This window comes from Rhinolophus sinicus, linkage group LG01, assembly GCF_036562045.2.
Source record: "Rhinolophus sinicus isolate RSC01 linkage group LG01, ASM3656204v1, whole genome shotgun sequence".
In the NCBI taxonomy this organism is placed as follows: domain Eukaryota; kingdom Metazoa; phylum Chordata; class Mammalia; order Chiroptera; family Rhinolophidae; genus Rhinolophus; species Rhinolophus sinicus.
In genome coordinates this window covers 17,840,577-17,984,755 of record NC_133751.1, presented here as the reverse complement: position 1 = coordinate 17,984,755, position 144,179 = coordinate 17,840,577, and positions in this window count along the sequence as shown.

Sequence of the window (144,179 nt, the reverse complement as noted above, 5' to 3'; positions counted from 1 at the left end):
AATTGTTAGCACAAGTAGATTAAAAATCAGCAAGGACATAGAAATTGTGACAATTACCAAACAGCTAGAGCTGATTAAGATAATCAACAATATAGAATGTTCAACTAACAACAGTTGACTATAAATTTGTTTCAAATATACATATAGAACACACTTGCCAAGATAGACCATAAAATAAGTCTCATAAACTTAACATCACTCAAATCATTCAAAGTATGTTCTCTCCCTGTGAAATAATAACTAGAAACCGGAATAAGACTATCTCTGCTCAATGAAGAATTTAAAAGGAAAATAAGAGTATTTTGTACTGAATAAAAATGTAAATGTATATTGAAATGTGGGGGGTTCCACTATAGCAGTAACTGGGGAGTAATTCACAGCATTAAGTAGCCACACTAGAAAGAAAGTTGCACATAAAAGCCTTCAAATTCTACCAAAAAACTCCAGAGGTAGGGGAACATAAGGATTCCAGTTCTTTGTTAGAAACAAAAGTGTGATTGCTCAGGTCCAACCACAGACAATTATAAAGACTTTACCTGACATGCCTCACTTGGTGAAAGGTACTCACCCCATTGCTGTCTTGGGACACCCATAGCAGGTTAGTCTCTGAAGAGAGCTGCAGCTGTAGTCAAAGACTCAGGCCCTGCTGCTTGGCTGGCTCTTTTATAGCTGAACTCCTAGCCCAGGTGTCTTACTTTAAATGCCTGTTTATCTGGAGTATTAGCTGAGGCCTTCCTCAAGAAGCTCTGTGGGAGACCCCTTACATGAGGGAAGGGGAGAGAAGCATGAAAGGCAATGTTAACCAAAATTTTAGGATTATAAAGGGTAACAGCATTTATTTGAGTAAAAAGTATTACAATCCTGAAGATGCAGATTCAGGTAGCAACCAAATTGTGCTCTGAAGAGAACAAAGAAAGGCAGGAACCACAAGTGTATCTCCTATTTAGGTCCTCCATGCAATTAAAGTATCACTGGCTAGGTTAACAGGGTTAGTTCCAATATACAAACTAGGGAGGCAGAAACTACAAGGAGGAAGTAATGTCCATATATATGCATTCAGCAGTTATTGTTCTAGGATATTTATGGCTCAGACTTGAGCTGAATTTAGCAACAGGCTTGCAACTTAATAGAACTTCTGAGAACTGAAGCAGGAGGCTTGCATAGTCCCCTCTTCCTCAGTGGCATCTCAATTCTATTTTAAGTACTTTCTTAAGAACGCTTATTCCATTTTATTTTCTCCATTATCAATATTTTTTCTGCTCTGACTCAGCATTTAGAACTTTTCCACTCCTAGCATATTCCCTCAACTCCCTCAAAATCAATAAAACTGCAGCAGGCTTTTGTTTGGGGCGACTCAGCAGTGAGATGACCTTTGTCTGTGTGCCCATCTACTGTACCCTCCTCCAGAGTGTGGGTCAAAAGAAGAAGCAGCAGGTTGCATTGCAGCTTTCTGCAGTTTAACCTCTCACTTGTACTATGAGAATAAGTAAATAAATGCTTGATTGTTATTTGCATTTTGGCTTATTTTAATTGGCTACTCTGACACCTTGGAGCACAGCACTTCCATCACAGTGGAGCTCCTAGCAAAAACAGCATATTAAACACAAAGTAAGTTAAAGGACGTGATAAAGATCAAAGTGGAAATCAAGATAACGGAAATCAGAATCAAGAATGGACAACGTAAGTGAAACCAAAAGCTGATTCTTTGATTAGTTCACAAAAATTGATAAATCTCTAGCAAGAGTGATCAGAGAGAATGAAAAAGAAAGAAAAAGAGGAGAGATAGCAAAATATTGACCAATATCAGAAATGAGAGTTGTTTACATTAGATTATACACATACCAAAGGATAATAAAACAAATATTACAAATAATTTTATGCCAATGAATTTGACAGGTCATATGAAAGGAATTTGTATCCTGAAAACACAAACTATAAAAGCTTCTTCAAAAACATGAATAGCCAAATTTCTGGTCAAGATAAATGCTGTGCCTACCTTCTCTCATGGACACATCAAAATTACAAGAAAACTACAAAACAAACATCACTGAGAATCACCTAAAATCTTGCTGAACTGAAGCCCTGCAACTAAAGATGTGCAGAAGCCACCTCGAGACTGGTAGGAGGAACAGAGACATGGGTAGCTTTGGTCCCACACCTATGTGTGACCATTAAAAATGGGGAGGAATGTCTCAACTGTGGAGGTCCCTCCCAGAAGAGTAAGGCGACCCATCTCCTCACCATCCCATGGTTCCAATGCTGGGGAGAGAAGTCCCTATAATTTCTGGTTGTGAAAACCAGTGGAGACGTGACTGAGTGAGAAGAAGGGTGGCTGGAGTCTCAGGCACTCCTCTTAATTGTGCAAGGACTTACTCACTGACAGAGTCACTGGCTCTGAACTCCAGTGCTGGGGCAGCAGCTAGAGAGGTGGTAGGGACACATGGTGGGAAACTGAGACGCCTAGCTTCGGGATAGTGGCTGGGGGGTGGGGGGTGGGGCAGCTTTCTCTCAGACAGAGGAGCAGGTGGAGGCTATTGATTTTTTGATGAACCCTCCCCTTCCCAATGCAGATGCAAGCAGATGCCACATCTGAGTCTCCATTAAGCTGGCTAACACTGTTCCTTTGCAACGCCCTGGTGATTCTGAGACACCCACCCCCTCCAACTTTCAGGCATACCTAAGTTCCTTCCAGTGACTTTTTTGTACAAACCACCTGCCTTGACTCTACTGAAGACTTTCCTAGGGTCTCTCAAACCCTAGGAAAGACTCTCAAAGACTCATGGAACCTGGACAAGCAGCATGTGGCTTGAGCGTGTCTTCTACCTCTGGCTGAGCATCCCTAAGTCTTGCACTAGCAGCAGCCAGCCTTGGTTCATGGTTTGTCCTCTTGAGGCAATTCCAGTCACCACATGGGTAGTGGCCATCGGTGGTTTGCTTTGTGGATCCTGCCAGGTGGCCCTGGGTGGGGCATGGGCTGTGGCTGAACTTGACTTGCAGCAGGTCCCCGCCCAGGTGGCTCTGCAGCTGGCTTCCCAGTGGCCAGCTTTGAAATGAGCTGAAGCATCACCCAGCCACCTCCATGAATGACATAGCCAAGGGTTGGATTGGGCAGGAACCAGAGCCCTGCTGAGGCAGATCCTGCTCCGTAGGAACAGTCCCTTCACCACAACTCCTCCACTGTAGTCAAGGCCAGTCCTCGCAATCAATAAGCTTGAGGGTCAGTCCCCCTCATTGACATGCAAACAGCAACCAAGGCTCAACTACTAGAGGAGGGCACACACAAATTGCATCAGGAATACACCGGGAGTATATGCCTCAGGTGATAGGAAAGCAGTGCCACTGAGCCCAACAGCATGCCTACTACATAAAGCTACTCTAGTGGTAGACATATCAGCCCTAACTAACACATAGGAACAAACACAGGGAGGCAGCAAAAATGGGGAGACAAAGAAACATGTCCCCAATAAAATAAATAAAATAAAAACCAAACAATAAAAACAGAACAAAGAGCCAGATAAAGACATAAACAAAATGGAGACAAGCAATCTATCAGACACAGAGTTCCAAACACTGGTTATAAGGATGCTCAGTGAAATTTTCAATAAAGAGATAGAAAACATAAAAATGGAGATAGAAAACATAAAAAAGAGCTAGTCAGAAATAAAGAATACAATAATGAAAATGAAGACTACAATACAGGGAATCAACAGTGGATTAGACAAAGCAGAGGATGAAATCAGCAATTTAGAAGATAAGGTAGAAGGAAACACTGGATCAGAACAGAAAAAAAAAATAAAAAAAAAAATGAAAAAAAAAATGAGGAGAGTTTAAGGTGCCTCTGGGGCAATATCAAGCGTACCAACATTTATATTATAAGGGTGCCAGAAGGAGAAGAGAGAGAACAAGGAATTTAAAACATGTTTGAAGAAAAAACTGACAGAAAACTTCCCTAACCTGGCAAAGGAAATAGATATAAAAGATGAGGATGTGCAGAGTCCAAACAAGATGAACACAAAGAGGCCCACACCAAGACAATGCCAAAGGTTTAAATGCCAAGCGTTAAAGGCAAGGAGAGAATCTTGAAAGAAGCAAGAAAAAAGCCGTTAGTTACCTACAAAAGAGCTTCCATCACACTGTCAGCTGATTTCTCAACATAAACTTTGCAGGCCAGAAGGAATTGGAAGGAAATATTCAAAGTGGTGAAAATCTAGGACCTAAAACCAAGATGATTCTTCCAAGCAAAGCTATCATTTAGAATTGAAGGATGGTTAAAGAGCTTCCCAGACCAGAAAGAGCTAAGGAGTTCATCACCACGAAACCAGTATTACAAGGAATCAGAAGGACTTCCTTAAGATGGGGGGAAAAGTAAAATATATGAATAATAAATGGCAATAACTACATATCTATCAACAATTACTTCAATGTAAATGGATTAAATACTCTAGTCAAAAGATGGGGGGGGTGTTGCTGAATGGATAAGAAAACAAGACCCTTACATATGCCTCCTACAAAACACTCACTTGAGATTGAAAGACACACAGACTGAAAGTAAAAGAATGGGGAAAAAATATATATTTCATGAAAATGGAAGCAAACGAAATAAAAAAGCTGTGGTAGCAAAACTTGTATCAGACAATATAGACTTTAAAACAAAGGCTGTAACAAGAGACAAAGAAGGACCAAGTAATTCCACTTCTGAGTATTTATCCAAAGAAATTCAAAACACTACTTTGAGGGGACTTGCTCATCTATATGTTCATTGCTGCATTGTTTACAATAGCCAAGATACGAAGGCAACCTGGGTATCCATGAAAGGATGAATGGATAAAGAAGAGGTGTTACATACATACATACTTTGCTAAAAAAAGAGAAAAAAAGAAAAGAAAAAGGAAAAAAAAGCCATCTGTGACAACATGGATAGACCTAGAGGGTATTGTGCTGAGTGCAGTGTCAGACAGCGAAAGACAAATGTCATACAATTTCACTTATATGTGGAATCTAAAGAACAAAATGAACAAACAATTGGAACAGGAACAAACACATAGATACAGAGAACATTTTGATGGTTGTCAGATGGGAGGGGAGTTGGGGTTGGGTAAAAATGGGGAAAGGATTAAGAAGAACAAATTGGTTGTTGCACAGTAGTCATGGGGATATAAGGCATAGCATAAGGGCTATAGTCAATAATATTATAATAACTATGTATGTTGTCAGATAGGTACTAGATGTATTGGGGTGATAGATGGGAAGGTGTTTGGGGGCAGGGTAAAAAGATGAAGGGGTTAAGAAATAAAATTAGTAGTTACAAAATAGTCATGGGGATGGGATTATAATTAATAATATGGTAATAACTATGTATAGTGCCAGGTAGGTGCTTGTCAGGGGGACCACATCCTAGATTATAGAAATGTCTAACCACTGTGCTGTACACCTGAAACTAATATAAGTTTGAACATCAACTCTAATTGAAATATTAGAAATAGGGGGAAAACGATAAAGAAACATAAGAGGTTCAAAGTTCCAGGTACAAAACAATTAAGTCTTGGGGATGTAATATACAGCATAGAAAATATAGTCAATAATATTGTGATAGTGTGGTATGGTGTCAAATGACTGCTGGACTTATCATAGTGATCACTTCTTTAGTCTATGGGATATAATCAATAATATGGTAATAACTCTGTAGTACCAAGTGGATACTGTTGAATAACTATGATGTACACCTGAAACTAATATAATATTGTATGTTAGCTATATTTTAATAAAACTCTTAAAAATTAATAGCCATAGATAGATAGATAGATAGATAGATAGATAGATAGATAGATATCTTACAAAATTTGACAATAAAATGCTTTCACAAAGAAACTTCAAGGCTCAGGTGTTTGCATTAGTGCACTGGTGAATTTTATAAAGCATCTAAGGTAGAAATAGTACAAATTCTACACAGACTTTTCCAATAGTTAAAAAAGATAAAATATTTCCCAACATATACTATGAGACCATTATTATCCTGACACTAAAACTTGATAACAGCATTATATAAAGCAAAACACAAACCAACTACACAATAATATCCTTTATGAAAATAGATACAGAAACTCTGGACATTTTAGCAAGTTGAATTCAACAATATGAAAATGATAATGCAACATGATCAAGTGGAGTTTATCCAAGAAATACAAGGTTGATTACGAAATCAAGCCATGTAATGTATCAAATTAACAAAAGATGGGGAAAAAAAAAAAAAAAAAAGACTGATTACTTAAAAGCTCCGACAAAGCATTTGGCAAAATCCAACATCTATTTCTTATAAAGGTTTTAGCAATTAAGAATGGAAGGAACTTCCTCAACATGGCAGACCATCTATTACAGCTCAATGGCTAGCAAAATAATTCATGGTGAAAGAATTAAGGGTTTTTTGGATGAGGTTAATGAGAGGACTTGACTTCTGTTTTACTCACAAGCTGAATCCAGGCGATCTGAGGTACCTCACAACCTCCTCTATCCTCGGAATGCATGTTCCGCCTACTCTTCCCACAATACAAACCATTTCAAAGACATATCAAAATGCTGAGGGAGCAATGTGTTGTTGAGATCATCTGGATGGTATATGTGACTAAATCTAGTTAAAGCATCTATATGAATTTCAAGATTCTGGCAGAGTAGGTATGGAAAGATCCACTCATCTTTTGACCCCCCCAGAGAAGTCTCAAAAGTAATTACTGACCAACCTAAAGTGGTCTGACTCCTTGTTTGGTCTTACCTTACCCTCCATGTCCTGGACCAATTTGAGATTTCACCAGAACTCCCGAAATTGCAAACGATCAGGGTTACTGGTAAGATCAGGACTGAGACAAGTATAGTCACTTCCACCTCTTCTCTTCAACATTCTAACGAAAGTGCTATCCAGTGAAAAAAAGGGGGGAAGAAAAAGAAAAACAATCAAATTGTAAAGAAGGAAGTAAAACTTTACTTAACCACACCCATACACATTTTTAAAATATCATGAATGATAAATAATTTTCATTTTTTTTAATTTACTAGTTTAATAATGAGATGTCATCATTTAACTATAAAGGCCACTTATCTGGTATCAATTATCCCTTGATGGCTCTAAATCAAATTTACAGAAAACATAGTTATAAAAAATATTGTCTTTTAACAAGAAATTAAAAGGAATACATACATTTGTAATATGTTCAATTTCAAAAATAATTTTTCAGAATCTAACAAGCATGAATTAAGCATTGTGAAAGAGATAGGAAACTTGTTCTATGTTTTTACATATTAAATATTTATATTTTGAAGCTTCTAAGTTTTTAAAAAATACTAATATATAATTTATCATAAAATAGTTTCAAATATCCATGACTGGTAGTTTTTCTATGCTAATGTATTTTATATATAGGTTTTATATAAAGCAGAGTTAGTTCTACAGCCTATTAAGAGGACTATGTTTATATAAGGGATAATGTTTTATACTAATACATAATATTTACATCTGTTTTTAAATTTTATGGCCATAGTGTGTGATTTAAATATCATTTTTTCAAGGGAAAAAAAAGAGACAGAGAAAATCTTAAGGAAGTAAATATCTATTATGAGGATAAACAGCTTTCTTTAAATTGAATCAAGATATTAACCCAGGTATTTATATGCCTAAATGGACCCTGTGTAAGTAATTGCACAGAAGTAACCTGGGGATATTATTATTGTATGACTGAATACCATAAAAAAAGGCATTTAAAAATGTTTGGCTTAAGAACAAAATTAAGTTTTCCACAGTGATTGCCTTATTATGAGACTATTCAGAATGATGGCCAGGAATGCACATAAAATCATTTTTAAAAATACCGAGGGACAAAACCAGCAAGGATATTTTGACATTAATAAATATATTGAAAGCTAATTTCTTTGTGTTTGTTCCAGTTCAGCTCATGTAGAGGTACAGCCTCGAGTTAAATAGATTCTGAAGGCTAATGGATTCATTTTCATATTGGCATTATCCAGTTCTTGCTGCCTAGTAACACTCGATCACAACAATGCTAGCTTTTGTTCCCATAATCATCACCTAATTGCATTTACCAATTTTAACATTTCATTCTTTTTTTTTTTTTTTTTTCAGATGCATTATCTCTTAGAATTAAGATTTATGTTTCAGAGGAATATACCAAAATAGTAATTCTCACTTGTTGACTTCAAAGGACTTATTTTGTATATACTCCTATACCACTTTGAGGTCAGTAGAGAGAAAAAAAGTGCAAGACCCATAAGTGAATCATTCTTCATCAGTCGTAAAATTAGCTCATAACTCTGACAATTTCTTGCCCATTTTTTCTCCTTTTCTCATTTAAAAGTTTACATAATGAAAATGTTGGCTCACATATAATATGAACAAAATGTGGACTCTTCAGGATATCTCTGATTTTATGTACTTGGAGAAGATTCTTCATTATCCAGTTCATGTACACTTAGCCCAATCCTGGAGGTCGCCTACCAATATTTTATATGCATACAAATGGACCCATATTTATCTCTCAGCCTACGAGCATCTTTGGCCATAGGACAGTCCTTTTGTGCCTATACCAGGTGGGTAGAAGTGCTAGAGAGGCAGTGACAGCTGGGTAATCTACATTAATGAGGGAAAACAGTTGCTGAATAAATACCCAGCATCCTCAACCCAGGAGGCATAATTGTAAGGTGGATTCTCTCAGTATTCAAAAAGTTCTCAGCAGATTGAGCCCTGATAGCCCCTTTGGGAAATGTAATTATGTGTTCATCTTTGTTGGCTTCCTTCTCTCTGTCTCACTTTCCCACTTCCTTATCAAACCCATGTTTACTTGTATTTCCTTACGAATATAATACTTGTCACAGGGTATGCCTTTGGGAAAATTTAAACTAAGACTGTACTACGTAAAACAATGCCCCAGAATGTCATAACTATTATAATTTTTGAAACAATTATATTTGAATCTGACTGATTACTTTGAAATACAAAGTACACAGTTTTAAAGCATTTTGTGATTATTCACAGAAATTTATATACACTACAAAACACAAAGGAACATACCCAAAATACAATTTATGTAAACAAACTAAACAATCATGAAGAATGAATTATAAACCTTACATGACAGTATTTCACAAAAATAAAAGCAAAATTCTTTCTTTATCACATGCCCTATTTTATCTGTTATTAATTTCAGAGAGGAACTCTTAGAAGTTTTTGAGCAATGTATATTGTTAAGATTTGAGAAAATTGAGATTTAGATGAGTTGTATAAAATGAAGACCAATGTTAGCATTGAGGGCAGCGCACATCCACAAAGGAACCTTAGTTAGGCTCTCCTTTGGGGCCTGTTTTCCACTAGGCCCCAACATTGGCCAATAAAACCTACAGGCATTTAGCATTAAGACTCCACCCTCATGACCTAACTAGCTCCCAAGGGCCTCACATTCAAGTACCATCATAATAAGGCATCAACAGAATGCATTTTAGGGTGACACAAACATTCATTCCAAACCATGTATGATGGAAGATCACTGCCCCGAGTTGTAGTGTGAGAACAGATGGAGAAGAATGGGAGATCTCTTTGATTATGTATACTTGATTTGTAGGTAGACATTTTATACCAAGTAAAATTGTTACATGTATGATGGAGCCTTGATATTCATCATAGTATATAATGAAGATGAAAACAATATCGCAGAAAATTGAAACACTCCTGTTGGCAACTAACTGCTTGATCAATCTTCCCCCAAATCCCTTGCTGACCCAGCTGCTAAGCTTACCTCCCAGGACATCCCAAAATTCAGTCATTAAAAGGGTTAAAATCCTTGCATAAGAGGGATTCCAGGAGGCTGCTTTAGCTGTCTGTATGGATCATGAATCTTTTCAGGGCAGAGTAACTGTGCTATACTTACTAATCTATTGCCCCATGAGATGAAGATTTCTTTGTTCTTTTACTCTTTAATTCCTGGTATTACTGTGCACTGACACCTTTATTTAAATACTTTTTCTACAACACAAAGCCTTCCTGGTAAGCTTTTCGACTAACATAACTTTTATCCAGATTTGATTATTTAACCTGTTTCCTGAATCCAATGTTGAATTGTTAATCAAATCCAGCCCAACATGAGGGGTCACTACGTTAAGCAGTTTGTTTTCTCAGATAGAAAACTATAACAGTAGACCACATGTTTATATTCTAGGGTCAAATTTTAATTTGATGGACCATTAGGATAAAAACTAATAATGTAGCTGAACCTCATTTTGGGGAATTTCTTACTTCCACTTACCCCTCTTTTTTCTACTTCCAGTTTTTTTCTTTTCTTTTCTTTTTTTTTTTTACTTTGTTTTCTTTACCCTCTATACTTATATCTTATTTGAAAAGACATTCATTCCAGATAATTTTCTCTTTTCTTTTTTCCTTTTGACCCACTAAATATCATTAATGAGTTTGCTGGTAGCCGCATCATACTACAGTAGTCCCCTCTTATCTATGGAGGACAGTTGCAAGGCCTCCAGTGAATGCCTCAAACCACTTTATATACTATAAAGGTACTGAACCCTTTACATACTATGTTTTTTTTTTCCTATACTTACATACCAGTGATAAAGTTTAATTTATAAATTAGACACAGAAAGAGAACAACAATAATAAAAGAGAATAATTGTAATAATATACTGCAATACAAATTATGTGACTGTGGTTCTCTCTCTTTCTCTCTCTCTCTCTCTCTCTCTCTCTCTCTCTCTCTATATATATATATATATATATATATATATATATATATATATGTATATGTATGTGTATATATATATATATTTATAAAAGCTATATATCATATCTTTTTACACTGTACTCACCTTTTCACTAAAAGGAAGCACTTTACTGCTTCTCTTTGCATATCCAAATTGCCAGCATCACTACTTTTGCAGTTCAGGACCATTATTAAGTGAAATAAGAGTTATTTTAACACAAGCACTGCAATACCACCACAGTCAATCTGACACCCCAGTCAGCTACTAATTGACTAATGGTTGGGTAGTGTATATGGTGTATATACACTGGACAAAGGGATAATTTACATCCAAGGTGGGGTAGAACATGTACAATTTAAAACTTAAGCATTGTTTATTTCCATTTAATACTTTTGGATCATGTTTGATGTCAGGTAACTGAAATTTCAGAAAGCAAATCCACGTATAATAGGGGACTACTACATACATTTTCAAGTAATACTTGCATTTTAATAGCGGGTTTTAGAGATAAAAATGATATAAAGTATTGAATATGGAATCCCATGATCTGAGAGAAACAATGGACGATTGCTTAAAAACTAATTTGTAAATCCTTATAGTTAGATGCAGAAAAGCAATTCCACGTAATTTCATTCATCAGAACAGCACTAAAGAAGTTTTATAAAAGACAGTGCATGAAGCGGAGTACAGCATTAGGAATAGAGACAGTGGAAATGTAATGGCTGTGTACGATGTCAGAGGGATAGAGGATGGGGGGAGGGGGTTTGACACAGTGTGAGGGATATAAATGATAAACGTCTAAGTATCATTTTGTTTTGTGCATCTCAAACTAATAAAAATAATAAATAAATAAATATTTTTTAAAAAAAAAAAGACAGTGCCCCTACCTGTGAGGTTCATAGCCTCTGATGAATCAGCACAAATGCACAACACAGGAAGCCAAAAACCTTACAACTTCAGGAAGCTTAGATGCAAATGCAATTAGTTAATGGTACTTAAAATGTTATGTTAATTTTGTAAATATCTCCTGATATATTTGTTGCTCCACAACTTTCCCAGAGCTTCCTGGGTGTAATCTGAAATCAGCCGCCAGACTTAGAGGGGAAGAAGACACCAAAATAAATGACAAACCACTGCAGATTGGTAGGTAGCAGATTTAATAAGCAAGGGGACTGACATACAAGACTTATCTTGACAAGTAGTTGTCCACACGCACCCACCAGAATTTTAAGTTTATAGAGGCCTTAACTGGGTTTAGTGACACACACAGGTGGACTTCAGTGGGTTTAGTCATATACCCTGTCCAGATGTTACATCACCAGATGGCCATATCAAGGCTCTGTCCTTGGTTAGCTTCTAGATGAGGCAGGCAAGAACAGCACACATTCCAATTATAGGGTAGGGAATGAGGAGCCTCCAACTGCCTGGGGCCAACTTCGGTGTCAAACCATCCCCAACAATCTTATGGCTTTTCTGGTTTTGTTTTTACAATTTTTAATTACTATTGAAGTGTTATTTGCTGGGTTTGTTTTTCCCAAATGACTGGGTGGCAAATTCCTTTTGCTATTACTAGATATTTAATCAATCAATACTTTGCATGAGAAGCAATAACTCAATAAAAAGATATTTAGAAGTCATCACACATTCCTTTAAATTTTTAATGGTGTCGGTTAACTTAATTTTAACCTTCACATGGTAAAGAAAATCCCCCTGAAGTTTTTAAAATTTGAAATTAAACTTGTAAAATGCAGCACATTTAGACATTTTTGGAGTTCTTAAAATTTAATGTCCTTTCAAAGTGTAAAGTCAGCACAGTGTTTGAAGTTTCAGACAGTTTTGTAGTCATTTCAAACCTATTGTCGGCCATATAAAAGGCCCTGCTGTGCCCTCAGTCCATGCACACAGAATTCTGATTGATGTCAATGGGAACCAAGTGCAAAGTTTGCGGGCACTGTAGTTTGAAACTTTATGGTGTTTTCAGAGTATCTTTGAAGTCGAGTTTCTGTGGAAAAAAGTATAAAGTTTAAAGAGTAGATCTTCAGGGCTTATTCTTATCCCCTGCAAACATGTTTAGATAGCCTGTTTTAAATGCAGAGCAAGGCTGGAATTCCATAAACGTAATATGTGTATGGAGTGACTGATAACAGGGGTTATTTCCATTGACTTCATTGATAGACACAGAAACAACAGTGGCAACCTGATTCCTAGTAACCTGTCTTTTGATACATTGACTGTGGGTTTCTTTCTGTGCCAGTAGTGAAAGGTATACAGTAGTACCTCGGTTTTCGAACATTTCTGTTGATGAACATTTTGGTTTATGAATGCCGTAAACAGGAAGTAAATGCTTTGGTTTTCGAACACAACTCAGAAGTCGAATATGTCACACAGCTTCCCCTGAGAGCAAGATCCTGAGGCCTGTCGGCTGTTTTCCAATGTTTCAGAGCTCATGGATTACGTTCGAAAACCGAGGTACCACTGTATATGGCTGTTCATGTTAGTGCTAAAATTAAATGTATTGCCATCATTCAGTTTCTGCGTAAACACCTTCAACAAAGTAAGTGGAATCACCTTTGACAAATCCAGGAGAGACTTTGATAGTTACACTCTGGCTAAGGACAGACATAACTTTGTAAGAACTTTGTTATTAGTTCGAGGTTATTTTTATAAATGTAGTCAAAAGAAAACTAGGACTAAGTTACAGAATCGTTTACCACAGTTTTATCAGAAAGAAATTGTTAATGTTCTAAAAATTCTCCAATATACTTTCCCATTTCAGGATACAGCTGTCATTTTCTAAAAGCAAATGCCATAAATTAGGTGTTTCTTAGCTAACTATGGTTTTCATTTTATAACATAATTAATTTGTGTTTAAAATTCCTGAGTCTGTGAGGTTTCCCTGTAGCAATCTTTGTCATTTGGTACTTATGACTTATTTACACAATGGGGCTCAATATTCTTCACAGCTCATCTAACATGAACCTGATAAACTATCTTCCTGTGACTGGAGGAAAGTGCTGAAGCAGTGATCAAGCGTTAAGATTCTTCAGTCTTCCTCGTATCTCTGAGACTGTTTCTGATTAGTTTCTTCATTTATGCTGTTCTTTAGATTCCACATATAAGTGAGCTCATATGGTATTTGTCTTTCTCTATCTGACACACTTGTCTTATTAGGGAGACCACTTCATGGACGGTGTAGGTGCCTGACCACTGCAGTGTACACCTGAAACTGAAGCTGAATAATAATGTATGTCAACTATAATTTTATATATGTATAGTCACGGGATGTGGAGTACAGAATAAAGAATAGAGACAGTGGAAATGTAACAGCTACGTATATATGATGTCAGAAGGGTAGTAGATTGGAGAAGGGGAGGTGTCTGTGAGGGGTGTACATGTCTAACTATTACATTGTAATATACAACAACAACAAAATAGAGATTCTTTTTGAAAAAAACAAAAGCAGAGGTGACCCTTCAGCTAGGAAACAAACCTTCCTAGTTGTGGGGATTTTGACTAGAATTTAGTGCTAAAACAATTGAAGACCAGAGAATGGAAACATGTTAAACAAGAAAGTAGATATTTTATGTACCACCAAACATCAGATTTTCTGCTGACTTAATTTTGCTTTCAATTGGTTATTGATAAATGAGTTACATAACTAGTGCATAAGATTATATATCTCAGTTTTGGATTTTTTTTCTCTGATTTTGTATGTATATCACAAACCCTCTATAAAACCATACTGTCCACCACAGATTACAGATTAGTCTATCTTCCCTCCCATCTTCCAATTGTCTCCACAGGACACAGCTCTGGATTGTATAATCAATATCCTCAACTCATGGCCACCTTGAATTTTATCACCTCCTTGGACCACAAGAAATTATTATTCTATCACTGTTGCTATTCAATAAGGCATTGTCTAAGACACATTTTCATCTCCTTGTCTAAGACACAAATGAATATATGTGTGTGAATATATATATATATATATATATATATATGTATGTATATATATGTATATATATATATGTGTGTGTGTATATATATATATATATATATATATATATATATATATATATTTCTTTAAATTTAGAGCCATTGATTTCAAGATATCTTTTGCTTTCTGTTCCATAAACATTCTGCGAATCAGAGAAATACAACCTTCTGGCTATATTCTTACCATTTGAGAATCACTGGAAAAAACTGAGACTTTAACAAAATTATTGCACCTCAAATAGTCTATCCACATACAAGAAAAGCAACTGATCAAGTCCAGAAATAGAAAAAAAAGACTAACTTCCCTAATTACTGAGTCTTGTGGAAAATACATTTCCACTCTCATGTGTTGGTGTAGGAGTTATGTTGTGAAGGGGAAAATTGAATAAAAAGGTGACATTTAAAAATAATACACAAAGGAATTAGGTATCACAGACAATAGTAGTGAGCAATTGTTGTCATTTTTCTACTATCTCGTGAAGTTTTTAATTGTCTAAACATAAGCTTAGTGACACCCCCCCAACAAACACACACACACACCAACTTTGTTCGTTGCAATCCTATAAACACACAGCCATACATTCGAAAGACTATCTAAAAAACTCATTCTGGGATTTGTTGTCACACAGAGTAAGAGCAGCATAAATTATAGCACAATCTAGACCAACATCCAAAGTGAATAAGGTCAAGTCAGTTCAAAATATTATATGATAGTGGAAATTAACAAATAAGAACAAGCAACAGCTATTTATTGAGAGCTTGCCATAAGAAGTCAGTTGGCCATCATCACTTGTGTTTTGGCTGAGAGTCAAAGACAAACAGTGGAGTGGGAAAGATTTTTAGTGTTTAAAAAAAAAATAAAAAGAAGGTTTCAGTGATGCCTTGATTGGATGCCACTGCCTTGGAGTAGCTGTAGGTAGACTAACTGCAAAGTGGCATCAATACAACTGGTTAGGGGTATATATTTGGCTTTCTCTGCTTGGTCCTGAGTTGGAAAGAAGAACAAAAATATACAGAGTTGCCAGTTATTAATCAATTCCCAGCCATTTTGTGTTGAGTGTTGCATAGTTTACCAGGACTGGTAACTAAAGATAGCATGGCTTCCTATAAGTCTGATTTAGAGACAGCTGACTTACTTTCAGGGCCAGTTACTGTAGGTAATTGGTTAGATTCTCCAGCTAGTTGCTGCAGGTTGTGGATCAAAGTTCTGTTTTTATATATGGCTTAGCCATTGTCCAATGATATATCTAATCTCTCAGGATTGTGACATTAATGGTGCTAATCTATGCTTTCTTAATTCTATACTATTTGCAACAAAATATTTCCTTTTGTTGAGACAGCCAATCCTTCTGTCACTAAATTGAGGTCTGATGATTTCCTATATTAAAAAAAAAAAAAAAAATCTAGCTTCCATTTTAAAATATTATGAGCAAAAGAGGGACAACCTAGCCTAATGATTCAGCACATAGCTCGGTTCCAACTATTATATCCTGTGTGATCTGGGCAATATCATGTACCATCTAAACTCACAGGTTCTTCATTGACTGCTGTTTTATAATGTTGCAAAACATAAGTGAATTAAAACCTTTAAGCATTCAGTATAATGTACAGAATATTAGAAATACTTTTACTATGTATAGAGAAAGTTTATGGCTTAGAGAAATGGACTGTAGAACAAAAGTTAAGAGACTTTTGCTGCAGTAAAAACACTAACAATATTTTTCCCCCTGGGAAAATCACATAAATCTCCTTGTGTTGGTCTCAACACACATAAAGTATAAAATCTAAAAGTTTCCCTAGCACTGGCATTTCAAAGTTCACGTGTTTTATATGCTTTGAGAATGCTAGACAAAGAAAAAAAATTAAATCGGCATCACCAATAAATAGATAAATGTAGGTATAGACATAGAAATATATATCTTCTTTGATATGGAGCAAGGTCAATTTCAAGGCACAGCACAACAAGTCTTAGATGTATTTACAAGAGATGCACTGGGTTGTATTAGTGTTTTCCCTAACAACAATGACTTACATAGGCCAGCTGACTTGATGCTGTCTGAGATCCAAACTAAAAAATGAATTTAAATCTGGTAGCTGAAATTCTCTACAAGTTCTTGACAGTTCTTGGTTTTATTTATTTATTTTTTTATTTTTTTCAGTTTGGACATAAGCCGAAAAGAGATGAAGCAGGAATAAATATAGAGAAATGTTTTTATAAATGGGACACGAGGAGGTTATGGAAGACATTTCAAGTTTACAATATAGACTATAAATCCTTGAAATTAAAAGGGATGGATATAATCATATTACTACATTTCAAGAGTAAATAGGGCACTGCTCTGCCACATGATTAATCAAAATCAATCAATCAATCAATCAATCAATCAATCAAACAATAAACACAAAAGTAGACCGGTTGCTATGCACATTTGCCTTCACATGAGGAACATTAATGTGTATCAAATTCCTCCATTACTTTTTATATGATATTTTTCCATTCCTGGATTTCGAGCTAAACCTAAGACAGTTCAGTTTCTATAGAACATTGGAATACTTTTTTTAGTATGAAAAATGGTTTTAATTTCCAAATATGAATAATCATTTTGGCAATTTTAGCGTTTGTCCTATAAGGGAAAACAAAGGGATTCGATACTCACTGTGGTGGAGAAGACTGCAATAAAGCCAACTAAACAATATCAATTTTTCTGTCTTATCCTCTGCAGAAATTTGGAAAGAAAGCATAAATTTTGGCTACCTTGTTCTCAAATATATCATAATAACAGACATTCTCCAAAACAATTAAGGATAGTTTAGATATAGTTTAATTGGTTCCTTTACAAAAACAGTTACATCTCCAAATATTTTATGTCTACCATATTTCATAGTACTTGCTACACTTTATTTATTTTACTAATGCAATTGCTTGCAAGCTATTTGCAATTTCTCTCATGTCGTTATTGTTCTTTTCTGACTATTTCAGGCAATTAGACTTTTTTTAATGCACTATAATGAAAATTTGATCATTTGTTTGACATTTTTTTTTGTTTGCATAAGAATATCTGGTACTGAGTAAATATAAATAGTAAAACATGTTTTGTTTTAATTTTGATTTCTTTTAAATTTGCAAATGCCATTGGTTTTCTGTCATGGTCCTAACTGACACATTACCCTGTAAGACTTAACTGAATATGAAAGTAAATATGAACTTAGAAACCATAAATATATTTTATTTATTCAAATGAGATCTGTGGAAAACAAAGTAATGCATTTTACTGTTTCTCTTGACACTGGACACTGTATCACATCTATTTATATAATACCATTCTGAAGGTAAATACGTTTTAAACAGCTTCCAGTTGTTCTAAGGGAAGAAGAGTACAAGTAGGCACTACAATACAACAGCCTACTTTACTTTTTGTTCACTGATAATTGTTCTATTTTATTTAAAAAAAAAAATTCATTTTTTTTTTTAAAATCTGGTACTTCCAGCCCCAACTCTTCTGGTAAAATTGCTAATGACTTTTCAAATTTAATAATTAGTTAATAAAATTTACAATATATTATGAATAAAGGTTTGTTATATATATATGTGTGTATGTGTATATATATATATAACTTATATATAAGGATATATATGTATGTTATATATATATATATATATGGAGTATATATATATATATATATATATATATATATATATATATATGGAATGCCAAAATAATATCTACAAGTAGACACTTTGGTCAATGTTGCTCAAGCAGTAGTTCACCATAATCAGAAGTGTCTGGATGTTGATGGTAACCACTTTGAGCACCTCTTGTAATTGCAGAAGTCAAACGTGACTTTTATTCATCGTTTGTTATCAGTGTATATTGAGTATTACAATTTTAATTCAGTTTTCCTTTCTTAAAATATGTATACATTTTTTGGCACCGTGTGTGTGTTTGTGTGTGTGTGTGTGTGTATGTGTGTGTGAGCGTGTATACGGATATAATCTTCAGTTGTTATTTCACTAGTTTATTTCCAGTGCCTATAACATCTTAGAGGACAGAGACACTGTCTCCTCATTTCTGCATATAGGACTTTATATTCAGTGAGTCAATATTTTGAACTAAATACTTCCAGTTTTGATTAAACATATCAGTTCATCTATACTCACTTTTATTCTCTCATTTAAAAATAAATAAATAAGTAAATTGGGCCTTATACTTGAAAATACCTCAGCAGAAGCCTATATTAAAAAATAGGGTTGGTTATATCTTGGTTAATTTTTTCTCTGTAACATTTTAACTTATGTTAACTTTCAGTCACAGTGGGGAGTTTGATGACCTTTTAAGCTTTTCAAGATCATCTAAGAAACAATGATTTCAAATAAATTTCATCTGTGATCCTGCCCAGCACAATATGGGTAATTTAAAAATTACATCCCATGATAAATCTCCCAGGAATTTTCTCTATTACATTTGCTGACATTTCCACAGTGCATAGATGCATTTATAAAAGACTTTGTACAACGAAATGAATTAGATTAATGGAAGAGGAGTCCTAATTCCATACGGGCGTATTTTGTTGAATGTATTTCTGTACACGTCCTTTTAGGCAGAAGGAATTCTTCTTGAAATGTCATGCTAAAAACTGTGAAAAAAACAGACTTGTCATAATTCTAGGAATGCTCATAAGAATACTTAACTCATTTGATCTTAAAAACATTTAATGATCAATTTTAGTGCATTGGATTCTATTTGCGTGATATCAAGTTTAAGAGGGACACTAGAAAAACACACCAAATCAAAACCCATTTTATTTGCGTCATACATTACACTGTACACATTCCTCTTTGACTAATAAATACTTTGGTCCAAAGGCATATTACTTTTAGAGACAAGGAGAGGTTATTATATTAGAGACATTTTTCATAGATCCATAAACTTTTAGATAGGTGAGAGAAAAACAAAAATATCTTATGTAACTAGCTCGTGGTGCATAACTTTTAGTGCATGATAATCAATAAGATGTATTTAAATTTTTGTATTATTTTTATTATACTATTTCCTATACTTATTTATGAGAAAATAAATTTTTGCCTCTAGTTCAAAGTGTTTTAAGCCTTGTATATCTTATGACTTACATTGTTCACCCTAGTTTATTCATTTGCTTTTGAAAAATGCAACTTTTTTAACCTTTATACAAGAAACAAATGAACTATATATATATATACACACACACACACACACATTTAAAATGAGAATAAGTACTAAAAGTTTACTCATATAATTTTCCTTGAGATATATAAGTACTGCTATAAAGAGTGAACTGATAAGCTCTCAAAGTACTACAGGTCAAATTGATATCAGGAGGAATATTTATGTGTGACAGAGAAACAGATTCTCCCAGATTTTCACTTAACTGTGGAGAGGCATATTGGGGAAAAAAAACATACAATTTAATTATTGGCAAATTCTACATTCTAATTGGTGAGATCTTAGTCTCTTCATGATCTTTATAACAATAATATAATTTTCCAGTTTCTAAAATTACCAGGGGAACTGAAAAAACTAAAAGAATATTAGTTTATACTCTATATCAGTAAACATAATTTTGTTTTCACTCAGAACTTCCAATGACTAGTATTTAGTAAATTTACATGGATTGACAAGGCTATCCATACATTTAAGGAAATAAATTCAAGAAAAAAAACATAAAAAACAAAATTAAAAATGCAAAGAAATTCAAAAGAAACAGAAACAACATAAGTAATGGACAATATCCAATTAAGTAGCTTTGAAAATAGAGCACTCAAGTGAGAACATCATTAAATGAAGAGAAAGGTTATGTTACAGAAATAATGGAAATAAGATTTCATAATGAATGAGATCACTGAGATCTCATAGAATTGATCAATGAAGAGAAAAAAAGATGTACCCCTTGGCACATTGTCATGATGTATCATGAAACCGGGATCAGAGATACACTGTTCAATGACAAAACCAGAATGTAAGGTAAATGCTTTTCTTTTCTTTTTTTTTTTTAATTAAATTTTATGGGGTGACAATGATTAGTGTAATTACATAGGTTTGAAGTGTACAATTCTGTAATGCATCACCTATATATCACATTGTGTGTTCACCACTGAGTCAGTTCTCCTTCCATCATCATATATTTGACCCCATTTACCCTCTTCTTCTTCTACTAAAAATACATTGCCCAGAAAATAATCAAATGAGCTCTGTGATAATGACATTGTCATATATGTGAGAGTTTTAATCGTTTCCTCCCACGAATTCCATCTCAAGAAGTTACTGAAGAATGGACTATATTGATATTATAACAGGTTGAAGTGAAGATTCTGGAGCCAGGGCTTCTGGATAGGAAACATGATTTCCCACTCACCTACTAAATAGTATTTTCAGACATTTCCTATTTGCAAAATGAAGCTTAAATTAAATGAAATTTATTTATGTATATATACATATATACATATGTATAATTTCATTTATAGTAAATATATTTCATACACATATATGAATATATACACACACACACACACAAACACAAATATTTCTATATGATTACATAAAACATTCCTCTTAGCCTTCCCCAAGTTTATCTATGGCCATTAATAAGTTGAAGAGAAATAGTTTCAGGAAATATAATGATACTCTAACTCCTCGGGAACCAGAGTACTAACTGCTACAACCCTCAAGTCAACGTTCAGGCCATAGAGAAGAGGTGACAGTGGGTTACTGGACTGATTACAACTCGATGTATTATCTGGGGGAACCAGAACCCACCTTTTGATTATTTTCTAAGATGAAAAATGTGTAGTTGAAATAGAGGTCTTTAGCTGCCAAAAACCCCATATTGATCCGTTGGTCTGTGATATGACAGCAACTTCGTACAAAAACAATTACCCCAAAATACCACAGACTGAGAAAATTAAAAAGATTAGTGTCACTATAAAAGGCTTGTAAATAGGGAAGGTACAGATTTCTAATACCCCCCCCCCCTTTCATTATATCTATTTAATCTGTCCTAACTTCTGGATTTTGTAGATTACAGAAGAATATCATATATGTACTATTGTTTTTACTCCCATGACAGCTGTTTTTCCAGACACAGCTTCTGTAATGGACAAAACAACATATTTCCGACAGCTAATATGCAGCATTTAATCCTTAAAGCTTTTCTGCTTTATGCATGCTCACAAGATATTCAGAAGCAGTTAGATTTTTCCTGAAGTAAGAGGCCCCAATGAGCAGCTGAGTCCACAACTAGGTCTATAATTGTTCTCCCTTCCCCTGGGTCTTCCTTCGGAACTACAGTCAGTGACAAGCTTGATGAGTTTCAGCTTTGAAACATTGAAACATTGAAACGAGAGTTTCAGCTTGATGAGCTTCCCTTTCAGACCCTATAAATTTTACACTGGCTTAGTCAGCCCTGACAATTCCATGAGCCAATCAACTGTAGCAAGTCTCTTATCTGAATATAATATTCATATTTATCCTTAAAGATAAGGATAAGGAAAGGAAACAACTAAAAGAAAAGCATAAAGCATGATTATCTCAAGTAATTATTACCCAGTATCTCAGTACATTTTTTTTTCCAGAGAGCTCTTTAACTAGACGTTTTTTTTTTTAAATACCAGTGCTTAATAATTTTACTTGTTAATATCAGAGACTAATAGCTAAAACAAAGTGAAAAAACTATAAAAATTATTGTACTAAGTAAATTCTTTAAATAAGAAAAGGTGCTTTAGAAATACATTCAATGTGATGACTGCATTTCTAATTATTCCTTAGTTCTATGTGATTTAAGAGTTACAGTTAGAATGTTTTCTTTGACTACAAATTTATATTTATTGAGATTAATGAACTAGTAAGAACTATAAGACTCATGGCCTTCAAATATACTTATGTAATAAATTTGCCACGTACATTAGAAAATACTAGGACTGCAACATATCTTGCACTTCATTTTAGTTTACAGTTATATAACCCCAAGAAAAGTAAGGTAAAGCATAAAGGGTTTGTCTGTAGAGTAAGCACTGAGAGAATTTTTACCTGATACTGCCGGATTTGTCATCAGAAAATAAATTGTCCATGTGTCATCTCACGAAGTGTGTATAAAAGGATAGGATTTAGAAAGAAGTGCCATTGTACACAGAAAAGGATTCTTTCAACTCAGAATTTCATCAGAAAACAAAATGAGGACACTATATAAATAAAAAGGAAAAGGAAAAACTACATGTATGTGTGCATGTTCAAGTTATTTAAATTTTGAATTATTGAATGGTGTACTATAGATATAAACCAGTGTTTATATCAGGCAGTTGAGGATGATGGTAATTGATACTCAGTAATTAAGATTTTTCTTGGTGTGAGTCTTTAATTTTGACTTATTAAAGATAAAAGATGAGTATTAAAAAGAAGGTATTAAAAAAGAACAATAACAACACCTAAATGAGTTTGTTTTGTTTGTTTTAACAATACTAATGGGAAGTACCAGGAAAACAGTCTAGAGATATTTTAGATATTTTTTCTCTTTTTTTCATTTATTTGTTCAATTTGTCTTTTTGTAACTTTTTTTTTTTTTTTTTTTTCCCAAAATGAGAATAAGCAAGGAGTGACCAAAGGTGTCTAAATAACAAGACTGTGTAAAGGATTGGTTCATCTGAATCCTGTTAATGGAAATATGAGGCCTAATCTCCAATGAGAGGAGAAAGGCAAGGGGATGACAATCATTGAACTAAAAGAAGAGGGACTAAAATATGTATCTCACAAAGGGCAGCAAAGTGTAGATCTCAAATCCTATTTTAATCACATTTAATAACCCAATATTTACTTGCTCTCACAAGAGCAAAATAGAATGACATCAAAAACATCCAAGTCTAATTTTTGTACAGTAATATGAAGATGCTGGTATTTTATAACCTTCTTTTCACTTCTTTCACCTTTACACTCACTCACATTTAGACACAGGAAGAAAAGAGTAATGAAAGTACACTTTGAAGAAGCAACATTAAATAACATTTGACAAGATTGGGGGTGATCAGTGTGGTATGGTAAAAAGCAGATCAGGGACACAATTTTGAACATATTATAACACTGGGTCTTATATTAATTTTTGCTCTGAAAGACGCATTAGAGCTGATTGTCTGGCTAGGTCTTATTTTCAGGGAAACATGGTACATAACATGCAGACATATGTCGTGAACATATTACATGACATTTGCATTTTTTGCTGAAGAATAGCACCTGCAGAGGCATGAAGTTTCAGTACAGGGACATTTAAGAAGTAGATTATTAGATAAATGACAGTCAAAGAAGCCTACTAATAAGGTTATTAATTAATCAATAACTAAAATGGTTTAATGGGCAGAAATTGTTGATGGGATGGGTGAGTGGAGAGGAAAAAAGTAAGAGTCAAAGAGGAGAAAAATAAATGTTAAAATAGAATCAGTTTTTGATTAATTAAACATGATAGATGAGGAAGAAGTAGTCAGATTATAACTACCTATTTCATAGACTAGAGAGTTTGGAGAAATATATTATTATGATGAAAATTAAGGAGTTATAATGAGGCTCTAGTTTTAAATGAATGTGATTAGATCAGTTTCATCCATATTAAACTTGAGCTAATACTGGAAAATAAGCATAAAAACAGACAAAGAAAAGCAGAAACATTTTAGAAAGGGGACAGAAGGAGGTCTGGGATATATAAGGGCATTCTAAAGATGATGTTCTGAAGACAAATGTTGACAAAATTTTGGGAAATACCCATGTGTGAGAACAAGATTTGAGGAATACAGAAAAGTAATGGAAGTACCAGAAAGTAATAAGCAAATATAGGAAAATAATAGGATACATATACTAAATATGCCTGCACATAGAGAGGATTGAATTTCTGGAAGATAATGATTCCTCATTACAAATGCTCCTGACATGAAAAGAAAGGAATAAAAAACATAGATCTAAAACATGAATTAAATATAATAATTACATTGTATGCTAGAAATTGTGTAGGGGAAGTTATATTTACCGTTAATGCTAAAATATTCATTTTCAAATTAGCATGAACTGCTTTTAAAACATGCAAACTTCTTGTGAAATGCGCCATAATGTAAACTATTAATCATTCCCTTGAAATTTTAGAGACTAGAAGAAAATATGAGAAGTGGCTATGCATCATATTGACACTCATGTCCAAGAAATTGATACTCATTCCATTCTTAGTGTCAAAGTTGTTTGATGTTAATTATTCAAAATACACACAAATTGTGAATAGAATCTTATGTACATGCCCGCACACAATATCTACCTATATTGTACATTTGGTTCATCTGATCTTACTTTTTCTTATTTTGATAAATATTTTAAAGGTATTATATTATTTCAAGTCTAGATACATTGCAATGGGTCTTAAAATACATTTTTTACAAAACTGTATGAACTATATCATATCTAACAAGATCAGCAAGAACCCCCATTATACACTGTGCATATTCAAATTATTGGTATTATTTTAAATGACCCATATAAATTATTTAAATGGATTTTCACATGTCAATTTTTAGACAGGTTAATATGGCAGAGTATAATAACCCTTCATGTATCATTCAGCTATAACAATTATCATCTCATGGCAAAAATTATTTTATATTTTTATTTCTCTAACCAAATTATTATGAAGAAAATCACAGATATCTAATTTAATTAAATTTTTAAATATTTCCACATACAGGTCTACAAAATAAGGTCTTATGTTACATAACTCCAACAGTATTATTATTATTATTATTATTATTATGCTGAAAATATTAATTGCTGCATAAATTTTACACATACACACATAGACATACACACTCAGAGTTATTGTTGGTTATTTGTATCATGCTTCAAATGCAACTTATAAATTGAAATAGGTTGTTATGTCTCAAATTTGTTTTTAATATATCACTTCTTTCTCTAGCTCTTTATTTTGCCTTGAATAGGTATAGGAAAGATTTAACTCAGATAGGCCTGGGTTACTCCAACCCTCCAGGTTTCCAAGAAATCTCTGACCTTGCAACTGGTCCTTGCCTGACTTCTGTGAGATGAGCTCTAAGCCCTTGAATTATTTTGCCTGACAAGTGTTGTGTGTGTGTGTGTGTGTGTGTGTTTTGTTTTGTTTTGTTTTCAATGCTTCTCACCTTTGGGCACAGGGCACTAAATTGATCAGATAGTTTATGCTGATGTTATCTATGGTGAATACCTGTTTTTGCTCTGGGAGTTAGTCTTACCATGTGAGGTCAAACATGCAGACACTGCATGAATAAGTTACAGACCTCCAATAAATACCTTGGACACAGCGTCAGATGAATTTTCCTTGTTGGGAAATGTTTGCCCATGTCACACGTTCTTGCTGGGAAAATCAACTACATCTAGGTATTTCCACTGGGAGAGGACAACTGGAAGCTTGAGCCAGTTTCTTCCACATTTTGCCCCATGTGCCTTTTCCTTTGCTTATTTTCATCTTTATATTTTTACTGTAATAATACTGTGTTTGTATCATGAGTATAACAGCTTCTCGGAGTCTTGTGCATTCTAAGTCATCATTGAGCCTGATGGTATCATTGGGGAGTCCCAACAAACTGTCATTTATACTTGAAGTTTCTAGCTTGTGTAGGCTACATTATTAGAGGGACACAAAAGCCCCGGCAGAGAATGAATGTCTGCTTCCTTGAGTTGTCTCCAAACCAAATTTATCCATAAATGTTATTGGTTCAATATCAAGATTAGTGTCCTTATGAGAATAAGAAGGTACCTGGGGAGTTGTGTCTATAAGACTCTTGATCTCCTCAATGTCGTCTGAACTCTTCTCTGGCTGTATGGCGCTATTTGCCTTTGTTAAATCCTTATGTGATTATGCTCCGTGTGTTGTTGTGAATACTTTCAAATTCATAAACCTCAGTGACCTTTATACCTTTATTACAAAATGAACAATTAAAACTAATATTAAAGCATTTGAAATAATAGTACTAAGCATTTGTGATCTAATATTGACCATTTCAATAACTTCATAAAATGAACTGATCTGATCAGGTACATAAAATCAATTCTGTTATCAAAATGTTTTTGTATTTAAAGAGGAAAAATTGCAATTAAGCTGCACCTGTATTCATTGATGTAAGAAATGGACCAGGATACCAAGGAAATGTCATAGCAAGTAAATAAATCCATTGGAAGAAATTCAAACTTTCAATATCATAGTATTAAATTGCATGCATAAAAATAAAAATCTTAAAAAATATAAAACCAAAACCAATTTGATACAAAGTCTTGAATAATTTCATTACAATTAGTATTTTGCTGACCCATATTTTCAGTATGTCTAAAGAACAGAGGTAGATTCCAGTTTCTTTTTGTTGTTGTTGTTGAAGCTTCTTAATTAGAATTTGTTTTCTGAGATTTCCACAAAGCAGCTCTACACAAAATAGAAAGTAATTAAGGCATTTCTTACTACTCCTGCCCATAGGAGATGAAAGCATCAAAAAATTAATTGAATAATAAATACCACAACAGGGAAACATTTTTTGAATATCACCAGCCTCCTGGCTGCAGTCCCAGAAGCAAATGAACTTATGGTTTGTCAAAACTGGAAAGCAAGTCATAGGTTCTCCTTTAATTCTACATGAGAAGAATATATGAATATATATATATATATATGATCTCCTAAATCACCAGTGATAAATTATAACATAATGTAAAGTCCTATAAATGAAATGAAAGAAAATAACATGATCTGTATTTATACAGCACTGCTAAGTTAAAAATGTTGTGTAAGATTTTTGGAATAATGGCTATATAGGCCAATAATAACACATATTGCACATGTTTTTATAAAACCACATCATGGCATTTGTTTCTATTGCTTTGTCAGCCTGTCAGCATTATTATTTTTTCTAGCCAGTCAAAAAAAAGTATAAGAATATTCTAGACCTTATATAGGTCATACTGTTGTTTACTATTTTCATCAATAAAATGGATGATACAATAGCATACTAATTTGGTTAGCAGATACCATTTCTTTTTGAAATATTTGCTTGGAGGTTTGGATTAGAAATCAATTAGAACTGAACAGGCAAGTTTTGAGACTGAAGTTGTCAGAGATAAGTTATTAGGAATCAATACTTTAGCATAATCACAGCATGAAGAGAAATGTCTGTAGATCTAGCTCATGACATTCACTTGGATCTAGGTCTTGCTCATCTCTGTAATCCTTATCTTAGCCATTCTTTATACTCTCACAACTATCTCCACAAACTCATTGTTCAGCCAAAAGGAATGACCCCATTCTTCCAGAGGGCTATAATGGCCACTTTTTTTTTCTTATTACCCTATTGTATTCACTCAGCTTCAGTCATTCCATAAAGTATCATCGACCTCAGAGACTTTATGTTCACCCTAACATGATCTTTATGTCACAGGTTAGGATTAGTATTTCAAAAATGTATTAACTACCCTTTTACTTTTTCCACTTTGGTCAGATGTCCTTATTTGGAGCTCTTACTACATACACCCTCTAATGCTTACAATCATAGCATGAACCATATATTTCTGCATTTGTTTTTTATTTGTAATTTTACCTTACGATTGAAACCTTCTTGAGGGAAGTGGGCATATTAATGTTATTAATTTTCTACAAATGATATATAGCACAGTGGTTGATATTAAGCAAGTACCCAATAATTTTTTTTTTTTTAAATTTTAAACATTTTCACTTTGTTTAATGTGAAACATTAACTTTGTTTAATGTGAAACATTTGTTTGTTTGTTTCCACAGCTTAATGGGGGAATAGTTGCCAGAGGGTAATGGAGGTGGTAAAGGGGGTCAAATATATGATGATGGAGGGAAAATTGACTCTGGGTGGTGAACACACAATGTGATATATAGATAATGTATTATAGTATTGTACACTTGAAACCTATAAACTTTTACTAACAAAGTCACCTCAATAAATTTAATTTAAAAAATAATATCAGAATGTCAGGGAAATAAAAAAAAAGAACAGTACTAGAAACAAACTCTCTGGGGAAGAATATTCTCCCCTTGTCATCCCTGCTTGTTCCCCATTTTGATACTGGATTTCACTTGGGATTGTTATACTTTCAACAGTTAAAATTCTGGCAGCCATATATTTCTGAAAGATCCCCAAAGCACTGCTGCTCAAGTACAGGGGTCTGTATATTTTGGTTCCAGAAGCACATCACCCTAACAAAAAAAGATATTGCTCAGCCAACCCCTATGGCCCACACAGGCCATGCACATGTAGTGGTTAGAAAGCCACATTATCCTCCTTAAAGTACCTTTCCGAAGGAAATTTTAATTGACCAATAAATGAAATTACAAACTTCAGTTCTTATTTTTGGCAATTTAAATATTACAACTCAATATCAATGAAGCATCAAACAACTATCCAAGACTGAAACCCCTACATAAATAGGGGTTTAAGCCTACATAAATAGGGGTTTAAGCCTACATAAATAGGGTTCTCCTATAAAATAGGAAAACAACCTATTTTATAGCTGTGTGACCTGTGGGGAGCCATGGTTGCAGTTAACTTTAAAGCCTTAACAGAATGGCTCAGTTTATACTTAACCTATTTCCTCCCCACTGAAGCAATTGTCTCTGCCTGCATCTGGAGAGAGCTTGCATGCTGCTCAGGAATGTGGTGGGAGTGGCCAGTTCCCAGAACAGAAGGCTGATGCCTATCAGAGCTATTGATAGGATAATTACATTTGGGAGTTTCAGTAAATTTTGTGTCTCCTGTGTTAAAGTTAAAGATTCACTGTTAACTAGGTAATGCATTTTTGTACTTGCTAAACTGCACGTCCACAGAAGGTATAAATTCTGGGGACAGAATAAACTCAGCGTCTCCAGGAACACTGGGGTCCGCGATCACCATCATCAAAGTGTGAGTGCCTTTTTTCATTCCCACTCCCCTTGTCAGGAACCGTTCGACTCGTGGCGGCAGGCCCGCTGCAAGTGGCGCCCGAACAGGGACTGAATATAGGGGTAATAGTGAGGAACACCGTGTGGCAAGGGCCCAGCTCATTGGAGCTAATCAGTGGATGCACGGTGAGCAAGGCACTGTCCCCTCGGTCGAATGAGTGTGTGAGTGAGTGATAGCTCCACGACTTCGTGTTACGGAGCTTGATTGGGTCCTAACCTGCGGTTCCGGTTCTGTCATATGGCATAACGGCGACTGGGCTTTACAACCCACCAGGCCGGGGGATTTATACCGGCGCGCCTCTAGCTAAGACGGATTTGGCCCCGCAAGGGACACGGCCAGAAGGACACCTGAGTGTTTTTCTTTGTTTGAAAGAAGGGCCGAGTTAGGGAAAAAGGATGGGTCACGCCAGCAGCAAGGACCTGTATGTTAGAGGACTTAAGAAGTTGCTTACCGCCCGTGGCAGTCGGGTGAGCAGAGAACAGTTAGACAAGTTTTATAAAAATTGCAAAAGAAAGGTGGAAAAACAGTTACAAGATTATTATGCTGCCCGTGGACTTAAACAAAAGGGCTGCAAGCTAGAGAAAGTGAAACAAGCTGAAAACGAAAAAATTCTCCCATCTGCCGCTTCTGCCGCTTCTCCGGCAGAGAGAGAGAAGGAGGGAGGGGGCGCAAAGTTGTTAGAGGGAGTTCTTAAAGTTAACAAAGAGCCTGTTTATCAGGAAGCTCCGGTCGAGCACCGGGAAGATTTAAAACCTCAGGATCAGGAAAAATTAGAAGATAAAGCAGCCAAATATGATAGGGACAAAAACTCTCCTTTAGTGGCTATGGCTCAAGGAGACGAGCAGCCTGCAGGCACTGCACTCTCTTTTGCAGAACAGCTAAAAAAGATTCAGGGACAGCTGATTGAGCTTAAAGTTGCTGTGGACGGAAGAAATTGTCCTCGGAGTCCCCAGATTCCTTTTAGAGATCAATGGAATCCTCGGGGTAAAGATCCCCCCATAGTTAATCCCTCTGCACCTCCTCCTGAGGAGCCCCGTAGGTGGGGACCTCCGCTGCAGTCTTTGGTTTGGGAAATGCCTGCTGAGCCTTCGCCAGGTTATGTTAAGCCAGGATCGGACTCTGTTGTACGATCCCCTCTTCAAATGGCTTGTGAAGAAGCTCACAAGCAAGGGGAGTCCACAGAGCATTTTGGAATATATCCTATCTTTGAAAGGCTCAACAGACTGGGCCTTTATTAAAATCTCAATCAAAATAAAAGCCTAGATTACAACTAAATTCTCCTCCAAGTGTAGTTGCAGGGCTGGATCCACAGCCTGAGGCTCCTGTTTTAGCACCTGTGACAATCAGACAATTATCAGGTGTAAAAGATCAAAGGTCCCCCTACAAAAGATTTTACAAGCTGCTAGTACAGGAGCAACTTTAAAAGGGACACATTGCTTCCTCTAATTCCACTGGAATTCTCCCATTTTTGTTATTAAGAAAAAATCTGGTAGATAGAGATTATTACAAGATTTACAAAAAGTTACTAAAACCATAAAATTAATGGGAGCTTTGCAGCCAGGCTTGCCCTGTCCTACAGCCATACCAAAAAACACATATAAAATTGTTTTGGACTTAAAAAGATTGTTTTTAAATCCTGATGACTGCCCTAGATTTGCTTTCAATGTTCCTTCTGTTAATTTACAAAAACCTTTTAAGAGATATCATTGGCTAGTGCTACCTCAGGGTATGGCTAGTAGCCCTACATTATGTCAAAAATTTGTATCAGCTACAATAAAACCTACCCGAAGGGCATTTTCAGATATTTACATCATCCACTACATGGATGACATACTTCTTGCCCACTCTTGTGAACCAAAGTTGCTTGCTGCTTTTGCTCATTTACAAAAAAAGCTCCTCAATTATGGGCTAGTTATAGCCCCACCAAAAAAAGTATAAGAATATTCTAGACCTTATATAGGTCATACTGTTGTTTACTATTTTCATCAATAAAATGGATGATACAATAGCATACTAATTTGGTTAGCAGATACCATTTCTTTTTGAAATATTTGCTTGAAGGTTTGGATTAGAAATCAATTAGAACTGAACAGGCAAGTATTGAGACTGAAGTTGTCAGAGATAAGTTATTAGGAATCAATACTTTAGCATAATCACAGCATGAAGAGAAATGTCTGTAGATCTAGCTCATGACATTCACTTGGATCTAGGTCTTGCTCATCTCTGTAATCCTTATCTTAGCCATTCTTTATACTCTCACAACTATCTCCACAAACTCATTGTTCAGCCAAAAGGAATGACCCCATTCTTCCAGAGGGCTATAATGGCTACTTTTTTTTTCTTATTACCCTATTGTATTCACTCAGCTTCAGTCATTCCATAAAGTATCATCGACCTCATAGCCTTTATGTTCACCCTAACATGATCTTTATGTCACAGGTTAGGATCAGTATTTCAAAAATGTATTAACTACCCTTTTACTTTTTCCACTTTGGTCAGATGTCCTTATTTGGAGCTCTTACTACATACACCCTCTAATGCTTACAATCATAGCATGAACCAAATATTTCTGCATTTGTTTTTTATTTGTAATTTTACCTTACGATTGAAACCTTCTTGAGGGAAGTGGGCATATTAATGTTATTAATTTTCTACAAATGATATATAGCACAGTGGTTGATATTAAGCAAGTACCCAATAATTTTTTTTTTTTTTTAATTTTAAACATTTTCACTTTGTTTAATGTGAAACATTAACTTTGTTTAATGTGAAACATTTGTTTGTTTGTTTCCACAGCTTAATGGGGGAATAGTTGCCAGAGGGTAATGGAGGTGGTAAAGGGGGTCAAATATATGATGATGGAGGGAAAATTGACTCTGGGTGGTGAACACACAATGTGATATATAGATAATGTATTATAGTATTGTACACTTGAAACCTATAAACTTTTACTAACAAAGTCACCTTAATAAATTTAATTTAAAAAATAATATCAGAATGTCAGGGAAATAAAGAAAAGAACAGTACTAGAAACAAACTCTCTGGGGAAGAATATTCTCCCCTTGTCATCCCTGCTTGTTCCCCATTTTGATACTGGATTTCACTTGGGATTGTTATACTTTCAACAGTTAAAATTCTGGCAGCCATATATTTCTGAAAGATCCCCAAAGCACTGCTGCTCAAGTACAGGGGTCTGTATATTTTGGTTCCAGAAGCACATCACCCTAACAAAAAAAGATATTGCTCAGCCAACCCCTATGGCCCACACAGGCCATGCACATGTAGTGGTTAGAAAGCCACATTATCCTCCTTAAAGTACCTTTCCGAAGGAAATTTTAATTGACCAATAAATGTAATTACAAACTTCAGTCCTTATTTTTGGCAATTTAAATATTACAATTCAATATCAATGAAGCATCAAACAACTATCCAAGACTGAAACCCCTACATAAATAGGGGTTTAAGCCTACATAAATAGGGGTTTAACCCTACATAAATAGGGTTCTCCTATAAAATAGGAAAACAACCTATTTTATAGCTGTGTGACCATAGCTATTTACCAGTGAAACAATACAATATTATGAAAATAGTGGTTACATGAATCATAATTTTATCAGGCAAAAATCACTATCAAGATTTTGATCAACACAGTATACAGTCATGTTTATTAAGACTCATGAAAAATTAATATATAACAATGAATGTAAGGATGCAGACTGCATGTCATGGAAGTATCCCTCAACTTGAAACATGAGACTGTAAAAGGAAAGCAAAACTTCATACTGGAACATATTTAAATATGAGAACATTTAATGAACATATACAACCCAAAAGATTATTGTGAAATGTAACATTTTTTAGCTTCAGGTGGATATAAAGGATTTTTCTTTAATTACTCATCATTCTAATTTATATTTAAAATACTACTATATATGGCTGTTTGTTTTTTAAAAGCAAAATGTAAGATTTTTTTAGACAAAAGCTGAATAAAAAAGAATTTTTCATGATATGCTTACATAAACCAAACCACCCAGTGACTATGGATAATTAATTATAGATTTGTAGATTTAAAGAATTACAACAGTTCAGCATATATAGAGGGTGCAAAAAACATGTATACATGTTTTAAGAAAGAAAAAAATCTGTGTTAAAATTGTAATACAATGAATGATGCTAGCATTCATTTGATTAACACCATCTTTTGAGCAAACGCCATAATACACATTGTTACCGTAATTCAATTCAACGTTGAAAAGTAATACATAGAAAACATTTCTTAAAATGTGTACATTTTTTGGCACCCCCAGTATTTAGTGTAATAAGAATTACCTGTGCAACACAACTGAAAGCATTTTCTCACTTGATGACCGATTTCCATTTATTTATTTATTTTTTTACATTATTGTAAAACTCTTCCTACCTTCAGCAGAAAATGGCTTTAATAACCTTCACCCTTTTGTTCTAGTATGTTTCCAGAACAGTAGGCATCTTTTCTCATGAGACCATCCTTTAAATATATGAAGCTCTCTATTGGAGGAGGACATGGAGAGGACGTGACCACCCATTGGTTGCCTCTTGAACTGGATCTGGGCAATTGGAGGCTACTCACCTCTTCCAGTCTTTGGAGTATTTGTTTTACCTACTATTCCTGTACTAGCTGCCATTCCAGTATGCAGCCTTGAGAGAGTAGGGTGTTGAGACCATTTGAACGGTATACATGGCTGAACCCTGCAAAGGCCAATATATACACTTTTAAGACTTTGATGGCTGGGTGCAGAGATCTACTCATTTTGCAGATGCCCAGAGCAAGCCTCATATGTGAGTTCCCTGGCTTGTTAAAACTGCCACCTACCAATCTGGAGTGTTCTACTTCTTTCTTTTATTTCTCCTTGCCTTCCTTCGTGTATGGGGGCCAGCTTCAAATTTCACCTGTAGATTCATGTAGATTCAACGTTGTAAATCTACAATCTCATTTACTGATAGGAATTTTTAGTTTGTTTTGCTTGTTTTGTTTTGTTTTGTTTTTTTCCCTAATGCTGCAGGTCGTTTCATTCTAGTACATCTAATGAAAATGGCTTTAGATTTCTAATTTCCTGGATATGCTGATCTGACAATATCTAGTTTTATAAATCAGCTTAATAAATAAATGCAGTCAAGATATGATTCTAGAAACAGAACTTTCATTGTTATGAATCCTTGACTTTTGTTTTCCACCCTAGACTGCACTGGTTTAATGATTTCCACTGTATTTGTACAATGAGGATACTGCAGTGAACTAAAACTCTTTGTAGCCAGTCCTGTAGAGGTCATGTGTTTCAGATTGAAATATGGTACCTTACCTTGATCCATATTAAACTTTAATTTCATTTCTTAACACTATCACCTTGCCAACAAAACTCTTTCTTAAATCATGGTCCTGGTTTTTATTTGTAGAATATTTATTAGCATACACAAATGTTTTTATTTCATTTAAAGGCTGATTATGCTCTGCTTTTCAGAAAACGAATTATTTTTATACTCAGAAAAATAAGTAATGTAAGTAGCTATCTTTTCAAATTTATTTTTATTTATTTTTATTTGTTTATTATTAGAACTAATCTTAAGCAATCTCTGAGTTAATAAACTTGTCATGCACCCTTTCCAATTGCTTTTAAAATTTATTTATAAGTTATTTGTCACCACTATGATAACTCACTCAATGTATTCTAATAATATTTAGCTTAATAGATTTCTTGACTGAAAACTGGTCAAACAACTTATTATGTAGTGGGAAGATAAAAACAAGCAAACCAACAACAACAAAATAACTTTTCTCATTCTCCATCCAGTTATATTTTTGGATGCTTTTCCTATAATAGATGCATAAGAAATGTTTCCTGATTTTTTGTTTCTTTGTTTAGTATTATTCATTTATGGTATTTGAACAAGATCACAAGCAAGGGGAGTCCACAGAGCATTTTGGAATATATCCTATCTTTGAAAGGCTCAACAGACTGGGCCTTTATTAAAATCTCAATCAAAATAAAAGCCTAGATTACAACTAAATTCTCCTCCAAGTGTAGTTGCAGGGCTGGATCCACAGCCTGAGGCTCCTGTTTTAACACCTGTGACAATCAGGCAATTATCAGGTGTAAAAGATCAAAGGTCCCCCCTACAAAAGATTTTACAAGCTGCTAGTACAGGAGCAACTTTAAAAGGGACACATTGCTTCCTTTAATTCCCCTAAAATTCTCCCATTTTTGTTATTAAGAAAAAATCTGGTAGATAGAGATTATTACAAGATTTACAAAAAGTTACTAAAACCATAAAATTAATGGGAGCTTTGCAGCCAGGCTTGCCCTGTCCTACAGCCATACCAAAAAACACATATAAAATTGTTTTGGACTTAAAAAGATTGTTTTTAAATCCTGATGACTGCCCTAGATTTGCTTTCAATGTTCCTTCTGTTAATTTACAAAAACCTTTTAAGAGATATCATTGGCTAGTGCTACCTCAGGGTATGGCTAGTAGCCCTACATTATGTCAAAAATTTGTATCAGCTACAATAAAACCTACCCGAAGGGCATTTTCAGATATTTACATCATCCACTACATGGATGACATACTTCTTGCCCACTCTTGTGAACCAAAGTTGCTTGCTGCTTTTGCTCATTTACAAAAAAAGCTCCTCAATTATGGGCTAGTTCTAGCCCCAAAAAAAAAAATTCAACAAGTGCCTCCTTACTCTTATCTGGGATATTGTTTAATGCCTCAAGCCATTGTGCCTCAAAAAATACAAATATTGATTAAAAAAGAAATAAATACTTGGAGAAATTAATTTAGGTGGGATTGAGTTTTCAATTAACAAAAACAACTAATAGGTTGAGGCTTTGCTTGTATTTCTCCAGGTCCGGAAGAAAAACCTTTGTGAATTCCTGGTCGGTGTTAAACCATACCATGAGCGACAGCCCACAGAAGAGAACACATCTATAGATACCCATCCACGCCCCTAGGGTGTGAAAAAGCTCTCACTTTCCACAGCTGCAGAAGGACTTTCCACTTCAGACCCTGTTAAATGGATAAAGACTTTGGGTAGAGGGTTTGCTGGGGATATTGCTATTCTGTTTATTGTTCTGTTTGTTTTACATAGTCCTCAGATGTGGACAAATAGCCCTCCGACAGGCTGTAAATAAAATAACTACACGTTCTGTGTTTCTCATGCTTCAAAAACAAATAAGGGGGAGATGTAGTCACACAACAGCCTAGCCGACTGTCCCCCCCATGTCTTTCCTTAAGGAAAGAAGAGCCTGTAAGACTGGCTTTTTAGGAACTTTGCTTATCTTTATGTTTTACACCTCATGTCTCTCTGTCTGGTCCCCAAAAGATGGTTTGCAGCCAAAGACGGGTAAGATATCTCACGGGAGATACAACCTAAGCCAGGCGAAACCAAGTGGGGACCCCCAATGAGCTGCCTTAAAAGATCCAAAAAGAGGCCTTGCCTCCCCTTCCCCCTGCCTGGGAAAAGCCACTGCTGTCTCTGGCTTTCCTCAAAGGAGATCGGTAGCCAATGACGGGTAATGATCAGTAAGCGTTTTTACAACCTAAGACAGGAGTCGATCGCTTTGATGATTGATATCCAATGACGGGTAAGTGAAAATGTCTGTACTGACCACCTAAGCCAGACACGATCTCAAAAATATAAAATAAAAAAGGGGGAGATGTGGGGAGCCATGGTTGCAGTTAACTTTAAAGCCTTAACAGAATGGCTCAGTTTATACTTAACCTATTTCCTCCCACTGAAGCAATTGTCTCTGCCTGCATCTGGAGAGAGCTTGCATGCTGCTCAGGAATGTGGTGGGAGTGGCCAGTTCCCAGAACAGAAGGCTGATGCCTATCAGGGCTATTGATAAGATAATTACATTTGGGAGTTTCAGTAAATTTTGTGTCTCCTGTGTTAAAGTTAAAGTTTTACTGTTAACTAGGGCAATTTAATGCACACCATTAAAATAGAACAAATTAAGATATGGTCTACACGTGCCAGACACTGTGAACATTACACCATGGCTGTGGATCATGTGACTACACTCCAATGCAAAAAATTACATGTTTGGAGTCAGAATTTGGCAATTGATAGATAATTTATACTCATGAGCTAGCATGAACTTAATGAAATGAAATATACATGGTCGTCTGCATACAAGCATACAACATTAAGTTTAGAAGTTCAACATAAAATTTTCTACCACAAAATTATATAGTTGGAAACATGTTTGCTAAATGTTACCTAGACTATTATACAACTACATATATTTCAGATTTTCTGTTTATTTTTATGCTTGTCTTATGCTTTGATTCCCAAACTTATTAAATTCTCAGTAGGTTGGGAAAAAGAAAAAGGAGGGGGAATTATTCATTTTCCAACACACACACACACACACACACACACACACACACTCCATGACAAAAACATTTTTCTGGTGCAGTATCATTCTGTTTAATGTGTTTAATCCCAGGAGACACTGTAGAAACTTTTTGTAGTTGTAACCAAAAATCATGATTGAGGGAATTCTAAAGTGACAGAATCTTTTGCTCTAGAGCAGTGGTTGCAAACTTTTCCTAATGGCATGATAGTTAATATTTTTAGGCTTTATGACACATTCAGTCTGTCATAACCACTCAGCTCTGCTGCTGCAGTATGAAAGTAGCCATAGACAATACAAAACAAATGGGTCTGTTCCAATAAATTGTCATTTAGAGCAAGACATGGACGGTTGAAGTTGCCTTGAGATCCTTAGTATGCAGATCCTGGGTCTAAGACTAAATCAAAACACATGAAGAGTTTAAACCATCACGCTTATGATAGGCAAAGATAAGCCAAGGCAAAACTTTTTATTTTTTTTTCTAATGATAAGATTTATGATTAAAGATATCAGTATGCACACTTAAACCTTGATACCTTTTTTGGTAGAAAGTGAATATAACTGTAATAGTTGTGGTCCATGTTAATAAATTGACTTATATTTGCTTCAACATTACTACGTCCAATACCCTTTTTTCTCCATTTGTGTAAAGAGCAAAATCAGAATATTGAGGCACCTTTATATAGGGCTAAATTGTGTATATATTTATCAATTTTATATATTTTATTTGTTAAATGTAAACAGCATTTATGTTAAGAATAATCTTAAATCATTCTACTGGCCTATTTCTACTGTTCATATATACAGTCTTTTAGATACATAATTATATACTTTCACTGTTTTATTTCAAATCCTAATTTTAATTAAAAACTATTATGTAATAATCTTCTGAGATGAATTGAAATGATGTATGACATTGAATTCATACTACAGGAACCTAGGATCATATACACTGAACTGGTTTAAGTTCTACCTAAATACAATTATTTTTGTAAATTTAAGTTTTCCTTCACTTGGTAATTTATTTTCCATAAATACACATGTAAAGATGAGATGATCAAATCTTATCATATGATCACCACTTTTGACCCGAAACCATACTGTTTCTGTGAGCTCCACAATTACTGACAATAAAAGTACTAAATTTGACAATAACATCCTCCACTGATAGGTTCCATTTTGTTTGTAATATGTTTTCTATTTCCTTCATTTGTTATTTTCTACAATATATTTTTGTTTTGTTACTGGTAATACAACTTTTGATTATTTATGTTTGTTTATCGACCAAATTTATTCTAAATTTGAATGAATTACTATATGGTATATTTCAACATTGTTTGTCATTGAGTCAAAATATTTCCCACCTCTTCTGACTTATCATTTTTTTTTTTTTTTATTTTGTTGATTAAAATTTTTAAGTAGATATATACTTCTAACTGCCAATGTTTCTCTGTAAGGTAATTTTATTGCTTTAAAAGACTGCAAAGATATGAAAAACAAATGACGTGTTAGTAAAATTTGACCAGAATTTTCTGTGCTAATAAATCTGGGGTGTGGCTGTGATGCAAATGATTAATGATTATTGCATGTTTATACGTATTCTTCTTTATCATAAATATTACAAAACCTCACTTAATGTTATATTACATATAATTGTTATGAGACAAATAAAATGAGATAATGCAAATGACAGTGGATTATAGGCTACAAAGTGCATTGAAAATAAAGTCTATTATGATAACTATATGCCATAACCAAAGAAAGTTCTGAATTTGCATGATGTGTATCAAACAACTTAGAACCAATTACTATACTCACTGTTGGGATAGTGTAATTGCCATTGCAAAATGGTAATGGAAATCATGACATTTTAATTCAGTGCATGTAATTTCTTAGTATTGGAATTTAGTGGATATAAACTATGTGTAATGGAAATACATATTATGTGACACAAAACAAAAATCAAAACTTTCTAGATATTACACTTTCAAATACCAATTAGCGAAGTTTGCCTTATAAAGGTACATTTTGATATGTTGTAGTGGAACTTTTGTATTTTAGCCTCATATTACACAATTTGACAATTTAAATATTTTCACTTTGTTACTTTTGATTGAAAGATTATCCAATGAACTATGCATTTAGAAAATGAAAATATGTGACTTAGAAAAAATAAGGAAGAAATGGTTAAAGAAACTAGTTTGGAAAAAGAATAAAAAAAAACATACAAACAAAACCAAAAGGTCTATTCTGTGACATACGATAACTATAGAATTTTCTTATATAGTGTTGCTTATAAAATGGTAAGTAATAAATACACACACACACACACACACACACACACACACATTTTAATGCTGATAGAAGCCTGATGAGTTAAATTCTATCTTACTTATTTTACATACAGGAAAGCTGAAGTACTGAGAGATAAAGTAACATGTCCTGAACGGAACTAAAATTTGAATGTAGGAAATTCAGCTGTACTTTTCATAACCGTAAATACAATACTATACTGGTATTCAGAATTTTCAAAACACCCCTTCTTGTCGAACTCTTTCTTTAAACTCTCCTTCATAGCAAGTGCTTAAACTGCACTGCTTCTCCTTGCTATTTAAATATAAAGTTTTTGAAACTAAGGAGGCGGTTATTTTTTTAATCCTCATATTCTAAGTTCCTAATGTTATCTACTGGCACATAATCATTTCTAAATAAATGTTTGCTAGGAGCACGAATTCTACCTCCAAATTGGTATGCTTTTAACTACATCCCCAACCTCATCTTAATGTCTTTCTAGTTATTCATCAAAGACTCGGTTCCAATTCTCTTGCCAAATGTGTCATTACTCAAAATCTCCTCGGACTCACATACATTTTATGATATTCTGTTCAATGTTCCCCAGGATTCTGTATGTACTTCTACAATAGCACTTTTCATTGTATTGTCTTTAATTTTTGGCCCACCCATGTCCCCACCAGGCTGTTTCAGGTTAGGTATCATCAAGTATTTATAGTTGCATTCCCATGCCAACACAAAGTGCTTCATCTGTCATAGTGTAACCACTTAAAAAGTTCTGCAAGTTAAAAGACAGTAATTTCTCTTTTCTCTCTGCCTTCAGTATTAAGAGACTAATGAAATTTTGGCCAGTTCAGACTCTATACATTAAATAATGAAATTCGTTGTAAGATACATGATTATTTCTAATATGTAAAAAAAAAAAAAAAAAAAAAGTATAAAGGGAACAAAAGTGAATCTCAGAATCCAGGAAGGAGAGTAAATTCCTAAATGCACCATAACAATTTGGGCAGCGTGTCATTGGGTAGGGGAACGAGTAGGTTTTTAAATCATAGTTGTGATGAGCCATCCTCCTGCCACTTACAAATTATGTCTTTGGTCAAGTCACCATGTTACTTAGACTTAGTTTTGCATTTTGTAGTTAACCATGCATATTTATGAGGTTACTTTAAGGGTGAATTGAAATATATGCGAAAAAGCTTTGTAAAATGTCAGTATAGTTCATGCAAAGCTAAGTAATGTGCAAGACCCCAACCTGCCACAGCCTCGATGCATAAACTAAAACAATGGTTTAAGCATTTTTGACACTGAACTAAAGTTGGTGTGTGTATTATAATTTTATGTTTTAATAGTATAAGTAAATATTTTGGAATGGTATACATATAAATGCGTGTTTGCATGTTTTATTTTATTTTACATGTATATAAAACTTCACAAATAGTTGTGTTTGACTATGAACTTTGCTATGTTCTATTATTTTATTCTATGATACTTGTCATTTATTTATAAATGCTATTTAAAACACAATTACATAACTGATTTTGTTACCCACAGTTGAATCAAGTCCCAGAATTTGAAAACCACTGTGTGATAGTCTGGCTTACTTTGGGGAAGATAACAAGTGTTATCATGGGAAAGAGGATTTCAATGAATTGTGAAAATTATTTTGGTACTCATTAGGAAAATTTAGAAATATTCTGGTTTTCCCCATTTTTTGACATTCATTAAAGCTTAACTTGCTCTGTTAGTAATAGGCAAGGCCAAGAGTCTTACTTTGATTAACAAATATGAGAAGTGACATATTTTAGTTCTATATAAAGGACTAATAAACTGTGAAATTTGCCATCTCCATCTCTTGCTGCATGGCAAGTCTCTATGTACCTTGTGATACAGCTCTTACAGCTTTGGTGTCAGGGTGAGAAGACGTGGGTACAGCATCAGGCAGCTTCTGTAGGACACATAGTAGGAGTAAGAAACAAATTTGTTGTATTCTGACTGATTAATAAACTTAGAGCAGTATTTTGTTGATGTAATAACCCAATTTCATTTAGTTTGTCTGTCTGTTCAAGTGGAGATTAAAAAAAGAAAACAAACAATCCAAAAAAAAAATATTATTAGATATTGAAATGCAGACACCTATATTACATAGTGGTACAAATATATTTTTAAAAGTTGCCTGCAGAAACTTCGAAGATGTATCATCTACCTAATACGCTTGTAGCACAATGGCAAAAAGTGAGAAATTAGAAGACAGAGAATACATAAATTTTTAAAAAATGCAGTGTTAAAATAGAGAACAGAGACACAGACACACAAGAAGAATACCAAGTGATGAATAGAGACAGAAATTGGAGTGATGCATCTTCAAACCAAGAAAAGTAAAGATTCCTAGTGAACACCAGAGGTATAAAGAGGCAAGGAAGGATCCTCCCCTGAAATTTTCAGAGGGAGGATGAACCTGTTTGATTTCAGATTTCTGGCCTCCAGAAATCTGAGACAATACATTTTGATTGTTGTAAGCCACCCAGTTTGTGGCAACTTGTTCTGGCAGCCCCAGCAGACTGATATATGAGTTCAACGTCTTATCTTCTAGGAGAAGGTATGCCTTGGAGCAAATAGCTAATTTATTTTTTCTCAGTCTTGTCACTGTTTAATATAGAAATGGGGAAGTATGTCAACTCCCATTATTTTTTAACAGAGAAGAGTTATGTCAGTTTCAATTCTCACTTATACTACTTCCTCACAATCAAAATGGAATTTATTGACTAACAGAGTAGTAATATATGTGTACATATAATATTAGGATAGGCTAGGGAAGTAATATTTGACTGATTTATTTAAACAATTTTATCTTATTTCTATGAAGAAATGTAATAGTTTCTATACAGAAAAATAAATGCATGGCTTTATATTATATCATTAGAAAGACGGTATAATCCTTAAAGTACACTCACCTTCTGAAATAATTGGACAGAAGTAATATACTCACTATTGATGAACATTGTACCTTGGACATTCAGTTATAACAAAACCTACTACTCACATGTAAAGCTGAACTAGGGATTGATTGGTGCCTGGCCCAAAGTCAACCACTGAGAAACTGCAACACTCTAAAGATAAGGTTTATCTTCAACATTTTCTGTAACAGGGACCCTTTCTGGTAGACTCATCGCAAGAACAAGCATAAATAGTAAATAGTGCAAAGTCCAGTGAAATACAGGAGAAAAGCAGAATGAAGAAGCTATGATGTAAAGGGAAAGAAAGTAAACTTATGTGTTCCCAAGAAGGAATGAAATGCAGTAATAATAAATAACTAATTTGCTCTTAGAGAAGATCACCAGAGTAGGGAAAATAAGTTTGCATGTATTCTTAGGGGGAGTATGCCATGCAAAACTTGAAGTGTATTTTTCTACTTTCTGTATTACTTAATCTGTGTGGCAAAAGGATTTATTGTTTTATTCTCTCTCTCTCTCTCTCTCTCTCTCTCTCTCTCTCTCTCTCTCTCTCTCTCTCTCTCTCTCCCTGTTTCTTTATTATATGAAGATTCAGTGAGTCAGTTAATTTGACTCCTAACAAAAATACAATTGGAAGCAGTTGTCAAAATTTGTAGAAGCAGGAAAATTTTAGATCACATGAAGGGAGTAAGTATACATCCATGAACATGCGATAAGGTTTAGTGAAGCAAATAATGCTTTGTCTAAATTCCAAGGGTTTAATTGACTAATTAGAATTGAAGACTGAGTCTGAAAAAAGATACACATAGTTATACTTTGGAAATAAAGGAATTACTGACATCGCTACAGAATTCATACTTCATATCTATGTTTTATAGAAGTTAACAAAACAAGACAAATGAACGACTTAAAAAACACAGACACCTGTACTTCAAATGTGAAGAAGTGATGGGTGTGGAGAGAAAGGGAAAAGATGGGGGTATGACAATAGGGTGTGACAGTGTTGATTAACACTAATTTTGGTACTTGAGAATAAATGTAGCTTGTTGTAGTACATAGTCTTGGCTAGAACAACTCCAGATAAAAACACAATACACTTGAGCTATTTAAATGATTGATTAATTAACCCATGGCTTAGTTCTGGCTGTTCTTTCCTCCCCACCCTGATCTAGTGTCCCTGTTTATTCTTTACCCTTCATTGTGTTCTGAAGACTGACCTGTATAAACTTTATCAATAGGGTTTCTTTTCTTCTGATTTTGTGTTGGTTTTGACCAATAGGAGCCCTGGCAAAAAATAAGAAGGAAAGAATATGAGTTTGTCACATTTTTCCTTCATTTTCTCCCATTAATACCCATGTTACTAGGAGCTGAAGGTGTTACTACCACGGTCAGGGAGGAACTTTCTAATAAATACTAACCTCTCAAGTTCATTAAGCATTCTTTATTTTTGATTCTCCAGACAGAAGGATGGTAATAGATTTGTACTGTAACTAGTCCTAGATTATTGTACTATCTGTTTCAGTTCTCTCACAGTTAGTTCACGTGTCCGTAAACAGTCCTTTTATTTATTTTTTCCTCAAATTTCTGGTTTTCCCAACTTTACTGAGGAATAATTAAAAAATATAATTGTATATATTTAAAGTGTATAACATGATGATATGATATGAATATATATTGTGAAATTATTACAAAGAAGATCAGGATAATTAATACATCAATTACCTCACATAGTTAACTCTTGTGTAGGGGGGGAGTGAGAATGTTAAAACCTATTCAACAAATTTCAAGTACACATCATATTATTAGCTACAGTCATCGCGCTGTACATTAGATTCTTTGAACTTATTCTTCTTAACTATGCTTCTTGCTGGACTCTGAATAGCACAGAGTCTGGAGACATTTAGTTATAATTCCACAGAAGCTTTGGAGTTTTCAGTTAAAGAAACAATAAAGAAATTCAAAGGTCAGAACTATTTAAAATGATTGAGCTTTGCAAAAAAAAAAAAAAAAAAAAAGAAAAGAAAACGAGATTTCCATAGAACATTTTGCGTTGTCAGTTTTATTTATATTATAAATATCATTCCATATGTAAAGATATCTTTGAAGTGCTCATTATATTTTGAAAGATAATATTATCTTATGTTTCCAAGAATACTAGTTTATTGGCTGAAGGTCTATTCATTAATATTTATTTTCCTTCCCAACCTACCTTTCTCTTCTCACCATCTACATTTTTCATCCACTGTTCTATGCACTCTGTAGGAACTTCTAGACCCATCCAAGAGATCTACACATCTTTATCATCCACTTACTTAGATTTACCTGTACATTCATAGAAGTAAAACAAACCTTGTGATTCCCATTCAGGATATTATGATGAAGAGATGACATGAACTATGCAACCTGTTCTAAAGTCAGGTACATAAAATAGCAAATGTTTAGATAAATAAACAAACAAACATATAAATAACTACAGGCTGTGGAAAAAAAGACAAAAGACCTCTGAGCACTAGAAATAAAACAGGAGCACCCAGCTTTAAGCATAAGATTAATTGTCCAGCCTTCTGAGCAAAAGGGCTTAAAAGGGGGCAATCTGGTGGGGAATTTGACCTTAGGTGGGTGATTAGAACCTAAATCAACCTACATATCATAGGTGATTAGAACGTGAACCACTGAGAAGCTGTATGGTTTGTCATTGTTTAATAAAACCATATTATGATACCTGAACTAAAGAACTTATTCAGAGCTGATAAAGGCTGGAATATTTCCACATTATATGTATGCACCAAAGGAAAGAGTAAAGAAATAATATATATATATATATATATATATATATATATATATATATATATATATAGTAGTTGTACTATATATATATATATAGTATATATATAAGTAGTTGTTGCAAAATCACCTTTGCATTAATCTTCTACCATTTGATGCATAACAAATGTAATACATGATTACTTACATTACTAAGTTATGAAATTTCAGAACTACAAATGACATGAACTATTTTATTCTATCAGACACATAAAGAAAAATTAAATATATTTTCCAAGATCTCATAGATAATTAAGGAAGAAGATGTGATTGCCAGCATTTTGATACAGCTTTCCACCTTTTGCATAGATCATCTTGTACTTTTCTTAATTAACTTTGTAAGTACAGATACTTACATTAGACATTTCTCACTTCCACAACACAGATTTCTTTAGTCACTAATACTTCAATTGTAACAGCAAATTTGCCAGGCTTAAATCCTAAATTAATGATAGATTAAAATACCAGTGCAATAAATATTTCAGAAGTTAAACCAATCAAGGTTTTCTGTATGTTGTTTTTTTTTTTGGGGGGGGGTGGAGGGGCGAGTGGGAACATAGGAACTAAAAGATGCATCAGCAGAAAAATAACTCTTCAACATTTTTAATTGTACACTTGTCATTTACTTATTAAAAATGTGACCATTAGTTATGATGTGCCTGATACATATTTAGGTGTTGTTGACACAACATTAAAGAGGGAAATTTAAATATAAGATAATTTCAGATAGTGATAAGTGAACTAAAGAAATTAAAATGTTAATGAGCTTCAGCAAAACAAAAGTTTCATCAGGTAGAACCTCTTGTTACATGACAATTCATCAGAGACATAATTACTGAGATAGTCAGTAATCAGAAGATTAAAATAACAAGAGCAAAGACTCTGTAATTAGTAAAAATAAGAGTATAGCTGCAAAATCAAAAACTTGGTGTAACCTGAAAACAGAAGTAAAGACAGTCTGGGTGCAGCAGAATTAGGAAAAATAGATCATTTTATGTAGGAAATTCTAGACCATATTAAGGTGCATGTGTTATTTTAAGAACAAATGGTAAACCTTTAGAGTTTTCTATTTTATGACTTTTTAAAAAAAATATGGTTGAAGTACATGATTTGGGAGTTAAAAAGATCATTTGCTGGCTCTGATCTTGAAAGAAAAAATATTTCAGACACTAGAAGAGGAAACAATTCTCAAATAAAAAATATTCTGATATATCCAAATGGTTGAGAAACTTATGGAAAGCTTAACAATTGTACTAATCATCTCAGATATACAAATTTTGGTGACTTTGACATGATTACATTCAGAAACATGGCATATGGGAGTGTAAATTGGTGCATTCAGTTTGCAAAATTATTGGTATCCACTAAAACTGCACATTTCCATCATATTTACCTTTTCAAAACACTACACATAGATTCCACTCAATAGAAACAAGCACATACATACACCAGTGGACATATTCAAGAATATTCAAAATAACCCTATTTATAATAGCCGCTTACCTAGAAACCACCTTAATTCCCATCAACAGAAAATGCATGTCTAAATTACACTATAGTAGCTCAGTGAGAATGAACAAACTATAATTATGCTCAGCATATTTAAATGACTCTCACAAACATAAGGTTGAATGAAAGAAGACAGACACAAAATTACACTGTTGTTTCCCTTTATGTAAATGTCAAAAACAGGCAAAATAAACTTATGCTTATAGACATGGGTGACCTTCTGGTCATGGGATATTGACTATTTCTGAGGTCCTGCTATATTTTATTTCTTGATCTATAAGGTGGCTATATGGGTATATATGTTTTGAGAAAATGTATCCATTTGTGTGCCTGATTTGTAACTGTTTGTGTGTTTTCTTTCACCTCAGTAAAATAATGGAAAATAAAAAAAAAGAACTATGAATTCCATGTGGTACATGACTGTATGTGGAGAACATAGTAGATAGAAGACATTGCTGTGATTTTCATAATAATGGCGACTTGCACTAGATTTGGGAGGGGATGGGGTGGTTGAATTCACCATATATCCTGGAAGCAACAATTATATTACATGTTAGGCTAAGTATAATTATTTGTGAAATTGAGTTCAGATCTTATTTCTAGATATGTATACAATAAATCTCAGAAATTAAAAAATGGACATAGAATAGAAATTTAAGTTAACAAATTTTGTTTATGAACTGTAAATAAAACACATCTGAATTTTATGGAAATATTATCTAATATTTTCTAATTATTTCAAATTATTTCAATTATTTTCAATTAATTTTAAGGTTATAAGAAAAAATAACATGTTACAATCCCTAAGTTACTGCATGTAATTTCTTAAAAAGTGGTTTCTTTTACCTGATAACTACTTTAAGGAGATTGTAATTCTAAGTTCTCTCTCCTTTCTTCAGTATGACACTTTAACTTTTGTTTAGTATCTTCTCTATGAATTGTTCTCCAAATAAGGCAAGGTGACATAGCTCAAGGCTCCAGCCTTTCCACTTTTGGAACAGGGAGTTAGGAACAATAGTTTAGGTGGTAATCTAATGGCTAGATTTATAGTACAACAACACTGGGAAATATCCTATTGGTGAAATCCCAGAAAGATCGTCATGGAATGTTAACAAAGAGGAACCTAATGATTTTCTTTCCCTTTACCTATTAATCTCTGTCCTCTTCTTCCCCATGATCACCAATCCTAAGCAGGTAACCCTCAACAAATTTAAGGTGGCATGAAAAGTCAATACAGTATAATTTTTAAGAGCAGTGCAGACCATGTCTTGGAGGAACTTCCAGGAAAACTGTCAAAATAAATAAATAAAGGACACTAGGATAAAAACAAACACAAACCATTTATCCAGAGGTTCTATAGCAAGGTACTCAACCACCATCACTTGTGTTTGGCAGAGACTCCACGGCAGGCAGGGTGTAGGGAAAAGGGAATGTTTCAGGTAGGTTCTGATGGGAATTTTTAGGAAGTGTGGAAATAAATATCACTCAAACAAGAACAATGGGAGTCTATATGTTTAGAATTTGCTATATAACAAGGAATCATCCATCACTTTCTCTTGACAAAGCCTCAAAGTCAGGCAGTAGAATAAAAAAGCTTTTTTATAGTGAAAAGAAAGAAAAGACTTCAGGGTATGCTCCACATATGGTCCCATTAAGGCATAAGAAAGCTGGGGATGGTCCAACTAAAAGTGGGCACTTTATGTGGATTAAAGATCAGTTTTCTCTTGTTGGTCCAGATTTGGCAGTGGGGATAAAAAATAAAAGGAAATTGGCCGTCATGAACCAAGTCCTGACTCTTCTAGGTCAATAGCTGCAGAGGTCCTAGTTTGGCTTCTTGGACTTGTTGCTGCAGAGGAGGTGGATTAAAGTTCTATCATCATTTATAGTCTAGCTATTAACATTATTCAATCTATATTCATTTATACTTATATCCAGTCTCTCACTTGTGCTGTGTTATACCATCCAATATTCCCTGAAAAGCTGAAGGACCTATTTCTCAGCTTCTGGAATTCCCTGCTACCAGGTCCAAATCCATATCTCTTTTCTTAGGAGCAACATACATCCAATTGCTGGTAGATGTGCAGTTTTTTGTTGTTGTTGTTTGTTTGTTTTTTCCAAAACCACTTTCTCCACCTGAGAACACTATGAAGGGACCATACAGCTCCAGATCACCCCAGGGGGTTTGCCAAGGTCACATTATGACTGAATTGAATCTTCACTTTCTTCTCTGCCCAATCCTGCTTCTTTCACTTTTCCCAGTTGTTGATCACAAGATTTCCAATGACCTTCATTCCAACTTAAATGTTCCCAGGGAACTTGACCTCCCACTTCAAATAATAAGATTTCTATCTGTGAAAGGTGATAGTTACCACACTTCTCAGCTAGAGATATAATGATTTAATGGCTACACTTGTGTAAAAATTTGCAATCATCATTAACAGAGGTTTTAAACATATGAGGGTTTACAACTTAGTTAAAATTACTTAAAATATAATGACAAACCTGTATGTCTATACCTATATATTTCAGTCTACAGCAAATGAATGACTCCATGAGTTGGAAGATCGTGGACTCTGTTAAACAGGTATTTAAATTTTCCTTCTCTATTAGATTCAAAAATTCCGTGATATGTTTGTCAGTTCTTGTTTGCTTTCCTCTATCATGTTATTTTTTTTTCACACTCCAATACCCAAGCTTTGCTAATTTATCATTTTCTATGTCACATAATATGTTTCAATTGTGATGTATTATTATCTGTTCACAAGTTTCCCCTTTTAATGAAATACAGAGCACTTGGTTGTCCTACACTGAGAGTCATCTTCTATTCTAGAAATGTGTTTATTTTCTTATTCTGACCAATAGACTCTGTGTTCTGAAGGCAATTAGTAGTAAATAGTCACTAAATTATTAAAATGTCTACATAGGCATAAAATCCATTTGCAAATTTTCTCCTAACATGTTCGTAGAATTGATGGTTATATCTCTTCAACTTTCAATCAACAGGAATGGGATAGCAAGCCCAAGGAAAGATAAAATTTTCTTAAAAGTGTAGAGTTCATTGGAGACAATCAGGATTGAGAATGCTACTAGTAATTATTAGGGCATGCCTGATCAACTTGTTTGTTCTTTCACATGTGAATTACTGAATTGTCTTGGAATAAGCATGATGATGATTGAAAATAAATAACATAGGTTAAAAATTGATTTTATCTTTATATTTTATCCAATTATGTTTCCTACCATTTATAGGCATAATATAGCATTTGTCAAACATTTTACACACAATACCTTATTTATATCAACTACCTTGAATGGTGGGCAGACACTCATGTATACTTTTGCAAGCACAGTAAGTGAGAAACGAGGCTCAGTTATCATGCAGTGTACCTGGTGATTAAAACCAGGTCTCTACAGTGCCAAGCTGTGTGCATTTTATCATTTCCACCACATTTCTTCTTAATATATCATTGAGCATTTTTATGTATTAGCTATATTTCTGTCCTATTCTTCTTGTACTTCTTAAATAAAACTCTGGAAATGAGTACCATTTGTAAGGATGCATTATATCTGACAATACTGAAGAGTGTGTCTCCAAGATTCTCACAGTCATTTCTCACACACTTCACTGATGCCAAGAGATGAATTTCACTTCAGTTCTCTTGAATTGGCTTCAAAACATAGTAGTTTTTAATTAATCTCTTCTTCGCTAGTTTTTCTCTACTTTATAATTCTCATTAGCTTTAAATAACATGTCCCAGACCATCAACTTTTATGCTTTTGTTTTGTCTAAGAGTTTGAATAAATTTAATTACTGAATACTTTCCCAAGGTTCTATAAATTTGATAGATACTTTTTTTCCTTAAATCTGTTCTTCCTCACAGATCATATTGAAGACTGCAATTTCTCGGATATTGGCCATATTCTTACGTTCCATGGGAGGTATAAAAAAAGCTGTCAATCTTCTCAGTGCCTAGAAGCTGTATATATGTGAAAATGCCAAGCATTCACAATAGCAGATAGAGTTTTATTCATTTTTTTCATTTATAAGCTTATTTATATGTATATATTCTGCCAATCTTCCAATTCACCAAAAAAGATGAAAGTTTCATTATTTTTCTTTACTATATAAATACATAAATATTATTCTTAAGTATATAAAAACTGAAATAAAAGAGAAAAAAAGGCACAAGGAAACCGGTAGATGCGACTACTATTCACCACAGTATTTCACGATTATTTGCAAAACCCAAAATCCGAAGTGAATATTTCAAAAGCTGTTGCTACAAGAATAGCTTTTAATCTGCACACTTTCGTGCAAGTCTGTTCTTCAGAAAAATTGAGGCCTTTGAATTAGAAATTAAACGTTTGTGAAAGAAAAGTTCATCAGGGTTCTGAGCACCTAGAAACACGGTCCACATTTCCTCTTGATAGACCAAAAAAAGAAAAAAAGAAAAGAGGAAAAGATGCACTTTTTTTTTTTTTTTTTTTGAATGGGCACTGTCTCATGTCAGGGAACACAGTTGTGAGGATAGAAACTGGGCTTCTTTCAGTTTTCTCACATCTCCTTTCATGTACGCCCTATTTTGCCAACCACAAAAGTGGCTTTGGGAAACAGCAGAGCAATAGGATAGAAAGGAACACACAATGACACTATCATATCTTTCTAGGACTGCTAAATATTAGATTGCTATGAAATAGAGAAATGGACTTCTAAATTATTTAATTTTCCATTATGTTTTGATTGTTTGGTACTGCAACAAAGCCTGTATCATAAAAAAATACTGTTGTTTTTCTTGTTTGTTTGTTTAACATGAAAGCCAAAGGACACTGGGAAAAAGAATACAAAAATGATTCCCATAGGAAAACAAACAAAAGGCAGCTGAAGATAAACTCCTAATAAAAATTCTAAAATAGGAGAAATGTACACTGAGGAAGACATATTTCCAGCAGCCTATGAAATCACTCTGCTCTTTCTTGAAGAATATTTCTAAATGGTTATGCTCAGTGAGTGTAACATCTCCTTGGCAACCTCAAGGCAAAGCAACTACTTATTTGAAAGTATAAAAAAAGAGGACCAGCTAAACTTTGATGATAACTAGTGTGACATATAATGATTTAGTGGCATTTTGATTTTTAGAGGTTAAAAATCAACACTATTACTTTTCAAATTGATAGGTGATCCATATTCAGGTAGATGATAAGGACTGTTTTACATTATACGGAACACATATACAGAAAAGCATAGTCATAAAAACAGCATTAAGTGTAGGTGGCCACTAACAAGTAGAATACCAGAAATTCAGTTTATATATTTTGATTACTTTCTCCCTCTGGAGAATAAAACAACTTTTGTTAGAAGTACTTGTATTGGTACAGATATTGGTTATGAGATCGCCACATTATCCTCCAAGGTCATGACAAAGCTTTGCCAGATGCCTTATCAGCACTTCTAAAACAAGCTGAAAATCCACTAATGGTAGCATTGTTGTCTAACCTTGCTGTTAACATGAATCACCAATTTACTACTTGCCAAAGGTGAGCTCCAAGGAACAGAAGAAAGATTCTTTAGGGATCAAAAAATTACCTTTATAAAAGGTTTGGAAATTAAAAATAGTAGATCAGCAAAAAGATAAGAAAAGAAACTTAAGAATAAAAAATAAATTAAAAAAAAATCTATCAACCATAGTAGGTCATTTACTTAAAATGTTAGTTTAAGGTGTAATTTAAAATGCTGACTCTATTACAAAGATTTAGCTAGTTTGAATCACAGCTTACTGAGTTTTCTAATCATTCTCTCCTCCACTTTTACTTCCTTGAAAGGCTAGCGATCTCCCATTACTGCCTCAGGTTTATTTAATTATGTATTACCCATAAATGGCACTGTTTATCCATTTGTAAACTTCAGGTGTCAGCATGTATACAAAACCCTTCCTGTTGAAACAATGCATTTTGCATATTTTTTAAAAATGTGTTGTACTTTCTTGAGTCCCTTATATCCCACAGAACACTGTCTCCCTTATTCACGTGTAATGATACCATCAGAGCAAGAACTGTAAGTCACTTAAAATCAGAAACAAGAAAGAAAAAAAATAGATTAATGTGTTTCCTAAATTATCTCATCTAAGTTTCAAATGAAGAATTGTTTTGTCTCATAAAGAGTCTAAGATGCAGTCCGATTTACTCTATCTGATGGGTTTTAAAAATCTTGCTAATTAGGCTTACTGGGGAAGAAATAGCTCTCTGCAGAGACTGATAAGGGAGAATAAGGGAGAATGCCAGGAGCATGGCGATGCAGGAAAATGAGTTTCAGAAAATGTGCTCCTCTTGATTTTCTGATACTCTCACAGAATACTAGATGGCAGTAAAAGAAAGGGACAGATGGTTGGAAACAAAAATGGCAAATAAGAGTGCTGGTCAATTTCAGAAATACCCCTTATTATGGTGTGCACTCATAATTCATGTTAAAGCCCTGTACCCAGTACCTCACAATTTGACCTTATTTGGAGACAGAGTCTTTAAAGTGGTAACTATACTTAAAATTGAGTCATTAGAGTGAGGGTTAATCTAAAGTCTTGTGTTTTTTAAGAGATTAGGACACAGGCATAGGGAAAGCACCTGACACATACATGCAGACAAATGACCGTGTATATACTGGGTGAAAAGGCAGTCATCTGCAAGCCGGGGAGAGAGAATTCAGAAGAAAACAAACCTGGTGACATCCTGATCCTAGCTTTCCAAATTATGAGAAAATAAAGTCTATTGTTTAAGCAACCCAATCTATGGTATTTTGTTATGGCAGCCCTACCTAAGTCATAGATCCCTACCTTTTTAAAGAGGATATAATAATTCAGGAATCCACTCACCTGCCTAGAACAGGTAAATAGTAGAACAGAAAACAGTGGGTTGGTCCAGGGAAGTGGCCTGACCAACTCTCTCGCTGACCAAAAAATAAATAAATAAATAACATCTTCCTTTTTCCCTTTACACTCTGGCTTCCTGCCCTTAGACTGGCCTTATTTCACATTGTTTAAGTGATTTCTAAACTTCTGTTTATACCACCTAGCAATTCTCAACTGATCTTAACTTTCATTAAAAACAAACATAATAGCACTTAAGGAATTTCAGGTATGGTAGCGTTGAACGTGAATCTCAGAATGCTAAGGATCAGTCCCACATCCATAAAAACTCGGAATGCCCTAATCAGTATTCTCATAGTCAGCTAGCAAATATAAGCAAGGATCACATTTGTCATTCAGAGGTAATTCTGCTCAAGCACAGAATTAGTGTAAATATGTCTCAAAATTCATGTTGAACAGGCTATATCACCACAACACCAATGATCACCCAGGTATAAAGGGCTTATATGAAGCTTTCTAGGTTTGTTCTCTTTTATTTTCACCTCTCTCATATGTGAGGATTGTTTAATATAGATGAAGGCCACTCATTTTTTAGTTAAAATATCAATAATTGATTTGAAATATGTAAAATATTTATTATCTTATCCTGAATGTTCAAACTCTTTTACAAATCTTCATATGATCAGGTCCAAACTAGTTAAAACCTGCTCACAAGAAAGGAATTATATTGAGAAGATTAACTATTTCCTTTAAAAATTATGAAGAAACTAGGGGTAATAAACAATAAAAAAGCAAAATAATCAAGTATCAAGCTATCCATAAGAAAAAGTATTAGTTCATATAACATAACTTGAATATGATAGATTGAGGAGATTTTAGGTAAAGCTAAGACAAATGAATTGGTCACACAGTAGATTAAGATAGTGGAAAGATATCTTTTTAAGAATGAATTACAGTTTACTTACAATATATCAATTTGCTATTTAAATGTTTAATTAATTTTAGTTGCATAAAAAACACAGATATAGTATGTGTAAACATGCAATATCACAGAACTGTAAAATCAAGCTATTGTGAGAATAATAACCATTTTAATTATTTTAGGTAATATTAAAATATGTTGGAAAACAGTATAAAAACAGACTCCTCCAAAATCTATTATTTTCCCAGTATGTCTTGATTATCATTGTAGCTTAGAAATTTCCTTCTATTATACTCATATGTCTTGAAGTCTTGTAGTGTCATTCTGACTGCTCTTCAATATTATGTTAGCTATTTTGATTTTTCCATATACTTGTATAAGTTTATTGAAATACACAAAATAACTTGTTGAGACTCGGATAGGGAGTGTGTTGAATCTACATAAGTTGAGAAAGCTGACAACTTATAATATTGAGTCTTTCTATGCAAGAACATCAAACATTCCTCCACTTATTCAGATCTTTGATTTCTTTCCTCAGACTTTTATAGTTTTCTTCATATAAGTCTTGTACATATTTTGTTAAATTCATACCAAAATATTTCATTTTTTTGTTGTTAATATAAATTATACTGTTTTTAATTTTCAACTCCACTTGGCTGATATATGGAAAAGCAATTGACTTTTGTATATTACTCTTACATCCTACAACTTTACTACAATTGCTGATTAGTTCTAGTGTGTTGTTTTGTTGCTGATTCTTCAGGATTTTCTGTGTAGATAACCATGTCGTCAGTAAACAAAGGTATTTTCTTCCTTCTAATCTACATGTTTTCTTTCCTTTCTTGTCTTATTACATTATCTAGAACTTCCACCACGATGTTGAAAAAAAACTAATAAGATACATCATTGCTTTGTTCTTCATCTTAGTGGAAAAGCATATAGTTTCTCATCATTAAGTACAATATTAGCTATGGATTTTTATGTATGTTCATTATCAAGTTGAGGAAATTTCCTTCTATTATACTAAATTTTAAAAACCTAAATGTTTAATTTAGGGCTACCATACTAATGAACACAAAACATATCTCATGACAATTGAGACCGTTTCAATGAAATTATTTGGGGTTACATTTATTTTGGTTGTTACTTGTTTCATATTTTAGCAGCGCGTAGCATTAAATTACCTAAGATAATTCTGAACAGAAATGCATATTCAAGAAAGAAAAAGGACACATTAGTGTCACACACAAGTCTAAGGGACATTGGTCACTTGTCTGTCCCTAAATAATGATCTCTTTACTATATTTTGATATTTTCCCACCTTGTGAATCTTAGTCAGTGAAAGAGATCACTTCTACTATAGAAATAGAAGCAAAATCAGACATTTACTTTCTTGAGTAGTCTTGGAACTAGGTTAAAGCTCCGAAAGCCAATGCACACCGTATACCTCTAATTTAGAGCTATTATAACAAAGCAGTATGCATAATGAAAAATGTACTCAGATGGTGAACAGTAGTGACATTTATTGCTGCAGCAGCACCCACTATGTAAGGCATCAGTGCTTGTGCTACTAATGCAGTTCCATGCCCAGGGCCAGTAGCATGATGACCGAAAAAATAAAAACTCCTAGAGCTCTCCTTTAGTTTCTTCCAAATTGTGGCTGTATGATCGATGTGTAGTATTAGCACTCCACATCCCTCTACTGAAGTGTGGGTGCAGTGGTATCCGTCTGGGCATCAGATGAGCTTTAACTTCAGCTATTTAGTATATTTTGTTTGTATCTTTCTATTTTCTAAGCTTTAATTATAAGCCGCCCATCCAATATTCTTTTAATAAAACATTTTTATGTTTAATAAGATATAATCTTATTTTATTGCCTGCAACTAAGGTTCCTATATAATAATCTAGCATTGATTATCTACTATGGGCAAAATACTAGGATGTAATTGTTTTTGAATTGTGAGGAGTTATAATGTATAATTCTTCTTTCCTTCTTTCTTTCTTTCTTTCTTTCTTTCTTTCTTTCTTTCTTTCTTTCTTCCTTTCTTAAATTAAAGTTTATTTGGGTGACAATTGTTAGTAAAGTTACTTGGTCTCAATAACTTTGTGAGTTTATAGCTCCCCAAATCTTTGGAATTTCCTGAGAGATAAGAGAAATGGGAGCATCTTGTGTTGTAATATTTGGTCACTTGTCTTCAGTTCCTAAAAACACTTCAGAGCCATCAATGTGAAATGGATGCCTGGTTATTCATAACAAGACTTTTTCACCACAGTGGAGTTTATGGTAATGAAGGTGACTTTTAAAAAACACCTAACTACAGGGGTTGGTGTCCAAGAGAACAAAACATATGACTAGAAGCTTGGAACTTCAATCTCAATCCCTATCTCTGCAGAGGGGAGATGGGTTAGAGGCCAAATCAGTATCAAATGGCTAATGATTTAATCAATTGTGCCAAAGTAATGGAGCTTCCATAAAAACCCAAAGGAGAGTGTTCAGTGAACTTCTGCATTGGTGAACATATGCTGATGTGGGGAGAGTGGTGTGCCTGGAGAGAGCATGAAAGTCACATGCCCCTTCCCACATATCTTTCCCTATGCTTCTCTTCCATCTGGCAGTTCTTGAGTAATATTTTTTGTAATAATCGGTAATCTTGTGAGTAAATGGGTTTTCTTGAGTTCTGTGTGCCAGTCTAACAAATTAATTGAACCCAAGGACGGGGTTGTTGGATTGGTCAGAAGCACAGGTAAGAGCCTAAGCTTGTGGCTGATGAAGTGTATACGTGAGTATGTTTTGCGGGGAGAGGCAGTCTAGTGGGACTGAACATTTAACTTGTGGAATCTGATGCTATCTCTGGGTAGACAGTATCAGAGTTGCGTTAAATTCACAGACACCCAGCTTGTGTCTAAGAACTATTGGTGTCAGGAACACACTCACATTCTCATTCTGTTATTGTGTTTGGGAACCCAGTTTAACACTGAATCTCCAAAGTGATCCAAAATGACTGATTGACTCCTGTTCTCCACCTCTGCCTGCCTTGAGCTATGCAGATGATGATAGATAGATAGATAGATGATAGATAGATAGATAGATAGATAGATAGATAGATAGATAGATAGATAGAGGCAAATGTTAGGTATGTAATTGTGGTATATAGACATAGCACAATGATCTCCATGGTTCATCACAAAAATAACCACACAAACATTATTTTCTCTTTCTTTTGTGGGTTTGCATTTTTCTGATTTGCTCTTTATTTTTCCTCCCTTTAGTTTCCTTAAAACATATTTTATATAACTAAAGCCTATTATTATTTTACCATACAGATTTTATATCATTATTTTAGTCATACATTTGATACTTAATAGTATTATTATAAATCATTAGACAAATTGATCATTAATGACTGCACATTTAGTATAATTTACTAAATGACCTATTAATTCATATACTTATAGTGCCACCTTTAAAATATAGAAGTATTCTATAGTTACACATTAAAACAACTGTAAGTAGAACTAAAGGCTTGCAATTATATGGTCCTGAGTTTTGTATAAGGTTTGTTCTTACCATCATGTAAATTATTCCACTTATTTTGAATTTTATGTTTCGATATTTGGTATGTAAGGGGATGCTAAAGGGAAATCAGAAATAAATGTATGAAAATGATGATAACTTTAGTACCATACATGGTCTACTCCACTAGATAAGAATGAAAACTCATCAAATACCTGACAAGTTAAATTAACAGAAGCTATTTCTCAGTGGAAAGGGATTAACTTACCTTCATAAAGAACACAGAAGACACAAAGTGACAACTATTTTGACTTCTATGTTTGGTTTCAAAGAACATGTAGCAAATCAATGTCTCAAGGTATTAAACATGCAAAGTTAGTATTTTCACGAGTTTTAAGTTCATAGAAGAGAAATTTTGGCCATAATTTATGTCTGAAGGACAGCAATATACACTCAAGATTTTTCACTCCTTAAATAACACAAACGATGACAATATCTAAAGGAATATCTGTTGCTCTTTTGTGGAATAACATTTGTATTAGGCATCCATTCAAAATGTGTTATAATTAAAAGCCACATGGTGGAGACCCTATTATTCCTTAGAAAATAACAGAGACATAGTCATTGCTATTAATAGACACCATCATCAAATGCAGGTATAGGGCTACACTCAGATTGTTGTTGACCAGAAGGAGAAGGACAAGAAAAATTTTTATAATATTAGTTTTGTCTTTTTTATTTAGGTAAAGATGTCTTTTTGGGATACTGTTTGGAGCATCACAAGATTCCTTCTATCCTAATTTGTCTATTATTTCCAAACTAAGATGGCTACCTTAGTAACCAGAGACTGAGGGACCAGATTGCTGAAGATTAGGGACATTCAGAGGAGTGAGTTAACCTTCTGCTGGCCTCCTTTTCCCATGGGACATTTTCCGAACTTAGAGAGCAAAAGAGTGAAAGCCCACAGAAATTTACGAGACTAGACGTTCCAGAAGGATGGGAAGGCTAGTGTTTTTCATGCCACTGCAAATTAGAATGGAAGCTGACAAAAACCAATATCTGGAACAAATGATTTTAAGTAAAAATGATATTCATTCTAGCATAAAATACTAAGTCAATGTGTAACTTTCAACATTGCTTTGCCAAGTTTTGATTAAAAAATTGGCAATTACATATGAATTTTAAAATCCTGTACATAAAATCAGCAACTAGGATGCAGTCATGGTTTAGTTGTAAAGACACAATTTGTGTGTTTGTGTGTGTGTTTTAAAAATGTAATTATATATTTTAGGTTGACTACTTCTGTTTAAAATTATTTTGAAAAACTTTTCAAAGAATGTTTTAACTTGTAGTTTCTATAAATAATCATGTGTTTTACTATTATTATTATTATTATTATTATTATTTATTGTTTTATAATTAAATGCCATTATCCTTCAGACATCTCTGAGAATTTGTTTTCAAGCTCCTGGCTTAGAACTTGGATTAGGGAAAAAACAGTCTGAAATGTACAACCACATAAAGTGAAAAAGTACATGTTAAAGCTCTTTATATATGGGGTGATCACATAATTTATCATTCAAAGTGGAGTTAGAGTGAAAGGGTAACCCTTTATTATTTTGTCACAGAAAACCCAGATATATGATAATTCAATGCATAAACCTCTGTGATTTAAAAGAGCACAGAGTTCACATGTATTTGACCATAAATATTGATTAAAGTTGACTTTTAAAGGAATAAACAAACTGAGGGAGTACTAAGAGTATATTAAGTATCAAGCATTGTATTATATTAATATTAATATTATATTAAGTATTAAGAGTATATTGAGTATACAAAGATGAAGAGAATAGAATTGTTATGGATTTATAGGGATATCAGTTTCTATACTTGCCTATAGGTAAAATTACCACTAAAATACTATTTTTTAAATGGAGTAATGATACTGATTGGCTTCAAAATTAGAATATCTGACAATGAATATTATTAAATTTTCTCTTTATCACTTACGTTATTGTTATCCAGATAATATAAGTCAGTAACACATCACAAACATTTAGTAGCTTTTAAATTTTTTTTTCTTTGTCCATCATAATTGACATACAGACTAGAATATTTCCCACAGTAAAACCCAGATTATAATTGATAGCTCAAAGCATAATCATTATAAATATTAGAGAGACAACATAGTCAGTACTATATAAACATTTCAAAATTTGAGAAATTTCTTGGAAGTGGACAACATTCTAAAAGTCCTTTTAAAGGAAATCATTATCAATTAAAATACAAATCTACTTTTCACATTTGAGATGCCTGCACTGAAATGGATAAGGCAAAATCTGTTAGTTTTCATCTGCCTCAACTTCTACCCTGCTGAGTAGAGGATACCGGAAGTCTGATAACTGAAGACTCAGTGATCATTTTCTCTGCTGTATCAGTGGATGTGCCTTTTGGCAAGGTTGGAAGCAACACCTTCTAAAAGTAGGCTATCACTCATACCCTGGCTTGTCTGGTAGAATTGTAAAATAAAGTGCTATGTGGGATACAAAATTTCAGGGTTCATAGAGAATTTTAAGGGAAAAAAACATTAATTCAGTTAAATTGGATGCAACATTTGATACAGATTTTTCAATATTGTTTTGGCTGGCTGGAAAGCACATCACATACCGTTACTATATAAAATACATCAAAAACTTCATCTTGTCAAATAACGATCAGTATTTAGGTGTTAAGTATCATAAGTATTCTAACTAAGTGTGCTAAGTGGTACAATGTTTCCATTTCATGCAAATATCACACCTCATCTTACAGTTTGAAACACATAAATTTTGATCAAAAAATATCCTAGAATTATTGAAGAAAAGTGTAGTTACTCCTCAATCTATTAAATTTACATAGGTCATTTAAATAAATGTCTTAAATTGCTAGAATAAAGATTGAGAATTAAGGAGGAACTGATAAATTTCAGCAGCAACTTCAGACAATTTCCTCTGTGACTTGCACTCATGAATATGTTAAATGTTTACGTGTTAGCCCTTTGGGAGGTAAAGGGGAAGTCTTGACTTTCAGGATTTGTTGATTTCCATAGTGTAAATACACCTATTACAACTGATGATAAGCTACCTGAAAATTTGAAAGTCAGCTCCCATGAGCCCACATGAATTGACTCTAGCACACCACTGCTTGTATTCTTCCTATAGAGGAAAGAGATTATATTAATAAATATTTATTAATTTGCATATTCCTCTAAACACTACATATAACCTTAGGGATGTTAACATTTCCTTTTTCTATTGTTCATTCCCCAAAATGTTCTGATCGTCAATGATAACTTGTTTCCTATGTACTTCATTTCTATACAATATTTGTTGTTCCGTCAAGGAAATGACTATATACTTAATTGTGTGTGTGTGTATGTATGTGTGTTGTACTATTGTTATTACTATACATGCAGAGACTTGCAACATCATAAAAGCTGTTGGTGACAATGACCTTATGAGAGTAAAAGTCTATATGTTTAAGATTAAAAATCTATAGACTGAACTCCCATCGAATGAGTTGCCCTGAAAGTTTTCAAAGAAATTGACCATAGTCCCAGTGCTCACAACAATCAATTCTAGTCCACAGCCAGGGTTAGGTATCAATACACTGATTATTCTAGAAGAGCTGATACTTTCCCAATAACATCAATTAAGCTAGGAAAAGTTAGCATGTAGCTACATCATAGTGATGTTCTAACGTAGACACTAATCCCAGCAGCAGAGAAACCACCGCTTTGTTAATTCATCTTAAATGTCCCATTGTTTTATGGTTGTGGCTTTTCTCCCTGAGTCAGAGGTCCTGCCTTGACATTTCACTGTCCACCAGTGTGATGGAGCAAAAGCCATCCTGAATATGCGCAGGTCATTCTTTCTCTGAGAGTTACTCCTATGTGTGCTGCTCCAGAAGACTTGGAGTAATAATTGTTTGAGCATTTGCAAGACACTAGAGTGCTCAGTGAGCAATATTATCTACCGCTTCATATTTGGAAAAATATGAACGTTATTTTGAGACTCTAACTTAAAAAAAAAAATGTATGTGTGTGTGTATATGGATATATACATATATGTATATATATACATATATATTCAACTCATAAAATTTTATAAAAATACTAAGAAATATTTCCAGGCAATTCATATTAGAGTATGCATTTGGTTTAAATTGCAAGTTTTTAGAAAATCAAATGTATTCTAATAGTTGCCCATAACTGTCAGAATTTGGCACAGAAGTAGAGATGTTTGGAAAAGCAAGAGGTCTAATTGTCCATTTACCTTGACATTTTCACATTAACTTTGTAGAAGTAGCTTTCAAATTGCCAACCACTATATAGTGTAGTACTCCTGAAAATGAGATGCTCTTCCACTTTACTGCATTGTTTCTGAAATTTATTCTCATCAAGTCTGCTTGAGCAGTCCATTACTATCTCCCAAAGAAATTAAAGGAAATATGCAACAATTGCTTAAAGTGCTATTTGCTCATGAAAAGGCATCCTTGGAATGGAGCATTATATAATTTTCCACCTTAGATAATCAGCTGTACCTAAGTTGGCTGTAGTTTGTACTTGACTTTGAAATATGGTTTAAAAGTTGTTATTCAAATGAGCACATTATCCTTGATTTTGTCCTGTGAGCAACTAACTCCTTTGCTTGGAATGTGTCATTTAACCTAAAGGCATATTTTCTTAATTGCACCATTTCTATTACATCTGTTTGTTTCTTTGGTCCACAGGATATATTGATGTGTCCTGAATTACTGTAATTACTCAGCCACTACCCCGCTTATCTTTTTGCACGCACACTCTGCACCTGGATAGTTTATTTGCATATTTGGGACATCTTTCCCTCCCCTGCTGCTGTAAATTGGGACAAATAGGACTTGTTATCATAGAAGAGAAGAATCATCCTTTTTTTCTCCCATTAAATACTGCTCTGTTAAATACTTAAGCAGACCGCTTGTCTCTACAGAAATGGGATGTTTCACAGTAATTTGAAAGAAAAGTCCTGCTAGAGTTGGCACTATAATTTGCTTGAGGCCTTTATCTAACTAAACGAGAAATATAGAGAAAGAGAGGATTTTTAACTTCAAAGCATACATATTGATATCCATTGCAAATATTTTCCTTAACATGAGGATGCTATCTAAAGTGATTTATTTTGCTAGATTAAATTGTAACTTAGTGCAGTGGTTGGGAAAGATATATTTTAAATGTGTTTGTTTGAATATGCTCACCTGAGACTTTGTCTTCAAAATATTTGTAAACATTTCAATCTAAATATGTTCCTATTGTTGAGAAAGTTGTGGAGCTGCAATATAATTAAACACAATTTCATGACCTTTTATTATCTCAATTAAATGTTGACTCCTTTTCCTTTGAGTTGGAATTTACTTTAAATTATCTATTTTTTCTGTATTATAGGCAAACGAGGGAAACATAATAAGGAGGTGCTTGTTCTTTTCCCCTTTTAGAATTCTCTTTACTATCTTAACTAAATCATATTCAGACTTGAAAGAGTCTGTCTTCATCAGACTTTCGCCATAAATGTATATACTTCATTATCACAGGCAATTTTAACCTTTCCTTCAGCCGAGATCCTTTAACACATCAGATCTGTGGTTGCTTAACACTTTTAATGGTTCTACTTTTATATGCTTTATTATAAAGGAATCCATGAGAAATGATAAGTAAGGTCTTCGGTAGCAGAAAACTCTGATTTTGCTGTCTGAATTTGAACTCCGTTTTTGGAGTTCACTAGCCTTAGTCACAATTACATTATGTCTCTGTGTTTAAATACCCTCATTCAACAATATTAACTAAAACAAAACAAACTCGTTGAGCATCACATAACACTGGAGATATAAAGTGGAAGAAGACACAGTCTCTGCCTTCAGAGTTAAAATAGGATGGTATACTATCTTTAGACCCAGGCAAGATAAGCTTGAGTCTACTCACTCTGGTTCTTCTCCATCAATACTCCACCCCCATGGCCAGGTGCCTGCTGTTCCAATGACATGTGTCCTAGCAGCATCCTCCCTTCTAAATCATTCTTGGGGTACCGATGATTTCAGAACTTTTGTCCAAGAACACCATGGCCACATACAGGGCATGCATAATTCTCTACTCATGTCAATTCTCCTAAAGGCAAAATATACTATTAGCGTGTACCCCCCAAGGCCTGCAAAGTGACTGAGACACAACTATTTATGAAGGGCTTATAAAGAGTTTGACTTGCAGGCTAGAGCTCAACCCCCTAGGTCACACCAGGTAGGGAGAGAAAAAGGGTAGCCTGCCTGCCATGGTCCAGGAACTCTGAGAAATCAAAAATTTTAAATCTGAATCCAGCATTACAGTTACTATGAAGATGTATTTGTCAAGATAGCTAGACAAAATATGATTTATTATAGCAGTTTGTAGCTTGGTGTGTAACTTTTACAAATTTAAATATATGAATCAGAGGTCTCCAATGAACTCTTACTCCATATTAATCTCTAAACCCTAACTGAATGCTTGCAAATATTAAATAAGTGTCTGATAAGAAAGAATATCTACCTATAATTTGCCTGAAGTGGCCTCAGAGAGGGCACTTACTTCAGGATGGAATGAATGCTTAATCTTAATTTAGATAAAGTACATAGTAAAAGTATAGATACTAGGTCAATGTAAATAGATCTGATGCTAATACAATGCTCCTTGGAAAGAAAGTCAAGTTGACAAGGGAATAGTCCTGGGTTCAATAAAGCCAGATCATAAGTTTTAAAGAGGAGTTGGCATTTCTACTTGCTGGACTAAAGTTTCTCAAATACGAGAAAACATTACGTGCTATGGTGTTCATTTCCTTTTGTTTGGTTTCACAGCTTTCTTTCTTGACCTTCAAAGAGGAGAAAGAAGAGAACCAGCTTTGTTGCAAGCATATATTGCTGAATTTTAACCATTGTATAATTATTTGGGGCAAGATTATTTAGAGCTTGCCTGTTCCTTCAAGTCACACTTTTAAAGATCTATCAGCTCGTGAGGCCAAAGGACTATACAGACAAATGTTTTTATTAATGCAGTTTTTCAACATGGTTGAAATGTGATCTCACCATTTCTGTGCAAGCAGATTAAAGTCATAAATCTGAGTGTATCACACCACCTTGGAATTAAACAAGAGGATAAGAACTCCCCTTTCAATATGAGGAAAAGAAACAGCAAAGTTAAACAGGTCAGAGGCTATGTAGAGATTTCAAAGAGTAAATTTTCAATTTGTGAATCTATGCAATAGTGTGGGATGAAGAAATAGAAGAAGCTGACTGGTCTCTGAGAGGTCAAGTCTGAGAGGTCAAGTCACAGATGAATGCTTACTAGCCCAGTTACTTGGCCACACACTGAAACCCATTGGATTCCACAGGCTGAAACAGAGGTCTAAGCCAACAGATAAAGATGTGGAAGAGAAAGTACATTTTTACTATTCCAAATTTAATAAAAATAATACTTGAGTATGTGTAAAACTATAAGTTTTTAGTCCTAGTCTCCCTTTACCTGATTTTCTCAAATAACCATCCATTCCCATCTTTATACTCATGAATATTTGTTGTAATTGAATGTATCTTAAAATATTAGACTAACTATACTCTTAGATATTTGTTTAAAAATTTAGCACAAAGTTAGCATTCAAAAGTAGGGAAACAATCAAAATAAATACTTTCCTTCAATCCTTAACGGCTGAGAGGAGGAAGGATAAAAACCTATAGTCTTCTGCTTCTTTTTTACTTTTCTGTTGAGGAATTTTCTTTAAAATCCCAACTAGAACTCTGAATTTTAAATCTTTCTGCAGTGAGTTTCAGAACTTCATTGTGTTCTACTGAATATTCTTTTCATTGTATTAATATCAGATACATTTTGTAAGTTCTACTTTAAAGTCACTGTATACTTAATTTTAAGTCTACAATATACACAATCTATGGCATAAACATAAATAACAAAAGCAAGGAAGAATTAGCTATGAAAATTAGAATAGTAGTTAACATTAGGGAAAGGAGACTTGTGATTAGGAAGAGGCATATATGGCAGTCCTCCAGGATTCCAGAAATTTTATTTTTTGCTTTAGTTATAATACATAACTGTGTGATTTATAATGACTACATGAAATATGCATTTGTGGTTCATGTATTTTTATTTAAACGTGCTCTATTACATTATGAGAAAGTTACAGAATTTATTTTGTGTATTCAATTTTGAAATTTTGCAACAGGATTAATTTTGACTCTATAGTATATAAATTGTAGACAGATAGATATGCTTAACCTATTTCTTAAATTCAAGTAAATTTTGAAGATTATTTGCTTTTTCTCTATATGGTGTTCCTAAGGATGTTTATTTTATCAAGGATAATGGCCAATCAGGTAAAGTTAAAATAAGAGCCTCTATACAGCATCTGAGAAAACTTTCAGAAATCATCTAGTCTCAGAATATAGATGAAGTATATCTAACTACCATGTAAAAATGTTTTGTGATTATGATAAAAAGAATACCACATATTGAATGGACAAAACCTATTATTAAACTATAAGCTTTATTATAATAAAATATTTCATAAAATATTCCATAATTCTCTCATTGCTATAATTAATCTGACTGAATTTTGGTGCAAATTTAGACATTCATGTCATAAATTTGACCAATATTGTACTCAATAAAGAGTGGAGACTCAGCTATCTTAGAAGATTGATTCTATAATACAAGTGCAATAAATACTTAACTTATTGTTAAATCATATTCAAAGAAATATATTTTGTCTGGGAATAAATTGATATACAAGGTCAGACATAAAGTTTCAAACTCATCCTAGAAAAAGTGCTACATATCGCATTGCTGAATATAACGATGGTCCGCTTCAAAGTACTCCCCTTAGGAAGCTATGCACCAACACCAGCACCTAGTCCACCCTTCAAAGCAATTTTGGAACTCTTTATGGGATGGCCAACAGAGCTGCTGTCGTATTAACCTTGATGTCCTGACTGTCACCAAAATGTCTTCCTTTCAATATTTCCTTTATCTTCGGGTAAAGAAAGAAGTCATGGGGGGCCAGATCAGGTGAGTGGGGAGGGTGTTCCAAGACAGTTATTTGTTTACTGACTAAAAACTCCCTCAAAGACAGTGCCGTGTGAGCTGGTGCATTGTCATGATGCAAGAGCCATGAATTATTGGCTAAAAGTTCAGGTCATCTAACTTTTTCATGTAGCCTTTTCAGCACTTCCAAATAGTAAACTTGGTTAACTGTTGATGACATTCAGGACATCAAGGGTAATACAGCAGCTCTGATGGCCGTTCTACAAAAAGAGCTCTAAAATTGCTTGGAAGGGTAGACTAGGTGCTGGTATCAGTGCATAGTTTCTCAAGGGGAGTACTTCAAAAGTGACCATTGTGATATTCAGCAAAGAGGTATGTAGCACTTTTTCTAGAATGAGTTCGTGAACATAGTTGTCCGACTTTGTATTCTAGACCTCACTTAGTTCCTGGACATTTTACATGTATTTGGCACATTCTTCTAAAACTCTGCTTATGCTTAAGGTGTAAGGTGTATGGTTTCTCTCTGGTTTCAACCAAAGACTGATTTATACAGGGAGAAAGACTTCTTTAGCATTGCATTTTACTGTGGGTGATTTATTGTATCACATACAGTATGTCCTCATATGATACACTTTTTACTGCTGTAGGTATTTCTTCTTTTGCCTTAAAAACAATGTTGAGAGTTTCTTCGGTTTGCATTATTACCCCTTTTGAGAGCTTATTTTTGTGTGTCCTCATCTTTCAAGAAAGACTTACATTTGCTAGGTTAATGGCATGTAATTTGTTTGATCTTGCCTAATTTTAATGATCAAAAGTGAGGAAAGTTCTTGAACCAATAAGACATGAGAAAGCCCCTACATGAGTCTCTTGTACACACCCACCGACTACTGGAGAAAACTGCATAACATAGCTTTCACTGGCCTTTCAGCCTCAAGGATGCAAGACGTAACATTTGTCTCCTTTTCAGCATCCAAAATGATAATCATGTTTTCTGTAGAGTAGCAGTAAAACAGGACAAATTAGAATGCAATGGCACAGTAATCAAATTAATTACCAGGCGATCTGAAAATAATGTAATGAAGTAATTCAGAATTTTTTTTCCTTTTTTTTTTTTTTTTTTTTTTTGCAGAAAAGTGATTTTCCGATATGTTTTGAGGTATTATTTGCATTGTCAAGAGTTACCCCTTCTATTATCTATGATTATCTGCATGGAAATTAAATTGAAAAACCTATTTCCCATAATAATTTTCTTAGAGAATTAATAAAAGAATATAACAGAGCTGAATTAAGACTCTATGAATCCACACTAATTCTGACATTGGACAATCTATGTTCCTGACTGTTTGTGTAAACTACAAGACTCTTAACTCAGAGCACAACTACACATGGCAGCAGACAGGGAGGAGTAAAACACTTCTATTCTTGAATAAAATGAATCTAAACATTCTATATTGTTCAGGTTTTTTATGAACTTTTAATAGAAGATTATGCAAACTCCAAGAGATGTTACATATTCAGTGGCGAAGATGAACTTTGGCTAATAAAAATATTTTGAACTTTATCAGTAGAAAATTTAGTGCCATTATCTAGATGAGACATTTTAAAGTTGTTTTTTAAAATTTCTAAAAAGCAACAGGAATAATAAATCAGAGGTAATTTTGAGCTGTCACTTGAAAGAGAGTCTAATAAAATCTTCAGCCACTCTAATTAGTATTAGTTGTTGCCACTGCTGGTGTTTAAGCATTAAACACTTATTAAAACATCTAAGAAAAAATTAAAAGTGAAAAAACAAGTGATACTATTTTTGATATTTTATTCTGTTTATTTTTAGTACAATATGATTTTATTAAATGGAATTAAATATGGTCTCTCAGGCATAATTATTATTCAGATTAATTCTTATAGTTTGTTAAAAAATGGACTTGTTTCTGACATTGGTAACCACACCTACACGGTCAGCATGTTGCAGTTGCCTCTACTTATTAAAGTTGTCATTATGTTATTAGTTAACTAGCTATAAAATATATATTATATACATAAACATGTTATATGATATATATAAAACAGTATGCATGCATTTGATTTACAGTGTGATGTGTTTGATGCATCATTTTATTTCTGTTAATGCTTTGCATGGCTTATACATGCCGGTTAAAAAGTTATTTATATGACAAACAGGGGATCTATATTTTTCGAATAGCTCTATTAAAAACCTGATTATTTAAACTTACACACTACAGAATTTTAAATCGCTAATAATATTGATTTTTACTTCATAAATCCTTACTTATCTTCAGTGACAAAACATGTAAATTGCAGTTCCAGGGATACATGCAATGTTTTACCTTCTAAGAACTTTTAATTTTATAAATGAATTGCCACAAAAGATTGTATATTGTCACGTAGAAGGTTTTAGATTGTTGTTTAGTACATCCAAAAATTTTGTTATAATAGGCCTGTCTTAAAGAATGAAAATTAAAGAAAAAATACACCCAAGTTTAGATAGAAATGTTGCTACAAATGAGCTGTAAAATATCATAAATATGGGATCTTATTATAAAATCAGGCATTAATTGTATTAAAAATAACAAAATGGAAATTAGTAGTTTCAAATACATGAGATAACTTAAAATAAGAGACGTGATAACACTGTGCCACATTTTGTTGAATATATTCAGAATACTTTAATGTGAGCAAATTTCACAGCCTCTGTAAGACATACTTTATGGTGCTATATCCAGAGTTATTTTTTAAGGTCAAATTAACGTTAACTTATTTTCCTAAGAGATGTCAAGTAGTACTACATATAGGACCTATATCAGTGTGAGCAGAGCCTTTGTCCGATCACTTTTTGACAAGAAGTATTAAAAACAACTTGGCTCACATGAAGTTAAATATTTATTTATAGAAGGCTGAAGGCAAGGATAAAGAAATTAGGAAAAAAAGACTCAAACTTACATAAAACATTTAAAGACAGGTCACTTTACGGTTTTAATTCACTCACTCACTTACTCACTCACTCATATTTCATTCAACGAAAATATTTCAAATCTCTATTTAGTTTCAGATACATCTAAAATCCATTTTCTTCCCAATAGGTTACCTAATCAAGATATTGTTATATTTTATTTCTTAAATATTAGTGTTATTAAGTTGACTACATATTTAAATACGCATATTTAACAATATATTGAAAGATAGCTGTGTATCTGGCCCTGTCCTAGGAGCTGAAAGTCGTTAGTAAACAAAAGAGGCCAGAATCCTTGCCTTTGGGGATTTACTTTTTTAGTAGGAAAGTCAGAAAATAAGACTAATGCATAAAATATATATTATGCTCGATAATAATATATGATATGGAATGTGGGTTTTCACCTGGGATGTTTGTTATATAAATATTTAAATTTTTACATGGGATTATGAAAACGTTTAATCTAGAAGTGATTTTTTAGTAAAAACCTAATGGCAATATTAGTGTGGTCCCTGAAGATATCTGGAAGGAGTGCAAGTGCAAACAGCCTGACGCAGCAGTGTTTATGGTCAAACAGTGAAGGGGCCATGTAACTGAAGTAGTCTTTCATGAGAGGGAGATCAGTAGATAATGACAAAGAGATAAGAGCCCTTCTGTTTTCAAAGTAAGCTGAGAAGACCTTAGAGGTTGTAGTAGGTGTGTATCCTTCTCAGATATATATTTTAACAATGATTGTGCAGATTGTTTTGCTGAAAACAGACTGAATAAGGCACAGGAAGACTGAGAGGCCAGATAAGATGTTGTTACTTTAATAACAGAGAAGGAATTGAAATGGATCAGGATTGAGGGGCGTGGGGGGGAGGGGCCTAAAGAGAAGTACTGAAATGCTAGATTTCTTCTAAAAGTCAGTTTAGTAGAATTTTCAAACAGACCTATTGTGGGATCTGAAAAAGAGAGATATAATGAAATCACCAAGGATTTTGGCCTGAATAATTAAAAAGAATGGATATGCCTTTAATGGAGATGGGGTGGGGGGCTGCAGAAGAAAGCTTGAGAGAAGATCACTTTTGGCTATCAATATTACGATGCCTATGTGTTTTACTACTGGAAATGTTGAATCAGATATATATATATATCTGCAATGCAGGGACATTGTGTGGAGTTGAGATACAATTTTTGAATAATCCACTTATGGATGTTATTTAAAATCAAGCAATTGCATGGAAATATAAAGCAATGGATATAAAATAATGTTTTAGCTTTTGGAGAGAATAAGAGAAATAAGGGACACTTGTCTGGTTGTCCAGTAAGTTAATAAGCTAGTTACCTAAGTATGACAAGTGGCAGAATGTAGTGTAATGGTAATGAAACTGATATTACCATTAATAATAACAATTTATTCTCTATCCGTCAGGGAAACGGAACAACTCCAAATATTACATGAAAAACATCTACTTTATTATGCACTTTAGAGTTTAGGAAGTAAGCATTTGAGAGAGAAATTGGAAGATCAGAAGAACTGATGATGAGTCTGAAGCACTGGAAGAGATAGACAAATAAGAATTTGTAGAAAAGTTCAACACATATTAAGTATGTCATAACTTGGCACTACAAAGGGAGGTTTGAGGCAGCATTCTGTTGAAATCACCACCTCTGTCTCTGCTACTTCTAAGACCCAAATATAGAATGAAATAAGAGCAAGAGAATGCTGAAAACTACATGTCATCTAGGTGTCTCTAATAACCATAAAATTCTAAGAGTAGTGACCACTTCTGCTTTTGAAAATTATTGAAAGTACCACTCATCAACAGAATAGAAAATGGATTATACAGAAGTGGGATTTAGAGAATGTACCCAGCTTTAGTCTTGGGTAGTGGTATAAAGATACTCAATTCTCTAACTATATTCAACTTCCGAACAAAGACATCAGCAATATCATGCTTCCATCAAGCATGATATGACTATTGCTTAGACAGCAAGGACTCTCTAACCCACTAATCTTGGATGATGGTTTTTACAGAAGTCTTGAAGACAGGGAAACTAAATTAATATCTAAAGTAAATGCATATTCCAATGAGAACAAAGTACTCTCCCTTCCATGATGGAAGAAAACCTACATTAACCAATCTGCTAGGAGGTTGATAGTCTGAGGAATGGTGACTCATTGCCAGTGCATCTTTCTGCTAATTGCAGGTTACCAATTCAAGACTGGCTAGAGCTACATCAGCTTGATAAATGGAAATCTGAATGGCTAAACTAACATACACCATTCATTCATGTTCCTATGGCCAATATGCTTGTAAGGCAAGGAAAGGAACGCAGAAGAGAACCTGACTAACATCTTCATAATGAAATATTTTGTCCAGCTGATAATTAAAAGTTTTTTTCTGCGATGGTTGCAATTTAAGCCTTTAATTGAAGCAGAAATATCCTCAACTCTGCCTATTTAGAGGAGTCATTTCATCAATTGTCCAAATAAGTTTCTTCCTTGTCCCTGACTGTTCAGCCAAACTATTAGCTACAGTCTAAAATCAATACCCTTTTCTTGTACTAGGTAAGATCCTCAAATAGATGTGCTGCTCAAATTTCTGTCTCTAGGATTTTTCTTCACCACTATACTTCAGGGCTACCGTTGAATGGGGGTATAAAAAAGCAGGAACTCACTTTCAAGTAAGTCAGAATATTATACAAAATGTCTGAAAATCCTGGCCTACCTTTTCTTGCTAAATTAACCAGTGACAGAGAACACCCTTCTAGGCTATAGACATATATCAGGGAAGAGGTATATATTCAGTAGAAGTTTAAGCCGTAGGAGGCAGAGACATTTACTTGCCAAATATATTTAGGCCATCAGGACCTAATCAATTATGACGATAGATTCCTCCTGCCTCATGTGGGCGGCCTTATTCACGCCCAGTTCATGGAAGTTATCTCAAGTTGAATGTTATTTTGGTGGCTGATGTTCAAGCAACCAGTCTTTGGAGGGGGCTCATAGAAAGAAAAAAATGTTTTCTTGAAAGGAAAATAGTTTTCTTCTGATGATGGCATAACTTGTTTTTCTAAAATTCTATAATTCTTCATTTTAATTCACATGTAGAAGCTTGTCATAGTTTCCATGAGCATGCTTAGTGGTCAAAGACACATTAAGGGCTATTGAATCTACTGGGTCTTGTGTAGTAAAAACATCTGGATCTGCTGGAGAGCTTTCTTCTAATCTGGGCCTTAATCAAACCTGGCAATCTTTCAGTTGGCTTAGTAAATGAATTGGTATACGCTGCTTCCAAAAATCAAAAGATGTTTACTAGCATTGTATATCTTTCCCAGGGCTAGAGGAAGCCAGACACAATAATTTGCAAAAGGAGTCTGTGTTATTTGCTACTTCCTTTTTACTAAATCTTGTCAGCATCAAGTGGACCAACATGACGTTACCACTGTATCCACACGGCATTACTTCTGATAAAGGAATGGATTGTACACCATGATTTATGTGGTAGACCAGAATGATGAAATGAGCAAAGTCCTTGTGATCCAGGTCATAGAAATACAGACAGTTTGTATATTCCTGGGATTGAATTGAGAACTCTCCTATTCAAGTGAAAGCAAATAGTTTTTCTTAGGCTTATTAAGAGGAATCGAGAAAAAGAAAAAAAGAAACAAAAAAGTCCAACAATTTGGTAGGCACATTTCATGTATTAGGGCCTCTATTGCTTTGCTTCAGTATTTTTTAAACAGATTCTGTATGTTTCTCTCACCAATATACATTTAATTCCTTGGAGATAGATGTCTTCCCTGGGCCATGCTTACTAGTGGATGAGTGATTCATGTGTGGAAAATCCACTTCAGCAATGCTACCAATTTAAGTAATTTATTCTTCTTTTATATTATTGAAAAGGATTTTAGCAATGATATTTCATTAAGTATAGTCTACCACTATATCTAGGTTTTCCAATTGATGTTAAGGTCATCCATATCAACAGTTATAACACTGCATACATTTTTTAAGGAAAAATGCAAACTTTGGGGTATAAAGTTGGTGAAAGAAGAGGCAATAATGCAGATATTAATACAGGAAAGAAAAGAGATAAAGTGGCTGCAGAGAAAGAAAGTGACAACAAAATGCCCCCATTTAAAAACTGTAGAGATTCCATATGTGATCTGCAACTGTCAAAGAATATATGACAATTTTATGTAAATGAAACACAAATCCAGATAGATATTTGTCGCTGTCATATATTCTTTGGTTCACAGAAGGGCAGGCATTCAAATGTGGTAAATGATGATCATGATGAGAATATAATAAGTGTAGAATGGTTTTAATACCTTGACCTTAAAGTTGATTGTTTTCACAATTCTTAAAATAATCATGAAATCACTTTAATAAGTATAAAATGGTAGGTAGGATGAGTGATCTAGTTTCTTATCTATGGAGTACAGACAACAAAAGTAACAGATTTGTTAACAGTGGGATATGTAGAAAATAAAGATGATAAAAATACAGTAGCATGTTCCTGTTTATATTCCACAAGATCTAAAGATGGAAGGAGACAGGTTCACAACCATCACAAACCAGGACTTGGGTGGAATTGAGAAAATGACTTCTTCTGTTCTATCCATTCTCTTTCCTTTCATTTTTACTCAATGAAAAAAGAAATAAAGTGGGGCTGGTGATGTTATAATATATAAAGTATCCTTGATTCAAAGATTGACAATATATGATTTCCTGTGGCCAATATGGATTAGCAGATCAGATTTACTCATCCATCTGAATAAAAACACTGACAAAAATTATGAATAAATCGCTCCCATATCATTACATATTAGGCAACCATGAGAGAAAGGAAACATACAGGGTAAGCCCAATGATAATTGCCCCTTGTTATTATCAAGAGAACGTTTACGGAACAGGGAGGTGGAATCCAAGAAATCTCTGGAACTCCACTCGAAGTGAGGATAAAGTGAGATAGAGTGGGAAGACCAGGGAGGCCAATTCAGTGGGAGCTTACAAGGAAGCCTACCGGAGAGGAGAAAACTGAAAAGATGGAAAATTCTAGAGATCACTAAATGCTCCACCCACAGTATTCAGTTGAGTAAAATCAACACATGTATGAGGAAACTAGTTAAATCCAGGAAAGAACCACCTGAAAATATTAGAAGAAACAATGCCTGAGACTAACACAGGGAGGAGAACAAGCCTGCTCCCAACAGACAGATTCTTTCAGTTCACTCACATTTTAGAATTTCTGTTTTTTAATGACAAGTTAATTGAGTATAATTACTCAACAGCTCACCCTTTAGTTTAGGCAATGTTTCCCTCTCTACTGTCAATGAATGTAGTTGTGGAGAATTAGAAGTAGTGTAGTTTTCTATCCTGTGCATGATAGGCATTCTCCACATGAAATTTTCTCTCTCTATTTATCAAATACTTTCTAGAATTTAATGAGGATACATATTTAAGTTGAGAGTTATATTTAAGTTCTAACATGGTATGTGACATAATTTTTAGTTTTGGTTTTAAATGGGTTTCTTCTTTACGCATAAATAATTGTGTTTTTTGTGTCATTGATTATAGTGGATACTGTAGGTCTTTCCTTCATATCTTCAATTTATTTGTCTCTTCTATTTTTTTCTCCATATTAACTGTAACAATATAAAGATCCTCATCCATGCTTTTGATTAGATTTTTATCAGTGACTTCTGTGTTTCTGTGTTTCTTGTGATTTTTAATTGCACCAAAATCTCTATTTTCATCTGTTTTAGCTGTTTCATCATCACATCTTTGAGATATTGAACATATGTTAGCATAAGGTTCTAATTTTATTACAGAAGACCCTCAGGGAATTTTTTTTGTCAGTTGTCTCTTCCAAATACATATATGTGTGTGTGTGTGTGTGTGTGTGTGTGTGTGTGTTCTTAGTTATTCTTTTGCAAATCTATATACTTTCTCTTCGATAGTAAGTTTCTGTAGTTGCCATATTAATTATTTCCAGTCTATTTATGTTTAATCCAGAAATTTAATAGAACATGACCAGATATTTACCTTAATATAGTACAGATATAGTATCATTTCCCATGTAGAACGACATTATTTATGTACCTTCAGAGCTACACACTTTGGGGAATGGTGTTGCTTTTTCATTTTCCTTTTGCTTGGGAGTGAGAATGATATCAGGAGTAAATCATTGGGAGGCACCTACATATCGTATTTGCAAATAGGGCTCTATTTCATTTTTAAAAATATCTTATTAAACTTTATATACCGGAGTGATCAATGGGCAAATTTATCTAATTTTCCTGGCTTTTCACTTGCTTTCAACTCAACACAGTTCTCTAATATGAAGCTGCCTTATACTTTTATAAGGTATAAAGGTCTTTCTGCTCTTTATTGACTTTAGACATTAATTCAGTTAATACAAAAGGAAGAATTGAATCTCAAAACTTAAATTTATAGATAAATACATATTGTTTCTAACCTTTGACAATAAGGAAAAGGATAAAATATTTGAAGCCAAATAATATAGTAGGGATTGGAAACACTTGCCTCAAGGGAAATCTTAGTAAAAGTGGATAACTACCTAACATGGTTTACGCATGAAAATAGGAAAGAATGAATGGTATATTTTTCATTATCAGGAACCCATGTAAATATAATTAAGCACTTATTTAGACATGGATGTCAATGCATTTGTGTCTTCCCTTTGGGTTTTAACATGAAGCTGATGCTGTGAACCATATGCACATATTTATAAATAGCAAACATTAACTCACTTGCTTTGCAGAAAGTATTACCATAATGTTAAGTATAATTTTTATTAGTTCAGGCTCATTATCTTAACAATTTCACAGAGAACAATATTCTCCATGAGAAGCTCTAAGCCTGCATCCAAGCCTGCATCCTGTTAAAATCAAAACCTTAACATATTGGCTAAGCAATAGGACTCCAGTTATTTTTGTTTATCTTTCCCATTGAGAGCCATACCCTCAGAAATTCCATATAAAATGAAACATTGTTGAGAATTTAGCCAAGCCACTCCACAGTATTGCTGTTTCTGCATTTTTTTTTTTTAACCAAGGGGTCTGCAGGGGCCTGGAACTGACAGTAGCCCCCCATGCCAGCTCCTGTCCTAGAAAGCAGCCTGCAGATTCACAGCAAATGTAAATTTCTGATAAGAATTACCCCAAAGCCCTGTGATTAGCAGTGTCCCCTACCTTCCAGAACCTTTCTTTTGCATGTCCCTCATGAGAAGACTCCGTGTAACTTACCAAAACCCACTCTTTTGGTTTTATTGATCAATCATTTTTTAGCCCAGGAACCCCAAACGCAAAGCACTGCACCCACATATGGACACTAATAAAGGCCTGTGCCTAAGGTTCTGCTTCGCTCTCTCTCACTCTCTCTCGCTCTCTCTCCGCACTGCCTTGAATCCTTCCTCCTTCCCATCCCCCACCATACCACGTGGCCCCTCAAGGGATGACAGACGTGTTCTTCCTCCAAAACATCTGAGTAATAAACTTCTCTATTTCCATTTCTCTTCTGGTCTGTTGTTGAACTAAAGCTCAGCATCCTGCACCCTGTACTCCACTTAAAACAAGTGCTAATTTGACAGATTCATAACATGTAGCCAAATAAAAAACATGTTTTTTTATTCTCTAAATTTACCAATTTACAAAGCTTAATTTTGTGAAAATATGTATATCACCAAAGTCAGTGTCCCTTCTTTTTGAAGCTATCTGTGACTTTTGTGTGTGCCTGTGTGCATTTTGGCAGATTAAAATAAAAATATAATTTTAAGTTTATAAATTTGCAATGTAAGTAAGGAGAGCAAACTAGGTAGTATAAAAAGATGAAGTTAATAAAATGAAGTATAATTTAATTTGGGGCACAAGTGGTTAATTATGAGGATAAGAGAGGACATATTATGTCTAGGAAAAATAATAATAATAATAACTAATATAAATATCTTAATAAAGTTGGCAATGCTTACATTGAATACAGATACGAATAGAATGTGGTTAAACAAGTAAGTGGTAAGAACGAAAAAGCAGGTCCTGATATCTCGCAACTGACCTCACCTTAAGCCCTACACGTTGGTATTGTTAGGAGGTACCTGGCACTCACAACTAGACTTCAGTGTTCTCTTGTTGAATGCAGACAATCTCCTAGAACTTTATAAGACAAGTTCACAGTCAATGTATACTATGATGACGTGAAACCAAAGCTAAACCAAAGACAGAAACAAAGTCACTGTTCAAACACCAAGGATAGAAAGCAGTCCACTCTCCCAGATGACTGCAGTATCTTTCCAATTGAAACTTCAACTTCATTTCAGTGCTCCTCATTTTATATTAGATGGCTTAAGATATACAATTTTATCCTTACTCCCACTTCCTGATGCACACATCCATAGCAAATTCTGTTTTCATGAACGAGACCCCAAATCACCTAACATCAGCCCAACTTCTACAATAAGTTTTTCTAACAACGTTTTTGTTAGATAACCCCTCCCACAATTATCTGTGGTGTGTGTTCTCTTCTCTCTTTCAAGGATCTGACGTACTCAATTTCGTTTCAATACAAGTGTGTTCTCAAGTTTTTTTCTGGCTGGCATGGTATTGGCAGTATCTGGAAAATAATACTATAGGAGTTAGAATGTTTTATACTACTATAATACTATAGGAGTTAGGAGTCCTTTTTTGTTTTTTTTGTTTTGTTTTGCTTTTGTTGCTTTGGGTTTTTTTGCTTCACAAAGAGCATGGCATCACAAACTGCATCAATAAGGATCCTGAAAGCAAAGGGATGGGACAAAGATTAGAAAGAGTTACTGAAAGGATCATTTAATAATGTGTAGAAAGAGTGAAGAGAAAAGTCCTTGCCTGTTCTCTCTCAGCAGCAGAAAAGGCTGAGGAAGCTATTTCTGGCACCTAGTCCCAAGGATTCAGGGACTATCTATCCCAAGCTGTGGTCTTCAGCACAAAATAGGAGCCATTGCCAAAACATCATTATGTGATAAAACAAAAGGGTAAAAGGACCTTGAGCTCTTTCTCCTCACACCCTGTAACCTAAGGAAAGTATCTTTCTTTGACGAAACCCGACTGGAAGATAAAGGCAAGAGATTGTGCTTGATTCAGTAAATCATTGACTATCTGGACACATAAAAAATGGGGCAAGGTAGTTTGTGCAGAATGGATCTGAAGTGCAAGTGGAGACTAACTATGGTAGACTAACTATAAGTGACTTAAACAAAAGGGGTTACATTTTTTCCCCTATGTATAATTTCAATATAAAGTTGACCAGTCTGGTTTCATGGGTTTGCCATCTGCACAGTCACATAAAGCACTGCACTTAGAAGGGCGTTGGACTCAATGCTATGCTGTTATCATTTTCCAATTCTTAACAATGTTTTCTTAGAATATATGTTTTGAAGGTGAAGTCCTGTAGAGCAATGGATTATGCAAGTGAGTAGTAAAGATACATACAATAAGTATGTCTTCCTTTCCTTGCAACCCATTCACACAGACATTTGTGATGTCCCCATAAACACAGGATTCCAATGGATTTACCATGTCAGGGAGTCAGTGAGACTTAACACAAGCATAAGGTAGGCAGGATGTTATATCTACAATTAAGTATGGGTGCTGACAGCCCCAAGAGGCCACACTTTCGGATCAAGAAAAAATTGTTTCAAAAGCACAAAGAAGACAATGGCATTGTAAGAAACATATGTGCCTGAGGAAACCTGTCATATCGTTTCTTGGTAATGTTCTTCCATGTACTAGCCAACTATATACATTGAAAGCAACATAGAAGGAAAGGAAAAGATGGGGTGATCAATAATTCTATGTTCTTACAGTCCTTTCTTCCCAGTAAAAAGGAGAGAGTATTGGTGGAATGGGCCCATATCAAGAAGTGAGATAAAGTCTAAGTTTTTGCTTTGTCTTGTGCACCTGAAACTAAAAAAAAAAAGAAAAAAGAAAAAAAAAAAACCTAAAAAATAAACTGCCTTAAAAAAAAAAAGTGAAATAAAAACAGTTATTTTTGTGTAATGTTTTCACTGTTTTAAGAACAAAATACATGTGTACCTATCAGTTATAGATCATAAATTTGATAATATCAGTGGTTTCATATCCACATTAAGTGCTTTTATATTTTCAGTTAAAACTGTATAGGACCGTATAATATAAAGATAAATGGAAAAACATCATGCCAAAATGTAAAATTATAGTTTTCCTTTACTTAGAATTACAGTAAATAGCAAATAAAAGCTTCATGACAATTTAAGAAAGACACCATGGATAAAAGGGAACCCTTTATATTTTTGACAATACTCTTTTTCTATTTTATGAAGAAAGTATCCCAAATTTTCTTTCCTTTTCTCTTTATTTTAATTTTGCATTGGGCTTCCTTTTTTTTTTTTCCCCCCCAGCCTTTTCAGCAGTTATAAAAACATATGCTGTCTGACTCAGCTTTCTTGTGAATAGCTTTCTTGAGCAGGGTTCTCCTTCGCTTTCATGTTCATAACATGATCATGGAAACTCCAAGAACATGTTTTCATTCATCATTGACAAAACGCAGGAAAAGAAGGCTATCTTCTTCAAATGACTTTCTCTTTAACAGGAAGAAAACTCAATCCCAGTTACTGACCACCCCATGTTCCATGTTCTCGTGAAAGGGAGAACAATAGTTTGAGGACCTGGCATTGTTCATTTCTATAGTAGGAGACTCTGAGAGCAAGGAAAAGCAAGGACAAATTATTTTCAGAGACTATCAAAACGTGTGCCACAGCTATGAATACCCATTAATTTACACAGACTAAAATAGCAAGTTGGTTGGCAAAGCTCTTCACACTCTGTTGATTTCCTTTCTTTGCCAACTGTTAACCAGTATCCCTGGATTTAACTCTTTATATATTTTAGAACATTGTGAAATGGCTTCCGTAGCAGTAAACAAACAGTTTTATTCATCAAATTTATAAATACAGACAATGCATAAAAAGCACAAAATTTAAAAGTGCTGGCTGTTGTAATTTAGTTTTTATTACTTTCTAAATTTAAAATTATTAATTATCAAAATACATCTGTTTTTGGTCTCATGATATCTCATATCAAAGAACGAAAACAAATAAGATTTTCGTCTTTTTCTTTCTAATGCCTTTATCAAATTAACTGTATAATGTTCTACTGTAATTGGAAAATAATAAAGGGCATTGTGCATGTGTGTATGGTACATTTTGAGACTTCAGTGGTAGATAAATTCAATTACCTCATATTTTATATAATGGTCAGATACTGCCATCTCCTGTTTACTACACAAAGGGAAATCCCACACACAAACACACACATGTACACACTAATAGAAGGAGACATTCAGAACTTAGCTACTTTGATAACAACTCTAGGTTTGTGATTACGTTGACTTCTTGAGAGCTTTTGATTTTTCAGAACCAGAAATGAGAAATAAATACAAATTGCTACCTTGTTCCTACAAAGATTTCACTTAAAACAATGCACAAGCTTTGGTTATATGACCACAATGTTTTTGATATGATGCAGATATTAAAGATGCAGACTTTTTTTTCCCCCTGACAGGAGACATAAACATCTGCACGTGTTTTTCAAAAACACTTGGCTGTTTAATTTGGTGTTGTACCTGTGTATGGAAGCATTTAATCTCAGTGACACATTTAGCATTACTCAAATGTGATCACTCTTCTCTTTCTGTCACTATTGTTTGAAACTCCTTTCAGCCTTCTGGTCGTTTACCAGGCTGTTAGCTTGCATCTTCTAGAATGTCATAGGCCTTGGACTCAATAGAGCTTTCATTGCTAAGTACCAATCCTTGGTGCATCTTTTCTTCAGAACTCCACCTTACTCTCCACTCTGTTAGCCTACCTACACATCTTTTATCTTCTCATACCCAGTCTTTGATATCACCATATATATTTAATTGAAAAAAAATCAAGGTATCTCACTATTTCATAGGCTGCCCTAAATATCTCCTTTATCCTCTATGTTCTATTATGTATGTTTTGTTGAAAAATAGGGAAAATATTCATTTTAGATTATAAAGATTAAAAATTAATAGAGTATTCTAGACAGAATTATTTTTCAAATGAGTTATTGGAAGAATGGTGATTTCAAAAGCCAGAATTAAATAAAAAATAAAAATAAAACAGCTCTTTCAAATGAACTAAGTTGCTGGTTTTGTTATGAGACTAAGCATTTCTAAGAGTGTCATGGGCATCTTGAATCAGAACATGTTAAGTGGAAAAAGGCTGTAACGCAACTCCATTTTTCCTAAAACAATAACTGAAAATAGCAGTTGAGGCATTGGTTATGTCTACATTACACTGGAGAAGCAACTACTCCTCTGAAGCCTTAAATATAGAAAGAGGCCTTTCCACCTTGCTATTCATCTCAAACACCATTTTATTAAAGTTGAGTGTGTCCTCATTGAATAGAAAATCTATGAGACAGGCAAATTCCCCTTCTGAAGCATACTTCATATGTCCTAGGGAATGTCTGCACAGCTGTGAAAAACCATCCATCCCCTTAACACACTATTTGTTGTCCTAAAGACTTAAAAGAAATTGTTTCTCTGGAACCATTAGAGCTTGACTTTAAAACCCTTCAAAATTACTTCATATGCAATTATAGAACAAATAATTTATGAGCTTTCCCATGAATTAACAATACAGTAATAAAAACTGATTAACACTAATTTGACCATAAGCCATACAAAGTTTCATATTTCTTTCCATACTATCACTTCTACTAGTGTATCACTTACAGATACATAATTAGAGCCTTTGAATGTACATCAGGGGTGTCCAAACTGCGGCCCACAATCCATTGTTAATTGGCCCTCAGCAAATTCCAAAATTATATTTAGTTTACTTAAATAAACCAGGTGAGGCAATATGCACTTCACCTCAAGTGAGTGGCCTGGCTGTTTGTGTATTTTACCGCATGTGGCACTTGGTAAAAAATGTTGAAAAAAGTTTGGACACCCCTGTACTACATGATTTGTTCATCATTCTTCAGAACCGTTCTTCAAATGATTTACAACAACCCAACTCCTTTGTTTCTTTTCTATCTGCTTCTTATCATCATGAAACTATGTACTCCTCTATCACTATGATCACAGTCACATTTTGTCTTTCAAATTACTATGAATCATGAAATATAATACTTTATTTTCTTGGTTATAACCTACCTACTTACAGACTTTTAGAGAGTTTTTACTAATTTGATGCTACTTGTTTATTTCGACTTTAGTTTCTTCTTATTGCTTAGCTCTCTACTAAGTTTTGAAAAAATGCCAGTGGGAAAAATAACAAAGGTTCTGTTCCTATCAATTTTCCTCACAGGACACAATCATTGTTTTATTTTTCTTGCTCTAGTTTATTCCTTAATTTGTTTTTTTACTGATACCTTTTGTTTCTCATGATAAGTATATTCACTTATCAAATTTCATTTTATTATGTTGATTTTTCTGCCTATATTATTTCTGTGGTGATTATATTTATTCATCAATATTCAACAAATGAATCTATGTAGGGTGTTGCATAATCTACATATCATGATATTAATTTCATGCTTATAAGTACTGACCACCACTAACATTATCAGCATAAAGATATATTCTGCCCAAGTTAGGGCGCCATCCCAACACACTACTATTACCTATTTCTGCACCCTGTGCTCCTGACAATCTGCATTTATTGGTATTATTTATATTCCAAATTTTGTTAATCCTTTTTCTCCTATACTTAGATGTCATTTCAAACAAATTTATTGTTTTGAATTCCAAACATAATTTTCTTGCTTTTGTTTTTTCCTTTTATTCCCTTTCTTCTTTTTCATTTTATTCTTTTATTTCTTTCCTTTCTTCTTTCCTTCCTTCCTTCTTTCCTTCCTTCCTTCTTTCCCCCCTCCCTCCCTCCCTCCCTCCCTCTCTCCCTCCCTCCTTCCTTTTTTTTTCCTTCTTTCCTTCCTTCCTTTTTGCCCCTTCCATCCTTCTTTCATGTAATCTTTAATTTTTGAGTGACCATTTTTACTATCTTTTCTAAATGTAAAAAATACAACAATGGTAAAAACGTAGAATGCTTTTGCCAGCATCAGTGTGGGGAAGACACATAATTAAAAATACACCAGTAAATAATATGCTTTGATAAATATTATGTAGGAAAATAAAGCAGAGTAAGATCTATAAGCATCGGGAGCAAAGTATTTTCCGTAAAAGGTGATCATGGGTAAGTTAACTGACATTTTAAAATGTAAACACAAACTTAAAAGAAGTGAGCACACAAATGAATTTAGATATCAGAGCAAGACTCTCAGAGGAAATATTCAGGAAAAAAATTCTGAAATGGGAATAGGAATTGGACAAGGCCAAAGAGAATAAGGGAAATAAACTCAGAACTAGCAAATGAGAATGTTATTGTAATAATAGAAGTGAAAAATGATGTGTGAATTAGGTCAAGATGTTAGCGGCGGTCTTGCTAGGAAATGGTAAAATTTCAGATACATTTTGAAGTACAACTAAGATAATAACTGTTATATTTCTATATTTGTAAATTTATAATAAATTAAAATTTTATATTATACATAATTATATAAGAAACAGATTATGTAAAATATATTTACATATATACTGCATGTTACTATATGTTATAATGTATTATATGTTATAATATACTGTATTATAATATATTATATATTTACACTATAAATGTGAGGGACTGAAGTTTCCCACATTTGGGTTAAAAAAATGATACTATGAGCTATCATTATTAATATTAAGTGACTATATTGCTCAGGTGTGGCAAAAACAAAAGTAAAGATGCATCAATTAGGATAAAAGCCAGTGAGCTACAAAAGAATAGTAAAGTGTATGATGGAGTGAATAAACAGTTTATTTCACTCTCAGGTATGTGTCCAGGCGATTTGTTCAATCCTGAAAAGAGAACTTGCCAGGATGATGGAAACATAATTTTTCTCTTGTTGCTCTGCCATATAAACAGATTATCACAAATAATTGTCCCTGCTCTCACTGTCGTAATGGCACCATAGTCACTGAAAGGAATGGCATACTTGGCCCCCTAAGGCCATGCTTTGGGTAATACACACTGCTTCTACTCTAGTCCCCATAAGGTCAGATTCTAGATCTAGGGCAATACTTACACAGAAGTCTGAGAAAAATTGCTTTAGCTACATAGTTGCCAACGGGCTCATCAGAAACTCAAATAGTATAAAAAAAGTGGGGATGCCATATACCAACAATTGCCAGAACTAGCATAATTTCTAATAATAATTATTTTTTAACTAACTGTAATTATGTTTTAAATCCACAGCTACTCAGAAGAGTATAGTTGCTTGGTGTTTTGATTTTATTACTGCATTTTGTCTGTTCACAATCAGAATGTGAGCTGTCGTAGTTGTTATCGATAATGATGTTTGTTTGTTTATTTGTTTTGCATATTAAAATTTACTCAGGATTTATTTATGTCCTAATATATACCAAATGTTTGTGTATTATTGGGTTTAATGCAAGGTATGTTGTTTCTTTATAGAAAACATGATTTACATGTAATTATTAAATACATTTAATCATATGACTGAATATATCAAGGCTTGATTCAAAGATTGATATCTGTGCTTGCAGCATCCTAGTTACTGTATTGGTTGAAATATTATAGTTTTTGAAAATGATTTTATCATTAACCTATCAATATGAAAATTGCATTGTTATCACAAACTAAGAGCAAGTTAATTAATAATATTTTACTTTGAAAAATCCTAATTTATACAGAACTTTCACAAATACATATTTCAAGGAATATTGTTAACATTTTGGCAATTAAATCAAGTTCTGCCCCCAAGATTCTGACTCCAAAACTTAATATTTTGTTTGTACATTTTAAAACATATTTCAATGTTATAACATGAAAGAAAAAAAATCTTCTGTTATTCTCTTTATTTTGTAAGGTGAAAGAAAATTAAAATTGTACACATGATTTTTTACACAGTAGAAAGTTCACAGACTTAATTATCTGACCATATATATATATATATATATATATATATATACTGAACATATATCTGACCATATATATATATGTGTATATATATATATATATATATATATATATATATATATGTAGAGAGAGAGAGCGTGACAAAAAATATATACACATTTTAAGGAAGGAAAATTGTATTAAAATTATAATATTCAATATAAACTCATAAAAAAGAAGAATACAAGTCACGGTTTACTTCTGCAGTTACAAGAGGTACTCAAAGTGGTTACCATCAGTGTACAAAGCAACATTGACCAAAGTGTCCACTTGTATACATTTTTTGGCAACCCCGATAAATGTATATGTGTGTCTGTGTGTGTACACATACATACATATATACATACATACATACATATATTGCATGTTTATCTGAAAACAATGAAGGATAAATAAAATATGGTGCAAAGTATTTACAAAATATTTCAAAATTATTCAAACACACTAGTAACATTTTTAGAAGAAGATCTATATAAAAATTACTTTACAATTTTAGTGTCTCAGCGAGTTCTTTATTTCCAGTTAAATACCTCTGAGGTGGGTTATATTATTCAGTAACCTTTAAAATAAAATTGAAATATTTGATTTTACAACTTTTATTTACCTCTCTTTCCCTGACTGCATGTATTCTGTAAACCCCAGTAGAATTAATTGCTTAATTACAGGGAATAAAATGAAATGCTTTTTGAAAGACTTAAAATTTGTATTTCCTGCAGTGGAGGTTTTACCTGACTGCCTGGTATACACAATTTGCACCCATTAAACAAAGAAAATAACCATCTATGTGGAAACACAATTTTGACCTGATAATAAGTATAGCACAAATGTTCCATAATTTCAAGTTATTTTATATTCTAAGAACTAAGTCAGGATCTACAGTAATGGTTAATCCTTATTCGTAACCATTTATCCTCCTGGAAATAAACTCCACCTTTATTATTATAATTGTTTTCTTAGTACAATTTAAATACATAGTAGAAAATTAGGCAGTAAGAAAAGTACTAACAGTAGCTGGATCTATAGTACTCTGAAGGAAATTTTCCAACCACAAAATTTGACGAATTTATAAGCAAGACTTGCAAGACTGACAAATAAAGTTCATGTAAATATACCTGACACAGATATATATTCCCTCTGATGAAGACATATTTTAATGAAGGCTTCATATCTGTTTTATCAGCTAGCTAATCCTCTTGGCTCCTGATACCCATAGGTTCAGGGTGAATGCAGTAGAGCATGCTAGTTGTACACAGGCACACACGTACAAGCGTTATCAGAAGACAAAGAATGTAAAGTCAAATAAGTGAGTCTATTTAAGCTGTCTCCTGTGATATTATAGGAAACTTGAATCAATCTATGATTCAGTCATATCAAAATGTGGGACATAGGATGACAATGGACAGAATGAGTCACATGCATGGAAAGCAATTGAGATGGGCTAAAAACGGAGAATCAGGTAGGACCACAGAAATGTCTGTGTTGGAAGTTGTCACCAAGTATTGTATCCATCCCTTCTGTACTCTTACCTTGGTGATACATTACCTTCCCTGAACTAAACCCAAATCTGGAGAAGGTTCTAGGAACGGGAAACCCAAAACTGACTCAGATTGTTTCCAGTCTCTGGTGGGATATAAATTGGATGCTGAAATATCGAAATATAACATTATATTGAGTTATTGAAAATAGTGAGAGGGAAACACATTCCTTATAAAACAAAATATTAACTTCACACTTAACTTGTCCACAAATATCAGTACATAAAACATTGAAAAGAGATGGGATTGGAAAGTAAGGGGAAAGCCATGTTGCAGAAGCCCACAGAAATGAGAGAACAGAGATGAGGCTTTATTACCCAGAGAGGATTTTGAGTTTTCAGTACTGCATGGAAAGCAATGTTTAAAGAAATTTAATCTGGTAGTAAAAGTGGTGGAAATCTGGCACATAGTAGTGGAAGAACAAAGTGGAAGAAGAAATAGACTTTATAGATTGGTACAATTTTGAGTTCTGAAGGGTCTAATGTAAGAGGATGTATGCAGAGGAATAACTATATATTAAACTTAACAAAACACGAAATGTAGCATTTGGTGATTGATTAACTCTACCGGCCAAGGCAAGGAATGGAATTAATTGTGCTTGAAGTTGTCAGCTATGGTAATTGGAGAATGACAGAGCCAAATTAAGCAAATTTATTTGAGAAGAAAAGATGCCAATTTAAGTCATTCGACTTCATGCCATGTGTAAGACAATCCCAGTAATAGTTGAAAATGTGACAGTGGTGCAAAAAAGGATAGCTGATATTTTAGACTAGTGATGGGTCAGGAAATATCTGTGTGCATTTCAAATGGCGCAAAATGCTTTTAAATGAAAGTGTGTCAGGAGACAGTAATAGGCAGAAGATTGAAATTGGGAGGGAAAAAAGAGAAAGTAGAAATGAAGCAGAAAAGAAAAGGGTCATGGTTCAAAAAAGGTGCTAATAGATTCTAAAGGGAAGCTTTTAAATCCAGGGTAGAAATTCATGAACAAAGAAGTGATATATCTGAGAGCATTATCATTAGTATTATATAAGTGTTTTAAATTATTGTCCCATGGTTAGGAATAATATATTTTGATTTAAAATAAACAGAGGTATGCCAAAGTTGTAAGATATTAAACAGACATTTCTGTAACAGAAGATAACAAAAATACTGTTTAAGAGCATAGCAATCAGAAATTCAGCAAGAAATAAATATCTGCACTGGCACTATTTTTTTTTTTTTTTTTTGCAGTTTTCCTCTCACGTTTTCTAGTTATAAAGAGTCTCTCATTGAGTGTTTGTCTGTTCTGTCAGTTTATGGCTATTTATGCAATCAATCCAGTATACAAATTTGCAACCTTTTAATCTGCTGTCCTCTATGTCTTAACTTAATATTTTTTCAAACAATATAAAAGTGTAGGAACTTAAATGGTGTAAGGTTTGTAAATTCTTAATGTGTGACTCAACCATTGTTTGTTTTTTTCCTAAATATTTTTATTTTATGCATTTATTTATTTAGTATAGTTGACATACAATATTATGTTACATTTGTTTCTGTTGTACAATTTAGTGATTCCAGATATTTATACCTTACAAATACCCACTAATTCTAGTAATCATTTTTCATCATGCAAACGTATTACATGGACTCTAAATAAATGTTTTCGATTAAAACCAAATTAGAAAAACAGAATACTGAATTAACATTTTTTTTCTATAATTTCCTTAAATAAACTCCCAGTTTTTGTGGGAAGGTAGGAAATTAAGTTAGGCAGGCATTTTCCTCCAAGTTGTAAAACTACTTCTTGTCATAAAGATATGAGAAGTTTATTTTCCTTTAATAGTAAAAAAAATGTAACATAGATGATCACCCCAATTGCCTAGTGAATTTTCGATGAACTTCATGTGAAAAATGGTATTGTCAAGTCCTCTTACTTGAGGACAGGTTATCATTTGTCTTGAGAACATATATGGAATGGGCTATATCTGCTTAGCTACATCTATATAAGACCATGAGATTTATTTCTGACTTGCAATCTCTCAGCAGTTTGAATGTGATAAATATCACATTTTGGTTTAATGCTTATTCAACAATAAAATTGTTTCCTTCTCTTCTATCTTTGTGGAGAGGTTTTCTAGGTTGGGAGGAGATTTTGTTTTTAATTATATTTTCATATATATATATATATATATATATATATATATATACACATATATATGTGTGTATATATATATATGTACACACACACACACACACACACACATATATAATTTGTTTGTTTTGTTTTGTATTGTTTTCCTGGAGCTACATACTTTGAGTTACAAAGTTAAGTTCTTCAAATAACTTCTGAATGAGGGAAGGAGAAAGGCAGTATTACAGTTCAAAAAATGTATCTGAACCAAAACTGTCATTGTTTCTCACTTTAAATTACATTCATGTTACAGTTTAGTTTCTTTATTATGTGCAGTCCAGATGCAGAGAAGATTTCTCATGAATATAATTAAATAATTGTTAAGTATAATTTTTTTAACTAGGATTACGGCCACATTCATCTCTTCTGGACATCTCCTTTCAATCATCCCTCCTTTGTCCCCCACTTTCTGTCTAGTTTGTTTTTGGTTATCTAGTAATTTCAATGATTTTCATTGGTGCCAAACTTTTAGGGTTTAAAAAAAATACCCAACAAAATAAATGTATGTTGTTTTAAAAAGCTAATCTAAGTTATTATGCACACAAAGACATTCACAGATACACATTTACTCATAATATTTTTAAGCTCTCTCTAAAAAACAGAATTAAAATTTTTCTACTCCTTTGTCTTCTGATGTAGTCTTGACTATGATTGTTAAACTTTTAGAATTTTTAGAGATTCTCCATAAAAAAAGGTATACGAGCTGACATTACACAAGTATAGCCACATATAGTGCAAGAGTTGAATATCTGATAGTGCTCTCTAATGCTTCTTACAAAGCAGAACGAAACAGACTCAGCCCTTCTTATTTATGATAGTTTTAGGTCTCTAGTTCTTTGTATCTAAGTATTCAAATATTATTTAATTTCTGGAGGCTAACCAATACATGCAGAAATAATGTATATTATTGTTTAATATTAATAATGATTCAATACCATTACACACACTTCATTGAATGTCCCTATTTATCCAGCACTAAGATAAGTGCTTTATCTACATTATTTTTACATAATCTGCACAATTTATTCATTGCCTCATGAGCAGTGTATTGTTACAACTCTAGAAGTGTTAGAACATGTGGTTCAGAGTCAAATGTCAGAGGCAAAGATTTCTGTAGCCTAACTGTAAAGCCTGTACCTTTAACTAGTATGCTTTAATAAGAATTCTTGTAAATAATGGCAGTGCTTGGGATAAACAAATCAGTTCCAGCCGTTGGCACTGCTATGGTGTGAATGTTTTTGCCTCTCCAAAATCACATGTTGAAATTCAAACCTCCCAAAATAATGGTATTAGTAAGTGGGGCCTTTGGGTGGTGCTTATGCCATGAGGGTGGAACCCTCATGAATGAAATTAGTGCCTTATTAAAGAGACTCCAGAAAGCTCCCTAGCTTCTTCCACCCAGAAGGGAGCCTGCACCTGACTGTGCTGGTAAACTCGTGTCCGACTTCCAGCCTCCAGATCTATGAGGAGTAAGTTTGTTGTTTATATGCTATTCAGTCTGTGGTATTCTGTTACAGCAAGCCAAAAGGACTATAACAGGTATGCTGTACACAAACTAAGGTGAATTCTATCTTTCTTCTTCAGCAGCTGGGTCAAAACACCTGTATGCCTATGACCAGTTACAGGAGACCACCACAGGAAAACGATGGTAAAGCCATAAAAATGGCTGGGATTTGGACACAAAGTGAAGCGACATTATGAAAAGCGAAAGTGGCAGAGGCGAAGGAAGCCAAGCAAGCATTTCATGAGTCTATGAGAGACATTTTAAAAAGCACAGGGAAGGATGATGGGATTTGAACTTGCATTCCTTTAGTGTGGTGATTGCAGCACTGAGATGAAAATAAATCTTTCTGCTTCTATTATCATTCAGAGAATCACCCAGATCACCATCGGTGTATATATGTTGTATAAAATGCCATACCATGCGTTACTGATTAAAATACTTACCTTACAATTTGTTCATGGGTGCATGTTTTATTCCTAACTCAAAATTATAATCCTCACAGATCCCAAAACTCAAGCAACCAGAAAAATAATTTGTCTAATTTGCATTAAAGTTAGGTAGTCTTGAATAAACTGAAACTTGTACCAGAGATTAGAGATGGTAATAACAAGGTGGTAATATTCTCAAAGTTTCAAAAGTAAAATTTCCATTGAAGCAGCTTTGTAGGGTGAACAGGATTTCCCTATGGAAATAATAGGGGGGGAAATAGCATTTGCTGTAGAGATCACTCTACGAAACAATGTAGAGATTTAGAGGAGGTCATTGAAATTACGGGAACTGATGGTAGCTTGGAAATGGATTAGATCATACAGCATGTTGAAGTTTTGTAAGAAATTAGCTTAATTAGATACGTATAGATATGTTTAATATCTTAAAATTGTCTAATAGTTTGTGAATATTCTGCAATGCGGAAGAATAAAGGAACATGTAAAACATAAGAACATATATGAAATAGTTTGACTAAAAACAATAATTGTGCATTTTTAATTACGGAAACAAAATTTTGTGATTTTATAAGTTATCAGCTAGTATGGACAGTTACAAAAATGTTCTTAAAATAAAATTTTCCCTGTTATAATTTTCTATGCAGAATAAAGTGTGTCCAATAATCTCACTCACCATGTAAATTGTTATTTTGATACCAGCAGGATTGGCTAAGCATTTCAAAAGTTCTCTGAGAAAAAACGAGTCATGGCTATTGTCCACGTACATAATTGTCTGTTACTCTACCCCCGAGTCACTCCTTTATGCTACTCTAGAGAATGAAGAATAATAAAGAAGATCACCCTAGGAAGATGTCAGCAAACAGCACTTGTAATGTTGACTGAACTTCTTCAATGTGGTTGGAAACAATAATGGAATATTGATCCAATCATCCCATTCTTATTTCCCTGTTTAATTTTCCTTTGTACATAAGTGTCTTATATATCCTGATCAGGTACTGAATTATCTATGACCCTTTGCAACATAATTCATAAATAAGAATAATCTCTTGAATTTTTGTCATATGGGACTACATATGCTTTGCTGGGGGTCCATGCTCCCTAGTATGAATTAGAGTATCTGTACTTGAACCATATTTTGGGGGATCTGACTTGATGATATATTCTACCTTGTGCATTGAGTCTAGTTTACTTTGTATCCCCAGCAGAAAATATCTTTTATTAATACCAATGATTTAATCTCACTAATTCTCAGTTTACTCATCTGAAGAATAATGAACTGCTAGAGGATAGGCTTACATTGAGTAAAATTTATTTGTAAATTAAAATGCACACAACATTAAAATGTATGGTGGTAAAACTTCAGTACTTTCCTCACATAGCTACATTGTTCAGTACTGTAGGCAGCACTTGAGGCGGACAATCTGAAGACCTCTTCTCTCTGACTAGCTCTCTTTCCATCTTCACTTCCCACTCTCCCCACATCCAAATTATTCTGCTGCCCTATCTATACTCAGTCTTCTGTGTGGTACCTTAATAAACTAATAAAAGAGTATGTATCAAATGGTAATGTCCCTGAGGTCTTTTTCCCTGTAGTAGCCTTGCCGTTGATGAAGGCTATATATATCTCAGGGGCATTCCTCTTGTCTTCTTAACCTGCCTAGAACCTTCAGTGAGCTCTTTATATGAACCCAATAAAAGTCCTCATGGGAAGGAATGAAACAATGACTGAGGGATTTTGGAATCATACTTTTTCACACCAATACACACTTGGAGATTAAAATTCATTAACAATTCATTTGTTTTGTTCTTATTATCTTTCATAGCAGCATGTTCCTTCATGATGGCCTTAGAACTGAAAGAAACCAAGTTTCTTGGCTTTCTTAGGAGGGAGAGTGTCTGGTTTTTCCCCTTTGTTATGAGAAAACAATCATCTCTGAAACCTTTCCATATCCTAACAGTATGTGAAAGTTCCTTAATTTTATATGCAAGGAATGCTGTTGTGCCAGAAATATACATATGAAAATAATTCAGCTACATGGTGATATGCTCAATGTATAACTAAACAGTGTTCTAAGTACTATCAATGATTCCTTTACGTATGTGTTGTCTTCTATGCATGTTGCTATACTATAAGGCTAAAGTGAGATTTACAATAACAAGACTAAGCAAAATATTGAAAAATATGCTTATATCATCAATGTTTCTAATACTTCATTAGGGTAGAATAATATAGGAGATTCTTCTTTGTCTCTCTGTTGCTTCCCTAAACTGGCTGGGTGTTTCCTGTATAATCTGAAACCAGCCGTTGTATGCTGAGGGCAGGGAGAAATGGAAGAAAGAGGCAGCCCACTCCAGACTGGTTTGTAGTAGATTTAATAAGCAAGGGAACTTATTTATGAGAGGTTTGTCTTAGGCTGCCCCAAAACAAATAGTTTTTTGCATCTACCTATCAAATCTTAAAAATGTATATAGGGGTCTTAACTGAGTCCCGTCACATATGCAGGGGGACTTACCTGGGTTCAGTCCCACAAAAGGTCGTACGTTTCTTAGTGATGTGTACCCAGTCCAGTTAGTCTCATCACTACGTTACTATCTCAAGGATGCATCCTTGGGGTAGTTTCTGGGAGTGTGGAAGGCAAGTGGAATGTGTTCCAAAGACAGGGGAGGAATGAGGAGACTCCAATTAAATCAGGTCAAACCAGCAGTAATATCTTCTTGCTAACCTTCCCCAACACCCTCTATTTAAAAACATATCTTTATACTTAGGTTATACATGTGTCCTGATATTTTCACGGAAATAAAATAACTTCCTATGAATGTATGGGGGTAAGGACCACTTTGAAAATATTTGGCTATGGTTCCAAGTTTTAGATTACTGTCTCCATCACAAATTGGTGTAAAAGATCCCGGGAACGTTTTACCCACACATGTATTGTCTCATATTCTGTACTTTGCTCTTTTTTTAACTTCTGCAGGGCACTTGCCCCCACTTTCTTTGTTTAGGGTGGTTATGCTTCTCTTCTAACTTTTGCAAAAAGTGCCGTGCATACCCTTTTCTTTTTGCTGTATTCCAATTATAGGTATTTGGTTACAGCAAATATTTTATCTAATAAATGAATGATTGCAAGAAAAAAAAAAAAAGCATATATTTCATGGGTGACAAGATTATTCATAGAGTACAGACTATGTCATATCCTTGGAAATTATAGGAAAAAATATAATGAGATCTATGTCTAAATATTCAAAACAATTTCTTTGTCATTTTTATTTTGCATAGGAAATTTGGGGTATGGGAAAAATTTAACAGATTGGAACTAAAATAAATGGCTCATGAACTAAAATAAATGGCTCATGAAACAGTAAATCAGGTTGTTTTAGTTATGATTGAACACCTGATCTATTGCTGAGCTATTAGAAGTTATTTTGAGAACAAAGAGGGATAGGCAGAGAAATAATGAACCACTTTTATTTAAACTGTCAGAGCTCTCATGAAAAATACCTAAATTAGGGCCATTGGATAACCTATTCTTCAGTAGAGTTTTATTACAAATACTTCTACTTTGTGATAGAAAGCTCAACACTGTTGAAAAATTAATCACTTGTTTGATGAACTCATGTAAAATAAGCTACAGATAAATAAATATTTAATTGCAACCTACTCATTGTTAAATTTTTTGACAATATTAGGTTTTTTTCCCCCCTCTAAATTTTAGTGGGATATAATGTGAATATAAAATACGTAATTTCTCAGTATCATCAAATGATATATGCCATACATACTCGTATTGTTTTCTTATATATTTGACCACATCAGCACTTTTAGCAATAAGACAAAACTGGGCTGAAAATAATGTAGACTTCAAGGGGGTGATCAGATGCCTTTGAAAAACAGACATAGGAGCGTTAGGAAGCTTTAAATGAATGAAGGCTATAAGAAAACTGTCAGCGATAAAAGGCAGACTATTAGATAATGAAAGGTTAGTTTGCTCAAGGAAGAGAATTGGTGATGCTGCAGGTGACATTCATTCTTGAAAGTCAGTGCTGTCCTTGAAGACACATTGTAACTGTGTTACCCACGAAGATCAGGATACCTGGCTGTGACCATTCTGGTAATTCATCATTATGCAAAGGCACCAATCATAGAGTAGTATCAGTGTGGATAATTCAAGCACAAATAAAAAACGGTGGCATGTTCTATCGTTAGCTATCTAAAAGAGCTCAGGATTGTCTCTCATTCAATAAATAAGTTAATTACAATTATTTTTTTGAATATGTATTATGTGTAAGACTTCTGTGAGAGGCAGGATGATCATATTTCAAAGTGTTTCTTTTTTTTATAATATTTTCCCTCCCACAATTTATCATTTGACAGTGATGTGATACAGGACAGGTGGAGCTACGGTTTTCATTTGGCACAGACATAATACATGATTTGAGTTTTAAATTAATTTCCAGTATGCAAACATCTTAATAAGGCAGAAATATACAAGTTACCTTACTTCCCAGATCACTGGATTTTAAACAGTACTTTCTTATGCTTTTGTAAACAATGATTTTATTGGGGGATGTTATATCATAAATTCTTCTTTAAAATATTGTTGAGTGTTAAATATTAGAAAATAAAGCTTTCATTTATAGAAGAAAAAAACTTCTAATTAAAAGGCCCTTAAACTTAAAACAAAAAACAAACAAACAAACAAACAAAAAAACCTGAGAATTTAAAAGGCTCTTAAAAATACATGAGGATCTGGATTAAAAAATCCATATTGGGCAAATGCCTCAGATAAAACAGCTTTTCAGAACTTCATGAACCACAGTCCTACTAAGATCCAATGTCATCTCTAGAGCACTTATTTTGGGAAATATTTCTTAAAGTTGTTACCATTCTTAAACCATGAGATGTATATGCAAGTCATGGTTACTTTTTATATTCAAAATACCTTTCTTGGGAGTGGGGAGGAAAAAGAAGACTCCAAGGAAAGGACAAAGGGAAGCTTGGAGGTGACTGATGTTTATTACCTGGGTTGTGGTAATGATAATATGTGTGTACATATTTCCTAAATTGCCACATTGTGTATATTAATAATATGCAATTTTTTGTATGCTAATTATACCTCGATAAAGCTGGGGGGGTATATTTTATGGGCAGCAATGATTATTCAAAAATAATGCATCATTTAAAAAATTTTAAAATTATTTTCTCATATGTCAGAAACAGATAGTAATACAAGAAGTAATAAAGCTTATTTGAAAATATAAACTAAAAAATCTAATTATTACATTTGTTAATGACTGTACAGTGTTTATATATAGTCCATGATCACAAAATATATTTAATAATTACTATAGGGTTGTAAATGTTTACACTATGTTACTTTAAAAAGCACACTGAATCTTAAAATTAGGAAGTAAGTTGGTGATTGCTATGATATAAGATAGAACCATGGACTCAATTGTAGCCACCATCACCTTGAAATATATTGTGCAATTTTTGATATTGTATCTGACCTTTAACTGTGCAATTTTATCTTTACATATGGCTAATTGTATTTTCTTAACTATACTATCTTAACTATATTACCTTTATCAAAACTATGGTTTGAAGATGGGGGCATCATTTAATAAAACATTGTTGTCACATTTCCTTGATGTTTTAAATATGTATTTATTTTAACTTGACAGTAAACATGAGGTTTCTGGATCAAAGGCAAACCAATTATCTACTTGCATAAAATTTTAGTGACAGTTCCACATTTTCCAGCTTCCCCAAGGGAGGGCACAGTAAAATTCAAATGCCAAGTGTACATGTAAAATGTGAGTTTGCCTCACAGTAGAGAAACTCTGAAATTATGTATCTCAAAGCTTTTGTAGGGTAGCTTGCATTACTTACCTCTTCCCCTCAGGAGGAGAAAGACCTTATCTTTCTAACATAAACAAATCCTTTCTGTGGATAAGAGGAGAAGATTTCTAAATTTATTACCATTTGTAATGTAAACATGTGGCTCCAGGGATTATAAAAATGTAAACCACTACAGAGGTCTGCATGATCCCTAACTTCCCACTTACTTGGTGGCCAGGGATTTTTTGCTCAGAAAGTACAAACCATGAAAAAACATAAAAATATTCATATAAGTCTGCTTCCTGACACTGCTTTTATGCATGAGAGAATAACTAACATTGTCCTAAGTAACCCACCCAAAATAAACAACTAGAAAAATAGACAAAAACTTTGAAAATATCAGTTTTTGACCTTGTAGAATGAGCAGCAGGTAGAGAAGGGAAACAACTCAGGTGACACATCTCATCACCCAGGCCTTCTAGCTGTATGTAAGATATGGAGGACAGTTTAGGAAGGAAGAAACCCAAACAGGGCCCAGCAATTTCACTCAACTGATGAAACAGATATCAGAGTTGAAAAGGTTAAGATAACTATAATTGATGAAGTAAAGTTCCTTAGATGAGGAGATTCCCAGGAAGGAATTCTGGACATATGAATGAGATTCCCTTGCAATTCTTAGTTGACCACCTATTTGAGCATGCATAAAATGAAGCACTGTGAGGCCTGGAGAGAATACTTCCAGGGGAAGAACAATTATTTGGGAGCTTTAAGTCAAAAAATTCCAAGAGGTCACAAAAAGACAGTTGGTATAAAAGAAACCAAGAGACCAAGGCTAAGATCGTCCATGCCTTCGTATTCCCAATTATTATGTACAGATGCACCTGAAGACAGTGAAGAAGGCTGACAGGAAGAAATATTGATTCATTTAAAATATGGTGTTGGAGGAGAGCTCTACAGATACCCTGGACTGCCAGAAAGACAAGCAAGTGGGTCCCACAGCAAAAAATCCTGACACATCACTGAAGGCAAAAATGACAAAACTATAATGGGATTGAGAAAGACAATAATGATGAAAAAACATAGAAGGAAGCAGGAAAAGAGAAGACCAAATATGAGATGGATGGATTCTATAAAAGAAGCCACAGGTGTCAGTCTGTAGGAGCTAAGCAGGGCTGTTGAGGACAGGACATAGTGAATGCACTCATTCTTAGGGTCTCCAGAAGTCAGAGACAATTCAACAGCAGGTAACACACATAATAAAAGATCATTTCAAATATCCCAAACATTTATCAGAGATCCCCAAATGTCCATACCTAAAACATGTGATTAATTATTAATAGCTTTAGAGTATAAGCTGCCCTAAACCTATTCTAAGAGAGCTCACAAATATACACTTAAGGGTTCAAACGGCTCTTCAAGTAATTTAACTATCAGAATAAATTTGTACATTTAAAAAAAGAATATGGCATAATCCAACAGTCAACGTTGTACAATTCACATCTGATACTCAAATCATGGAGCAGAAAAATATGACACATAACCAGAAAAACAGCCAAAAGAAACATAAACAAATGATAGACAAGAAAACACCAGACGAGTATGTTAAAATAGCTATTATACATGTCCTACACATACTCATACATACATACTCAATATGTGAAATAAAATAAAACTATAATGAAAAGAGAAAAGAAGGATATAAAAAAGAACCAAATATAACTTCTGGAAGTATAAAGTAAACCTGAAATTTAAAAGAACTTTAGAGACTATGAAGAAGAGATTTTTTTAAATAGAGAACATATAAAAACAAAATATCTAAAATGAAGCACAAGAGAGAGAAAAAAGAAATATGAAAAATTAACCAGAAACTTTTTGACCCATGTGACAATTTCAAGCAATAAAAATATACATTACTTCAGTGCAAAAAAAGAGAAGAAAGTGCACAAAATAGTAAAGCAAAAATCGTCAATTTGTTTTCAAATTTGATGAAAATTCTAAATGCACAGAACCAAGACTCTCAACATACTCATGACAAAGTATACATAGAGAACACAAAGCATACAAAACCAAATTACTGACAGCCAATAATCAAACTAAAATCTTAAAACATCCAAAAGTAAAAAAATATAATATATACAGAAAAATAGGTATAAGATTGAAACCAGGTTTATTATCTGAAGTGATGTGGGTCAAAAGAGAATGCAATGGTACTTTTATAATGGTCAAAACAAAACAAAACAAAACAAAACAAAAAAATGCAGTGAACTTAAAACTCTACATAGACAAAATATCTTTCAAGAATATAAGGAGTATTTTTTTTTCAAACAGACAAAATTGAGAGGAAATATTGCCAGCAGATGTATATTAGCACAAATTACAATTAATCATGAGTGATGAATCATTTTCCCCTCATTGGGGGGATGACAAAGACATTCATTCTATTTATTGTGTACTATAAAACCCAGCCATTTCAACGAAGCAATAAAAAGCAGCAAAAGACAAAGAGAATGAAAAGAAAGAAACAGAACTGTCCTTATCTGCAGATAGCAGGATTATTCCTATAAATAATCCAACGAAGCTACAAAAACACTACTAGAGCTAATAAGTTTAGTACTTTGCAACTACAAAGCCAGCTAATCCATATCAATTGTATTTCTATATTTCAGCACCAAAGGATTTAAATTTTTAAAAAAGTTATAGTGTATATCATTTAGGATGGCAAACAAAAACAAGAAATACTTAGAGAAAAAATTAACAGTATTTCAACTAAAATATAAATATTTAATACAGCCGTGATGAGATAAAACACACACAGCAGAATGGTGGTAGTTGACCAGCTGTAGGAGAAAAAAATGTGGAGTTGCTGTACGAAGGTACAAAGTTTCAGTTATACAAGAAAAATAGCTGAGTCAGCTCTGGCTGCTATAACAAAACAGTATACAATAGGTGGCTTGAACAATATAAATTCACTATTCACAGTGCCGTAGTCTAGAAACTCAAATATCAAAATGCCTATTGATTCAGTGCTTGGTGAGAGCTCTCTTTCTTGTTTGAAGAATTCTTTTTACTATGTACTCACATAGCAGAGAGAGATATCTCTCTCCCATCTCTTACTAAAAGGGCACTAATTCCATACATGAAGAAACAAATTCCATGAGTTGATTACTTGCCAAAGGACCCACCTCCAAATATCATCATGTGAGGGATTAGACTTCAACATAAGAATTTTGGGTGGACACAAACATCCACTCCATAGAAAATATGTTCTAGAGAGATGTTGGACAACATTGTGCAACAATGCTGCATCATGCACTTAAAATTTTATTAAGAGCATAGATCTCATGTTAAGTGTTCTTAAAAAGAGAGAGAGAGAGACAGAGAAAGAAGAAGAAGAAGAAGAAGAAGAAGAAGAAGAAGAAGAAGAAGAAGAAGAAGAAGAAGAAGAAGAAGAAGAAGGGAAAGAGAGAGCGAGGGAGAAAGGGAGGGGGAGAGGGAGGAAGGAAGGGGAAAGAAAAAAGAAAGGAAGAGAAAAGGACAGGAAGGAAAGAAAGAAGGGAGGAACCAAGGAAGGAAGAAGGGATAGAGAGAGGAAAGGAGGGATGGAGGGAAGGAAGAGGAAGGGGAGGGAAGGGAAGGGAAGGGAAGGGAAGGGAAGGGAAGGGAAGGGAGGGAAGGGAAGGGAAAATAAGGCAAGTCAGGGGAATGGAAGGGAAGAGGAGAAAAGGGAAAAGAAGGGAAGGGAAGGGAAGGGAAGGGAAAATATTTTATCAGTTACTAATTTGAATGCTGATTTACATTGAAATCAATCTTATACATATTAGTACAAAAATTTTTAAAAGTCAGTTTCACACATTTTATTTCTTGGAATAAGTTGGGTTTGGTGAATATTTTCTCAACTGTAAATTTGATTAAATTTAAATACTAATCTACTATTTCTGATGAAAACTTGGCATTCAAATTGAGATGTGCTGTAATATAACTAACACACCTAGTTTTAAAGACTCTATATAAAAAAGAATGTAAAATATCTTATTATTTTTTTACATTGAAATAATATGTTGGATAGTTTATTAAATGAAAGTTAAACACACACACACACACAAATAATACAGACATCTGCCATATTCATGGATTGGAAAATGTTGTCAAGGTTTTGATTCTTCTTGAATTTATCTCTTGATTCTCTCTCTCTCTCTCTCTCTCTCTCTATATATATATATATATATATATATATATATATATATATATACTACACATACTATATGTATATATGTATATGCATATATACATATATGTATATGTATATATAATATGTGCAGTTATCTTATGAACTGCCATTTGTGTTACTAAGGAAATAAGTGAATATGTATATTATATATATATATATATATATATTAACTAATACAAAGTCAGATTTAATAAGAAGTGATTCTTTCTAATGTAAGTATTAATGGGAATTATTTTCTCTCTTCCCTTCTCCTGTCATCTCCTCTTGAATCCACAAAAATTCAAAGTATTTTGTGCACCTCCACTGAGTTATGGCTTTCTTCCAATGACTTCTAGAGAAACTGCAGAAAACTATATAATTTGATAACTTTGTATTGTAAGTATAATAAATGAATAATAATTTCAAATTGTGTTCCATGCTTTGTACCAAAAAAGGATCTCAATAAGAACAACTTAATGATATTAAAAGTCACTGAAACACAAAATGTACATATCTAAATCACTGCTTCTATACTCATAATGTAATGGATTTAATGGATTCAGATTAATTGGGTACATTTTGAATTTCTGATTGGCTATATGCTACATTTATTAAAAGTGTAATATTTTTTTAAATAATTTAAAGTACAAACAAAATGTCATTGATAATGAATGATCTAAAGAAATGCATTGTTCCTTATATAATTTAATTAAATTACTACGTATATACATTTGATTTACTATAGGAACACTTTCCCATGTTACTATATTTACTCAAATAAGGTTTTCGTTCAATACTTTATTATAATACTCAAAAAATATGAAGACAAATTCCTGTATATAATTCCCAAGGTAGCCAATATCTACTCATTAGACCAAGAAGCCCTCCAAAATGAGATAAATTATCATAATTATGATATTAAATCACGCCTCACATGTTATGATGAAAGATCTCATGATAAATGTTCTCTAAAAAAGAAAGAGACAGAGAGAGAGAAAGAGGAGGAGAGAGAGAGAGAGAGCAAGGAAAATAGCCCTCCAGACACGTTATCACAAATTCAATCTCCAGTAATATCATTTGAAAAGTCCAAAAACCTTATTCCATTGCAACATTTTATAATAAAATTATCGTATTTGATGAGTAAATCTAGCAATTGCAAGAAGCAGTACTTTCAAGCAGATGTCTATAGAAAATTTATGTTATTCCATAAATATTGAAAGCATCAAAAACAACATGCAGTTAATCTGGCCTTCATTACAAGGGTTACAGCAATTTACTTGGGGAAATAGGACAAGGAGAACTAATTACTCAATGATATTATGTCTGAAACAACAATTACTTTTAACTGACTTTTCTATTTTCCTCAAGGTAATGAGGTATTGAACACCTCCTTATTAAGAATAGTACCAATAGTAAAACAATTGTATTCATATTTTTTGGATTAAGAGATATATTTTCCTGTAAAATGAAACTTAAATACCAAAAATATAGATGGGAACAAAGCAGATAATTTTAATATGTAATGTTAAAAGTGCTTAAATATACCTTTATAAATTAAGAAACACATTACGAAGTGTGATCAAAAACATATGGTGAATGTTTAAATGAAAAAATATATATTTATTACAATAAAAGACACATTGCCATTAATCTCCCGCAATACTCCACCTAGCTTCCAACACACTTATCTGATCGTTTTTTGCCATTTTCTGAAACAGTTCTGGAAGTTCTCTTTCGTGAGCGTCTTTAGTTGGGTTGTCATAGCTGCTTCGATGTCCTGAATGGATTCAAAACGTTTACCTTTCATGATCATTTTGACTTTGGGAAAGAGCCAGAAGTTGCATGGCGCCAGATCCAGAGAATAAGGTGCGACTTCTGGCTCTTTCCCAAAGTCAAAATGATTCAAGACATCGAGGCAGCCACAACAATGCAACTAAAGACACTCACAAAAGAGAAGTTCCAGAACTGCTTCAGAAAGTGTCATGAATGATGGGATAATTGTGTTCGAAGTGAGGGGAGTATTTTGATGGGGATTAATGGCAATGTGTTTTTTACTGTAATATTGTTTTTAATTTAAACATTTACTGTATTATTTGATCATGCCTTATATACCTCTGTATAGATACATATATATTTCTATATTATCTGAACAATAAAACCCTAAAAAATAAAATGATTGTACTATATATACAATTTTTTTATACTCTGTCTAACCAGGAAACATAAAATAGAAAATTGGAAAAATCTAATAGAAAAACCCAAAATCATAATAATAGAAACATACAACAGTATCAAACTTCTTTTTGCAAGTAAAGTACTTTAATTCTTTACAACTGAAAATTTAAAAGACAAATTACTGTTTTGTTTTGTTTTTACAAAATAAGAAAGGATATACTACCACCTAGTGGTTAATGAGGTTGCTCAAGGGTAATATTTCACCTGTAACTAGCCTAAAAAAATTGGAGATCAAGGGAGGCTGACATTGGAACAGCTTACAATTAAACAATTTCAATAAAGAAGTATTCAAAATTACTTGATTATTGACAAATATTATTAATTGTTTGTACTTTATTGCTTTAACCTTATTAGTTTGAGCCATTCTGTAAAATGAACATGGATGGTGAATAGTGTAGAGATAGGTATACAAAATAACATAATATCTGAATATTCAAAAATATTAAGAAGCAAGTTAAGATGAAAATGAATACTTCTGTGGAGAATGTAGTGACTAATTTTTAAAGACCATTAAATTGACATATGCTACATTTAGACTGCCAATTACTTTGAGTAAAGAAATAAGTTTTTACATATTTGTAGAAATTGAAAATCACTATATCACAATAGATAATAAAATAAAACATAGATTTAATGGATACTTTAATGTAAATATTTTAAAGAGCATTAAGAACATATTTTTTGGGAAAAAGAAACAAATAGGAAAATATTTTCAAGGTATCAATTTACATCTACATTTAGTTCTCTGATAAATTATATTTTTTCACCTCTTCTCTTTTGCTTAGCATATGCATTTGTGTGCACATATGTGTGCAGATATGTGTGTGCATATGTCATTTTCTTTATATTATATAATAATGAATATACTTTTACATATTGTTTTATAATAAAATATCTTTAATTCAGTATTTCTAAGATACATAACTACTGTATGTGGAGAAATCCTTTCTAAAATCAAATTAATAATAAAATCATTAAATTAAATTTTTAATTTAACTAAATAATAAAATTACATTATCATTTAGTTATGGACTCCATTAAGGTATCCATGATTATTAAATTTAAATCATATAATACTGCAGGCAAGATATGATCAGGTTTTTCTTTTCTTTCTTTCTTTCTTTCTTTCTTTCTTTCTTTCTTTCTTTCTTTCTTTCTTTCTTTCTTTCTTTTTTTTAATAAAGAATCCTTAAAACTAAAACTATTTTATCAAGAATAATCATTGTGTTACAAAACCCCTGGAACAGAGAAGTCTTTGTTCTTTAGCAAACTATAGCTTTTAATCAGTACTAGGGTGTTAGCATACAAAAACAAACAAACAAACAAACAAACAACAACAACAAAAAAGGCATGGGCACATTCATTGATTTATACATTAATTTACCAAATACATAAATGATGATGATTACATTCTAAGAGTCACCCAGTATGCTACGAGCTGGAGACACCACAATGAAAGACAAAATTTAACTGGCAAAATCTCTGTTTTTATGGAATTACTTCTCTTTGGAACAAGACAACCTAGAAGAAATGAACAAAATCATAGAATTTTACAATCTTTCTAGATTGAATCATCAAGTTAAATATACCAATCATCGGTAAGGAAATTGAAACAGTAATCAAAACTTCCCAATAAATGAAGTCCAGGAAAAGAAAATATCAATGGTGAATTCTATAAAACATTCCAATATTTCTTACCAATTCTTCTCAACCTCTCCCTCAAATATTGAAGAGAAGGTAGTACTGTCCACCTTATTTTACAAGGCCAACATTACTCTGATACCAAAGCCAGACAAGGACAATACACACACACAACAAAAGAGAAAATCACAGGCCAACATCTCTGATGAACACAGATGTAAATTGCTAAACAAAATACTAACAAATTGAATACAACAATGCATTAAAAGAATCATATATCCCGATCAAATGGGGTTCATACCAATGATGCAAGAATGATTCAACACCTGCAAATCAATGTGATACACAGCAAAATAAAATATAAAAAATATATGACCATCTCAATAAAGACAGAAAAAAAAATGACAAAATACAATATCCATTTATCATAAAAAGAAAATGTATATAAAAATAAAGTACCAGAACTACATAAAGGCCATATATGATAAACTCTCTTATCCTACTCAACAGGGAAAACCTGGAAGATTTTCTTCTAATATCAGGTACAAAACAAGGATGCCCACTTTCACCACTGCTATTCAACATAGTACTGGAAGTCCTAGCCAGAGTAAATATGCAAGACAAAGAAATAACATATCCATATCAGGAATGTTGACACTATTTGCAGATGTAAAACTGTCACTATTTTGAGATGACATAAATATAACTAATATATACATATATTCCTAAAGACTCTGCCAACAAACTATTGGAGACAATCAACAAGTATAGTAAAGTTGCAGGATACAAAATAAATATACAAAAATATGTTTTGTTCCTATATACTAATAACAAAATATCAGAAAGAGACATGAAGAAAAAATTCTATTTACAATCACAACACAAGAAAATAAAATACTTAGGAATAAACTTAATAAAGGAGGTTAAGGACCCATACACACACACACACACAGGCACACACACACACACACAACAAACAAACAAACAAAAAACTATAATCAATTGCTGAAATAAGTTAAAGAAGACACAAAGAAATGGACAAATACTTTATGTTCATGAGCTAGAAGAATTAACATTGTTAAAATAGTCATATTACACAATGTAATATACAGATTTAATACAATCCCTACTAAAATTCCAATGGCACTTTTCACAAAATACAAGAAAAAAAGTCCTCAAATTTTGTGGTATGAAACCACAAAAGACCCTGAGTAGCCAAAGCAAACCTCAGAAAAAAGAGCAAAGCTGAAGGTGCCACACTGCCTGATTCAAATCATACTACAAAACTGCAGTAATCAAAACTGTGTGATATTAGCAGAAAAACAGACACACAGACCAATGGAATCAACTTGCTGCGTACAAATGAACCCACACATAAATGGATAATTTTCAACAAATGTTTCAAAAGCATATAATACAGAAATAAAGCTGGGAAAACTGGACAGTCACCAGCAAAAGAGTGAAACTAGACTGCTGTCTAGCACCGTACATAAAGGTTAATTCAAAATGGATGAAAGTCTTTAATATAAGACCCTAAACCACATATCAGTGAAATCACATGGTTCTCTGCTTTTTCCGTCTGACTTATTTCGCTCAGCATTACACTCTCAAGATCCATCCATGTTGTCAATAGTATAGTGGTTATCAGAGGGTAAGGGGGGTGGGGGGTGGAAGATGAGGGTAGGGGGATCAAATATATGGTGATGGAAGGAGAACTGACTCTGGGTGGTGAACACACAATGGGATTTATAGATGATGTAATACAGAATTGTAGACCTGAAATCTATGTAATTTTACTAACAATTGTCACCCCAATAAATTTAAAAAAAAAAAGAAAACATGATGGTGGTGGCCAGATGGGAAGAGAAAGGCAGGGAGGACCAAAAGGGTAAAGGGAGTCAACTATATTGCGATGGAAGGAGATAAGACTTAGTGTGGTGAACACACAATTGAGTATACAAATGTATTATAATGTTGTACACCAAAACATTTATCTAATGTATTAATCATTGTTATCCCAAAACATTTAATTTTTAAAAATAAATTTAGAAAAGATAATAGTTGAAAATGTAAACTTTAAAAAAATAAAGCAATTTACTAGGAAATAGAAAAGAATATAGTTATGACAATATAGCAGCTGAAGACTTCTTTGTTAGCAAAGTGTTTACCATAAAGAAAAAAATAATAAATCATACCTCATTAAATTTAAGAAATTATGTTCATGAAAACATTATATTAAGAAAGTAAAATGGTAAGAAACATAGTGAAATCATGTATTTGTTTAACATATATCTGAAAAACTATATGTATTCAATATACACGAAGAAATGTTAATTATATAGTAAAAAAATAGAAACATATGACTTAATTTTTAAAGATAGGCAAAATACTAAAATGGAGACTTTGCAAAAATTAATATCTAAAATACCAATAAACATATTTAAAAAGTTGCTCAATATCATTAATCCCTAGGAATGCAATTCCATGAAATAATTATGAGAAAATTTAAAATGCAGAAGACTGACAATACTTAGTATGAGGTAAATTATGAAGCAACTGGGATTCATAGCCATTTCTGGTGACTGTATAAATTGCTACAACCACTTTATAAAATTGGCAGTATCTACCTAAAATAAATATTAGCATAACCTATGACCCAACAATTTCATATTCACAATTCAAATGAGAAAATATATTTATCAAAACCGATGCCCCATATCTCTGACGCAGTGCTAGTCATAAATGTATGAACACAATTATGTACATTTCCTTTGTATCCTTCAACAATTGAATGGTTAAATAAATGCTGATATATTTATACCATGAAATATTAAATAGCAATAACAGTGAAGGACATGCATACGTGTTTGCAATAACACAAACCCTAGAAACATTATTGTTGAGTGAAAGTGGGTACAACCAAATACATACTCTTGTATTTTATTTATATAAATTTCAAAAACAACGATGATAACCTACGTTTTTTGAAATCTAAATAGTGGTGTGGTCGTGAATGGAATAAGACATGTTGAGTGATTCCAAGTGTCTGGTGATGTTCATGTTTGTCTCTTCATCTGAGTTTTCATCACACGATGTATTTACTTCATGATAGTGCATCTTGCTGGACAAATTACTGTATGTACAATTTTTATGTATATTTTGCTTCAATGATAATTTACTTTAAATGAATATAAGTCATTTAAAAATAAAAAGTATAACACTGCAATGTTTTAAAGGATAGGTGTTAGTCATAAAATATTTTTATATAAAATAAGTTTTACAATGATTCCTATAGATTAATTCTTTAATGCTTCCTTTATTTTTCTAACTCATCTTTCTCCTATGTTTCTTTGATCGTACATTTACATGATAGATTTTTTTAAAAATTACTTTATGTCTAATACATTCCACAACCATTTTGCAATATAAAATTTGGAGAAATAGAATGTTATGTATTACAAGACAAGATATCATGGATCAAGTGGAATTTCTTAGAAATCAGATTCATATGGAAAAAAAAAATTGCCTTCATAAATGAGATGCATAATGTTGGCAGCACTAAGAAAAAAATTAATATCCCAGACTCAAACTCAAATACATTTCTGTACAGTTATTAGGAGTACAGTTGGGGTAGATGGGCACCATCAGTGATTAACACCTATGGATATAGCACTCAACCAAGGATGGACCTTAGTTGATAGATGAATACTTCTGCTTCCTGGAACCTAAGTAAAACAGCTCACTGCTGTAACTGTGGGACAAAGACCCAGTTAGCTATAGCAATAGACTGCTCTTCAATGCCTTCCTTATTGGTCTTTTGCCTTCAACTGTCTCCCTTCCACATTGTCCTATCATTTCTCTAGATCATCCCTGGATTCACTTTTCAATTAAATGTCATGTATGACAATTCGTGTATCATGTACTGTTTTTGAACACAACCCAATACAATGCTAAAGATGAAAACAGAATCAAACTTGTATAACAACTATCACTAGTGTATTTACAAGATTACTGAATTTGGGGGACAGTGTTTTGGAGTTTTTTGAGAAATGTTCTGGCTCTACCTACAGTTACTACTTTAGCTTATCTCCTTGCAAATATGTATGATCATCAATTAGGGCAAAAAAAAGAGGCAGACTCTATAATTTTATATTTTTCAAAATAAAATCATTTTTATTCTGAGATACATAGAGGGCAGAAGTGTCTTCTTTTCGTTTTAATAGACAGTACTAAACATTTTGTTAAACTGTACATTTTCTGGGTTTCATTACATATTATTATCCATTTTATTATATATATTATATATATTATTAAGATGTATATATATACATATATGTATATATATGTGTGTGTATGTGTGTATATATATAAAGGATATATTATACATATCCTTTTTTATCCTCTTGTCCTTTAACTATTTGTGTTTTTAACTGTGAGAGGGTCTGTGGTTTTATAAAAAACTGTGCTGTAAGACAACTCAAATGATTTTAGATCTGTTGGAAAGTAAATAAACAAATAATAACACTAGAAATCAGAACATAAACAGTAGTGCACTACATGATTTTGCTAGCAATTATTTGCTGTTAAGGAACCAGGATATCATCTAGTCTGAAACTTTGTCAGGGTATAAAATGAAATGACTGTTGTGCAACCAATTTTTTCAAACCATATTTATACCTCTTTTAGAGGAAAAAATGTGTATAAGTTAGCCATCAGCAACTCAAAAGCATTTAGGAAATAACCAGAGCAGAGATGGGAACATCTCAAATAAAGCACCTTTGCTACAAAAATAACTTTTTATAAATTACATTGAATAACTCACAAGGAGCTTACCTGAGTTCTTCCTAATTCCACTGCATTGGCAACTACAGAAAGAACTCCAAACAATATCCCATTAAAAGTAAAAGAGCACATAAAGGCCTACATATTTTAATACCTGGGGGAAGAAGAAACACTACCAATCACTGAATGTTTCCTTCCCCTTCATCCTCACTTACATTGATTTAAAAAAATAATAAAAAAATAAAAAAATAAGCAAGGAATATTCAAGACTATTGCTTCAGTGGTCTGAACATATTTTGATTTATTTTTCTAGTGTCCTAGTTAGGGAAGTTGATTAAAGCGTGTCATTACTATACACTATACTACTGTATGTGATTTAGAAAGACATGTTTCTATATTAGTAGAGGGGCAGTTATAACAAATTAATTTGATGGGAAAATATGAAACAGTTCCAGACAAAGGAGACAAAAATTGACCTATGTAGAATCTCTCTTTTTTAGTACAATTCCAGAATCATCCACTTCCAGGTAGTGCCACTATATCACTCAGAAACCATCTGTATTTCAGGTTTGTTTTGTTTGTTTCTTTCACTTCTAGTTAATATAGTAAAGCTTGAGAGAATGAGTTTTGAACTGAAAGAGAACTTGTTGTGATAGAGAAGGAACAAAAGGAGTGTAAGAGACATGTTCATAGACCATTAGTGCATCCTCAATGTTTATTATATATGAACTACACCCAATTCATAACAGAATGCTGAAGGGGAAACACTACTTTGGGACGTGGAAGATTAGATAGCATCAACATCCTTAGGGACACCATGAATTATAAAATCATCCGAAGTTTCACAGTCTGATATTCAGTCTCAACTAGAGCCCATGGCATTAATAATAATTTGTTCTTAAGTGATTGCCTAAGCTTTGCTACAAAAATATCCTACCACATAGCAATTCTTAGCCTCTATAAAATACCTAGCTATGCCACAGGTGCTGGTTAATCAATGGAGGAAAATGGCAGAGAAGGATGTACAGGAGGAGACCATCTTCAACTGAGGGCCCAACTCAACACCCACATTTTAAAAGAGCTGCTTTATGATTGCCCACAGTTTGCTCTTCTCTAGGTCTTTTCAGCATGATATAAATGTAATGAAAGTGATAGTCTCCATTATATTCAGAAAGTTGAAATCCTTGTGGACTAAATTGCAGCATAAATCTAGAGAATTGCCATATATCCAAGGCGGTACGTTTTTGTCCCTGTCATGTGAAAGCAAACTTCTGACACTCTTGTTTATCAGAATAAGGGAAAAGAGGCATCCAAATAAATGGCTGGATATTTGATACCAATGACCAGTGAATTGACCTGATCCAATGGGAAAAAGATATCTGGAAGGAAAATATAATTGGGTCACAGAGGTATCAACATCCCTGCATCTTTCTAATCTTTGATGATGGCACTGACAGTACCAATGCCATCACACACACACACACACACACACACACACACACAGTAGGATCTTGAATTATTTATAATTTAATTTTGTCAAGAAGGAAGAATTCCAATAATATCTACTAAACTCTGTATATCAGAATAGTTAGGCCTTCCTCATGGCTTATATCTGGGGTTGTAAAACCAGGGCCTATTATGAAGAATCCTTTCAGTCAAAAATGGGTTTATCATCAGATGCTTATACGTTTCTTTCTGTGGTAGCCCGATAAGCATATTGGGTCACTAAAGTTGGCATGATTTTAGAATTTAGAGTTAATTTTCAAGTTTTGTTTATGAGTCACCAATAATTATGTTTTTCTTAAAGTATAGTTACATTGGTAAATACCCAAAGCTAAAGACTAAAATATAAAATAGAAAAAAAATTTCAGATTATGTTCTTAGAGTCATACAATATGGTAATTCTTCAATGCTGCATTTTTAAGGGACACTAAAGATTAGAACTGACTCATATTTGGAACATTGGTAAAATGCTGTTACACTCTAAATCAGATATTCACAAACTATAGCCATGAGCCAAATCCAGCTTAATGCAAATAAGGTTTTAGTGGAACACACTGTATTGGTTGCAAATGGTCTATGGTTGTTCTCACATTACAATGACAGAATAGAGTAATTGTGATAGAGGTCATATGGCCCACATAGCCTAAAATATTTACCATTCAGTCCTGTACAGGATCATTTTAGTAACCTCTGCTCTGAATAATTAACTGCAATTCTACTTACCTTACCAGCTATAGATTTCCCTTATGTAACTAAATACTATTTCTCTGTTTCTATCAGTTTAATATCTACATGCCTAGTGATTACACATAGCAATGGATCTCTATGAATATACAAATACTTTCCAAATTTGTCTAATGAAAAGAACTTCTGGGAAAAATATGTATTCCCAGGTCACTATGGAATATTCTGATTTAGTATTTCTATGGTAAAATTAAGATATGTAAATTTTATCAAAAGAGCCATACGTGATGCCAATGAGAACTTTGGGAAGATCATTAACACATAATTTCTCATAAGTCCGCCTTACTATTAAGTATGTTAAGTATAATTATGCCAATCCAGGTTCAGGTAATTATAAATACTCCCAGTTAGGGTTATCATACTAGGATGCTCCTATCCCCACTGAATTCAGGGAGTTTCTTTCAGTTGTGTCTTTTCCAAACACTTCCAGATATAGTCACCAAAATCTGACTCGATGGACATACTAGACAGGAAATCTCATGACCCTCCATATGTGGTATAGGCGGTGTGTATGTGTTTGCATGCGTGTACATGAAAATGTGCGTGCACGCACATGCACACTTTGATATGCTAAGGTTGCCAAAGATATTTATATTTCCAAATTCAGTGAAGTTTTCTGTCTCTTACTAACTTGACTTTTTAGTAGTTAATTGATACATTTATGCAGAGAAATAAACACAACACAACTTCTCATTTTTTTAATCCCTAAAAATCTAGGCAGCAGTCCTATTTGTTATGCCTCCAAATACCTATACAATCTGGCTACTTCTATCAAATCAGTCTATCATTCTAATCTAAGTCATTATCATCATTTCATTCCAATTTGATAAACACGTCTCACTCTTGTCAATCTGTGAGATTTGCAGATATAGCCAGAATCTTCCTTTCCAAATTAATAATGATAATATTATGTTCATGAATAATCCTCCCTCGAATTCCTCCCAAGGATTGCCTCTGAATAACTTTGGATTTCCTTAGTATAACTCAAATTGGACCTCCAGTTTAGCTCCTGTCTTTCAATCTCATTGTTCATCATTCTGCCTCTTGCATAGTCATCGTGTTTACCATGTTTTCTCTCAGACAAGCTCTATAGACATGCAGTTCCATTTGCCTAAAATTGTCTTCTTGTGTTTTCCTCTCAACACATTCATTTGAATTCCTTGCTATTTGAGACCTTCTACAATGCATGTGAAAAGAAGAGACTCCTACAATTCCACTCACATTTGAAATAACTTATTTGGTGCCGTAGCTCCAGGAGAGGTAGGCACTTTCTTGCTCACCAAGATCTTAGGTAATTACCTGCACAAAGTAGGTGCCAATATGTTTGGGTTGAATAGGATTCCTTTGACCCCAATATCTTATTCACATTATTTTTTATTCACTTATTAAAGCTCTGAGGTTAAATTTATTATAAATGCAACATAAAGATTCAAGTGCTTCCCATTGACCAACTAGCTTAAAAATTTTAAGAACTGAACTCTCATGTCTTCATAATGAGTTAATATGAAATGTTTCTTTTTTATTCTCCATTTACTATAACGTTTCAAAACTATCGTTGGGCTCCCTACATTGACTTGATAGATTTGTTGGCATTGAATAATTATTTAAACAAGAGACACAATCACAAATTCAGGCAACTCATAGCTATTAGGATATACACATTTTACAACTGCAAGCTCTTAAAAGTCTCTGATATATATTCAGAACCAGAGTAAGAACACAAGTAAGACTCAAAATAAGACTAATACCATAAGCTTAGTGAGTCTTGTTTCTTTTCCTCGTAGGATGGTGAGATTCAGCTAACAAACACTCTCCCATGAGCAAACTAAAATTATGTCAGAAAAACAAATCACTATAGCATTTCATACTACAACAATTTATTATATTTTTTTAACAGTCACTCTGTACCCTTCTAAAGTAAAAAATGTAGATGCTGATTGCCATCAAAGTACTAGTGAGTACCACTTCTTCAATTTAATAAAACACATCAGAAAGCAATTAAGAGTAACATTATATAGAAAAGTTTAGTATGTTCTGTTTTATTAATAAGCTTTATATAACTTGCATTATTTATCATTGGAAATAAATTACTTACTATAATTTTACAAGAGATGGTGACAAAGTAGTGTGCTGAGAAACCTTTGTTTCTTAGCTATGTTGCTATAGATTAACTGGTAATTAAAAGGGTATATTACGCTTACACATTCCTTTCCTTAACCACTTTCCAAACAAGTCATTTTTCACAGCAAAATTTGACATAAGAACATGTAGTCAATGATACTAATGCCTACGCAATGGTGTATAATGCTTAAAGAAAATTTTTATGGGCAATTGGTTACGAAAAGGGAAGAGAAATAGAGAGCAGGGAAGTACACTCATGTAGGAGTTAAACTTAAGGAATGATAAGTCCTGATAAAATTAAGTCAATAAAACTGACCTTGTTAGTTTTTTGCTAAGTGAGAACTTACATATGCATTAGTGCTGTAGATCCAGTGTCCTCCGTGTATGTCGTCAAGACAGTAATTCTTGAATATGCCCAGCCTGGAAAGCAAAATGCAACAACAAAAAATATTAATAAAAGAAAGGCACTGAACTTTATTTTGATAGAGTTTAGATACAGGGAACACACACATATACACACACACACACACACACACACACACACACACACACACGGTGCCAAAACAATGTATATACATTTTAAGAAAGGAAAAAACTATTAAAATTACGCTGATGGTAATCACTTTGAGAAACTCTTGTAATTACAGAAGTCATTGACTATTACAATTTTAATACAGTTTTTTCCTTCCTTAAAATGGGTATACATTGTTTTGGCACCCTCTGTGTGTGTGTGTATGTGTGTGTGTAAACACATATATCTCTATGGCATAATTTTGTGTATAGCCCAACAAACTAGGTTTCACGAGTATTATGTAAAACAATAGTTAAAGAGCCTACTGTGCAAGGGAAGGGTTCCTGGAAAATGACAAAACAGTTGCATCTTTTAACATTTAACACATATTAAATGGCATTGATATTCATTTTCTTTCACATCATAGTGGGATCACAATTCAGGGGGTTTATTAAAAGCATATATATGCTACTTAATTGGCTGTTTCAATGATTATCAATTTCCTTATAAGAAAGGATCCCAGGTTTCCCAAATCCTCCTTCCCAGGTGTCTACAAAATTCAAGACATTGGGTTGTCTGATGCCTAGCCCCATAATACTCTCAATTAATCCAAGCCATCTGTTCATACTCTACATGCAGACTTTATGACAGACTTTAAGAATACAGAGAGGGCAGCAAACAAAGGTTTTAATCAGGTGGCATATGAGCTTGATGGCATTTTCACTGAATTTATAATATTTCTATCATTTAAAGCTGCTTTGACAGATTTTTTCCTACCAAAACAATTTTCCGATAGATTCTACCTTAATTTTCAAACTGAGAATTTAAACTGTGCTGGAAAGAAATGTGGGTTCAAGCCAGAGAGTTTCCTCAAAGACATTTTTTTTTTCCCATTAAACTAATGAAAAATGGTGAAGTATATGAAATTCCTCCTAGGTATTTTGCTTTAGGTGTTAGGTTCTTTTAGATTTTGTAAAGGTTTATATGCTAATTTTCACAGCTGACTCAAAATCTTACACTCCTTTTTCAGAAACAATAAAAGGAACTTCATTAAAATGAGTAAATTACTTTCAAATAGATGTATTTTTACTACAAACATTTCTATAAAAAGTAATCAAAATTTATTACCATCACTGTGATAAAAGTTAATATCAGAGGTTGAGGCCTACAGTGATTTTCTAAATAATTATTTTTAATGAATATGTAAATTAAAATTGTTTGTGCAATATTACTTGTATTTACTGAGTTGTTTATGTAATTGAAATTTTTTTCTTCGTCTTGGAACCACTATTTTACAATCACTTGATGTGTATTATAGAATAGCAGTTTCCTACTAATACAACAAAAACCATCACCACTTTTGTCAGTAACTAAGAATTTTCAAAGTTTATGTCTTATTTTCACTGTAACACTTAACCTTTCATTTAAAATTGAATTGCATTTCCCTCAAAATGCCATGTGTTTTTGATGAGGTTTGAATAGCATAAGCAAAAACTCATGTGGAAAAACTTGGATGAATAATTATGATCTCATTAAAATGCAAAGTCTTCAGAGATTCTCCTAATCATACTCCTGATAATTTTCTAGTTGTTTGAGAGCAATGTCTTCCTTCATTAGAGAATTGAAGAGTAATACTATTTTCAACCTATGTAAAATATACAACATTTTAAGATAGCTTGCATTCTGTGCCACTTCATGGTCACGAAAATAATTGCCTGGCAGTATCCTTTTAGGATTCTTCTCTATAAAAATGTATAATTTATGGTTATTCAATCTAAAGAACTCTTGGTTATAAAGGTTTTTGACTTACTGCCTACTGAACAGCCTCAGATTCATATCTGTAAATGGTAAAATCTAGTTATATAGGTCATTAATTTGTCTATGCTTGAAAGGTAGTAAAACCAGTAAGCCTAAATCATTTTACTGAGTCCTTGATCCAGCACAGAACCTTCACTAATAGTATTTTCTGTGATGTATTTTCAAGTTTATTAATTTCAATTCACTTGAATATGCTCACAAAATAAGTACCACACTTCTGTTGAAACAAACTCCTAAAGTATGACTCCATCTCTTCTGTTTAAATATACATGGGCAAATAATGGTTTGAATTGTGCAGCATGTTGCAATGAACAGTTGCAGTGAAGTTTCTCTGACATCAGCATGACAACACAAAACACTTGCAATCCTGGCCATTTAGCATTCTGAAAAATTGGAGACTCTATATATTTGCCCCCCTCTTTTTTTTGTCTTTTTTTTTAGCACTGCAATCAGAAACAAGGCACTATTTTTTTCTAGAATAGTACTAACAACACAATCTTCTGGAAACCAAACCCCTCTGAACTGTATAATTTTTATCAATTAGGTGTTCATTAGATTCTGAACACATTAATTATTTAGAGAAAACAATTATTCATTTATTCTTTCCTCCAACATTTTTTTTTTTTTTTATTGAGCCACTGAAGTTCTCATGTGCCAAACAACAAATTACAAATCTCTCCTAAAAACTCAATTACCATGGAAAAACACAGGCATTGTATTAATGTGAAATGTCACATGTCAACATGATGTCAAATCAAATAAATTTTTCTATATATACTTTGTTGTTTTATCCTGAATACAGCATGGATTATTAACTTTATTTTTTATTTTATTTTACTTTGTTATATTATAAAGTTTAATGCAAATCATTTTTATCAACTTTTATTACAATCCAGGACTCCTTTATTCTATCTACTTTAATTCAATTTTGTGTTATACTTTATGTGTATTTGCTGCTATTTTGTCATAATATTGTGAAATACAACTGACTTATCAAATAATTTTTCAATTAAAATAGTTAGAAAAGCAGAAATGTATATGTGCCCTACAGAAACACTCAAATCATGGACTAGTGAAAACATACAACCAATTTTAGTGAGTGATAGAACTTCAACTTTGAACTTTATCTTATAAACTACAATTTAAAAATATCCCCCTAATATCTTATGTGTAAAAATGCTGTATTTGTCAAAGTACATCTTCATGTACGCTATAATGACATGTGCTTCATTTTCATCACTGGAGTTGACTTGATATGCTGCCAATAATGTGGATGGTAATGAGCAGGCAATTTCAAATCAAGTGCAATCAGTCAACATTTCACATAACTTTCGAACGTTCTCTTCTCAGAATATTAAACTAGACAATATGGTGGAGTTATCGGCCATGTTCAATATGAAGTAAATTTCTCTGATGACATAATTATGTAACTTGAGAAGAATTTGAAGTGACATTAATCACTTTGCTATTACTTCAAAGGTCCTTGTATTAGAAAGCAATACATTGAAAACCAAGGTAGAGAACACATTAACTTTATTATCTTAATATTATCCAACATTATTTATAGTTTCATTAAATTCCCTAATGATAATATGTGAAAACACAGATTTGTTTATCAAATACTGTATCATTGAACTGAAGGGAGACATATCTGAAAACCCAGAAAGTTTTTGATGTACTCTTGATTCTAAAATCCTCTTATAGATACTATTTTTTCAGAAGAGATGATTTTTGAAGATATATACATATATATGTATATATCTTCATATATATACATATGTATGCATATATATGTGTGTGTATATATGTATATATATATATATATATATATATATATATATAATGAGAGAAAAACATTTTTTTCAGTTTGTATGCACAAAGGTATCACTTCTGATTTTTTAAATCATCATTAATCGCTCTTCCTTAATGTGGTTAATTATCTCATAGGTATGACTAAATTGTTATTCTCTTAAAAGTAATTTAGTTTTTCTTGTTATGTAATATTGAGAATGTTAAATTATACTTATGTCCAGAAGCTAATAAAATCTGAAAGTAAGCCAATTTCACACATGTTAATTATTAATTCCTTCCATAGAGATGATCACATATATTTTTCCAGTCACTGTGCTTAAAGCTGGAGACTCAAAGAGGAATTCAATGAAGTACTTATTCTTGAGGAGCTTATTATCTAATGAGACAGTTATAAGCAAACAAATATTAAAACAAATCGGGACTTCAGCGGTAGACAAAATTTAGAAATCCCTTTCATTGTCTGCTAGAAGACAATCTAATATTGTCAAAGAAACTAAAACCATGAAGCATGGAAAAGTTAATTTAGATGTTTGTTGACTTGATTATTTTAACTTCCTCCTTGTAAAGTATGCTTAGGTTGAAGAAATTCTGGATAATTCACATATTTATACCCAGTTAGTAGTTGAAAACATGAGTGTAAAATTCCAGGGATATGTCTGAATTCAGATATAGCTTTGGAAGAAAAAAATACATGAATAATAAACCCAACTCATGACTTGTTAGTTTTATTAATTTATGCAATAGATTTTCTTAGCTGAGATTCAATGCCTTAAACTGGAAATAGTGATGATAATCGTAGGTCACAAATACATTAAGTACTGACAAGAGGGGTCTATTTCCGTCACTTTGTATCTGGGCTGCCTTTGACCAAAAAAGTGCAGCTGAATAAAATTGACACTATGTCACTTCCAGTTCCCAGGAATTGGCAGGATCAGCTCACTGCTTGGAAACCCTGAGCCACTGTGTATAAATTGTGACTACCCCCCTGAGTCACTACAGAGGAAGTTCAAAAATCCAGTAAGAGAAGCTCTGCAAATACGAGGAGAGGAATAGGACACTCGATGAGTCTAGCCTTCCAGCCACACCATCACAGATAAGACATGTGAATCAAGACTCTTGGACCCTCCATTTGAGACCAGCCACCAGCTGAGTACCACCTCATTAATGCCAGGTGAAACAGAAGAATTGTTCAGCCCAATTTCCTAACTCACAAATCATAAGATACATATTTTTAAAAAATGAAACTTGTTCATGATGTTTCGGGTGTTTATCTATATTAATAGATAACTGGACAAATGAAAAATAAGAGCACTTTGTGTTATTTTGAGAGCTAGAGCTACATAAGGTAAAAAAAATTGAAGTTCTTAGCATCGTGCTGGAATCACTAGCAAATTTAATTCCTAATCAATCAGTTGGCTAGTACTGTTGTGAATTCAGTAAAGAGCACAGAGTTCTGAATGGAACCCTAATCAGCACCAATATTACTAGGGTATCCCCAAAACTAGGTTATCCTCTAAACAGAGATATAGAGACAGAAAGAGAAGAGCAAACATCTGAGAAATAAGCAGATTTAGAGACGTCTGATGTCAAAAGCAAAGAAGGGCTAAAATTAGATGGGTAGGACTAGAGATATTTCCTAACACAACTGAAGAGCTTTGGCTGTGAATGAAAAATAAATGGGAGGGATAAGGTAAAGATGTTGGATATATAGATTGCAGTTCTTTCTTTGAAGAATGGATATGAAAGAGAAATTAAAGATTAAATGGGATAAATGTACATTTTAAAGATAAGACCAAGTCAGTCATAAGAGGGGATGGCAAGGGTCTGAAATAAAGTAGTTCTACAGTAATAGAGACAGTGTGGTATTGTCAATAAAATATACAAATAGTTTGGTGAAACAGAACAAAGAACCCAGAAATAGATCCACATAACTATAGTTAACTGATCTTTAACAAAGGAGCCAAGACAATACAATACCTCATAGATAGTTTTGTGTTTTTTTTTAAGTGGTGTTAGAACAACTCAGAACCCACATGCTAAAAAGTGGATCAAAACACAGAATTTAAACTCTTCACAAAGGTTAACTCAACATGGATCACACACTAAATGTGAAATACAAAACTGTAAAACTCCTAGGAGATGACATAGGAGAAATCTAGAATTTCTCCAGTTTGTTAATGACTTTTTAGATACAACACCAAAGGCATAACCAATGGGGGGGGGGGGAAGAATTGATAAGCAGTAATTCATTAAAATTAAAAATTTCTGCTATGTGAAATACACTGTCAAGAGAATGAAAAGATAAGCCACAGATTAGGAGAAAATATTTGCAAAGGACACATATGATAAATGACTGTTATTCAAAATATACAAAGAACTTTTAAAACTGAACATTAAGAAAACAAGCAAATCAAAAAACGTAGTCAAAAGACCTTAACAGATACTTCCCTAAAAAAAGATATATGGATGACAAATAAACATATGTACAAGCGCTCTGCATTCTATGTCATCAGGAAAATGCAAATTAAATGAGCAAGGTAACACTACATGCCTACTGAAGGGCCCACATCTCCAAAACAGACACCAAATGCTGGTGAAGATGTGGAGCAGTGAGAACTCTCATGCATTGCTGGTGCAAATGCAAAATGGTACTGCCACTTTGGAAAGTCAGTTGGTTGTTTCTTACAAAGAACACAGATCTTACCGTATGATTCAGTAATCATGGTTCTTGGTATTTAGTCAAAGAAGTCCTAAATGTATACCCATACAAAACCTGCACATGGATGTTTATAGCATCTCTACTATAATTGCTAAATCTTGGAAGCCACCAAGATATCTTTCAGTAGGTAAATGGATAAATAAACTGCACTCCAACCAGACAACAGAGTATCATTCAGCACGGAAAAAAACGGAGCTATTAGGCCCTGAAAAGACATGGAGGACCTTAAGTACAAATTACTAATGAAAAAGTCAATCTGAAAGGCTACACACCGTGTGATTCCAACTACATGACATCATGGAAAAGGCAAAACTATGGAAAGGATAAAAAAGGTGGGGTGGGAGGGAGGAATGCATAGGCAGAGCACCAAGCACTGTAAAGGAGAGTGAAATTATTATGTATGATACTATAATAGTGAATACATAAATTTGTCCAAATTCATAGAATATACAACACCGAGAATGCACTGTAATGTAAATATAGCTTCTGGGTGATTATGATGTGCCAATGTAATTCCATCAACTGTAGCAAATGTACCACTCTGGTATTGATAATGGAAGAGGCGATGCATGTGTGGGTGTAGGATATATATGGGAAATCTCTATACCTTTTTTGCAACTTTGTTGTGAACCTGAAACTTCTATTTTAAAAATATCTATTAAAAGTGTAGCAGTATTACACATAGTGTATCTGATTCATCTGGAGCCCTGCCTCAAATCCACTTGGCTTATTTTTAAATTCAGAAACAGTCACATGCCTGAGTGAACTGACAATACTTACCACCCCTGTACTATAGATCTCATACCTATTCTCCAGGGTCTCTATAGTATGGATAATGACAGAAACTTCTCAGGCAATCTGTGCCATGAGTAAACATGAGTTGGGAATTAAAAGTTCTTGCATTAAAACTGGAGCATTGACATAAGAAAGCGAATGAATAAGTATATCTCCTTTTTGCCAAGTGGGCAGAAATTTCTGAGGTATATTTTACTGGGTTCCCATGATGTATTCAAGAGGGTAATATAAGCTCAAACTTTTCAGGATGGCAAATGTTAGATAATTATGAAATGCAAATTTCACAGAGTACAGAGGAAAGATCTGCAACAGAAATCTGATTGGGAGGTGCTGGGTAAAAATGTAAAACAGTGACCTGATGGAGAAGAAAGGAAAGTACCTATGGGCAAAGGTCTGACTTACGTTTTCAGACATGACAAATTTGCAGTGGGTAACCTTAAAAGCCATTAAAGAAGCAGAGACATTTTTAATGCCAGAATTGGATAAAGAATGAGAAGAATGTGTACAAATCTCGGGCTGTGAGAGCTGGGTAGAGTCAGTTAGTGGAGAAGGAAGGCTACTCTCAAGTTCAGAGCTGCAATAAAAACCTTGTAAAAGCCGACAGCTTTTAAGACACTTGTGGAGAGGCAGCTGAGCTCTGTTCTGGATGAGGGTAACAAGGAGTGCTGTGAGGTGATACTGTGGGGAATTTAGTAAGGGAGTAAACATGTTATTATTAGACAAAATAATTGTATTCAGCCTAAGAAATTAAAAAAAAATGTATCTTCATAAAGCTTAATAGGATGTAATTATAATGCATCTTGTAGCTGAGATGTTTGCAACCATGTTGTTTTATGGTGATACTCTCTATTTCATTCACAATGTACAGCCATACATCTTTGGAGAAACGCTCTTGAGATTCCAAGATAAGACGACATCTCTCCCAATTCCAGCACATTTACAAAGGGTCCTCTAGTACAAGCATCCTTAAGATGGTGTGTGATATTCTTGTCATACAATTCAAGTTTTACTTTTGACCTTATCTAGCCCGATGGTGTATGATGGAACTTGTTTAAGAGTTCAAACTATCTAGTAGTGAAGGCTTATTTCTCACCACCGGGCAAAAAAAAAAAAAAAAAAAAAAAAGTCAAACCCCAAAAACTTATACCATATGATCTCACTTATATGCGGAATCTAAAGTAAAGAATAAGTGAATGAACTAATCAGAAACAGTTTTGGAGACATAGAGGAAAAACTGAGTGTTGCTAGATGGGCAGGGGGGTGGGGATAAGGGGGAAGGAGAGGGGATTAGAAAATAGTCGGTAACCACAAGATGGCCACAGGGTTTTGAAAATAAATTTGGGGAACGTAATCAACAATGTAAAGATTTTGTAGGGTATCCGATGGACTCGTGTCGCATTTAGGAGACCACCTCAGGGGTGATGTAGATGCCTGATCACTGCACTGTACACCTGAAGCTGAACAATAATGAATGCCAACTATAATTTTATATATATATATATGTGTGTGTGTGTATATATATATATATATATACACACATATATATGTGTATATATATTATACATATATATGTAATATATATATATATATATACATATATATATATATATATATATATATATATATATATATATGGTTACAGGAAGCGGAGTACAGCATTAGGAATAGAGACAGTGGAAATGTAATGGTTCTGTGCGAAGTCAGAGGGATAGTGGATGGGGGGAGGGGGGTTCACACAGTGTGAGGGATATAAATGATAAACGTCTAAGTAGTGCTTTGTCTTGTGCACCTGAAACTAATAAAATTGAAAAAAAAAATGTATGCCGCTGATAATGAAACAAAACTAAAAGATGTTTGAAGAAAGTGATGAAAAATGGCCTTGCCTGCATGAACACTTGCAGAAAAAAGGCTTGTAGTGTAGTCACTATACTAGAGTCTAGTTAATTTGTTATTTTTTTCTTTCTCTCTTGCTATTTATGTGTTCATAGTTTGATTTCTCTATTATCTTTTAAATTAGTCTAATTACTAAATTTGCGGTGACTTTCTCTGAAGGCACTGCCCTCATGGAGATAGCAGTCCATGTCCAGGTCATTCAAATTCTCTGAGATTGGAGCCATAGACATTATGGTTAGCTGTCACAAAGTGAACTTGTGTCTTGGAACCCACAAAATGAAGGTCACCCTGGTTGCCTAACCACTGTTACCAATCTAAACTTAAGTCAACCTGCACCTGTCAAGCAACCCTAACATACACCAATTACAACCAACTAAGATTTAGGTAGCCCACCTTATCCTAGAAAATAGAACTTGCTAGCTTAAGGAAATCCCCAACCTCCTAGACAATTGTGGCCCAATTCTACTTTATCTCTTCTAATGCTATGTACAAGTGGCTCTTGCCAAAATCCCCTGGGGAAAGAGTGCTCCATTGCTTGTGAAACACCTACTCCCCCAATCCATGGGTTGTCCTCTCTGAAATAAAGGACATCAAATTTATTACAAAATTGTCCTATTTTTTGTCATTTGATAGCTGGTAGATGGAATAGAGACAAAAAGCGTAAACTCAGAATCAGCTCACTCTGGTCCTAGTCTTTTTATAACAAGATCCAGAACCAAAGTTTAAACTTTGGATATATCACCTTTGAGTAATACTTGAGAACATCACTCATGAAAAACACTTGTGAAACTCAGTTGGTCCCCTCACGGAAACAAAGGACCTGGACATGATTGGAACACAAATGCCAGAACTCTTTTAAAAGTGAAGGGTTCATTATCCATGAAGATCCAGTGCTAAAATTCCTTAAAACTCTACCCCAAATACTGGATAAGGGAGACAGATTTGAGCCTTGCCTCCTGTCTCCTTACGGGCTGAACTCCCAAACACAAGCTTTCTTTTCTCAAAAGCCAGAGCCATAGTACTGGCTTCTATGCATGTTGGGCAGTGAGCCTGTGCTCGGTAACAAAAGCAGCCGAAATATCATACTTAATGGTGAAAAACTGAAAGCTTTTCCTCTAGGTTCAGGAACAAGACAAGGATGCCTGCTCTCACCATTGTTAGTCAACATGATATTGGAAGTCCTAGCCAGTGCAATCAGGCAAGAAAAGAAAAAAAAGATATCCAAATTGGGAATTAAGAAGTGAAATTGTCACTTTTTGCAGATAGCATGATTCTTTATATAGAAAACCCTAAAGACGCCACCAAAAATCTATTAGAAACAACAGCCAAATACAGTAAAATTGCAGGATGCAAACCAATGTACAAAAAAATCCATTGCATTCCTGTATACTAACAATGAAATTTCAGAAAAATAATTGAAACTAACAATTCATTCCACGATTGCAACAAAAAGAATAAAATACCTAGTAATAAACCTTAGTAAGAATAAAATACCTAGTAATAAACCTAAGTAAGAATAAAATACCTAGTAATAAACCTAAGTAAGTAAAAACTACAAGACATTATTAAAAGAAAGAAAGTGCATAAGACACAAAGAAATGGAAAAATATTTCACGTTCATGGATTGAAAGAATCAGCATAGTTAAAATGGCCATATTACCCAAAGTAATATACAGATTTAATGCAATCCCCATCACAATTCTAATGGCAATTTTTAAAGAAATAGAACAAGAAATTATCAGAATTTTATGGAACCACAAAAGACCCTGTATAGCCAAAGCAATCCTGAAAATAAATAAATAAATAAATAAATAAATAAATAAATAAATAAGGCTGGAGGTATCATGCTCTCTGATTTCAAATTATATTAGAGAAGCTACAATAATCAAAACAGCATGATATTGGCAGAAAAACAGACACACAGACCTATGGAACAGAACTGAGAAACAAGAAGTAAAAGCAAAAATAAATGAGTGGGAATACATAAAACTAAAAAGCTTCTACACAGCAAAAAGAAAAAAAAAGAAAACAAAGAGGCAATCGACTGAATGGGAGAAGGTATTTGCAAAGAACACATCTCATAAAAGACTTATATGAAGGTGTGAAAATTAAGTTCACAAAATCATTCTAGAAAATCCTACATACCTCATTGCTGAATATTACTACAGTCACCTTCAAAGTACTTCCCTTGGGAATCTATGTACCAACACCAGTGCCTAGTCCATCCTTCTAAGCAATTTTGGAACATTTTTTCTGGAATGGCTATCAGAGCTGTCATCGTATTACCCTTGATGTCCTGAATGTCATCAAAATGTCTTCCTTTCAATATTTCCTTTATCTTCAGGGAAAGAAAGAAGGAATTGGGGGTCAGATCAGATGAATAAGGAGGGTGTTACAATACAGTTGTTTACTGGCTAAAAACTCCCTCACAGACAGTGCCATGTGAGCTGGTGCTTTGTCGTGATGCAAGAGTCATGAATTGTTGGCAAAAATTTCAGATTGTCTAACTTTTTCATGCAGCCTTTTCAGCACTTCCAACTAGTAAACTTAGTTAGCTATTTGTCCAGTTGGTACAAATTTATAATGAATAATCCCTCTGATGTCAAAAAAAAAGGTTAGCAACATCATTGCAACAAGTTCACTAACTTAATTGCCAGACCTCGTGTATATATATGAATGTTAAGCTCCAAAACATATGCTGTGTTTGAATGATAAGGAAACTGAGAAAACAAGTTAATTAATTTCCTAGAGACCTTTTGAGATGGCTAGAGGCAAAATTCTTTTTTGCTTATATGTTTCATTTGCTTGTGAGCTTGTACGCACATGTGTGTACATGCATGCTTTAGTTTGTTTTATCATTTAAGATTAGAACAAATTGGAAATACAATTTTGAATTTCTTTATCTCAAGTCTCTGCTAGAATAAGTCTAGAAAAACTCAAGCAGGAACTGATAGCACAATTTTTGATTGAACATCTTTAAATGATGTTTGGAAAATAAACAGGATTTTGTAGAGTCAATGTAATTCCCACCATCAAGGGAATACATACAGTGGGAAAGGAAGATTCCCAAGAGTAAATTTTCTGACATAATCAAGCATAATCTCTCTTTGGGAATTTACGAAGAGAATTAGGCTCAATTAAATTATGTACAGGTTATGCAAAGAGGGTGATTATCTTGCTCATTACCATTGCAGTTTGGAATTTTACCAGCCTCTCTTTCTACCACAGTTGAAGATGAATTGGAAGGATGCCTTAACTGTCTCCACATTTGAAAGGCCTTATTTTCCCTCCATGTTGGCAGCTCTACCATAGATGGGTAATGCTTGTGCCTGTCCAGATGCACAATATGAACAGTCATACGCATTTGGTTGATCAACACAGAGTAGTTGGCATGCCAGTGGTCTTCCTTTTTCCTGGCCCTCAGCTGTGTTATTCCCTAGCATTCTGCTTGTTATTTTCAGTATTCCATGTCAATGCCAGAAACTGGTCATTCTTTTGTTTAGTAAGTAGGATGATGGTGCATGAAAGCTGAAATAGACAACAAATATTAAAATAATACTAGTCCCCAGATAATACTCCTTTTGTCCTACAGTAATAGCTGTGAGGTTTTTAACAGGATTGTTTAAAAAATCCATTTTCCAGGTATAAAAGTTGTTAATAAGCATCGGCCAGTTAAAGCTGTCAAAAGTGCCCATTAGCAATATAGGCGTAATCTTACGCAAATGCAATCAGTTAGGTCTGCTCCATTTCTTTACAGTAGAATGATATTGCAAAAGTAAATGCAGAATTTGTCTACCAATACTTCTATCTCTGGCTTTGGTTTGCCTAAATACCAATCACTTAGACAAGATCATGTGTGGATTGATGATATAGATATAGATGAAATAGATATAGGAGAGAGAGAATGAGAGAGAGAGAGAGAGAGAGAGAGAGAGAGAGAGAGAGAGAGAGAGATTTATCTATCTAAGGAGCCAGGAAAAATAAATTTAACTAGCATTTATTTTATACATGTTATGTTGCCAGCACTGTTTTATACATGTCACATATAAAGATTTATTTAGCCTTCAAGGAAACTTGCGATGGAAGAAATCGTATCAGTCTTCTTGTATGTAAACTTTTCTAGGGTCACAGCAGTTTTCTGGAGTTAAGATTTCAACCTACAAACTTTGGCTCAAGAAGCAACTGCTTTTTACTAAGGTCTCCTTATTCCAAACAACAAAATCTCCAAAGAAATTTAGCAACGGCTTTATTTTTTTCTTGCCTTTTAGTTAGGTTGTATGAAAAATAATTTTCATGAGCTATTTTGATGTTTAAATTTTTTAAGTTGAATGGCTTTGAAAAAGTAGGGGTGATAGGAGTGAGAATTTCAAAGAAATGCTGAGATCATATAAGGCCAGAGACAATTCAGTAAACAGAATATACCTCCTCTACCACTTCATACATTTGAGAAAAATGTCCAATAGCATATTTCTCCCAGGACCTATGCTAAAATCACTTTTGCTAATCATATTAATTTTTAAATATTTTTGTCTATAAAGCATAAAAAAGGGTTATGTGATATTTATTTATACTCTTTAATTTTGCCAGTGATAAAACGGTACACTATCGTGTACACTATTCACATAGAGACAACAAATTTTCACATGACATTTTGCATGTGATATGTGTGAGGCCATATTTCACACACAAATGTACAATTAATGTTTCATCACTGAAGTTAGAATATGCTACTTCTCTTCGAAACATGAAGTACACTTAAAAATAAATAATACAGATGAGGAAGTATAATACTGAAATGGCATTATCATTAGGTTTTTATCTAAAAGCTATGAATCATGTTTTACCTAAATGCATTTAACATATTCCTGTGCTCCCATTATGCTTGAATAATGGAGCAAAATCACATATATCCACTGATTTATTACACTTTTAGAAGATGAAAAATTTGAAAGATTACGTTAGTGCATAAAACATAATTTTATGAAAATATGTAATTTAGTCTTATAGGATATACTGTCAGCTGAAACAAAAATAGTTCATTAAAAAACATCATTGAGGATGCTACATTGGAGAGAGGTGGTCAAAGGAGAATGACGAGTGAATCATTTCATTCTTTGTATTGAACTTCTAAAAGATTAGGCTTAAAAGATCTGTCTTCTGCTTTAAAAGCCATTTTCAACAGAATATTAGATATTTGAAGTTTTATACCAGTTGTTTGGGAATACAAAGATAAACTAGAAAGGTTTCTTATTTTTGGAAAACTTTGTCTCTTAAACCAAAATGGCAGAATAGTAAGTGCAATTCTAAAATCATATTCAATTCAATATTCTCTTGTGGCAAAGATGGAAGAATTGTGGGGATGGGATTTAGCATCTGACCAGTTCCTTAGTGATGCATATTAATAAGTGACCATTAAACAAATTAAACTTATGTTCAACCAACTATGGAAAACTACTCTACTTGAAAAAACAAAATGCAAAAATAAATGTATAAGGACCACATATCATCACAATCATATATATATATATATATATATATATACACACACACACACACACACACATACATATATATACACACACACACACACATATATATACATACATATATATAAAGTTCAAAACATAGCATTCTTATGAGTGATTTTGATAATGGAGAAGAAGACACATGTGTGGGAGTAAGGAATATATGGGAAAGCTCTGTAACTTTCTTCCAATTTTATTGTAAACTTAAAATTAATCTACAAGTATTAAAACATTTTTAAACTTATAGAGGTGTGAAAATAGTCACATAAAGTGGTACCTTGGTTTTGTAACATAATCCGTTCCGGAAGACCGTTCAAGTTCTGAAACATTTGAAAACCGAGGCACAGTTTCCCCATAGAAAGTAAGGCAAAATGGATTAATCCATTCCAGACCTTTAAAATCAACCTCTAAAACTGCAAACTTAGCATGAATTTTATTATTTAATGATACCATAGATCCAACAAATGTATGGCGTTCGTAAACCAAAATATTCATCAACAGAGATGTTCGAAAACAGAGGTACCACTGTACTACTATAAGCATGTGTTACTTTTATAATTAAAACCAAATATAATTTTTAAATAAAATTATGAAAAAATAAACATGACCAATATTTATCTGACAGAGATTTTTGTTTCTATTTGTGATTACACATATACCTAGAAGTTTCCTAAAAATGAGAATGCCACGTGCTTATGGAAAACAGTATAAAATTTCCTCAAATCATTACAAATAGAACATCCATATGACCCAGTCTATGGGTTTGGACAAATGTATAATGACATATATCCATCATTATAACACTTTTGGGTATATATACAAAGAAATTGAAATCAGGATCTTGAAGAGATTGAACAATTATGTGCAATGAAGCAGTAGGCACAATAGCCATGATATGGAAACAACCTAAATGTCCTTCAGTGGATAAAATGATAAAGAAAATGTGGCCTATCCATGCAATGGAATATTATTCAACCTTAAAAAAGAAGGAAAACCTGCTATTTGATACAACATGGATGAACCTGGAGGACATTATGATAATTGAAATCAGCAAGGCACAGGGGAACAAATACTACACAGACCTACCGATATGAGGAATCTAAAATAGTCAAAACTTATAGAAACAGAGAGTAGAAGCGTAGTTATCAGGGGTTGGAGAGAGAGAAGGGGAAACAAAGATATTAGTGAAAGTACGGTTTGTTATGCAAGCAGGATTAAGACCTAGAGTTCTACTGTATAGCACAGTGCCTATATTTAACAATATTGTGTTATATACTTAAAATTTGCTAGGAGGGAATGTTTTATGTTGCGTTCATATGATAAAGGAAAAATTTAAAAAAAATATGTAGACAGCGAGAGAAAACTTTTGGAGGTGATCAATATGCTTACTGCATCAATTGTGATGATAGTTTCATGGTTATGTACTTATTTTTAAACTAATAAAGCTGTATACATTGAATATGTTAAAAGAAAAAGAGTCCCTGAATAAAACCCCCAAATATCTTGATGTAAATGACTGTGAATCTAAATGAATACAGTACCACTAATGGAACTTCAACCTTACTTTTATTCCTGAGTCAATGATCCTACTCTTCTCTTTCTAAAGATACTTTCTATTACATGTTCATACTTACAATGGAAAAGAAAATATTCTTGAACTCATTAGTTCATTAACTTATTCAACAGACTCTTACTGGGTACCTAATACTTGCCCAGCATGTTCTACTGGTAGGAATACAGCAGTGAAACAATCAAACCAAAAATAGTATTGCTGACATGAAACTAATTTTCAGTGGGCATAGACTGGAATGAAGAAGTGAGCCACATGGTCATCCAGGGGAAGATCAGCCCAGGCATGAGGGGCAAAGTATAAGATCGGATCTTTCCCAGGTATTGCAGAAAGCACTTCAAAGGAAGGAGCAAAGGAGAGCATAGTAGGAGGTAAGATCAGAATGGTGGTACGAGTCTACAGTACAGGGCACTGTCTGCCTTACAAAGATTTTGTTGTGATATATAGATGATGTATTATAGAAATGTATGTAATACATTGTAACTTATGTAATTTTACTAACCATTGTCACCACAACACATTTAATTAAAAAAATAGAGAGAGAGAAAGGCAAGGGAGAATTTTCAACATGATCAAACTTAAACAGGTTCACACTGTTTTCTGAACAGAATAGGGAAGGGTAAGAGTGGAAGAAGGCAGCCTAGCTATGAGGCTATTGCATTAATCCAGAAAGGAGGTATGGTGTGTCAACGACCACCATGTTGCTAATTCATTTTAGTGTTCATCTTACTTTACCTCTTTGACATAGTTGATGATTCACTCCCTCCATGATATTTCAAAAATACACGTAGCCTCTAGGCCACCATATTTACCTGGTTTCTTTACTAAAAGAGTAGCCTAGTGGTTCTCAACTTGGGGTTATTTTGCTGACCCCCCTCTCCCAGCTCAAGACATTGGCAACATCTGGAGAATCCTTTGGTTGCCACACCTGGGGAAGAAATGCTTTATTGTCATTTAGTGGGTAAAGCCAAGGATGCTTTTTAACATTGTAAAATGCACAGGACCATCCCCCCACAACAATGACTTTTCTGAAATGTCAGTAGTGCTGTGACTGAGAAACTTTGGTTGATCTATTTGGCTGACTTCTACTCACTTCATGGACACCAGAATGTTATCATGCCCCTGGGGTCAGTTATCAAACATCTTCTCTCTTCATATCCACTCATTTCCCAGGATATCTCATTCAATCTCACCATTTTAAATACAATCTATAGGTAGAAGACTCCCAAATTTACATCTCTATCCTGGATTTCTACTTTGAATAATGTTCCATCTATCCAACTGCCCATTCAACCTACCTGATACATGGATGTTTCTCAGGTCTTTGGAAATTAACAAGTGACAAACTGAACTCCTAATCATTCTATTTTCTTTTATTTTTTTTTTCCCCAGAAATGCTTCTTCCATATTCTCCCCTGTCTTTATGAATAGCAGTTTTATTTTTTTTTCAGTGCCTTGAGCCAAAATTACTGAAGATAACCTTGATTCTTTTCCTTACTCCCTACGTCGGGTCTTTGAATAAATTTTGTCCACTCTACTTTCAATATATCAACAATTCAATCCTTTCTAACCATACTTATTATTCTTACACTGATTCAGCCCTGATTATTTTGTACTTGCAGTATTGCATTAATTTCCTAACTAAACCTCTTTATCTTCATTCCTATCTCTGATGGTCAATTATTTATTTACAAAGCAGAGGAAATATTTGAGATCTTAAGTTCGATATATTCAAATCCCTCAATCAATGTCTTCCCTTCTTAACGGTAATAATAGGCAGTTCAAAAAAAAAAAAAAAAATGATGCCAACTCTTGTTGCGAGTCAATTGGTTCCAAGGCCTGAAATGTATGAGATTTATCAGCCATGACAACAATCCACAATAGCCCCAAACAGTTCTGAGGAATTGCTGATTAAAAGAGTTTGAGGAGAACAATTTCCTTTAAAAAAGTATACATCTGTAGGTCCATAAGGTCTTTTTATAATAAAAGAGAAAAAAGAAACAGGCAGAAAATTTAGCATACTCTGCCATGACTCCTTTTCTCTGCATTCAAATCAGAAAATATAAATATAACCAAAGAGACTCAATATCTCTAATGTTTCTAATGGAATCTCCCTCTAAAGTTTTCTCCGTATATCTCTGGCGCTCAAAAACCATCCTTTAATATTCTGTATTCTCATTGTTCACATAAATTACTTTTTTATTTATAACATAATAATATTCTCTCTAACTACAAAAGTAATAGTTCAACTGTTGTGTTAATAAATGTGCAGAAGTTATTGAAAGATGAAAACATTTTCACGCTGTCACAAAAAAGGGCATTTCTTCAAGAGTGTTGGTTGAAGATTTCCTGGTGTACCCAACAACTGAAATTGGCATTGTTTCTATGTATCATTTTGAGAAGTTCAGCAAAAATGTAATGTTAACAAGATGATCAAGGAAATGTTCTAATATGCAACGATTTAAAGACAAAGAACACCTGATTATTTTTGTTATCAAATGTATTGTTAGAAAATATGAGATTTCTTTTATTCTATGAAGTTATACTGTAAATAAACATTTTTATAAAATAGTCATCTTAATCTTAGATGAAATGAACTTCTCATGATCAGCTACATGAATAAATTATATCTATGAGCAGTGTAAAGTCATGAGTCACAAGTCAAATGCTACCTAAATAAGCACATCTAACAAACTTTCAGCAATATATCTCTTTTGCCTGCTGTATATTTTTTAATATACAGATTTACCATGTATCCAAGAATCTCAGTATACAGACATTTATTCCATGAGATTAACATATAAAACTATTTGTGGTTTCCAATAGCTTTGATTGTGAACTAATTTAAAATAAAATAAGTCAAAATAAGTACATTGTATTTCTATTTCGTTGCAAAAGTATTAATTACTTTTACACTGCACCCTATTTATAACAGCATTAGCAGAGATGAAACCTTTGAGAGAAATAAAAAGTGTCATAATGAAGACAATCGTGTCAGTGTTTAATTTATCTAGAAAGTAAAAAGTAGAACTCCCCAAAAAATAATAATCCATCATCTTAATTATCTTTAATATATCATATCCTTGATTATTAACACATGCAAACTTATTCATATTTAATTAAGACAGGCTGGGCAGAAGCATTTTCTTCTTAACAGCATGGCTTTTTTTTTTTTTTTTAACTACTCTTGTCCACATTTTTTTAAATAAAAGCTGCTATAAGCAACACCAATGTGTTTTGGAGTTCGCAAGTACTTTAACACAAAACATTTTATCAGTGCTGGAAGTTAGGCCATGTCTCCACTAATTATCTTGAAGACATCTTTCAGAAATAGTCCAAACAAAAAACTTCTTTGTGAAATGAAATTGAGAAATATGTTGGTGTACAAAACACTCTGGAATTCTAAGTTAATAATCAAAATTACACACACACACACACACACACACACCAAGGGTGCTAAAAAATGTAAACAATTGGAGACTTTGGTCAACATTGCTGAAAAATTGCTGAAGTAGTTCGCCATAATCAGAAATAACCACTTTGAGAACCTCTTATAATTGCAGAAGTCTAAGGTAACTTGTATTCATCTTTTGTTATCAGTATATATTGAGTATTACAATTATAATACAGTTTTCCTTTCTTAAAATGTGTATGCAATTTTTTGGCACCCTATGTATATTTCAGTTAAGCCAAGAGGTTTTATATCTTTCATCATATTTTATTATAGTTTATGTAGTAATTTATAATTTCTAGATTCATTGTAATTTTTATTTTCATTTAATAGGCTGCATTCCTTTATCAATAAACCCCCATAACTTTTGTGTAAAGATTGTAACCAGAACAGCATTCTTACAAACACTCTTACATTATTTTGGCATTGCCAATTAATTCTATCCTAGTATACATAATAATGATGTTATTTATACCAGTTTAAAATAATAATTTAAAATTTCAATCAAAGTAGTCATAAGTTTAGGTATTATCAAGAGATTAAATAAGTATGTATTAAAATGCATAATATTGTAGTTAAAACTTAATGTTAACTTACTTTGTATTTTAATATTGTTCTTTAATCACTAATGATATAAATTGTTCATGACAATTCATGTCTTAAATATTACTAATTTATGTCATTAATTTACAGTGGTTTATTACAAGAGAAATGACTATCCACTATATATTTATTTCCAGATTTTTCATATCAGTATGGTTTTTGCTGAAAATATCCAATAAGAGTGATTTATACAATGAAGGTATTTATCATTGCTCTTATTTGGGCCAGTGCATGCATGAGCCAACAGCACTCGTTGCATCTTTCATAGTACCAGGAACACATTCTCATCGTAACTGACAGTGGTCACATGCAGACCTTATAAACAGTGTACTTTCTAGGTTTGCACAGTGCAAAGCTGCACAACCAAACACGGAGATGTTATTAGTAATCTGGAACCTGGCAGGTGAAAATTTCAAGTACTCAATAAGAACAGGACAAGCTCAAGCCCTCTCATTGTTTTGGCCTAAACCCATCCTCAATGTGTATTCTCTCTCCATGGGTAACTGAAGCAGACTTAAGTATCTCACTACTCACTCCACAATAGCCAAATGCAGAAAAAAGAAGAGGGTGATCCAGGTTTGTTGTTTGTTTGTTTTCTTTTTCCCTTCATTTGCTTCCTTCTTTAAATAGAACAAAATCTGTGGAAGCACAGCTATAAAGTTCTATTTGCATTTCATTGGCTGGAAGCATTCATACACCTTCTCTATGCCAATGACTAACAAAGCAGAGTGTAATTTTAGTGCTCTGCCTGAAGTAGGCACTTGGCTGCAGAATCAAAATCAGACTTCTGAAAACTAAGTAAGAAAGAAGGAATGACTGTCAGGCAGGGTTGTGAAAGGATCTACCACTATATTAATCTCCATATCTGATCAAATAATGCTATTTCAGATGTTACACTGATTTAATTTAAAGTTTTTGTAAAATATCGCATTAATTTCTAAGAAATGTTATTTTAAAGCAAAGCAAAAAAGAAAAAAACAAAACAAAAAACAACAACAACAACAACAACAACAAATTTTAAGTTTCCCAGAGCTTATTTTAGGCATTTATAAACTATTAAACTTTCTGGAGAAAAAAAAAAAATACCCACAATATGCAAATAAACTATTATTTGGAAACTGAATGCAAAAATATGTAGTGAACAACTTTAAAGGAGAAAATAAAAGCACCCGCTTTTGCTCATATAAAGTGAAATAGGAGACTTTATTCCGTAGAAGTTTACTATGTTTATGGATCTTTTGTTTTAAGAACAAGAATACAAACAGGAAGCACCGACAGAAAAGAAAATCACAAATATTTCCTTATTTCTTGAGTTATGAGAACTACAAATTTTGTCTGAATAATGTAAGTAAGAAAGGGAATGATTTGGAGCTTAGGGGGTCATCGCTCAGCAGTGTGGAAGGAAATGGCATTGAGCAGAGCAGAACAAGGGGTCTGGCTGACAAAAACAAACACTGGTAGACCCTCCCTTACTGAGACAGTGCCTCAGTGGGACAAGTCTAACAATGTTAAGTTCTTGTGCTGCGTCCTACAGAGGCAGTGAGAGGACATGTATCAGGCCTGAAGTGGGTCATGTGCCAGTGCGGGAAGAGAAAAATAGCAAACAAACTTGAATGACATTCCCACCATTCATTATCTATTGTGCAAAGAGTTGGTCTGACAGAAAATGCTTTTCTTACCAAAAAAAAAGAAAAGACATAAAGGGCAGGAAAAATACAGCACCCACTATATTTATTCCATCTTTTGGTTGTCCAACATCTACACACCATTTCTCAAATTCATTTATTTCAAAATTCCACTTGCCAAACCACAATGTGCACTTGGTTTTATTAAATCCACATTCACCTCCTACCCACGTAGGCATCATTCTCTATGTTCTATTTAGTGCATTGTAGGACATGTGGATGGTGCTTTTCCCCCTCTCATATACTGTTTTAGTCCTCTACGGAGGTAAACTCAATGGAAAATGTACTCATATGGACCTCCATATAAAATGGTGGGGGTGAAAGTTAAAAAATGAAAAATGTACACATGTGCTTAGGCGCACATATACGGTTACTGTAAAGAAGGGAATGTAAGTACAAGCTATGGTTTTCATGTATTTATGTAGCATCTGAGACTGGTTTTTATGAACTCCATTCTGATAATCCACTCCATATTTTCTGTGATTTTAGACAGCAGATCAAATGATACTGTAGGTTCTTCACTTAATAACAACCAAGACTCAGCTTTGATTTCAAGGACTTTGTTGTTTCCATCAATATTGTTTTTAAAGGTCTCCATAACAATATTGTTGGCGTGATAGGAAAAGAAGGTACTCAGCACAATCCCTGGGTATGAGCAGGACTCATATCTATCTGACACCATCTTGTAGCTTTAATTTTGTTTTTCCTTAAAATACAGAGCCAACAATCTCAGGTAAAGACCTAACTCATTTATGACCTGTTTTCCTACAATATTTAGATTAATGCTCAGCTTCTCACTCAGTGATGTTATTCATTTTCCCAAGAAGCAAATATTGTTCGGGGAAATCTAAATTTCTAAACAGAGAAGAGGAAACTATTTCACAGAAATTGTAAACTATTATTAGAGCATCATTAAATCAGCAACATTTCTCATTATCACTCTATCTTACACTTAGTGCTTTCATGTGTTGCGTGTGTGCGTATTATGTGCTCCAATACACATGTGTGCTTCTCCCATTTCTCTCCTTTCTTGTTCCCTCTGTTTTCCTGCAAATTCCTTTATTTCCTATATTCTTTTTCTTAAAACATAGAACTAATGTATTTATAGACTTAATTTTTAATATAAACACATTTGGCACTTCCTTTTTTAAAAGATGCATAGCAAAAAATTGTTATATTTCTATTTTAATCTATAATGCTAGGAGAACATGATTCTTAATTATTTTAAATATTTTTCACTCCATATCTAATAATGTACCTTTCAATGCTCTGAAAGTATTTTGTTTTTCATAAGTAAATGCAATACACACAAATATCTACTTTTCACAACAGGTGATACAAAGTGATAAGCAGGGTAGGAAATGTATGAAATACTAGTATATTCTTTCTAGATGTATTTGGAAGTTAAAGAAAAATGGCTATCATATTCAAGTGAAATTTGGTTCCTCAACACAGATAAAGAAAACAGAATAATGTAAAATTCTAGCTTCTTGAGTTTTATTCTAAATGAAATAGAGCACCTTAAGATTCTCATTATCATAAAGTAGAATTTTTCTGTTCCGTTTTCAAGGTCAACAGATTTACAATGTTGAAAATAGAATTTCAAAATGCTTTATAGGAAAAGTCACAGATGTGAGGATTTATAATAGAGATTTGCTTAGGGCAGCAATATAGAAAAGTTATGTAAGTGTATAATTTTTGGCCTTCTTGTAGGAAAAATATTGATAAGATTATTTGAAATATTTTCCACTGCAACAAATTTATGGGGACAGAATGTTTGGGGTTTGCTAAATTTCATAGTTTTACTATGGTGAGGAGAATAAACATAATCATAAAATTTGTAGGGCCCCAAACATGAATTAGATGATCTTGATAATGATTTTCATTATAATAATGTAAATTTATTTCACATACATATATGTTAATTTTGTAAATATTACATAAATATTTTAATATCCAGAATTTGTACTTCCCAAAATATCTTTGAAAATAGGTGGGCATACAAAAGTTATTCTACAAAATATAACTATGACACCTTTTTTTTTTTTTAATTCAGGAAGTAAGTTGGGGTTTTAAAAACATCAAACATCTTTTAACAGAAAAAAATCACAAAATACTTTTACTTGAATGTGTTCAAAAATTGAATCTAGTTAGATTTTTTCAGATAAAATAAATTTCATTTAAAAGACAGCTACATAATAATGTGATCACACACTTTTTCACAGAAGCTTGCCTTTCAAGCTGTGATTCTTAACTAAGTATCCTTTAGGTGGGAAAAAAAAAAAATCTGCACGTTTTTTGAGAGAAGTTGCAATATTCTGAACTATGTTCTGTTCTCCAAAATGCCTAGATTGGAGCAATATACTACAGAAGACACTTGATACATACTTTATGGCTAAATGAAATATTATTATAAATGAAATAATTAAATACAAATATATCTAAACCACCTTTATTGTAAAACATATTTTATATTTAGATTTATCACTGTCTTCAAATACAAAGACATGTACACAGAGTGATCAATTACTCTAGGAATAACAAAGATGATAAATCATTGAAATACGTATTTTTTACCTTTTTGTTAATATCTATTTCACTGATTTTATAATTTTGTCCTGGTGAGTGGGTTTGTGTAATGGCTAATATTTTATGATTATGTGAAAATCAACATAGTTGACATTTTAACACTGTGGTATTTCATATTGAGAAATATCTCTATACTTCTCTCAACTCTTTATAAAATGTCTAATGCAACTAAATGAACCTACATAAAAGAGTTCTTAACTTTAGTGAACTTAAACCACAAAATATTACAAGATATAAATCATTGTTTAAAATGCAAGATGAATAGAAACCATAGACATGTATAGTCATGTAAGAATGATGGAGAATCAGTTTTTAAATTATAGGTTTAGGATTTAGATTTAAGTCATCATACTGGCAATTTTTCTTAGCATTTTTATAGGTTTAAGAGTATTTCTAATTATTGATGCTAAATTAAAAAAAATAAAACAGGATAAACTCAAAAGTAATGGTATTTAATTGTATTTACTTAGGAAGAAGCTGACACAGCTTACATTAAATATGCTTTACATTCACAAACTTTTATTCCTCATCCTGATAATTTTATAACATTATAATGCCATATACTCCAAAGATAAAGAATAAGGTTCTAAATTCTGTTGAGAGGAAAGAATGCAATAGTTCAAGCAAGAGATAAGACAGGCAAATGTACCTCTGCATTAACAACTAAAACACCATTTTATTTGGGTTTTCTAGTTATAAAATGACATTCTCATGTTTGTATAATGTAACTCCCAGAAGCATATAATTTCCGCTTATAAAATGTTATAGTTTTGTGAGTGCACAATTGTTCACAAAAACTGGCATTTGTATACAGATATTTTTCTTAGTAACATCCAACTATAAATTTTTATTTCAAGTATTCATTTAATATTTATCAAGTCTTGAAATTGGTTCATGGATGCTTTTCTTTTCAGGATTGCTTCCACTAATTTGGCAGAGGGCCTTCAAGAAAAAAAAAAAAAAATCATACCTCTCCACATGGAAAAGTCTTGGTTAAGGAAAAATTCTCCATAGTCTGAAATAGCAATTTAAATCCGGGTTCAAACCATTAGATATTTCTCATTCACATCTGGACCAATGAACAACTACCTTTATAAATTTGAATGGTTAAATTGGCATCAAGGGTTAAGAAGTGGAACCAGAGTTCCTGAGATAGAATCCTTCCTGATGTTACCCTTTGCAAGTGTGTGACCCTAGGTTGGTTACTTAATCTTCTTGAGCTTCTTATTCAGCCTATCTCCAAACTGAGATAAAACCAACACCTACGTTATGGGTTATAAAGATTAAATTATTTAAATCACATAATGTTATTAAGTACAATATAATTAAAAGAATTCTACCACTGAAAATTTTCAGTAAGTATTAGTTTATTATTATTATTATTATTATTATTATTATCTATTAAGAGGGCTCCTTCTAAATATATCCAGTTCTAAGGATTTTCTTTCCTTATTAAGTTATGAATGGATGCAATAATGATAATGACAAATATAAAATATTGTGCTCTGGAGCTGGACTGTCTGAGATCTGCCACTAAACTACTCTGTGACCTTACATTGGTTTCTCAGCCTCTCTAAGCCTCTGTCTTCTTTTATGTAAAATAGGGCAAATAATAGTAAGTGCTTAACTCACAGAGTTGTGTGAGGTATACAAAATTAATATATTTAAAGGAATTGGTAAGCAGTTTAGGGTATGCATTTCATCATTGTGATACTGCATTTTTAATGAAAAAATCTATTTTTAAATTTTAAATAATTCATTGTCAGAAAATAATATAGGTGTGTGCATGGGTATAAATATATATGTGCATATATATTTTCATGATTTTTACATTTTTTCTCCTGAAAGAAAAAACAACAACACATAATTTGAAAATGTTTGTTGTCTTCTTTCCCTAAAAAGAAAAAATAACATAGCTATTTATAAAACCTTGGTCTAACCTTGATTTTGGACTTTGTTGTACAGTAGTGTCAAGATTCAAATGAGTCAATTAATCTTTAAAAAGATGACAACTCCAGGGGTAAATAGCCTATTTCTAAACACAAAGTTCTGTAAAAACAGGTTGCACACTGGAAAAAATATGTATTAAAAATTAATCTTCCAGCATAAACTGTGATAATATATAAAAGCTTGTACATTCCTAGCACAAAAATAAAAAATGAAGAATATGGTTAAAATAAAAGTTATTAAAATTTCTTTCTCTTGAGACATGAAGCAAAATAATACATAGATGCAAGGAAGAAGGAAAATGCCTGCAGCAACAAATGATAGGTAGCCAGCAATTTACATGAGAAAGGTAGATGGTAAAGAGCCACAGTGGAGAAAATATAATAAATATTATAAAGGTGTGCATTTCAAATAGAGAAAATATTTAAATGACATTTTGAGAAATAATTCAAAATCATATTCAATGGTATAATAAATATTTTAAAGGCAATTATAGTTCATTGCATGTCAGCCTATTAATATTTTGTCTATGCTGACCAATTAAGTGAACAGAAGTGTTTTGAATAGCTTTTTACTTTCTTCATCCTGACTGAGCTCTCCTGTATTTAGTTGAGTTCTGATCATCGCTTCTCAAGAAATCCATTGCCCATTGCATTATTTTTCCTCCTCTGTCTTTCATTTGTTCGCTAACTGAAGTTATTCTTCAGAGAATAGTACAAACATAACGCACATTTTCATCTTAATTTATGGTCCTGAGAATTTAAAAGAATGGTAGTAATTTATATTTGCTCTAATTCTAATGTGAATAATCCTGGCCTTCATTTATTGAAAATAATAAGACATTAAAAAATTGACATGTGAGGGTTGTTTTCTGAAATCTGTAGGAACCCAGGCTTGAGTTCTGAGTATGTAACAGTTATTTATTTTTTTTCTAATTAAGGTCCTTGTATCAAAATTTTCCTTCTAAGTCTAGATTGCAAAGATTGATAGAGAAAACACAGTCTGTTTATTATTGAAGGTTGCACCAAATGGTTCTGACATCGTAAAATATGTAATTGGAATATTACAGATCAACTTATTTTACTTATGTAATTCTAGATTTGTAAGAATCTTATTATAACTTCAATGCTTAATTCATACTTTATATTTCATATTTTTCAAACCAATAATAGATGAGATTGTTACTTTTTAAATAATTAGATAATTTCATAATTTTATTTCATTTAGATTATATACTTACTGCAAATTTATTTTATGAGAGAAAAATAATAAAAATAGTATATAATTTCATATCTTAGAGAAAAGCATCTATAACATTTGTTTCTTTCTCACATTAATAAAAGGAGATACAAAATGCTTTTTTATACTTTTTTTTCA